Source organism: Phragmites australis, chromosome 21 (genome assembly GCF_958298935.1).
Source record: "Phragmites australis chromosome 21, lpPhrAust1.1, whole genome shotgun sequence".
Lineage (NCBI taxonomy): Eukaryota > Viridiplantae > Streptophyta > Magnoliopsida > Poales > Poaceae > Phragmites > Phragmites australis.
This window is the reverse complement of record NC_084941.1, coordinates 503517-642168: the sequence shown is the minus strand read 5'-3', so window position 1 is coordinate 642168 and position 138652 is coordinate 503517. Positions and strand designations below refer to the sequence as shown.

At 44.1% G+C, this 138652-nt stretch overlaps 14 protein-coding genes, 2 non-coding genes and 2 pseudogenes across 27 annotated transcripts; 4 read left to right on the top strand and 14 right to left on the bottom strand.

The window, feature by feature from the left end:
- Positions 1-22438: 22438 nt before the first annotated feature.
- On the bottom strand, positions 22439-27427 carry LOC133903420 (3-hydroxyisobutyryl-CoA hydrolase 1-like). Its single transcript, XM_062344794.1, has 14 exons — positions 27267-27427; positions 26621-26701; positions 26473-26541; positions 25723-25786; positions 25463-25542; positions 25292-25375; positions 24639-24723; positions 24173-24258; positions 23770-23891; positions 23635-23695; positions 23459-23557; positions 22971-23072; positions 22823-22864; positions 22439-22708 (listed from the first exon to the last, which is right to left on the bottom strand). The coding sequence occupies exons 1-14, from the start codon at positions 27294-27296 to the stop codon at positions 22562-22564; spliced, it is 1152 nt and encodes a 383-aa protein (XP_062200778.1). The 5' UTR covers positions 27297-27427; the 3' UTR covers positions 22439-22561.
- A 455-nt stretch (positions 27428-27882) lies between these two features.
- LOC133903443 (AT-hook motif nuclear-localized protein 10-like) lies at positions 27883-32189 on the bottom strand. 2 transcript variants are annotated; one of them, XM_062344828.1, is made up of 6 exons: positions 31874-32189; positions 30899-31623; positions 30744-30796; positions 29629-29760; positions 28724-28885; positions 27883-28600 (listed from the first exon to the last, which is right to left on the bottom strand). In XM_062344828.1, the coding sequence occupies exons 2-6, from the start codon at positions 31443-31445 to the stop codon at positions 28265-28267; spliced, it is 1230 nt and encodes a 409-aa protein (XP_062200812.1). In that variant the 5' UTR covers positions 31446-31623; positions 31874-32189; the 3' UTR covers positions 27883-28264. The 2 variants fall into 2 exon arrangements, with proteins under 2 accessions (XP_062200812.1, XP_062200814.1); XM_062344830.1 differs by having other exon boundaries at positions 32046-32183.
- A 12243-nt stretch (positions 32190-44432) lies between these two features.
- On the bottom strand, positions 44433-48195 carry LOC133903842 (SNF1-related protein kinase regulatory subunit beta-3-like). 3 transcript variants are annotated; one of them, XM_062345305.1, is made up of 3 exons: positions 48048-48195; positions 45156-45205; positions 44433-45069 (listed from the first exon to the last, which is right to left on the bottom strand). In XM_062345305.1, the coding sequence occupies exons 2-3, from the start codon at positions 45180-45182 to the stop codon at positions 44761-44763; spliced, it is 336 nt and encodes a 111-aa protein (XP_062201289.1). In that variant the 5' UTR covers positions 45183-45205; positions 48048-48195; the 3' UTR covers positions 44433-44760. The 3 variants fall into 3 exon arrangements, with proteins under 3 accessions (XP_062201289.1, XP_062201291.1, XP_062201290.1); XM_062345307.1 differs by having other exon boundaries at positions 45156-45200; positions 48048-48171; XM_062345306.1 differs by having other exon boundaries at positions 45156-45208; positions 48058-48159.
- A 3320-nt stretch (positions 48196-51515) lies between these two features.
- Positions 51516-57852, bottom strand: LOC133903401 (uncharacterized). Of its 2 annotated transcripts, none has more exons than XM_062344762.1 (4): positions 57713-57852; positions 54342-56541; positions 52130-54260; positions 51516-52035 (listed from the first exon to the last, which is right to left on the bottom strand). In XM_062344762.1, exons 2-3 carry the CDS (start codon positions 56491-56493, stop codon positions 52177-52179), a joined length of 4236 nt encoding a protein of 1411 aa, XP_062200746.1. In that variant the 5' UTR covers positions 56494-56541; positions 57713-57852; the 3' UTR covers positions 51516-52035; positions 52130-52176. The 2 variants fall into 2 exon arrangements, with proteins under 2 accessions (XP_062200746.1, XP_062200745.1); XM_062344761.1 differs by lacking the exon at positions 57713-57852 and adding an exon at positions 56611-56971.
- Positions 57853-59465: 1613 nt separating this feature from the next.
- Positions 59466-61650, bottom strand: LOC133903662 (zinc finger BED domain-containing protein DAYSLEEPER-like). The gene is made up of 2 exons (XM_062345097.1): positions 61188-61650; positions 59466-59972 (listed from the first exon to the last, which is right to left on the bottom strand). The coding sequence occupies exons 1-2, from the start codon at positions 61309-61311 to the stop codon at positions 59557-59559; spliced, it is 540 nt and encodes a 179-aa protein (XP_062201081.1). The 5' UTR covers positions 61312-61650; the 3' UTR covers positions 59466-59556.
- Positions 61651-63575: 1925 nt separating this feature from the next.
- Positions 63576-66647, top strand: LOC133903432 (uncharacterized). The gene is made up of 5 exons (XM_062344815.1): positions 63576-64015; positions 64451-64716; positions 64835-64952; positions 65371-65579; positions 65944-66647. The coding sequence occupies exons 1-5, from the start codon at positions 63686-63688 to the stop codon at positions 66371-66373; spliced, it is 1353 nt and encodes a 450-aa protein (XP_062200799.1). The 5' UTR covers positions 63576-63685; the 3' UTR covers positions 66374-66647.
- Positions 66648-69815: 3168 nt separating this feature from the next.
- LOC133903977 (uncharacterized protein At2g38710-like) lies at positions 69816-72126 on the top strand. Its single transcript, XM_062345477.1, has 5 exons — positions 69816-70114; positions 70795-70914; positions 71073-71187; positions 71311-71404; positions 71656-72126. Exons 1-5 carry the CDS (start codon positions 70011-70013, stop codon positions 71874-71876), a joined length of 654 nt encoding a protein of 217 aa, XP_062201461.1. The 5' UTR covers positions 69816-70010; the 3' UTR covers positions 71877-72126.
- Positions 72127-72634: 508 nt separating this feature from the next.
- On the bottom strand, positions 72635-75776 carry LOC133903878 (RPM1 interacting protein 13-like). Of its 3 annotated transcripts, none has more exons than XM_062345352.1 (4): positions 75288-75776; positions 75102-75188; positions 73713-74505; positions 72635-73443 (listed from the first exon to the last, which is right to left on the bottom strand). In XM_062345352.1, the coding sequence occupies exons 1-3, from the start codon at positions 75633-75635 to the stop codon at positions 74374-74376; spliced, it is 567 nt and encodes a 188-aa protein (XP_062201336.1). In that variant the 5' UTR covers positions 75636-75776; the 3' UTR covers positions 72635-73443; positions 73713-74373. The 3 variants fall into 3 exon arrangements, with proteins under 3 accessions (XP_062201336.1, XP_062201335.1, XP_062201337.1); XM_062345353.1 differs by lacking the exon at positions 72635-73443 and adding an exon at positions 74840-74991 and having other exon boundaries at positions 74387-74505; XM_062345351.1 differs by lacking the exons at positions 75102-75188; positions 75288-75776 and having other exon boundaries at positions 73713-74349.
- Positions 75777-77288: 1512 nt separating this feature from the next.
- LOC133903880 (abscisic acid receptor PYL10-like) lies at positions 77289-78462 on the top strand. Its single transcript, XM_062345354.1, has 2 exons — positions 77289-77420; positions 77550-78462. The coding sequence occupies exons 1-2, from the start codon at positions 77348-77350 to the stop codon at positions 78239-78241; spliced, it is 765 nt and encodes a 254-aa protein (XP_062201338.1). The 5' UTR covers positions 77289-77347; the 3' UTR covers positions 78242-78462.
- Positions 78463-80999: 2537 nt separating this feature from the next.
- On the bottom strand, positions 81000-81088 carry TRNAM-CAU (transfer RNA methionine (anticodon CAU)). Its single transcript is given in 2 exon segments — positions 81000-81035; positions 81051-81088. It is a non-coding gene; the product is annotated as a tRNA-Met (tRNA).
- Positions 81089-81498: 410 nt separating this feature from the next.
- Positions 81499-84169, bottom strand: LOC133903516 (mitochondrial carnitine/acylcarnitine carrier-like protein). Its single transcript, XM_062344931.1, has 3 exons — positions 83998-84169; positions 82872-83263; positions 81499-82200 (listed from the first exon to the last, which is right to left on the bottom strand). The coding sequence occupies exons 2-3, from the start codon at positions 83261-83263 to the stop codon at positions 81642-81644; spliced, it is 951 nt and encodes a 316-aa protein (XP_062200915.1). The 5' UTR covers positions 83998-84169; the 3' UTR covers positions 81499-81641.
- A 263-nt stretch (positions 84170-84432) lies between these two features.
- Positions 84433-87614, bottom strand: LOC133903517 (mitochondrial carnitine/acylcarnitine carrier-like protein; annotated as a pseudogene).
- Positions 87615-90849: 3235 nt separating this feature from the next.
- LOC133903090 (uncharacterized) lies at positions 90850-105810 on the top strand. Of its 4 annotated transcripts, XM_062344447.1 has the most exons (17): positions 90850-90980; positions 91115-91277; positions 98226-98451; positions 98830-99050; positions 99360-99452; positions 99530-99589; positions 99686-99748; positions 99819-99905; positions 100366-100467; positions 100560-100649; positions 100727-100807; positions 103687-103767; positions 103844-103942; positions 104021-104077; positions 104220-104264; positions 104353-104424; positions 105542-105810. In XM_062344447.1, exons 2-17 carry the CDS (start codon positions 91266-91268, stop codon positions 105572-105574), a joined length of 1422 nt encoding a protein of 473 aa, XP_062200431.1. In that variant the 5' UTR covers positions 90850-90980; positions 91115-91265; the 3' UTR covers positions 105575-105810. The 4 variants fall into 4 exon arrangements, with proteins under 4 accessions (XP_062200431.1, XP_062200433.1, XP_062200432.1 ...); XM_062344449.1 differs by lacking the exons at positions 90850-90980; positions 91115-91277 and adding an exon at positions 94598-95156; XM_062344448.1 differs by lacking the exons at positions 90850-90980; positions 91115-91277 and adding an exon at positions 96380-97704.
- A 4359-nt stretch (positions 105811-110169) lies between these two features.
- Positions 110170-112288, bottom strand: LOC133903498 (protein RGF1 INDUCIBLE TRANSCRIPTION FACTOR 1-like). Its single transcript, XM_062344907.1, has 2 exons — positions 111940-112288; positions 110170-111341 (listed from the first exon to the last, which is right to left on the bottom strand). Exons 1-2 carry the CDS (start codon positions 111997-111999, stop codon positions 110667-110669), a joined length of 735 nt encoding a protein of 244 aa, XP_062200891.1. The 5' UTR covers positions 112000-112288; the 3' UTR covers positions 110170-110666.
- Positions 112289-121515: 9227 nt separating this feature from the next.
- Positions 121516-121609, bottom strand: TRNAM-CAU (transfer RNA methionine (anticodon CAU)). The gene is made up of 2 exons: positions 121572-121609; positions 121516-121551 (listed from the first exon to the last, which is right to left on the bottom strand). It is a non-coding gene; the product is annotated as a tRNA-Met (tRNA).
- A 332-nt stretch (positions 121610-121941) lies between these two features.
- LOC133903905 (mitochondrial carnitine/acylcarnitine carrier-like protein) lies at positions 121942-123818 on the bottom strand (annotated as a pseudogene).
- A 387-nt stretch (positions 123819-124205) lies between these two features.
- On the bottom strand, positions 124206-126504 carry LOC133903903 (mitochondrial carnitine/acylcarnitine carrier-like protein). Of its 3 annotated transcripts, none has more exons than XM_062345383.1 (3): positions 126313-126504; positions 125356-125750; positions 124206-124704 (listed from the first exon to the last, which is right to left on the bottom strand). In XM_062345383.1, exons 1-3 carry the CDS (start codon positions 126481-126483, stop codon positions 124206-124208), a joined length of 1065 nt encoding a protein of 354 aa, XP_062201367.1. In that variant the 5' UTR covers positions 126484-126504. The 3 variants fall into 3 exon arrangements, with proteins under 3 accessions (XP_062201367.1, XP_062201368.1, XP_062201369.1); XM_062345384.1 differs by having other exon boundaries at positions 125356-125747; positions 126313-126498; XM_062345385.1 differs by lacking the exon at positions 126313-126504 and adding an exon at positions 126165-126290 and having other exon boundaries at positions 125356-125747.
- Positions 126505-132481: 5977 nt separating this feature from the next.
- Positions 132482-134589, bottom strand: LOC133903734 (uncharacterized). The gene is made up of 2 exons (XM_062345178.1): positions 133720-134589; positions 132482-133653 (listed from the first exon to the last, which is right to left on the bottom strand). Exons 1-2 carry the CDS (start codon positions 133996-133998, stop codon positions 133177-133179), a joined length of 756 nt encoding a protein of 251 aa, XP_062201162.1. The 5' UTR covers positions 133999-134589; the 3' UTR covers positions 132482-133176.
- Positions 134590-138652: the final 4063 nt, after the last annotated feature.

The window sequence follows — 138652 nt, the reverse complement described above, 5'->3', positions numbered from 1 at the left end:
GAGTTGGAGTGTGTATCCTCAAGCGAAGAGCCAGAGGCTTTAATTTCAATTTGATTCCCTTCTCCCTGTGTTATCTTGCTAATTTCTGTCAAACGAGGATGGTCCTTAATTTGGCATATAAGTACGTGCACAGAGTATGTTTGTGTGTGCGCATAGTGTGATATGCATGTAAATATACAGAGCGGAAAATTCTACTAGACCTTACACATATATCAACTATTAATACTATCTATTTATATTGAGATTCGTACTAGATAGATAAGAGAAAAATCTATAAGATAAATAAGAAAATCAGTAAATACATATATATCGTATAAAAGATAAATATAAGAAAAATAAACGAACGAAATAACCTGGAATTTCAGTCTCGTCGTAGAGTTGTCTTTCCCGTACATATATCGCGAGGGCTAACATGCAAGCAGCGACAGTAGTAGTACTGTTGGCTTCTACTAGTAATAAGTTGTTACTAGGAAAAGATATAGAAACTTTCCTAGTGCAAATGCATGCTGGGTTTTGGTGTTCTGATCGGGTTTACAAATGACATCCATCAGTATACTCCTTTTGTCACGTAAATTAAACAGAGCTAACGAAAATTAGGACCAAATCAAATGAGACCGTACGTGAACGAGTAGTACTACGGCCACAACTAATGTGATTTTGGGAACCGCAACTTTGTAGTAATGACTACTCCGTGCGTGGTACTGGTAGTACTCGTAGCATTAACGAGAGTTGCAGTGCACGGAATTCGTCAATGTTGTCTGCGTGCCGTCGATCCACAAGTGTGAAAGCAATCAAAACCTTTTGACAATGAGCGTGCCGTACCCACCGGTCGATCTCAATCAATTCTTGGTCCGAATCCTCTTCTCCTCCAAGTGACGATCACCACTACCACAAAGTCGCAAAGTCTCCCGATTTTTCGAATACGTGCGCATACGGTTTCTGGAGTTAAACCCGTGACTTCTGATCTCGTGGCAAGACTTCTTACAATGCCACATATCGCTTATTAGTGAGAGTAATATGATATATTTTTTCTTTTCACTCTAGTTGTCTGGAATTTTAAATGAAAAATTATCAACTAAAAGTTATGTACCTCATCCATAAATTCTAGAACATCTCATTAAAAACATGCAAATGGACACTTATTTTTCTCTACTTCAACAGTAACCAACTTAAACATTACATATATTATTATTTCATCATGTAATTACTATTGTTAGAGATTATTATTCGGCTCAGTTATTTTTTTTATTATTTCATATTTCATCTAACTTGCAATTCAGTTGGCCTATATGAAAATCAGATAAGAGTATTACATATACAATTGCTCTGTATCAACAAAATTTTTTTCTCATAAGCCATAAGCTATGTAAACAGTCTAAACTCATGTTGGCTTTTAAAAAACTGATAAACTGATGTTTAATGAAATAAACTAAAAACTGATAAGTTGGTTGAGTATATCTTTTCTTAAAAGCTATGTGTTGAGAGCATAAAAATTAAGACAATAAACTAACCAGTTTTCTTATAAGCCATAAATAACTTTTCAGCAAAAGTTCATAAATTTCAGCTGTGTCGAACATAGCCAATATGATAACCTTTCTTTAGTGGTTAAATATTACATATAATATCATTTCCCCATGTTATTAGTAATTTTATAATTTTTATCTAGTTTATGAATACTAGGTACACCTATAAGTGAACCACGACAAAAAGAGTTCAGCTCGATAAGTTACGGATGCCAAAATAGTTATGAACCACATCTAGACATACAGATAGATTCAAATAAAAAGAATTATTAACTACAAAATTATAGATCTAGAACTACAATTTTTCTATAAAAATTATCTCCATTTACACAAATAACTTTTAAATAGATAGCTCAAACCTACGAAGACGTTTGGAAGGGGTTCGGGAGAAATATAGCCAATATGATAACCTTTCATATCATCCCGAACTCAGTCAAACTATGGATAGAGAGAGAGAGAGAGAGATACACCCACTCCAAACATTACTCTACGCACTATCAAATGTGTAGCTCATATATTCATTCTATTTGAGAGTAACCATATAAATGGGAAAATCCTGACAAATAATAAAGGAAAAGGACAAACGTTACTATTCATAGTTGACGTGTATACTTTATCTGTTTCTTCTAACACACTTAACTTATTTTTTAAAAAGAATAAGTATTTTAAGTCTATTTTGAAGACTACATATATTAAGTTTGAACTTTGACGCTGAAACTTCCAAGGCTACTACTCCACGCACACTTCACAGGCTACATCTCATTTGCTGTTCTTGGTACTTTTCATGTCTACTCCCAAGCAAATATTCTCTTTATAAATAAATCACGCTTGCTTTCACACTGGATATATCCCTTTCTATATAATATAGTTACATAACTATCACTAGAACTAGTCATAAATATTGACTCATCAGTATTTTTTTCGGTCAAAACTGATACTGATAAAGTATCACTATCGGTTTGTAGCAAAACTACACATTTATCTATTTATTTAGATAAAAATCGGCACTGATCAGTAGTATAAGTACTGATATTTAATACTAACCGGCACTAATAGTATAGTATCGGTTTTTAATACTAACCAACACTGATACTAACTTCTGAACCTGAAATAAAATTACGTTATCGTTTTAGCTCATATTCGCATCCGCCGGCTCTCTTTCTCCCTTATCTCTTCCTCTCCACCAGCCGAGTGGGAGCGAGCCTGTCTTGTCTTCTCCTTCCTCCACCTGGTTGTTCCCTCCCCTTCTCTTTCGTGTTCTTGCCGCATCTTCCTCCCCGCTGATTCGATCGCTGGGTGATCCTCCTTACCTTCCCTTTTCGTTTCTGTTCCCCGTTCCTTCGATTGGTGCCGCGTGCTCCTACGGTAGGGGCTTGTGTTCTTGCTATTCTTCATTTTGGTTGGATTTGTTTGGTCTGTTCTTCCTTCGATCTATTCTTTGCACACCACATTGGTGTGTCTTGTGCCTTTGATCATGATGGCGGTATGTGGATCTCGTTCTTGTTGTCTCCTACGCCGGTGGTTGCAACTGTAGGGGATTAGGTGCGATTTCTTTGCTTCCGATCTTGTTTCGTCCTTGTGCGTGCCCGTGCTGTGCTCTTAGAAGCGACGACCGAGTGGGAGCGTTATCTTGTGCATGTGCTGTGGCGGCGGTCTTCGAGCCGCCGCGTTTGCAGGTGTGCCCGATAGTGCGGCGTTTGCGGCGGGCGAGCAGCATCTAAGCCGACTCAGATGTCGCTACCACAACCAATTCTCCTATTTTTTATTCTTTGAAAATGTCAATTGTGTCGGGTGGTCAAGCGGCACTAATAGTTGCCAACTATCATTGCCGAGTAAAGAGTGTCGGTTGAAAAACCGACAGTAAAACCATTTTCAACGGCACTGATACACCTTTCTGTCGTGGTGTATACTACCAAAAAATGTTGGTGCGTCTCGATAGCAGTTTTTTTAACAATGAAAAACAAGTTTCCCACCAAACAATGATGCAATTGACTGATTCATTATTACAATCTAAATGCTCAACTCAATACGTGAAAAAAAGTCATAACTCACTATATGAAAAAAAAATCATAGGTGACGGATGGTAACCATAATTAGTGATAGGTTCCGTACTCGTCACCCCGAACGTATCACTGATGAGTTGTCATTAGTGATAGATCTTTACCTATCACTAATGAAATCAGAGATGACAGATCACAACTTGACTCGTCATCAATGAAGGTCATAAGTGACAAGTCGTAACAGTGATCCGTCGTCACCTATGACTTAACATAAATAATGGGTCATAATAGCGACCCGTTACTTATAACTGATAAGCTTTTTTCGTATTTTTTAAACACGAAAAAAGTAAAAAAAAAAAAACTCACCCAAGCCGCCCTAACATAGGAGCTCATCACATATGCCCCATAAACCACACCTTTTTCCTAGCTATTTTCAATCTTTGCGTTCCGTGAGAATCAAACACGTGACCTCCCCTCATGTGCAAACCTCTCTTACCATCTCAGCTATCATATCGTTATGGTAAGAACCGAATATTTTATCATTTTAACCTTTATTGCTGAAGGTCATAGATGATAGGCACGACAAGTCATAGGTGACGGGTCATAATTATGATCTGTCACTGATGATTATTTTTGTCGAATTATGGAGTACTAAATTGTTTGATACTGAATTTAGTGAATTGTTGATTATTGAATTAGTGATTTACTTATAATTTTTTCATTCAAAATTGTACAAATATTTTTATGAATTTATGAATATCTCATGCCAATTATCGCAATTTGATAGGTGAATCGGAGTGTCTTCGGTAAAACAAGTATAACTTTTGTATACGGACTTTGATTTTGACTTTTATTGACTCTACGGATATCTAAAAAAAGTTACATCCGTTGCTCATTGACTTTGTCGGGTTTGATGATTTTTTTGGGGCAAAAAATGGCATGTAAGATTGAGTTCTTGCCCCCTTTTGAAGTTTCTATACCGTTTTTAGAACGTACGTTTGTATTCATAGTTGACATCTCTTACATTAAAATTGAGCAGAAATATATAATAGTTTTTATTATAGTGCTATTAATATGAGAAAAATAAGAAAAAAAATTCATGTCATAAGTCGTTGGTGACGGGTCGTAACACCGACCCATCGTAATGAAGTCATTGGTGCTGCATGAAAAAAAAAATAACGTTATTAGTGACAAATCACACCTGTGAGTAACTAGCACGGGTCATAACTTATCTCGTTACTAATGACTAGCTAGGATGACTCGTCACTGATGAGTTATCATTAGTGATAGATCACGACTATAACTCATCATTATTATCATAAGTGACGAATTACGTTACGATTCATAACTAATTTTATTTTTTTTATGTGTTTTTACTTAGTGACTCAAAAAGTTATGCTATGCAATGAAATATACCAAAGCAAGTCCTAAACAAGCATCATGACCATGTCATATAGATCTGGCAGATTATTAAGCATGATACGAGCAGTCGTACGTATTCGACTGCTTGAAGCTTCTTCTCGGATCACGCATCCAACCATCACCGAGAAAAAAGGAAAAAAAAGAAAAGAAAAAAGACGACACATATAATACTTTCACGTCTCATGAAAATCCCTATTTTATTGGCTCGAAAAATTCCCCACCTTTTGGACCTGGAAGATCCCCTTTTTGTGATCAAAAGAAATTGCGGCACGCATCATTTTGGGGCACACAATTTCGGCACGCATTTTTCGAATCATGAACAAGAAAAATACGGAGCTCCCAACTGTGCAGGAACAGTTAGTGTGATAAATGCATAGAGGAGCTAGCAGAAGAAGAGAAGTACAGACGCTGAAAGGGATCACAAGGTTTTTCGGTGCAGGGGAAGCTGCGTGTTTAACTGAATGAATTAGTAGGTGCCGGTCCAGCTAGTGGTTGGGACTCACAAAATTCAATCCGATTCGATCGGTGAGATGCGTTTCATTTCATGGTCTTGTCTGCGGTTAGTAGATTGGTTATGTACTATACTACTGTACTACTACTATTCAACTATATATGGTCATCAACTTCTGGTGAAACCTAGCTCAAGGTATGCCAATTATATGCAATGCATGCTTGATCGAGTTCCATAGGAGAACGCAGGAATCAAATTTGAAAAAAAGAAAAAGAAAAGAGAAAGTAGGACAATATGGGATAAGAGTATCTCCAACCGACTACTCATATTTGACTCCTATTTCTCTTATTTAGGAGCTCATCATCCAGATTTCATCCCCTATTTCTCAACACGTTCCAACCGACCCTTCATATTTGACCCTTTATATTCGAATCACCTCTATTTTATTAATATCTGGTAACTCTCTCTCCTCTCTCTCCCCTCTCTCCCAAATGAGAGGTTGGATGAGGAGCCTCTAGATGTAGGGGGTGATGGAGGAGATTTGATGGCTCCTCAAATAAAGGGGGTCGGATAGGGGGTCGGTTGGAGACTGATTTTCATCATTTTTTCCTCAAATATAGGATAGAGGGTGAGAAGATGACTCGGTTGGAGATGCTTAAGAATCGCTATGAGTCACAGTAAAAAAAGGAAACTTTTTTTAAAAAGAAAAGTATTTCGTTAGGAAAAAAAGGTAAAAAAGAGAGAGAAAAAAAAGAATCTAGCCGGGGTGACGACGGTGAAGACAAAAGCTCAGTTGTGAGGTGGCTACACTACACGCTAAGGAGAAAGTAAGAAACTTTCTACAATCTCGTGGCCTTGACTGTTTCATAGAAACCAAACAAACATTATATGCTGTATGTATGAGCCTGTCTGGTGCAAAATTGATACGCCATGACTTGGTATTTGCTACCGCTGGATAGAGAAAAAGGAGTGATCGCTACGGCGCGGTTAAAAAGCAGCCGAGAAAGTGACTGTCACGTCCATGGTTTCTCAGTCTTGTCTTACTAGTTGCATCCTACAAAATGCCAGTGAAGAAGAAGACGACGGTGCAACGAAACTCCAGCATTGTGGCCGTGTATAGGCCAACTAATTGGGCCTAAACTGCATTTTGGCAGTGGGACAGATTAGGGTGTAAATCGATGAACTTAAAGGTGTCTACAGACTCTTTTTAGTTTAACTAATAATATTTTTTTTTTTAAAAAATTGAGTAAATTTTTTTAAAAATTGTATAATTAATTAAACTAAAGAGGATCGATGTGTATCCTTAAGTTCACTAATTTGTACCCTTATACCATGTATGAGGCCCGTAATTAAGTCATCATCAAACCTACAACGCAACACCCATGATAAGTAAGCTTAAGCAATTTCAAGATCAGCGTCTGCAATGGCTCCATCTTCCCCGACTCTACCTACTATGATTTCTTGTATAAATATCAATGACTTCTTTTATTGTGACACAAAAGTTGACCTAAACATACTCAACTTTATCTCATCATTTACCTTCTTGATCTTGGAAAAATATCAATGACTTCTTTTATTGTGACACAAAAGTTGACCTAAACATACTCAACTTTATCTCATCATTTACCTTCTTGATTCTTCAAGTTTGAGGTGATATGTTATTTCAGATCAGTACTTCAACTTCATTTGATCCTTTGGCACCTAAGACTTGAATCAGAGCTTCCGCATAATATTTGATCATGGATGGGCAACCAGCGAGAACCACGCCAAGCAGGGGTGGATTCAACGTGGGGGGGGGGGGGGGAGGTGGCGGAAACACTTGAGAGTCACTCTTACATTTGAGCATAGAAAAGGAAGAAGAAGTGAAGAAGAAGAGGAGGAGGAAGAGAAAAATAGGAGAGGAAGCGGAAAAAAGAAGAAATTGAGCCCTCTAAAATTTAGCTTTGGGTCTATCACTGACGCCAAGGGAGGTGTGGAGAGGAGGTCGGGGTGTGCATAAGGCTCCATTCTCCATCGTCATAGCGACACCGATGGCCAGAGCAGGGCAGCAGCGTTCCAGGGTTTGAGATGAGCGAGTCTGGAGAGCATGAGAGAGATGAGTTTGGAGGAAGAGGACGGGGGCAAGGTGAGTCGTAGTGTTACAATGGAAGTATCAAAAGCTAGCTTTTTTTCTTGTCATAAATCAAGCAAAAGATTATTTGGTCATAATTTAGGCCATGTTTTGCATAGCTTATTGTTAGTTCCTACTTCTCAAAAGCTATAAGCTGAAACGAATAGATTGACTTATTGTTAACTTTTGAAAAATTGAAAAGCCCACTTTAAATAAAATAAACTAAAAACTGATAAATTGAGTAAGAATGACTTTTCTAAATAGGGCCGATATAGATGCCAAGGTGGCTTGTATGCCCTCCACGCCTCTACCTCACGGTAGATTGTACTTGAGGACAACCTATGCCATGCCTCGGATGTTTAGGATTACAATGCCACAAATTTTTTCCATACTTCACGGTGAAGCATGGCTATGCTATCTTCTCTAGATTATTCCTAGGAAAATATATGTGCTCTTGCTGTTTTGTGAAAAAGAAACAGCTCTGTTCGTAAGGAGTTTTCTTAATGCATGGGTAAATAATGCACATGCGTGTGAGTATACATTCACATAACAAATTCAGTAAAGAATGAAATAAATACATAAAGTACAGGAAAACATCACTCTATTCATTCATTGAAGAATTACAAGTGCAAGTAGAAGCTCCTGAGATCATCGGTGCGCACTTCGTCGAGTGCCTGCCTATTCGGCTTCCTCTGATGGCATGTGTGTTGTTGCGGTTAATGTAATGTGTGATCAATTGCTAACTGCAATTATCATTTATTATCGTCTGTTAGGGAGGGGGTCTCCCAACGACAACTTCCATCTATTCATCATTTATAAATATATAAACATTGTGCAATGTGAATACAATCGATTCACTCTCTATTTCGACTTCATACTGTCCAAATTACATTTTCTCTCAACATGCGTGTGTACTCAGCGCTAGCTTTGCCATGTAGGCTGAGATGGAGATACTTAGGATTCTTGATGGTTGTTGCATCGATGGGCTCACCGGTGATGTTTTGGGCCGCAGTGTTGTAAGGTTTGTTTTTATTTATTTATTTTTTCTCAAATAAGCAGGAGAGCTACGTATCTTTGTATTTAGAAGAAAAGTACCTATAGTCTTTTATAGTGACCTTGGCAGGTCAGAACGTAAACACGTAGTCACGGATTGCTAATAGCTATTATAGGCTAGTGATAAACAACAAAACATAGTAGGTAACAGCAAAGCTAGAGAACATATCCGAAGTTATGTAGCCTCTACAACAAAGGAGCAATCTTCTTGGCTCCGACTTCACGCCATTGCTCCGTATCCTCTCTAATAAGAGCTGTGAGAGTATCTGTTGAGGAATGATGCTTGTTGAAGACGATATTATTGCATGAAAGCCAGATGCACCATGATGTTAGGAGGATCATGGAGTCAAGACCTTGTTGGAACTCCCTGGCCACTTGTCCACAAAGATCTAACCACCAGCTGATGAAAGAGATGTCACCCGGTGGAGCGTGAACGCCCAAAGAGCGCCACCAAATTTCTTGGGATAGCATGCAGTGCAGTAGCAAGTGATTGATGGTCTCCAGCAGCTGGGAGCAATGAGAACATGAGTCATCAAGCTGCAGACCGTGTTTATTCTGTCGGGCAGCAGTCCAGAGACAACCATGAAGCGTCAACTAGCCGAAGAATCGAACCTTCGATGGAACCCACGCCTTCCAAATCAAAGATGCACCCGCAAAATGGATGGAACCATGGAACATAAGCCAATTTCGCTAAGTAAATACCAAAGGAAGTCCATCTCCAAGTAATGCTAACTGGCTCGTCAGTCAGCATGACAGATTCAAGCTTCGATCAAAGCTGAATTGTATTGGGTGATTGTGGGGGGGGGGGGGAGAGAGAGAGAGAGAGAGAGAGAGAGAGAGAGAGAGAGAGAGAGAGAGAGAGAGAGGGCCTGATCTGTCAGAAATCCAACGTCAATCAGACAAAGCATCCTTTCCTGTCCTGCTCATGAGACACGATGGGGTGATGCAATTAAGAAGGTCCAGCGCTAACGATCGGATGGAACTACCCTCCAGCCAAGCGTTGGTCCAAAAAACCATAGAGTGACCATTGCCAACATAGAACCTGGTTGAAGCATTGAAGTGGGCGATGACATCCCGCTCGTGATGGAGAGGAAGGGTGATCCATGGCTTTGAAGGATCGGTCCGCTGACTCCAAAGCCAGTGGAGCCGTAAGGCGACACCGACCCTCTGGAGGTCCAGGATCCCTAAGCCTCCAAAAGTGACCGGTCGACACACACGTTACCAAGCAACCGTACAGCCCCCCCGGTTGTTTCTTTGTCACCAGTCCAAAGAAAAGCCTTTCGAATTTTATCTATCTCCTTAATAACCCACGGAGGGAGGGCAATGGAGATAAGATAGTGTATAGGAGTCGTGGAGAGCACAACTTTGACCAAGGTGGGTCGGTCGGGCTTAGAGATAAGCTTTGCCCGCCAGGCCGGTAGTTTGGCGGCGATCTTATCCACCAAAGGTTGGAGATGATTTTTGCGAAGGTGACCGACCGAGAGCGGAACACCCAAGTATTGGATGGGGAAAGAAGATAGGCTATAGGGCAGATTGTCATTGATATCCCTGATGTTGGTCTCATCACAGCAAAGGGGAACAACAATGCACTTCTGCAAGTTTGTGTTAAGCCTTGTAGCAGTTCCGAAGAAATGTAAGATAGTGCGCCTGAATGTATTTAGGTGTTGGCGATAAGAAGATTAAGACGTCGTCAGCGTATAGAGAGCATCGATGCAAAATGGAGCCGTGGTTGGTGGTGTCGATGATTGAAGCATCGCCCGCCTGGGTTAGGATGCGATTGAGGACATCCATGACCAAAACGAAAAGAAGGGCGAGAGAGAGTCTCCTTCACGGAGGCCACGGGCATGGCGCAGAGGTTGACCTGGTATGGAGTTGATGGGGATCCACGTAGAGGAGGACGTAAGGATTGCTTCAATGTAGTTGCACCAGCAGGGACCGAAGCCCCAAACGCCCAAGATCTCTAGGAGGAAAGCCCAGTTGATCGAATCAAAAGCTTTTGAGATGTCCAGTTTGAACAAAACCTTTGGCCTTTTTGCCTTCTTGAGGAGCCGTGTCGTGGAATGGACCATTTTGAAGCTATCGTGAATAGACCGTCCAGCAATAAATGCGCTTTGGCTACTTGTGATAAGTTGGTTAAGATGGGGAGCAAGGCGCAACATAAGAGCCTTTGTGAACACCCCAAAGATTTCCTCTTCGCAGAAAGGGGAGTCTGGAGAGTGTAAATCAACTGGAGTGATACCGAGGCTGAGCAAGTCAATAGAGTGTTCTCTGGTAGTGGCAGTGCTGAGTGAAGAGAAGAAATGAGCAAATAGAGCTTCCTCCATTTCCGAATGTGTGGAGACTAGGCCGCTAGCTATACTTAAGGAATTGATAGAAGACTTGCGCGCCCGAAAACTAGCATAAGCGTGAAAGAGTTTGGTGTTCGCATCGCCATCCTTGAGCCACGCCACCCAAGAGCGAGATCTTGCAATCGAACGTTCAAGGGATGCGAGACCTAAGCATACGATTTTGAGCCGTTTTCTCAGCCCAGTTTCAGCAAATGTAAGAGATCTCCCTTCCTAAGCAGCGTCAAACCGTGAGATGACTTCCCGTGCAATGAGCAATTGCTCTTTGATGTTGCCAATCTTCAAGCTGTTCCAACATTGTAAGGATTTGGTAGTCTTTCTCAACAAGATATCAAGTTGGATAAGTGGTGGCTTGGATCTCTCAATATTTGACAACACCCAGGCTTGTTGAACAACCTCAATGAAGCCAAGCATTTTGGTCCAAAATGTCTCAAAGTGGAAACGACGACGCCTTCGGGAGCACACCGAGGAAGAAAGTAAGAGCGGGCAGGGGTCCAAGCAATCGGAAGAGAGAGCTTGGAGGAAGCAATCTGGGTACGCGGTGGCCCATTCAGAGGAAACCAAAGCTCGGTCCAATCTCACAAGGGTGGGGAAGGAGCGTTCATTGGACCAAGTATAGCATCGACCAAAGAGATGCATGTCTTTAAGCTCTTGTCCCGTGATGAAGCGCCTAAACTGAGCAATTGAGTGCCTGTTGAGATTGGTGTTGCTCTTATCTGCCGCAGAGGAGATCATTTTGAAGTCTCCGATGACGATCCAAGGCCCAATTAAGTGTGCTCTCACGCCGGCAAGCTCAAAGAGGAAGCAATCTTTTTGACTTTCATCGTTTGGGTCATATACTATAGACATGTGGAATGTCTTGGACGGGGAGGTGATCAGAACATTAACAGAGTATCAAAGAACTTGGACAACAGTAAGCAAAAAAGGATGCCTACAAGCCACGATCACACCACCCCTAGTACCATTTGCAAGTAGGAATGAATAATTGGAAACTGCAGGACCGCATGTCTCGTTTATATGAAAACGAACGACAACCTCGAGCTTAGGCTCGAGTAAACACACGATTGAGGCATTATGGTCAGAGACCATGGTACAGACGGTGTCCGGACAGGCCTTGAGGTTAAGGCTACGGACACTCCAGCTAACTATGTTGAAATTACCCATGCAGTGAGCAACAACCAGAAGCAAACGTCTAGCAGTCCAAAGACTCCATCTCAAGCACCACAGACGAGATAGGAATAGCTTGGGGTGGGAATAGTTCTTGAATTTCCCACAGGTGCTGCTCGGCTAAAGGTTGCTCGAAGAGCTTGATCAAGGCTTGATGCAGTTGCGGCGAAGCGATTTCGATGTCACTGACAAGACTGAGGCGGCGTAGAAGCAGGATTTCACCACGCTTAGAAGGCATCACAATAGAAAGGACGGATTGAGCGACCAAGCAGTTGTTACGCCGTGAGGCGTGGAAAGGACGCGAGGTGGAGATGTCTTTGTGGGCCAGAGCAGCCAGAGGCGAGGGGATCTCCCTTGTGAGGTCCTGGAGGAAGGCATGCACTATCAAGGCGTCCGCGCAAGGCACATGGGTGGATGTAGCAGGAAGATATTCTTTGTCGATGTCAGCAAACAGAGAAATGTCCTAATGGAATGATGGAGGCGAGCTGTTGGCCTCCAGGGGTGAACTGTTGGCGGTCCGACAAGTGGTTCTGAGGTGGGAGCCTGTCCGGCGAGCAGGTGCGTGGCGGCCTGAACGCACATTGGGTTGGCAGCGGAGGCCTGTCGAAGGTGTGCTACGCGGGGAGTGGCCCATAGAGGCCACGGGAGAAGAGGCCCTACTCAGCCCGGTGGGGAAACATGCCGACCCAGGCATCGGGTTAGGCTGAGAAGCACGGACAACAAACTTGGTGCAACATTTGCGTCGAGAGTACACCAGAGAGATGCATCGACTTGCCAAAGGTCTGACATGAACCAGGAGGTTCGCTGAGTCAAGGGGATGAAGCTTACAGGTCATAGGGTCAAATGTTCTTTGGTAAGCGAGGTCACGGGCAAAGGGTGAGACAACAACAGGTTTCTGGTGCCCCTGTCTGAAGCACACCGAAAGCTAATGGCACGTCCGCCATGCCTGCCTGCAGAGACTTGTACGAAAGTTGTGCCTTGGGAGTCGAGACAGGGCATGGGCCGAAAGCAATGGCCACAAAAGCCGAGGAAGGGTGCAAGACTCTAGTAGCCCAACAGACACCATGAAGATGGCCGCGCACCGGCGAGGAGGCTTTAGACGGCATGGAACGAGTCGTCGTAGTCCGTGGCACCATAGAAGGAAGCATAACGGGCTGAGTAGCAACCGCCACAAATCCAGATGTCACAGTCCTAGAAGCCAAAGTGACGGTCACCTTTGATGGGGTCGCCGCGGTCCAGGTTGCCATGTTCGCAGCCACCGAGGGCGGTAGAGGTAAGAACGACAGCCTCCTCCCAGGCGGGAGGCCAGAACGCCCCATGCCACTGGGAAGATCCCCGTCAAGGCTGCCTCTAAAGAATCTAGGCCCCTAATTTGTGTTTTGGTAATTAATGATAATATATATTTTGTGGGCTAATATGTTTGAATGAGTTATGAAAAGGTTAGTCACAAAGATGTTGCGGAGCTAGAAGTTGCATGAGTGGAAAACATGAAGAATGACTAGCTCAAGGCAAAGGTATAATTGTATGGCATTTTATTTTACTGGTCAACGGAGATTAGAGAGGAAAAATTGACCATATTGATAGGATAAGTGTCATACTATTAAGAGGGGTTGATGTGTGTTTACTTAAGGTTTATGTGGTGCCAAATTGCTCAAACTTGCATTTCGTATAGAGTTGAAAATTATAGTTTGAGAAAATCCGTCGAAAAGACTGCCCTTGGGAGCTTCTGAGTGTTGGCGGTCTGACGGGCCAGACGGCGGTATGACCGCTGTATATGAACCAGAGTAGTCTTACTCTTTTGAGAGTGGCGATCTGATCGGCCCTTCGGGCGGTTTGATCGCTGTATAAAACCTCCTCAAATGCTGAGTAGAACCAATTCCCAGTCTGATCGAAGGGTGTGCCAGTCTGACCAAGAATCATATAGAGAGTTTTGGGTCCCCCGGTATGACCGCGGGGGTCTGCCGGTCTGATCGCCAAGATTGTGATGGTCTGACCGAGCAGGGCGGCAGTCTGACCGCCAGCCTATGTCAGAATGAAATTCGACCGTTGTCTGTAGTCGTTGTACGGGGGTGGTTTGATCATCATTTGTGCTGCAGTCTGACCGTCACTTGTGCAGAACTGTCAGAATTGCAGTAACGGTCAGTTTTTATGTAGAGGGGTAGAAATAAGGGCATGGCTGGTTCATTGAATGTATCTCTTGACTCTAGCACATAAATACAACACCTTGAGCTCTCGCTCTTACTCTCCCTCTCTATTGACTTGGTGATTGCATCTTTGAGAGGTTGAGAGTAACTAGTGCATAATTTTAAAGAGTTTGAGCAATTAGGCACTTGTGATTCTTCAAGCAAGTATCATTGACTTATTACTCTTGGATATTGCCGGCTCCTAGACGGCTTGGAGGTTGTGGCACCATTGAGCCTTTCAAGGAAGATTGTGAAGGAGCCGCGGTGGTGATTGTGAGAGGTTTGAGCACGCCTTGCCGGAGCGGTAAAGTGCTTAGCTTGTGGAATCGAGGTTTTGAGTAGTTCTTGTTCAATTTCGGCTTAAGGTCAAGTTGCTCAATATGAGCCATTTCTCGTGTGAGAATTGAATACTTGATAGAGAAGCGGTTTGAATCTTGAACTCACCTCAATGTGGATTAAGAGTGATCGGTAAATCACCGATACCACGGGAAAATTCTCTTGTGTTATCTTTAAGCTATTTACCTTATTGTTGAGTTATTTACTTTCATGCAATTTACATCAAGTAATTTATCTTCCTAGATTATAAATTATTGTATGTCACCCTAGGTTTGCAAACCTCATCATAGCTCTTAGTTATTCTACTTATTGCTCTAGTGATCCTTAGTTTGTTCTCGCAAGTTTTCTTGATCGCTTAGCAATTAATTTTTAAAACCGCCTATTCAGCCCCCCTCTAGTCGGTATCCTTGATCCTACAGCCTCCCCCGTCGTCAGAAGAAGCCGCACCGTCACAGCTGGAGGACGAAGGGGCTCGGTACTCTACCAGGGATAACGCAAAGTCCATGTCTCCTTGATAAGTGGTGGAATGCTACCGAAGAGCCGCTGCATGTCCGGATTGTCATATGAAATGGTAAGGCTAGGTTCCGCCACCTCCATGGTAACCTGGCTAGGGATGGCCTCTGGGTGATCGCACCAAGAGACAATGCGGAACACGGAGAGGTCCACCTGGTTAGCAATGGCGGAAGTATCTTCCAAGCACTCGACTGAACAATGGTGGCCGAGTAGGTACTGAGCCGTTGAGATGGGCCAAGTATGAGGGGGAACGCCCTAAAAAGAGATGACAACGCGGTAGGGCAAGGCTCAGCCTCATCCACTGTCTAAAAAACCATATGACGTCAGGGGACGACTATCTGTCGCTTGCCGCCAGAATGGTGTCACGAGCCGACTGCGAATGGCAAACGATGAGAAAATTGTCGGGGAAGAAAGACGCCACGCTGAACTCCTCTGCGGGAACACCAAAGACGCCCGTGATAGTGTTGGACAACTCATGGGCCTTGAAGCCATGACACGCACGATCAGCATAGGCGAGCAGCACCCAACGAAGGCAGGTCTCCTTCGCGGCAAATGAGTCAGACCGTGGCACAATACATCGCTCCATCACCAGTGTAGAGAGTGGGGTGACCATGAGCTGGGAGCGGGGTGGTGGCACTGCGAGGACCGACGTCGCTGGAGGAGAGCCAGGAGGAGTGGACCCCATGGCCACTGATCCAGATGGAGTGGAGCCCCTTAGAAAGTGGAGCAGAAGTGGTGGGTTGGTAGATCCGGCCGTTGAGCCGACCGGAGTGGCGTCATCAGAAAGCACAAGTAGAATCTGGCAACGGTGGCCCTCACTGTCCCAGAGGAAGAACTCCGTGCTCGCTTGCAATCTTTAGCTTGATGACGGAAACCTTTGCAACGGAAACAACTGGGAGGTAGGCGACAAATGGCTCGGTAGTGTGTCCTTGAAAGGCAGTTGAGGCAGTGGTCGTCGAGCGCATCCGGCAAGCTGCGCTGGCGACGCATAGGGGCGTGGCGTACAACGTTGGCCCTAGGCGCACAAGGGCGACGATGACAGGTGACCAGGGTCCAGCCATCGTCAGTAGGTAAGGGCTGAGAGCGAGGCAATGGCGGGATGGCCGCCAGCTGAGAGGGGGGATGAACAACAGGTGCCGCAGCTATAACAACTGGAGGCGGTGCCCTACTCGTAACAGCCATGAAGGAAATAGAGAGGTGGTGACGCGGAGGGGGAGCGTCCGTGTAAGGGAGAAAGGACTTCCCTTTTTCTTCGGTGGTCGGCCGAACAACGGGGGGTGGCGACGGAAGTAACGGAGAGAGCTCGACCGAGGAGGCAGAGTATTGGGTGTCATGGAGCCAGCTCTGAGGTTTCGATCTGCCCGCAAAGGTAGCAGGGTGGAAAGGAGTGGCAAAGGGTGAGAGTGGGGAGGTCACCGAGGCAACCGGTTGGGAAGGTCCTATGGAGGGTGGTGGTTGGACGTCATGATCGGAGTGAGCACCGGCGGAGAGGAGGGAGGAGGGGAAAGAGGAGGAGAGAGCTCCATCCAACTCTGATTTCCATGGACAAGTATTTTTTATGATAATGGAAGTTTTATTAACCTTCATCATTACATCAAGGCGAAGTGTTGTAAGGTATTGTTACCAAAATGAACATGAACTCAATCGAATTCAGCTAGCAGTCTCCGACCTCACTATGTTCAAGGTTTCTATTCTTTCTATTTGGGGGTTCAGTTCATCGCAGTCGTTCTCCAGGTTCTAATACCCAACTTCCAATTCAAGAAAGAAAGAAACACATGCCAATTGCATGGGCATGTATCAGGCTTGCCACTCTGGCCCATACACCCTTTGGTTTGGCTTGGACGCGTGCTTTCCTCCTTCCTACCTCCTGGGCATCTACTTCACCCGAGCCTTCAAATGTTGTTGCAGCTCTTGCTTGCTCTTGTAGCCTGGTCACCGAGTTGGTGACATCCCTCCCTCCTTGGAATACGGCTTGTCCCCAAGTCGGTGCATGCGGGAACTATTGATGCATAGCTTTCTTGTCTTCCAAAGTTGCTAATTCTCGTGGCCAGTTGGACCAATGCACCAGCACTTGAGGTACGACCTTGTTCTGACGTCGATGCAAATGCCTATCCACGATGGTTTGAGGAACCTGCAGATTAGCCGGTAACCAAGGTAAATCAGAACTGACCTGAATTGTAGGTTGCACAGCCTTCTTTAGTTGTGATACATGAAAGACCGAATGAACCAAGATGAAGCCAATTGCAATTTGTATGCCACATCTCCAATTTTCTGAAGAATCCTGTAAGGGCCAAAGTATTTGAATGATAACTTGCGATTAGCTCTAGTTGCAATGGAGCTTTGAACATATGGTTGCCTATTTGTTCTCTTTTTAGAAGCTTGATGCTTCATCTTTTGTTGGGCTTTAAGAGATGTTGATGTAACAACTTGGTCATCAGCTCCCTTTCTGTGAGCCATTCCCACAGATAGGGAATTTTGCAATTTTCTATTGTATCTATTCCCAATTGTCTAGGCTCGTAACCGTAGAGAACTGTAAAAGGAGTTTTGCCTAAAGTTGATTGATAACTGTAGAGAACCGTCCAAACAGTATTCTAATTAATCATTAATTCGATCATTTTCTTAATCACAACTTTAACGATTAATCAAAATACCGCTCCGGTAGTCCAAGCACGCGATTTGTGTCCAAGATTGAAACACATGCCTTTCCAACATGGAACATCACAACAAAGCTTAAGAAAGAGCGAGTATTAACGTTATATTCCAAGTTCTTAAGAATGCACCAAGTTAATACAATTTACAGAAAAATAGAGCTAGAAGGAGACAAAAACCTCCTTAACTCCTAACTAACAAAAAAAAAACTATGCAGCGAAAACCAAAACTAAAGACAACAAAAGATGGGTGAAGCCATATGCCCTTAGGCTTCACCCCAAACGCGCGACCTCCAAAAGTAGGATGCACTACTCATTTCCGCCACTCCCATCGACGGGCGCGAAGTAGCCAAAAACCAACTCCTCACCTGTAAAACCTGTAGAGCAGCTGAGTACAAAGGTACTCAAAAGACTTAATCCATAATGAGCACTTATAAATAGCCCGACACCAAGGATTATGCATTGGGATGTTAGCAAGAATACGGCCACATGGTTAAGTAAATTCAATGCGAAGCAAATTTGACATAAGCATGTGTGAGCATCTATACTTGACCAAAGTAACAAACTAGCCCATAAATATCAACTGAACATAATGTAAAAGGAATCATAGTAGTAACATCCATAATTTACCATCTTAACATCTCAACATACCAAATCACATTCGTAACTCTACGACTGCTACAAATGGACAAAAATATGCTCATGACCGAGAGCGCGGCATTTCGAAATATTTTTACACCCTGCAGGGGGTACTCCTTTACCTGTACGACTTAAAGACCATACGGCTTGCATAACCACACAGGTCCATACAAGGGGTACTCATGTCAACATTTTTTAATAAGCCAAACCGTTTGATCATGTGCCGATCGGTACGAGGGTCATCCAGAACTACTCCTGGAGCAAACTGGATACCCCAACAGACTTCATGCCAACATCATCGACCCGCATGCCAAAAAGCCACAGCTACAAAGGTAATCGTCTTATTGTTCCCATATACGACATGTAGTAAGCACAGAAAGTTCTAAAACCAACTGCAACAATGATCGATACTTAAACGATGCAAGTGGTCTATGGTGTTCATGTCCCTCTTCCGACTTACCCAGAGGAACTCCACACCCAAGCAGGACAAACACTCCTAACACCTCCCACATCTCGCCTCATTCACCCCACTCATCCAACCGACACCATCTTGAGCCAAAAAAAATTCTCTTCCACTCCAATCTACTGTGTGATTTGAGAAGAAAAGTAAGTTGGGTTGAGAGACTGCAAGTTTGAGTGAAAGTGAGCTAAACTTTCATCTTGAGCACTCGAGTTCATCGATAAGAAGTTCGCGAAGAGTTTGTTACTCTTGGGGATTCAATCCCCTAGCTAGCTATGCGTCGTTGGCGAGCATCTAAGGTTGTAGTATGCTGTGGAAAGTTTGTAAATGCTTCGATTTCGCCTCCGGAAGGGAAGAAATCAAGAGTGGAAACTCAAGCTCAAGTGTAACCGAGTTTGGAGAGGAAAAGGGTTAAGAGTGACCCGGCTCAAGTCTGATCGAGCCCCTCAACAGAGATTAGGAACCTTTAGTGGAGATGTCCGAACTTTAGGAAACAAATCGTGTGGCTTCTCTCTTGTTTCCCTGTTCTTGAGTTCTTGATTAATATTTATGCATATTCCTCAATCTACTTGCTTGTGTGAAATTGATTATAGGTTCTTCGTGGATCTATTTGGAATCATTATATAGAACACGTGATTCATTTGGTTTGAGCTAGAACTCCTTAGGCGTCATTTAATTTCAATTTTGAGTTCATTCTCTGCTAAACCCGGAGGTTCTGGATTTAACCCGAAAACTCCGGATAACATACAATCAGATCTGAATCCAGAGTATCTGGATCAACCTGGAGTATCTGGTGAATAGTTTTTTCAGGTTTTTCAACTAGAGTTTTCTTGCATATCTTTTGCTATTTTTGAAGAATCTTTGTCACCCTAGGATTATAACCTCTACACTTATTTAGGGTGATTGTGCACTAGTTGAGCCTAACATATTTAGGATTTTCACTTGTGAAAAATTCGTTATTTTATTTCCCACTACAAGTTTAGGCCAACAGTAAAAGGGGATGAGTTTTTGTAAAAATGCCTATTCACCCCCCCCCCTTCTAGGGGACATCATTGTCCTTTTATCCACTCCATGTACTACACCTCCCAAATGAAGCCTATTTCCAGGAGCTTATCGATCTCCTCACGAAGTGCTTCTTTTCGACCAAGTGCAAACCGACACGCCTTTTGTTTTGCTAGCCGCACGTCAGGCCATACCGATAACTTGTGCTAGATCACATTCCTAGGGACTCCAGGCATATCAGATGGACTCTATAAAAAGACATATGTGTTCGCTCAGAGGTAAGTGATGAGCATGAGTTCATATTTGGGGTCCAGGTTGGCTCCTATCTAGACTGTCCTGGATGGGTTGGAGTCATCGAGGCAAATGGCCTTGAGCCGATCATCTAGGTAGGGGACGATGTGAATCTTTATTGGGCAATAACTAGGCCTGGTGTTCTCAGGCCGCTATATGGGAGTCAGCTTGATCATGTCGAGACTCCTCTTGTCGCCGTGCAGGATCATCCTCACATTGCCGATGACAGTGATGGCCCTGTCGGGCCTGGAATCTTGATGATCTAGTAAGCATAGTGAGTGACAGCTATGAACTGGGTCATTGCTGGTCGCCCTAAGATCACATTGTAAGCTGTCCCGAAGTCCGCCACATCGAACAAGACCCTTTTGGTCTTGAAGTTACTCAGCGAGCTAAAGGTGACGGGTAGCTCGATTCGCCCCAATGGTTTTGATGAGGAGCCAAAGGTGATTTAGAAGAAGGGAGGAGAGGGTTTCAACGTGCTCCTTGGAATCTGCAGGGCTGCACTCCGTTCAAAGTGTCTGTTCTTTCTATTTTGAGGTTCAGTCCATCACAACCGTTCTCCAAGTTTTAATACCCATTTCGGTTCAAGAAAGAAAGAAACACACTCCAGTTACATGGGCTAGTATCAATCCCATCACTCTGGCCCATAGACCCTTTGGTTTGGCCTAGACGTGCGCTTTCCTCCTTCCCGCCTCTTGGCCTCTTGAACACTTTGCCACCTCCTAAGCATCTACTTCACCAAAGCCTTCAGATTAGAGATGGCAATCCTACCCATAGATTCGAGTACCCATGGGTACCGTGCCCAACGGGCGCGAGCACGGGTCTAAGATTTCACCCACGAGTATGGTGGGTCAGGTACTCGCAAAATCGCAGGTCGGGCACATGTATTTTAATCCACCCACGGGTATCTACGGGTATACACGTTAAGCACACCACAACCTAATACTTTCAACCTAGCCCATCTCACCTAACCCTACCTCACTCAACCCATCTCAACGTAGCAGAGAGTCAGATACTCCATGCCTAGGCCACTCCGTCTCCACACCGAGGCTGCCCTTGGTCGGATCCGTCACTAGGGCGCTCGTCCACACCCGTTGCCTCGCTCCACGCCTGCTGGCTCCTCCTCCTGACGAGCTCTGCCTGCTGTCGTTCACCTGATCGAAACGTCGCCCAAGCTCGTTGCCCCGGCCTGACCGGATCCTCCCGAACGCCACCGGCTTCCTCCCGCACTTGCACTCCCCTGCACTCGGCTGCACCACGCTGTCGCCCGACTGGATCTTGTTGCCGGCCACTCTACCGGTGGCTCCCTTTGTCAGGATCTTTGCGTCGGGCCTCACCCTCAACTGGCTCCGCCCGCCATCGGCCTCTCGTCCGCATGTAGCCGGCTCCAGGCGCCAGATCCGCGTAGCCGCCCTCGGCCGCCCCCTTTCCCAAGTGTCGCCCCCATCCCCGAGCGTCGCCCCAGCCGGCTCTATCCCCGAGCCCCGCCCTAGCCGCCGCTGTACTTGAGCGCCGCCTTCGGCTCCCCCCTTCCCTAAGCGCCTCTCGTCAGCCGCCATCACTGAGCGCCGCCCTGACTGACCCTCATCCCTGCAGGCGACCCACAAGTTTCGGGTACCCGATGGGTATGAGCATAGGCACACCTGTCACCCTTGACGGACGCGAGTCAAGTAACCCGAATTGGGTCTCAGAATGGACACGGTTCTGCTTCAACCGCACCCGATCCAATCCATTGTCATCCCTACTTCAGATATAGCTGCAGCTCTTGCCTGCTCCTATAGCCTGGTCACCGAGTTGGTGACAGGTTTGTTTGAGGCTGATCAAACCAATTGCAGGTCATGACAGGCCGCGTGTTGAGGCCATGTAGGATGCTGCGGTGCCCTGATGGCAGCTACGCTAGCTGCTTCGTTTTGCAGCAGCGGCCCGAGAATATTATACAGCGACGCAACAGCCTGTGAAGGCTCGTGCATCACCACGACGGCGGTATGAAAAGAACGGCAGCTCGGTGCGTGACTGATGGCGATCGACTTGAACACAATGACGCTTCCGGCAGAGCATGCTCTTCAGCTCAGTCCTCTGTCGGCAAAGGAAGGGGGCCAAGAGAATAGAAATCATCATCCTTGGCCTCTTCCTTCTTGCCTCTGCTCCCTCCATGTATCGTATCCCGCCTCCTCTCTCTACTATACTTCCTGTGTTGTAACTCACCTTCCTCTCTTCTCTAGACTTACCAACCCCTTCTACTCTACCATCTGTACCCTGTTCCCTGCTACTATTGTATTGAGCAATGAAGGTTCGTAACGATTAATAATGCCTTTTATCTAAAGAGCCGTCACATATCAGACATTTTACAGATAATTATCAAGTACTCTGACAAATTATTCAATTATTCGAGGCTTCGTTCAATTATTCGCCTGTCAATCAAAGCTTGGGAACAAGAATTCTTCCATGTGAATTATTCGCCTGTCTAGTCGGTAGGTTCAGATCTTCCCACTGTGGATCGTCAACTTTGGAGAAATATTTTTCAACCACCTCATCGTGTACTTGTTCCAATCTTGGAGGCACCCACTGCAATCAACAACAAAAGAAAAAAATGACCAGAATCCAAAGGTCTTTATGTCAGATGAAATATGGTATCTGTAATAGATTCTCATCAATATCATAAATACAAAATGATTTGACCTTTGGGTTTCGATCTTTATCTATCAGTATAGCCCTGCATCCCTGCAACAGGAATTGGATCTTAAGTACAGAGATCTTGCCCCGCAAAGAAAAGAAAGTATAGAGACCTTGAATGAAGATGAACAGAGTTTAGGATGTTGATAGTTACCTCAAAGAAGTCTCTGCTGAAGTCACCACGCACAACATGGCAAACCATCCTATATTCCCGACGTAGGCATTCCCCAACAGTTTGTGTTCTCCCTTCTCTTATCTAAAATCAGAGTTACAGAACACAATATGAAGTATGAACCAATCTAAAAAAGAGAAAGACGTTATCAACATCACACTTAGTTTGAGCTGTACATGACAAAACACCAAACTTGCTTCATAAATTGATGAGAACCAATCAAGTTACTATCAACTGACAAATTCTAATATAACACTAACTTTCCGTTCGAAACCCCATAAACTTTCCTTGTGACAAAGCCACATTATACTGATGCTGATATTTGGGGTTGTATTTTTCACCTTGTATTGGTCCGAAACAGACCACAAGATCTTATGCTCAGGGAGATGAAATATTCTTCAAACCTAAAGAGGCTAGAAAATAATGGTCGCATGGAGGTCTGAAACAATAGACTATAGAGGGATAGATACCGATCTCAGAGAGATTTTCAGACTGGTAGGAGAGGCCTTTTTCAAGGACTGGATTGTAGCAGCAACCCATTCGTCAGCCAAATTTGAGGCCTCTTGTTCCTGACATAATAGATATTAATTTAGCAGGGCAAAACAGGTTCCCATAGGAAGCCACAGTTAGCTATAACAAAACTCACAAGAGCAGATATGATTTCTTCAACTGTTCGTTTGGAAAAGCATTTGTTGATGATTTCCAGCCTGTGGAGCACCAGAGAATGAAAAGTAGCATATAGATTAATTCGGGCATAATTATTCAATCAGAGCACTCTTACCTATTCAGAGAACTATTTTCTTTCAGTGATGGCTGTTGAGAAAATTGATCAATAATACCACACACAGCAAAAGATTCAGAAGTATCCACCCTTTTAAGCGATTCTTCCAGCAACGGCAGCCTCTGGAAAAAGAGAGAGAGGATTTACTAGGAATTATAGACTGATATAACAAATACACAACCTTAAAGGTGTAGGCCAACCAAAATTGAGAGCACACAAATGCTAGATCAATATGGTCAGGATGCTCGTAGCATGTTATAACAAATAATAACCACAAATGTATCAGAAAAAAATCATAATTTGAAGAAAAGTTGACGGCACATTGATCAACTTCTGTCCAAGAATGTAAAAAAAGGTACATGGTGATGCACTGAGTTAAAATTTAAACTACAAGCGAACCTACATTTGAATGGACAAAATGAGTTGCCAGACCACATGCAAGCATTTCCGCACCATCCAATCTTGCACCAGCCAGTGCAACATACTCTCCTGGAGAAAGATATAATAACAGTTTAGTGAACAAGATCTCCCAAGGTCACTTTGCCATCAACTAAAAGGATGCTCTCACTCATTTCAACTAATTAATCTTATGAAACCAATACAATTAAATGACAACCAGAAATTTGGTCACATTCTGTTTCTTTATATGATTATATCTCCACATTCACTTTCATACTTCCATAGATTAATTGCATAAGAAGCAATATTGTTGAAAAACCAATTAAGCACACGGTCATTCTAATTTTGCAAAGGAGAATACAACAATGCATGACAGTTCAAGATTGTGAATATCCAGAAACACTCAACAGATGACAATGATATGGTTAACATGTACTTCAACTGAATAAAGAAGGGAGAAAAAAGGTAACCATAGAACCCCGGTAGCCGAGACAGAAAATAAGAAGCCCCTATATCTGGAAAGAGTCCCAATGCTGTTTCTGGCATTGCAAAAACCTGTATGAATATTTGAAATGCACATGATCAAATTTGACACTTGAAAGTATTCTGGTCATCAGAAAAAAAGAAAGCAAGGTTCTACATATTCCAAATGAGTAGAACAAGCTCGCAAAATGGAAAGCTCGTACCATAATTGAAACCTAGCCTCAACAAACTTCCAGGTCTAACTTTTAACAGAAAAGGCAGTAAAAATTTGTGCTGGGTAAAGCCACAAAACCCCACATGTGGAAGCATTGTTCTTCGATCCTACAGTAGCAATATGGATCATGCACTTTCATCTAATACTAGCACTTATAAATAGTGTAGCATATGAGATAGAGTTAGCTTAAATAACACCTCTCAATCACGACGACTATATTTCTCACTTGTAAAGAGCCAAACTACCTAATTCTGCATTGTTTGAGGATAGAACAACATTCAGAAGAACCTTAAAGAAGCCGACCTCAAGCTTCATCATGATATGTAAACTTTTTGTGCACCCCCACTACAGCCCATCTTAGAAGATATAAGTAACGATTAACAATGGAAGCAAAAATATCACTTGAGTTTGATCCATAGCATATACCGTGTTCTCAGTGGCAACTCGAAACTTTCCGTGTAAAGAAACACCAGCGCCTCCACCCATAACAATTCCAGCAAGAAGAGAAACCTACGATTGAATGGTCTAGCCTTTAGAGACAAAGAACAGAGAAGTGAATGATTACATGGCAAATCAATTTGAAAGAACACAGCTCACCTGAGGTTTGCCATAAGTAGCAATGATGTAGTTTAACAAAAATTCATTTCGGAAGAAATCAGCACCATATTTCCAGCTATCTGATTGAAGAATTAGACACACAGTACAGTCAACCAAACATGTGGAACAACATTAGCTCCAGATGCTACATGATAACAGTTCAATGGGTGTAAAGTAAGGTAACAGAAGACAGTGCAAAACATATAAGCAATCAGCTTTCAATGTTCGATGTCGCAGAGACAAGCTTAAGCTGTAATTACCTTCTTTTATAGACAGGACAACTGCAGCAACATCACCTCCAGCACAAAATGCTCTTCCTTTACCCTGAAAAGAAGTGATTGTTGACTACAATTACAAACCATAGTACCAATAAAAGGCATCGAAACAATGAAGGGATAGTGATGATCATACCAATAAAGATAAGGTAAGCTCTGGGTACTAAGAGTGAATGTGTTCTAAGAAGCCTTAGATCAACAAAAGACAAGCAGTTACATTTACAAAGGCCAACAAATAGAACACAAGGCTCAGCGTCGGCAACAAACATCATTAGCACCACGTGAGTTTTACAATAATTGCGCACTTCAAATCAGAACAGATTAACACATGTTTTAAGAACAGAATAAGGACCTCAAAGTTTCTGCATTATAGATTTTGATAAAAATGATTAGCCAACTCATTTTCCCCATTATTGCTTTGCTACATGGTAATTTCGATAGCCACATATGCAGTAATAGATGGCATCCAGATAATCAAAGGGGTGACCTCAAATTACAAGGCCAGAAAGACGTCGATTATATTACACATTCAAGATAGTAGAGATGCAAGCGGACAGCCCACTAGCCCGCGTGCTACTTTATTTTCCACCCACTAGTACAAAAGTGGATGAAAAAATATAACTATAATTATGATTAAGCGGGCCTCAAAGCCCGCAAGCCCACCCTGCTTGCATCCCTACAAGATAGACTGCATCGAATATTACATGGAAATAGAAATGCAATTGTATCAGATACCTTCATAATCAACAATTTAACTCCATCGTCTCTCTCATAAGCAGTGAAACACTTCAAGAGTCCCATAATCTGCAACATGAAAGCAAAATCATCCTGCGCACGCCATTCTAGAAGCTTTAATAGTCTTGTAACTCTTAACAAATCTCACCATTGCGGAGGAGAGTGCATTCAATTGCCTTGGCCTATTCAAAATCAGTGTCCGTGTAGAGCCATTTGCTTCTACCAAAACCTGGCAGAAATAGAGGATGGGAAAAAGAGGCTTTCAATTTGTTGGCACGACCAAACCAACCATCAAAAGCAATTTACAGCAAAGTTGACTTTGACAGCACGCGGAAAAGATACAGATCAGACGCTTGAGGAACGAAATGCGAGGTATCGTATCATAAGAAACACAACTCCGTCACGTGACTTGTGAACTGCGATAGACACGGGCTCCTTGATCATCATCACAAGAGGCAGAACCACTCCATGATTGTTTCCAGGAACGGCACAAAACCAAATTTTGGTTTCAGAACTAAACACGGGCATGAGAAGAGCCAAAAAAAAAAAATAGTCACTCTCGGCCGCTAGATTAGTAAATTCCTCGATCCAAGTCCATCCAAGTGACGACTGATTCCTACAGGCGAGACGTCAGGCTTCGAGCAGGGAGAAGTGAAACCAGCCTAGCGGAATCGATCGAGCAGCAGCAGCAAGCGGAAAAACTCTGCGAGGCCGAGGGGACCCAATCGGAGGCGACCACGCGGCACGAAGGAACCGAATGAACGACTGGAGACTTGAGGGGGGAGGAGGCGGACCTGATCGGAGTCGGGAGGCAGCGAAGCCATCTCGTCGTCCTTGAGGGGCGCCTCGAGGCCGGGCTGGACTGGAGCCTGCTGAGCCTTGGGAATGGGAAGGGCAGCGAGCAGGAGGGAGACGACGAGAGTTCAGGTCTCGCAAGGCAAAGCAGGTGGACTAGAAACTCTGGACGGTATCTATATTAAAAATATAATATATAAAAATATAGATAAGTTATAGAAGCACCGCTAAAAGAATATATTAAAAACGAAATCATAATTTAATTTTAAATGAGATAAAAAAATTAACTACTAATTCTCCTCTTGATTTTTTAATTTATTTTCATTAGTAAAATAGATCTCATCCTCAGTGTCTCTGACTGGTGGGCCATCCTGCATCCGGCCTGGACTGGATGGAAACCAAACTGGCAGTTGAGCGATCCATCCAATCCATATTCCATAGGCAGGCAGAAGAGATTACACAAGAGCAAATTTATCAAAACCACACATTCTCTGGTCAGATCCATCAGAAAATACCACACTTTTCACGGCTCTTTCGAATAACCATAGTTCATTCCAACCAGCAGAAGGATCCAATGTCCATCAGACCACCAACATTAAACAGACAGTACAAAAGGGCAACAGAACAGGATACGTACGATCTTGTTCCCAAATTGAAATCAAAGCATCCAAGTGAGTTTCATGATCCAGAGTACAGGAGACCAGCATATTACTTAACTAGCCTAGGAGGTGAAGATCTCATCAGACATCACGTTAGGGACTGACTGACTTTAGGACAGCAGCTACAGCATTACAACAGTGGCTAAATTCAAATTAAATTGATCTTACTAGGGAGGGGAAATAGCAGGTGATACCATGAACCTAAATCTCCTAGCTAGCTTAGATATAGCAGATACACCGTCACCGATATCGCAGACGACGCTATGAAGTACCAACCATCATCAGCTTCCTCTTCAGCCCAACCAACAAATGGGGCGCCCACTCAAGGTTGAGCAGTGTTAGTTCAACATCATCTTCATGTCAGAGTCATGCCTGTTCTGCTGGTGCGCAGAGAGGGACCAGCCCCCGGAAGCGTAGGCAGGAGGCATGTGCTGCTGCTGGTTAGGGTGAGGGTGCTGGTGCTGGCCGGAGTGGTTGTAGGGCATCGTGCTGTGGTTGATTGGGCTGCCAGAGTCATCAGACGATGCGCTGGATGTGCCCTCCGACGGAGGGCTGGTGGCCACCGGAGCTGGCACAAAGGTAGCCATCTGGGGAGGAGCAGACATGGGTTCGACCTTCCGTGCCTCAGCGGGCTTTGATTTCTTACCCTCTGCGATGAAACTAGCCACCACAACCTGATGACACATCAGACACAGCAGAAATACCCAGAGATTAGTGTTTTTTGGGAGGTCAGTGTTATGAGGGAATTGAACAGATGTCAGTTTGGAGGAGGAAGAAAATTCAAAAGTTGATTGAACCTGAACAGGAGTTGCAGCCATAAGCATGCCAGCCACACATCCACCAAGAACTCGGCCATCAGATCCTGCAAGTGCGACGCTCAACCCGCCAGTCCTGCTGCGAGTGTCCCCATCCTCGGCAAGCAGGAAAGAACCAGATAGAGAGATGATCTCAAAGCGCCCCTGAACAAGAAAGTATACATACCATAAGAAGATGAAAGTGTAATATTGTTAAGTGGAGTAATGAACAGCCTGTGTAACTTGTTCAGTTAACTGCTCAAAGTAATTATGTTAGTTCAACAGACTCGGTATTTTTGTAAGGTGGAATGTTACACATGTACGGATGCACCAACTAGATCTATTGCCAGATGGCATCCAATCTCCTCTGTATTCGCATCAAAGTTGCAACCCAGTTAAAATGCAAACACTAGGGAAAAAATCACCACAAAAGGAGCAAAATATAACCAGTTACAACAAGATAGGACACCACTAACTATCACTCGTTCCTTGATTTATTTTTTATCACTGTGATGTCCTTCCATAACAACCCATAGTTTTACGAGAACTAAAGGGTGAATTCAAAGACCAAGTGTGAAGCCCTAATTTCAGATGACCTAAGTCAGGACAGGGAAGCCAACAACAATATAAGCTTTAACCAGAAGCCATAAAGTCCATGTTTCCCACCAGCCGGTGGCATTCTCATCAACCCGCCAAATTGTTAGTTGAAGTACAAAGTGCAAACATTGATGGACCAGTGACTTATTCTACAGAACACTGGAGAAGGCCTCGTGAGATTCAGGTACTATTCTGAAGCACAATGAATATACTGCATGTTTCCAATCAAGAAAATAACCATAACAAAGACGTTATTTAGTATTTCAGAATCTCATAACTTCCACTAGCTCGAGAACAGTGTAACACAATACCTCATAAGTAACTAATCCACCAGATGTAGCTGGCTGCCGAAGTGTTACATTGCTAATTGCACCATTAGCAGAAAGAATGCAGACTGTGCGAGGACCTTGCTGTGAGAATGTCATTATTTTTGAAGCAACATCCTGTCAGGCAAAGAGGAAGAAGACATTTTAGAACAGAGATGCAAGTTCTAAGCCACTACAATAAATGAAGAAGAAAGAGCATGATCACAATAATTTGCATGATAGTCAGAAAGAAATAGATAGAAGGGACAAAACTAACCCCCAATGCACTCCGAAAGTCACACACAAATAACCCTGCACTATGCTACACAAACGGCCAATAATTTGCATAGCAGAATTCTAAACCTTCATCTAAAAAAGAAAGAAGAATTCTAAACAGGCTAATGAACAGCTCATTCCAGATTAAGTGCGATCAAAGTAGATCATGATGCACAAAATTACTCCACTTTGAACACAATCAAATCAAACGTAGGTAATTACTCGAGATCTATCAAACTGAAAACCAGGCTTGCATCCATGTCTACCTAAGCTAGACCAACTATCGCGATCCACAAATGCAAATGTTGCCTTGGAGTAAATTAACAGAGCCGCGCTTACAGGAGAAGTAATTTGATCACTTTGGGCACTAGTGTCACCCAGCCAACCTTTACAGTCGACACTCAACTCAAGAGTGAAGACTAGCACAGGCAAAAGGTGCCGCTGCTTGCAGCCCCCGCACACCACAAGGTTTCAGGCTTGTACTAGCACTAGACCATCTCGGTCAGGACATGAGTGACGACGAGTGCATCACCCACTAGTACCAGCTTGCTGCCGCTGACCGTGGGCCCGGTCAACTGACAGCCGTGCTGGGAATCTGACGGACAACCACGCGAGCTCGCAACCTGCCGGGCTTCACAACGGCATGGCAGACCAAACCCCAGCTGCTGAGTACACTAGCTACAGTTGCTAGTCACAGATCACAACCCACAACGCCGGTGACTTGGCATTTTGGCAAGCCACACAGGCACAGAGGTGCATGGACTCACAGATCCACAGAATTACTAACACCATTGACGCAGCGAAATGTTAGGCAGCAAAGTTGAAACGAGATCTGTGGATCTTACCTCGCCGGCCTTGACGGAGAGGACGTGAGGAGTGAAGGCGATGCCCCAAGAACCTGCACGGCAGAAGCCACGAGCACACCACAGCTGAGATTTAACCGGGGAGGCGAGCGCAAGAAGCGGTGGTATGGTGCTGAATGAACGGGAGAAGCACGTACCCAGGGCTTCGAACTGCTTCTTCTTGCCGGAGCCGGGGGGCCGGCCGCGGCGCTTGGCGTTGGGGTCGGACAGGGGGCTGCTGATGGAGAACCCGTGCTGCTGCTGGCCGGGCGGCGCGGCGCCGCCAGCGGAGGCGGAGGATATGGGCGCCAGCGCCAGGGCCATGCTCCCGTCGGGCGCGTACTTGCGCGGCCGCCCGCGCTTCTTCCGCATCAGCTCGCCCATGCCCAGCACATTGCCGCCCGGCGAGCCCGCGGCCGCCGCGCCTTGCGGCGGGGGCAGCGGCGGAGCGTACAGCATGGGCCTCGCGTGGTGGTGCTGCTCCCCCGGCGCTTTCCCCACCATCTGGTCGAACGACAGCCGCATGCCGCCAGGCATGGGCGCGCCCGGCGCCGGCGCCGCCTGCTGCGCGAACGGCGACGGCAGCTGCTGGTGCTGCGGCGGAGCCATAGAGGCCGGCGGCGGCTGAGACGCCGGAGCAGGCACCGCGGCTGCCGCGCCGGCGGCGGCGGTGGCGGCGAGCGGGGCCACGTCCTTGGTCTCCATTTGCCTAGATCTATCTATCCCCTTGGCAGCTGCCTCGTCTTCTTGCTGCTGTCGCCGCCGCTGTTCTTCACAGTGGCAGTGGTCCTCTCGAGCTTGGACTCGCAGCTCAACCAAGCTCTCAGCTTTTTGACCAAACAAGCTTCAGCTGATCAGAGACCTTGTCCTTCTCTCAACAACACTGCAAGGCACTCAGCAAGGCTAAGACTAGAGCAACAGTGATAACATGGAAATTAAGCAAGAAAGCACCCCCTTAGTCTCAGCTAGTTAGCTTGGTTGCTCGCAAGAGATAATTTTTTAAATTCTGGAGCTAGGAGATGGGTAAAAAATCAAGAAAGCAGCTAGAGATGAGAGAGAAGATGGGGGAGAAAGAAGAGGAGGGAGTTAGGACGAGGAGGTGACTGATGCCTGCGCGCGCGCCTGTACGGTACCTCCTAAGGGCAAAGTGATTAGATCGGCCAGGAGCAGCAGGTCCATGCCATGCCTTCCTTCTTCCTCCTCACTTCACACCAAACGCCACTCACTCACTCACTCACTGCTCCTCTTGGCCTCTTGCTTGCTTGTTTCGCATGCAATGAGATGGGAGATAGATGGGAGCCTAACCTCCTGCCGCTGCTGCCGCCGCCGCCCAGGTGAGAGAGAGAGAGAGAGAGCAAGGCGAGGAAGGAAGCAAGGTGGAAAGGAGGGAGGAAATTACGGGAAATGGAAAATTAATAAAGGCCAAGCCAATAAAGAAAGGGAGAGAGGAAGCAAGAAAAGAATTTGCTACGCGTACACACATGCATGCACTCGTGTAAGGGTGCCATTGTTTTATTAAGCTAGAGGAGAGTAGGAGTAGCAATAAAGGCAGAGTGTGGGGTGAGGGGAAAGCTTTTTGGCTCGGAGTTCGTGAGAAAGAGAGACAAGTCATAACTACGCTTTCCCTCCTTTTTACTCCTCCATCCACCACCATTCCACCGCTGGGAGAGAGAGTAAATAAAATAAATAAAAGCACCACACACTACCTCCTACTCAAATTTCAAAACATCAATAGCACTATAAGCCTATCTCCAATCATATTCTTTTTATTTTATTCTCTTTCCGATTTTCTTTCCCATTTCTATTTCTTTTATTTTCTCTTATCTTCAACAGCTTCTCTTCAAAAGAAATCACGAAGTGAAAGTAAAGAGAATCTCATCCTAAAAAAAATGATCTTGAAAATCCTTTCGTGACGAGAACCGTAAAGAGAAATCGTTGGAGCGCTGAAAGAAAAAAAAATCCCTTTAAGACGAGATTTTCATCCTGAAGAAAAACAGTTGCACGTGGTCTAACTTTAAGCCATATCCAAGCATTTGTCTCCTCATTTCATTTACTTCTTAATTCTCCTCTTTATTCTTTTTTATTTTTTCCTCATCTTCAATAATTTTAGCTTAATTCACGAAATTAAAACAAAAAAAATCACAGAGTAAAAAGATGATCTTGAGAATCCCTTCGTGAAGTAAAACTATTAGAGTGCTGAAAGGAGTGAAAAACCTTTCGCAAACGAAATATGACTTGTGAAAAAAAATCGTTTGAGATGATCTTAAAAGGCGTGTTTGAATTGCTCGTCGCTTCTTGCTTTGCCTCACGGGGTAAAAAATTATAAAATTGGTTCATCTGTTAGTTGTATTGGTACTTATGATTTTTAACTCTTTCTTTAACAATTTGAGCAAGCCAAATTGTCTCTACGTCAAAAGCAAAGTTAGCCTCCCTCAGCAAGGCGAGACGAACAAATAAACCAAACACCCCTTTATTATGTGGGGAGTCACGACTAACCTTGTCAATAGGGTAGTAAAATTGTTAGATGTGTTAAAAACTCTCAAACCCTAGACAAAATTTAGTTTAAGAAAAAAAACACTAGACAGAAAATAGGAGCTTCAATTTCCAGGTGACTCAAAATCTGTCGATCTTTTCTGTGACCATCGGATTGAAATCCAACCACAAAGCATATGTTCTACCTCATAGCCCTCTTCTTCTCTCTTTTCACTTCTAGTCTTTGGCGATGCTCCGATGTTGAATCCGTGGGCGCTAACCCCACATCGATAATCCTATGTTGACAAGGCCTTGCCTTGACTCCCCTGCCATCAGCATCGCCTAGCCGTTGGTCCTCCGCCTCCTGTAGCCAGTGACACGCCCACATCCATGATACCACGATCATCTCTTTAACAAGGAAATGAGAATGGTGAACCACAAAGCTCCTTGCCCAAACCCCTAACCCGCCAGTGAATTCAAAATCAACATCAATTGTAAGGAAACGTAATCCGATCGTCTGAGGTATAGGAAATGTAAAAAATGTTTATGTGCCAACTTTTAAAAAAGATCTTTAGGGCTAACCATAAAATATTTAACATATTTTAAAACCACACATGGACGGAGATTGAGAAAGCTTTTTGACACTCGATTCAGAAGGGAGATGTGGCTGGGTTAACCATCATTAGATGTCAACTAATCGAGCCAACTCGGGAGGCACACATATGATTTGAGGTGGCTAGGGTTTTGATGGGCGATAGAATAACATAGATGGAAATAATGGAGGATGAAGAGTAAGAGAGGGGTGTCGATGCCAATCCAGATCTAACTATGTGGAAAGTTTGAATGTTATACAATGCTATGGGAGAATATATAGACATGGGGAGAGGAGGTGTGAATTGTGATGCGTACACGTTAAGAGAGCAGAGAGGGAGGACGAGAAGTGAGAAAGGGTGACGAGTTGCGAATTGGCAAAATTCTAAAATTAGATAATATATATGAGTGTATTTATCGAAATAGACAATTCCAAAAATTTACGGTGTACCAAAAAAGTCATTTTCGGCACACGATGTGTCAAATACGGGCCGTATTCGGTACACCGTGTGCTGAAAAATACTTTTCTGTACCGACATGACCGTGTATCGAAAAATCAGACTTTGACATGATCGTGTACCAAAAAATGTTTTTCGGCATACCATATAAAAAATGGTTTTTTGGTACACCGTACGTCGAATATAGATGCTAAATTATAAATACAACTATATTTTATTTATTTCGATAAATACGCTCGAATATATTATCTAATTTTGGATTTTACCGGCGTTGTTTTTGGTGTGAGAAAGCTTCGAGGTCCAACTCTCTCAGTGACCGAAGATATTGAAGGGTAGCTATAAATTGTATGTCCCTCGAAAAAAAGGTGGAAGCAGATTTCCGCAAAAAACAGATTCCATATCAGTAGCCCAAGAGAAAAAAAATGATGTGGCCCATAAATTAGCAGCCCCTTAATTTTGTGATGAGCAGCATATACGTATACAATGATGGAGTAGACAACACTGAATGAGCTGTTGCTGTTGGTGAAAATTAGTGAAACCGATTGTTTACTGGGAACCGATGAGGAAAAAACGAGGGGCCCGCATCCGCGTGCGAGGGAGATCAGTTGGGAGAGCATCCGCGTCGGTGGGTGGTCATATCATCTTTAACCATATTATTTTTATTTTATTTTCTTTTCGATTTCTCTCATCCATTTTGTTTTCTTACCTTTTCTTATCTTTAATAATTTTTATTTTAAAGGATTCGTAAAGATAAAAGGAAAGAGAATTTTATTCTAAATAAAATAAACTTGAATTTTTTTAAACCAGAACCGTAAAAGAAACCGTTAACGCTGAAAAAAAATCACTTTATAAAAAAAAATTAGACTCTGAAAAGAAACCATTTGAGATAGTCTCGGTCTCGAGTCAGAGCCCGCTGGTCCACGATTCCAGGGGCGTCACGTGATTGTCACGCACGCCGAGGAACATGTTCTGGTCCGGTTTCCGAGGACACAGGCTGCAGTTGGGCCCCGCCACGTCCAACTGCAGGGGCGTTGGGCCAGTGCATTGCAGGGCGTCTTGCAACACAACACCTGGCTGGGGTCGGCACGCCTGGAACTGGAAACACGACAACACTCTCAAGTCTCGGCTTGAGCTTTCCCATTTCTCTAGGCGTGCAGGTGCATCAACACCGCATGTGTTTGGTTCCCGCCTTCCAGGTTTAGCAGAGCTCTATAGGCACGTCGACGCAAAACGGGCTCAACGGAGTATTTATTAAAAAGAAAAATATTTAATTAGTTAGATGAGTATCTATTGTTTGACTGAATCTAAAGTTATATAATTGATATACTAGTTGAAATTATGATTAGTTGATTATATAAAAATAATTTTATGATATTAACAAGTGAAACTACTTGTACGAGCGGGTGCATCATATACATCAATCAAGTCAGGTTATGGATTGAAGCTCAAATATTTGTAATCCAGTTTTACTCCGAGATAAGTATGATGTTATATATTTGTATTCAAAATCAAACTGAAATAGTATATATGAGTAACTAAATATATATATTTTTTAATTATATGTATCTATCGAGCCAGATGGCAACTAAATATAACCACACTTAGAGTGTGATTGTTTGATCGTATGGACCGTATATGTAGGCTGAGCGGGAATTATATTTATTGAAAATATAAGTATTTATTTAGTTGTAAAGATACTTTTATAAATCTAAGACTACAGGAGCTTGAATGCATTAGATCCAACTCCAAACATATATTTATATCTATAAAATTAAAATAAAATAGTATATATAAATAACAAAATACATTCTTATCTAAAATTATACCTAGCTATCGATGCATGCTACTCTCGTGCAGGACGTGCAACGAATAAGACCACTACACACATAATCACAGCAGCGAGGTACTAGGACGGCAAGGAATGCCCGTCCCGTGCAGACAGGGCGTCATGCGCTGCTGTCTGTTGCATTGACCGCAGAGAAGCAAACGACAAGGGACAAACGACATGAGGAAGAAAGAAAAGAAAATGAGAAGAAAGAGCCGATGCATCCATCGTGCATTCATGTGAGCATATTCGCGTGGTGGCCCAGCCCTCGTGCGTCAAATTCAATTTCCTGCTTCAGTTATAGAGTACTCCTGTATGCAAAAAAAATCTTGGCAAATTCTTCTGCAACTCTGTGCTAGGTAGGTAGGACTAGGAAGCGATCAATGGCAAATCCCGTCCACCATTAGATCCCTGCACATGGATCTTATCCTCCAGATGCAGCAGGCAATCCTTCAATTTTCTCAGCTAGCTCAAATTAAAGGTGTCAAGGAGTTAGATCAGTCTAGTGTCGTACTACGTGTGTGAGTGGTGCTGGCTAGTTTTTAATTTGCAAGATTCATTCAGATGGGTAAAATCTGCCCTGCCGTACTTTTATTACTTGACCTTAATATACTTAGTACGCCTAGCGCCAATTCGAAAATTGATTCAAACACCACTGTAATTCAGTCAGTGCATGTAGCTGCTAGTGTTGGTGCCAACGAGCGAGAGCGAGAGCATCTCTACTGGTGTACCATACGCGAGCAAGCTAGTGCATGTGCGACGGTGAAGGCGCCAAGAGGTGGAGCTATGGCGGGAATGCGTCGACGGGCGGCAAGAAGGAACCAAGAGTGCGCCGGCTCAAACTCTCGTTACCGAAGTGCTAAATAGGCCATGTAATAGGTTGGTAGTCGATGGACTGAACCCGAGGTGTGTTATAGCCGGGCAAAATGTGTAGGGTGGAAGCAGATAAGAACTAAACTAAACTTTTAAACCCTCCTAATACAATTCCTCCGTCCTCTAAACCTCGTCGCTCTTCCTCTCCTCTAGAAATCTGGTAACAAAGCCAACATTCTAGAGCCACCAGATTACCTCAAGAGGCCACAATACCATACACGCGAGTAGCGATGAGCCATGGAATCAGACAAGCAACTGACGGAGATCTCAAAGACCTTGGCTGCTCTCCAGGAATCAAATCAAATCAACTCGAAGGACTTGGTCACTCTCCAGGAGTCGAACCAGACCATTCTGGAATCGATTTGAGACTTGATGGGGTGGAAGCTAAAGGTGGAAGCAGTGGTGGAAGAGGTGCGGGATGAACTTGGAGCTATGCACATACAAGTGGATCAGATCGTCAAGAACCTGACGCTGAGTGTGAAGCCTCCGCTGCTACCCACTCCGCTACAACCTCCCACACCAATCGAATGACAAAAGAATGGCGATCATCTTGTCCATAGGGCGGACCAAGAGCCTAGGCCGGACGGCCACCGCTACGATCATAGGAACCAGGGGATGTGTTTCTTGCCCAAATCTCATCGCAGTCCTCATACTAGAGGGGATGGATCGTATTGATTTGGTATGGGTATTCACTAGTCACACCACTCCATATGGATTTTCACCAGTCACACCGCCCCGTATGGATTTTCTCCAATTTGATAGAGAAAATCAGCGGGCATGGCAACTCATATCAGATGCGAAGCTCATTTCAAGGTGTTCAATGTTTATGAAGACCTCTGTGTTAGCATCGCAATTTTGCACTGTGGGGTAGTGCCGCTCTTTGGATTTAGTCTAATCCTTAAATTAGGGACAAAGAGTAGCAGAATTTTGTGTATGTTGTGTTTGAGAAGTTTGGGAAGGGAGAGTTTCAGAGTGTTTTGAGACAATTCTTACATCTTAAACAAGTAGATACTATAGCACAATATGTAGAGAAGTTTAATGATCTGATGCATAGCCTAAGTAGCTCAGCACCCCTCATGGAATCCTCAATTTTTTGTCACTTAATTCTTGGGTGATCTTAGAGAAGAGATTAGAGCCCCATTAACTTTACATCGGCTGGAAGATTTAGGTCTTTGGCATGTTTGCATGAAGAGGTTGTGGATGCGTCCAAACTAAAGGATCACTGGCGATTTGACTCTCATATGTCTACGGCTCACGTGTTAATGAGATTGCCCATACCACTGCCACCGAACAAGTCCAGAGTGCCACAAGCTAGTGAAGGCGCCCAGAGGTCTAATGCTGGAAGTCGTGGTGGGAAAGTGTCGACGGGCCGCAAGAATAAACCAAGAGTGCGCCGGTCCAACTCCTGCTACCCAAATGCCGAATAGACCATGTAATAGACTGGTAGTCGATGGTCTAAACCCAGAGTGTGTTATAACCAGGCAGAATACGTGAGGCAGAGAAAAACAATAACTAAACTAAACTCTTAAAATCTCCCAATACAATTCCTCCATCCTCTAAACCTCGCCGTTCTTCCTCTCCTCCCATCCCCATCTCTCCTCCTCGGTCACGCCACCGAGCTCGTGACAATGTATGTCAAATGGATGCATTGCATTGCATATTGGAGTACATGCATGCACGGGTAAGCTGATGGGCTACTGTACAGCTCCTATTTCTTTTACTTCACGAGTGCGCACACTGTCTATATAAGTGTTTGACAAGGAACAGGCTAATTTGCTATTTTATCAATGCTCCTAAGTTGCAGCTGAAATTCTTAGCTTGTTGCGTGTGCAGGATCAGAGCGTCAGGGTGTTTTCAGCAGAGCAAGTTCTATGAAGTTGCCGAGTGGGGGGCGTCTAGCTCAGCGGAACCAAGCGCCAGCAAACCTGGTGGCTCAACCCTTGTCGGGGCGCTTGGTTTTCTAATACAGGGTGACGTACAAGACTCCTCGTATCCTTCCAAAGCACACTGCTCCAACTCCAATGTGAATATGTAGAGCCCAGCCAAAAAGCTCGTAAGACCATCTCCAACGGTTTCCCTTCAGGGGCCAAAATCTCTTCACGACGGGATTTTCGTTCCCTTCAGCGCTCCAACGGTTTCCCTTCACGGTTCCCGTCACGACGGGATTCCCAGGGTCATTCCCTTCAGAACGGGATTCTCTCTCCATTCCCTTCGCGATTCCCCTCGAGGGGAAGCTGTTGAAGATGAGAGGAAATAAAGGGAATGAGAATGGGGAATGGAATCGGGAAGGGAACGAAATAAAGGGAATATGGTTGGAGATGGTCTAAGACCGACTCCAGCAGTGGAGTTATTCAGTGCTACAGTACTCCGCAAAGTACTGTAGCACTGGAAATCGGTATCTACCGGCCACGTCATCTGGTGCTTCAGTGCCGCTACAGTGTTGCGGAGAGGGAGTGGGGTCCGTATTTTTTGGGTATTGTAGCAGTATATGGTACTGTAGCAGTACTGTTTTACAGTGGCTGATAGTGGGTCCGGAGGGAGAAAAACACCGTCGATTACTGTAGATAGGAAATAGGGTAGCTGCTGTAGATGAAAAAATAAAAGATGCTATAATAATGATAGGGGATGCTGTAATAGTATTTTTAAAAATGAAAATTTATGGTAGCTAGTATAGATGGCCTAAGGAGCACCACCGGCTCCAGCTGAGATCTATGTTTACAAATTCGTTTGAGGGTTGAAAAACGTCCCTAACAAATTTTTAAAATTTATGAATATCAGAAAATTTGTTCAAAAATTGGTAAAAATTCAGCTAAATTCACTTGTTCAAATTTGTAAATCGGAGGCAAAATTTGGTCAAATCTACATTTGGTAACCGCTCGAATTCAACCGAAAACTGACCAATTTTTTTGCATTGAACAAATTTTAAACGAATTCTTCGAAAACCGTTCGATTTTCCCAAATTACCGAGCATATTTCTCAACTTTAAGTGAAGTTTAACAAAAGAAAAAAAAATAGTTTAACTTTATAAAATCAACAACTAATTCATCTAAGCTTCAAATCAAGTGAAATAATTTTTTGTTGGTTTTCTTGTAATATGATCTACATGATAAAAATATTTATACTAATAAAAAAGTTGAATATTTTATATGAGAAAATATATTTATTAAACCTAGTTAAATGCATAGTTAATTCTTTGCTAATCCAAAAATCATAAAACCAACTTTGTTAGTCTTCTTACATGATACTATATCTTTTAAAAATATATGAACTTATGAAATAGTTATTGTAACATGCATGATTTTGTAAATGTGTTGCAACTAGACTAATTCATAATTAACTCATCACACCTTCAAAATTTGTGAGACCACTTTTATTAGTTTAGTTATACTATGCTTTATGTAAAAAATAATGGTAGACATGAAATTTAATTGCAGTGTAGTTTCTTACACTTTATGCTTGTGAAATTTGTAAAAATCGTGGAGAAATTAATCCAACTCTAAATGAACTGAAAGAAATTTTAAAGATCCTCTTAAGATACACCCTACACACAAAAAAATATGTGGTCTAAATCATCCTCTTCATATGACCCATTTCAACTTTTTTTTTTCGAACTTCCTCCCCATAAAACATGATGCAAATGACAATATTTTTGAAACAAAATTTCATAGAAGATATTAGAATTTTCTCTGGTAATTTTAGATTTTTTGTGATTTTTATTTTTTGAATTTAAATTCGAAAACCGATTAAATTCAGAATGCGGTGCGGACTGAATCGACCAATATTCGTGATATTCGAGTAGTTTTCAACGCATTTTTGAACCCTGGCTGAGACGTATGTGCTCGGCTCGAGATTTGATCTACAGATATTTAAGTTGTACCTTTTGTTTTGGTGTGGGAAGAGAAACGGCATGCCCTCCTCGCAAAAAAAAGAAAGAAAGAAGAGAAACATCATGCCCTGTGACACTAGTTGCTGTCTGGGAAGGTGATGATGTAATTTAATAACGGTGGTAATGATACAGCTATACATGCTGAAAAAACTGATGTTGGGCAAGGAGCAGTACACTAGTTTGTTGTGTGTGTGTTTGTTGTTGTTGTTGGGATAGGGACATACCTTTACATCGCAACATATATCACTAGTTTGAAGGTGAATTACAATAAGTCTTGCTTAGTCCTAATCAACATCAATCAAGAAAAAACCTCTCATCTAGCATGTGTTTTTGGGTGTGCTATTTAATCTTTCCCTCTCATATAGCATGTGTTTTTGGGTTTGCCACTGGGTACCACTAGACCCAGAGTTGATGATCATGCCCCTTTGGTGAATAGAGTGGAGAGGAGGTTTTCTGCTATCTCAAATTTCCTCACCATGGCAGGCAGATTATTCACCTTTGGTCAATTATGTTCTTTCAGCACTACTTACTTAAACTATGTGTACTCTCAAGCTTTCAGCTATATTAATTGATAATATTGACAGAGCAAGAAGAAACTGTTTATGGGGAGGTTCATACATTAATGCAAAGGGTAAGCCCCTAGTGGCATGGAAGGAAGTATGCAGGCCAAAGGAGAAAGAGGGGATGTGAGTTATTAACTTGAAGATTCAGAATGAAGTGCTTTTCCCAAGACTTTTTTCGTTTGCAAGGATGAAAATGTTTGAGTGGCTCGATTCAGAGAAGATATGGCGATTCAAAGACATTTTCATATTCCTCTATCAGACCAAGCTTTTCAAGAACTCCTTCTCCTTCGGTCAAAATTTTCTCAATTAAAGGATTCACTTACACAACCAGATGAATGACATTACATGTGGGGATCAAAAGTTTACACTGCCAGAAATTATATTCCATCCCCTTCAATGAGATCAGGGCGCCAACCCCTTTTACCTTGATTTGGAAATCTAAATGCAGTAGAAAATTTTAAGTGTTTACTTGGCTTCTCTTCATGGATAGTCTAAATACCAGAAATATCCTAAAAAAATAATTGCAAGATTGGAAGAAATGATTATAATTGTGTGCTCTGCAAACTAAGGGTGGAAGAAAATGCTTTTCATATCTTCTTTGCATGCCCTTTTGCTATCAGATGTTGGCAAGCCATTCAGTATAGCTGGGATCATCAGATGCATTTCTTCGTCATGATGCAGAAATCCAAAAAGGAATTCACTCATGCCTTCTTCATGGAAGCTCTCATCACTGCCGCTTGGATCATATGGAAAAAGATAAATGATTTCATTTTCTGAAGCATTTCTCCATCTTTTACTGAATGGAAAAGTGATTTCTTAAAGGATGCTTACCTTCAGTCTAACAGGATGTGTGAACCTTTATGATTCACCTCTAGTTACGATCCCAAAAATAATATAATTACAATCTACAAGATATGTCAATTACTATAAATATATATTATCGTAACTCGGTACTTTCTCTAGCCGTAATTATGTACCATTTGCCATATGATCATAACTTGTTCACCTTTATGCACATCTCAGTTCGATCCAAAAAACAGTATAATTACGATTCACAAGATATGTCAGTTACTACAAATATATATAGTCGTAACTAGGTACCTTCTCTGCTCATAATTATATACTTCACCTCTGCGTGCACCCCTAGTTATGATTCTAAAAAAATTATAGTTACGATCCACAAAGTAGGTTAGTTACTAAAAAAAAATAGTATTATGTTGTAATTGTATAACGATCCTAAAATTTCATCAAAATATAGCCTTCATGGTCCCCTCCGCTTCGGCAGTTGCAGATCGCAATAGTGAAGCTTCTATAACGTAGGAGGCTTCGTCTATACAACCGAGCCCGTAGCCTCCCGCTCGGTCCGCTACATCGTCAAGCTAGTTGCTCTCTCGCGCCCTCCACCACATCATGCCTTCTTTTCCTTGCATGCCTGTGTAGTCATGTACGCCTCTCTGGTATTGGTTGATTTGAGAAGCTATGGTGGGGTGGTGCAGGCAGTGTTTAAAAATGCGTTTTACCTTCGAAAACCGCTCGACGGTGGTAATCGCGGTTACCGCGGTAACCGCACAGTAATTCGGTTAAATTCCGTAGAAACCGATCAAATTTTGTCAATTTTTTTAATTTTAAATTTAAGTTTGGTCGGTAACCGCTCGGTTTATAAAAGCGGTGCGGACCGAATCGTCTAGTAACTGCGATAAACAAGCGGTTACTGACGATATTTGTAACCCTGGGCGCAGGTGGAGCGGCAATGACGAACAAGGGCGAGCTGGAGAACATCAACGAGGGGAGCATGCGATCGGCGTGCGCGCAGCTACGACAAGCCATGTCCGATGCCGATGATGCTAACCCGGAGAAGGTTCTTGGCATGGATTGGAGCAGGAGGTATGCGATATTGGCTCAGTCGGCCGCAGTGGCACAACGCAAGTTTGTTATGCGCCTAGGCGATCTGGCTCAGACATGGCTTGCCGCAGTTATGAGCACGCTGACCGCATGCTCCCCTCGTTGATGCTCTCCAGCTCGTCTTTGTTCGTGATCGCCACTCCACCTGCGCCACCCCACCACAGCTTCTCAAATCAACCGGTGCTAGAGAGGTGTACATGGCTACAAATGCACGCAAGGAAAAGGAGGCATGGCGTGACGGAGGGCACGAGAGAGCACCTAGCTTGACAATGCAACAGTTGCGCAGGGAACCGCAGGGCTCGGCTGCGCAGACAAAGCCTCCTCCGCCATGGAAGCTTCACTCATGCGGTCTGCAACGGCCGAAGCAGAGAGGATATGAAGACTATATGAAGTTTTAGGATTGTTATACAATTACAATACAATATTGCTTTTTTGTAACTGATATATTTTGTGGATCATAACTATACTACTTTTAGGATCGTCATTGGAGATATGCCCAGAGGTGAATATGATTACATGATAAAAGTACATAATTACGACCGAAGAAGATACCGAATTACGATCATCTATATTTGTAGTAACTAATCTTGTGGATCGTAACTATATTATTTTTAGGATCGTAACGGAGGGTGTACGCAAAGGTGAATAAATTACAATTACATAAAAAAAGTATATAATTATAGCTAGAGAAGATACAAAATTATGATTATATATATTTATAATAACTGACATATCTTATAGATTATAATCATACTGCTATTGAGATCGTAACTAATAAGTGACGCAACAATGAACTTCACTACATTTAGACACATAATAGATATACAATATATACATACATCCATCCACGTACTATCACAACCCCAAATATCATACTCGATATATCGCACATTTAGGCTCCACCGCACTAGAGCTTGCAATCTTACATCTGATCTGTGGGTTGTAGCAGAAAGAGAGCAGTTTAAATTACAAGCCCGAGAAAAGCGTATACTATACCCGGCAAGAGTCATACGAAGCACATATGCCTACAATGTAATTCCTCGGTAGAGATGCCTGGAACCCACAGGCCGCGCCGAAACCATGTCAGCAAATGAAACAGCTCAGCTCTGTCACACACATACATCACTTAATAGACAGCTTCTCACCATCTGTCAACAACACAACAGAGTTAAGTTGCACAGATCATAACTATCATCCAATCGGACCGTCATCCCCAACAAACAGCCAATTAAGTACAGGACCAAATCATTCGGAAATGATCCACAGCCTAGGTTTTAACCTCTGTTTCTGCACGACTACAACAATTGGGTGCTCTTCTGTTTCTGCAGAATCTGCACGACTACAACAGGGGGTTCTGTTTGTTCGATGGGTCACAACCCAAGGGTGTTTAATTACCATTCCTATGCAGTGAAATGGAAGCAGGAACAAGGTAAACAACTCAAATCACACCCTACCGCCTGTGCACTGGCTTGTAAAGCACAACTGTCACAAATTTGGCCCTGAACCGATGCGTAATCCCCAGAGCAACAACGGATCTTGTGTTCTCTTTCTCTATGTAAAGGTGGTTGAGTACTACATTTTGCGGCTGAGGAAGCCTGCTTGAATCATCATGGCTTGGTGGGAAGCTCAATAATGTATGCTGGAGATGAGGAGGAACCACTGGGGGCTCCCGAGCTTCATCTTCATTTCCAGGAACAGGGTTGTTGTAGCTAGCCTCTGGTGAAGCTGGGACTTCAAATCCAACAACATTCACCCCTTCCTGCACCATGGTTACCATCATAAGTGAGAAAGAAATCTACAGTGGTTTAGAAAAAAATGCTAGCAACATATTCCAGGAGTTCTTACATGGTCATCCCTGCCTTCTCGGTCCATATTCCAGCAGCCTATTGCCTACCCTGGTGAAAGAAGAAGATATTGTTCATGCTAGTAGAGTATTTAAAGAAGATATGGTGACTTGGTATCATCCATATGAAAAAGATTCTTCCCTCGCAAAAAGAAATTACAACACAGGGACACCAAATGTTACTAAAACACCTTAAACTTAAAAAGCTACCGATAAACTTTTGTGACCAGGATAACAATAAATTGAGAGCAACTTGTATCTTAAAATCCAGACTTGATGAAATGTCCAACAAAAGTTATTCAGATCCTTTGTTGTTTTCAAAAGACCAGATAAATGCAAATACGTCAAATGGTATTTAACCAAAAACCAATTTTGACCTTAAACTGCTTCTACATAAAAATAGCATGCATTAGCTAAAAGATTTCAAGTGATTACATGAATCCAAAGGGTATTCCCAGCAATCAGTTTTGACCTGAACTACTCCTTGAGAAAAGGGCATGGTCATATATACTAGTTGAAAATTTCGAGCAAGGTACCACAACTTAGTAACCGGTACTCGCTCACCTGACGTAGTGACTACACAAGAATCGGCCTTGTAACCGTTTTTTCTATTTAAAATTTGGTTTATATATCTCTATTCATATAGCATAACAAATATCAAATGTATCACTCTTGATGTATGTAAGCTTGAAAACCAAGCAAGTGCCATCAATGGAAGCTAGAAGAATCAATAGAGAAATCATAACATGGCTATTAAGCAGTAATGGGTCAAGCAACCAAGCTCTATTTGTGTCAATAACCCATCTAACCAGCCTTGGAAACCTGTTAACTACCCCAAAGGAATACTTGTAGTCGGAGAGATGATCTAGTAATAAGTAATCAGCCGAATATTTTCCGCGGAAATATTTCACGTATAGCCATTTGTGTACAACTCAAGTACAACCATGGATTTAAACCATCATATGCTACCATCCAGGTGATTTAAACCTTCCGATCCTGAGTTGTACTCAAGTTGTACGCAAATGGTTGCGTGTGTTGAGTCACAGGAGTCAGTCTGACATGGATGGCTAAGTTATATGGATCTTGTACAGTGATACAGTTTCAGGATAACCAGCAACATATGCACAAAAGGGCACTTATCTGTGACTACGGGGAGTAGAGAGACAAGGGATTTTCAAAATTTTACAGTATATTTGACTAGAAAAGCTATCAAGCCAAACCGATTTATTAAATCAATCAAAAGCACGAATATACATTATGATAAATACACTGTTCCAGCTAACTTAGACATGACATAATCATGGAAACAAACAAGCAGCAAGCCAAATTACGGACATTAAGCAAGGAGATCACCGGAGCTTGTACTAAGACTAAGCACTCTCGATAACCAAACATGACTGAGATCATGCACACACTAAAGAATGAAACCATATGGATTGATGACTGGACTCCAATAGTAACAAAAAACATTGCCACAACTGGACTACTACAATGAACGCACTTAAAACGATGGATGGTGTGTTGCAAAAATGTTTGGAATGGTTCCAGGGGCGGAGCCCAGTGGAGACCATACTGGGTTCCGGTCCCCCCTTGCCCAAATCAAAATTTGCAAGGCTCGCGTATCCCAGCCCCGCCTCATTCAGCCCAGTAGCAAATCAGCCAATGTAAGAAGGAAATACAAGGATTGAGGGCTGTGGAAACCAACATGACAACATCTCTCCTTTCATATTCTAACGCACTGCCTTCTTGGCTTTGATTGATCGCATGGCGGCAAGCAGCAGAAAAGGGTGTGGTGCAGTGGTGGTGCAGGAGCTCGCATATTGGTTGCACTCGCTCGTCGCCCCCCACGCTCGCCACACTGCTGCCATGCTAGGCTTTCTGTCCACGGAGCACTGCCACAAGGCGCCAAGGCTGCCTGGACCTGGTGCTTGCCTGCAGGTTTAGGTTTCTAACTTTGATCCTTTCTTTGGTTCATTCAATGATTCGCTCCTTGCAATAGGCATGGAGAAAGTTCAAATTGGAATAGTTAGTCTGTATTGATGTAGTCAACTGAGATCACCTGCAAAACTTTTTTATTGGGGAATGGAGTTTCTTTCCTAGTTTCTTAGCCCTAATTTCATAGTGGATATGTTTTGCTAGCTTTACAGTTAATTGACTAGTTTGTAATTTTTAATTTAGGTAGCAATGGTCACAGAAAGAAAACCTTTATTCATTTTACAAAAGGAAAGGAGATGAATCAGTTGGGGAAGATCTCCTGCACCCCTAGTTATGAAGGTGAAACTGTAGGAAACTACGGTTATGAAGATATGACTCATACCAAGAACCTGAAGGAGAGAAGAGCAGACCTTTGACAAGTGATAGCCTTGATGAATGGTTTACTATTTTGGTATGTATTAGTCTATTAGTCTCCGTGTGGTTGTATTTTGGACTATACATACCCTAAATGGTGCTCTAATATGATATTTTAGGAGTTGTAAAGTTGTTGATTAACACTGAACCATTGCCCCCTCCTCTTCAATTTGTGTCACGCTCCGGCATTAAATGGTTCCTCACCGAAAAATGTGGTCAGGTCAGGTATTTGTGTATGTGCGGAGGGGTTCCTCACTCTCTGAAAACGAGTGAACACTTGAGCTATTCGGCACTGGTGTTCAGATCAGAGAAAGGACACCGTCGATCCAGCGCAGTTGTTCAGACCAACATACAAGAAGGAAGAAACAGAGCATCGATCATGGGGTCAAAGGAGAGGGTCGGGGAGTCGGGGCAGAGGAGAGACCAGAGGGACCGTGGGGGTCTAAAGGAAGCCGTTGGCGTCGACGTGCCCGCGAAACGCAGCGACCTAGGGTTGCCGCCGCCGTGGTCCAGAAGGAGGAGGCGGGGGGGGGGGGAGGAGGTACCTGCAGTCTGCAGACCGCGGAGGAGGTCGGCGGCGGTGATGTGCCCGACGACCGCGGAGGAGATCTCGGCGGTGGAGTCGTCGCTGCGTCGAGGTCGAACGCGACCAGATGGGGACGGATGGAATCGGAGATTCATTTTCGGCCGCGATGGGCCGCCATGCGTACGATTTTACGGCCCAATGGGCCCTACTGTATGAGTTTTATTGTTTACGGCCCAATGGGCCATTCTCGGCCCAATATGAAGGCTGGCGAGTTTGTAACGGGCCCAATCAATTGGTATGCAGGTTCCCTTTCCCCTCGTTGGCAATTGCATACGTGTTTCACTCACGTAGAATTAATTCAGTATATTATTGAAGGTCTATCAATTTCTGATATAGTATGGATATGTATTTCATAGACTTTATTGAAGGTCTACCAACAGTGTATCACCCTCGAACAGATGAACAGACTGAGATGTTAATATTAAGAGAAATTCTACGATTTGCCATCGAATAATCACCGATTCTACGATTTGCTATCGAATAAATTCCGTTTACTTTTATACCATCGAATAAATGATTCGGTTTCTTATCCGCCGTCGGGTCATCTGATTTTTTAAAAATTCCGAAACTACCCTTCGCTGGACTTGTTCAGCTCATTATGAACAGTACCCGAGAGCTAAAAAAAGTCAAAAAAATATGTTGATTTTTGTGCACGCTCTATAATTCATAATCAACCTATTTTAACTGCATTCACTAAAAAATACTGTGTAGAATTCAAACTAAAAATCCTCCAAATGTGCTACTTTTGTAACTTCTCGCAATTTTTAAGCCTCGCAAAAATTTAAAAAAATCTGAGAAAATTTACTAATATTCCTCTAATGTGATGTAATAATTTCTAAAATTATCTCCCGCGGTGAAAAAGTGAGTTCTTTGAAATACACAGTATTACAAAAGTAGCACATTTTGAGGAATTTTAGTTTGAATTCTACACAGTATTTTTAGGTGAATACAGTTAAAATGGGTTGATTATGAATTATAGAGCGTGCACAAAAATCAACATTTTTTTGTGACTTTTTTGAGCTCTCGGGTACTGTTCATAATGGGCTGAACGAGTCCCGCGGAGGGCAGTTTCGGAATTCAGATGGCTCGATGGTGGATAAGGAACCAAATCATTTATTCGATGGTATAGAAGTAAACAGAATTTATTCGATAGCAAATTGTAAAATCGGTAGTTATTCGATGACAAATCGTAGAATTTCTCTAATATTAAATATGACCATTTCATTCCTATGACTTATCCTTATACTGAACATACAGTGGTCACAGTTTTTATGGACAACATTTTCAAGTTACATGGACTCCCCAAGGCATTGTAACTGACAGGGATATGATTTTCACTGGTAAGTTTTGGCAGGAATTTTCAAGACTATGAAAGTTTCACTGAGATTTAGCTTGGTCTATCACCTCAGACTGATGGACAGACTGAGATGTTGAATCAATGCATCGAGTACTATTTAAGATGTATGGCTTTCAATGAACCCAAGAAGTGTTATTGTTGGTTATTATTAGCCGAGTGGTGGTATATAATACCACTTATCATTCATCACTGAAGATTTCATCATTTCAAGCTCTCTATGGTTATCCACCACCATTAATCAGTGGAGTGTCTGTACCCGGGTGAAGCTAGAGATCTTATTACTGAAAAGGAGACCATGATAATCAGACTTGAGAATTTGGCTGAAGCACAAGTCAGAATGAATCGCCGGACCATGATAAACAGAAGTGAGGGAGTTTCTTGTTGGAGATATGCCCTATCTTAAAATGCAACCATATAGGTTGGCAGCAGATTCTATGGGCCTTTTAGAGTTCTACAGAAACTTGGTAAAGTAGCATATAAGCTGCAACAGCCTAGTGGTTAGAATTCACCCTGTCTTTTATGTGAACCAACTGAAGAAACACTTGGGGGCAACTGCTATACCTGATGCTCTGATCCTGTACTGCCCATGGTTGGCCCAGATGGTGAAGTGAAGACTGAACCAGTAACTGTTCAGAAACCAGAGCACTCCATAGAAATCATGTCTTGGGGACACAATGGCTTAATCTACCCCCTGAAAACTCGACTTGGGTGGATGCAGATTTATCAAAGGCACATTCCAGGAGACCAACAGATCCTGGTTTCCAAATGCATCTCTGAAACCAAGTTCATGACATGAGTGCACGCCGAGCTAAAGCCTGAACAAAGCGAGCACTCTACTGGAAATTAGAATTCGTACCGCTTGCATACGGAGCCAGTGTATCTCCGCCTGGGAGGAGGCGATGTAGGCGGCGGCGAGCTCAGCGAGCGATCGAAGAGGGAGGCGTACCGCTGCTCGACCGCTGGAGACTTTTTTTTTTTTTTTTTTTTTGAGAAGAGGAGCCTTCCTACATGGCCTGACCGAGCCGGAAAATAATCCTACGACTGATGGGTATAATCTATAATGTGACATATGACAATTTATTTTCTTCTTATTTCATTATACATGATTTTCTTTATCTTTATTATAATTTTTATGATTTTTTTTTGCCACGTACCATACATAATATGAATTAGATCTGACCAGGTCTTGTGCTATTTTCCGAACCGAGCCCATGCAGAAGGCGCTTCCAGTCATAAACCGAGAAGGCGAGAAAACCAAATGCATATAGATATATCATAGGCAGTCTAAGCACTCGTCAGTCATCATCAATTATATTCGTTGCGACACCGGTGGTTTCAAGCTCAGGGCATATTCTTTGGCTACGGAGGTCATTGCGATGGACTTCTTGGCCAAACATAAGTTAAGATTTAATAATAGACTATGCGCTGTTTAAAAATTGTTTTCAAATATCTTGTAGCTTGTTACGTTTTTTTTTTTTTTTTTTTGATTGCTCAGCTTGGTTACGAGTCTATGTAATAAGGTGAGAGGTTGAGTGTATCTTAGAATGCAGATGCCGGGGAATATAACAAACATCTTGTAGCTTGTTACGCTTTTTTTCCATTATAAAAAAATCAGGAATATAACAAGTGACATGCAAGCGCAAGAACCAGGACAGGTACATCGCCTATACATGGAATGAAAATCATCCCATCTCGCACGGCAAACTTTCCATCACGCTGTACAAGATACCGGATGCGATCATCTGAACCTACTGATGCAACACAAAACCCACTCAATCACGCACCTTGATTTTTAATCCGAGTGCTGACATGAACGGGGAGCATAGGAGCACCTGAGGTCTGGGAGCACCAGATATGTTCTCAGACCCAAGGATCATATGTTACAGTTCCAAGAGAACCACAGCAGATGGAAACATCAATAGACAGCAGTAGACACCATGATGTCATGCACCTTTGTAGCAGCAAGGAGAAACAAGGTGCTACTGGGGATTACAAAATCATCTGAAGGACAGCACCACTCCAAACACAAGGGGAAAAAATCATTGGAAGAGGATGGAAACAAAATGCATAGACTTGATGACAAGGAGTCTGCAACAAATTATAACTCGCTGACCTGCTTAATTCCTTATACAGCTGCACGGCAACGAAAGACACATGACGATGCAGCTTGTTGCTCCGTAGTGTTACATGGTCAGCTGATGAAACGCTCCCCCCACGAAACACAAGGTCACATCTAAATCTCATGTAAAGCTGCAAGATGTGCTCAGCATTTTATAAAGAACAAACAGCACGGACTAATTACAGTGGCTCCAGATGTATGAAGAGGCTCAGGATCGCAACAATTGCATCTACAAAGCCATACCCACCAGAGTAAATTAGAAGAGACCCTAACAGCTAAGAAAACTAGCAAAGCAACTGCTCAAGTCTAGGAAAATTAATGAAAGCATGATGTATGATGAACATTTACAACAATTACAGCAAACTTTTGTTTCCTCTCACAATCCCGCACCATCATTGCTGGGATGAATCCATGTAAGTTATAGTCCAGCAACGGAAGAATACAGCGCCCAAGTTCTACAAGCAGTTACCTCTGTAAATAAAAACATAATTCCTTAATTTCAAAAGAGTAGGAACTGCAAGTAAGAAACCAAACAGGTCTTTAAAGTCAGAATCAAAGTACGTACATGCTCACAGGGCACACAAGCCAGTGTGAAGATCTCCTGAAGGGTTCTCATTGCCATGATAATTGTTTGTATGTAGATCTTTCTGTGTCCCAAATGCCATCAGGTTCCTTTCTCTTTGTTCCTACACCTGGCATTTGGTAGATTCTTCCTTGCTCCTCCACAAAGGCACGTGGGGGTGTGATCAAATTTTGTCTAACTGGTAAAGGTACCCGTTCATCCTTTCCTTCTACATCTATACTTCCAGGGCCAGAATTAAGATCAAAGCCTTGACTTTCCCATTTACGATTACTGTCACGTCCACTGTTGCTGCTACCTTCTGGAAGATTCATTGCATATTGCCTTGAGTGTTGGGCAGGTAATGCACCTGTTGGCCCAACAAGAGAAGGGGAAATGGTAGGGAAATAAGGAACTCCTGCAGGCACAGAATTGGCAAATGCTGTTGATCCAATTGAAAATCCTGGTGTTTGAAGGTGAACACTGGAAGTAAAAGGGAATCCTGCATATCGATATGCAGGTGGGTGAAACATCATCGTTGGTGATGTTGAAATAACTGGAGCCCTGAAGGAATCACCTCCAAATTGGCCACCATCAGCTGTAGACACAATAATCCTCTGGGCTCCAGGTGCTACCTCAATAGGGTAAGGATGTTCTCCTCTAGCAGGAAAAAACGATTGTACAGCTACAGGAGCACAAGGGTTGGCAGAGGAAAACCATGGTGATATATTACTCATTGCAGAATTATTCATCCTAACGCCAGGAACTTGAGGTAGGAATTGTATACTGCCTGTATTTTTAGCTGATAGGTTCCTTGGTGCAGGTTCTGTGCCAGCTTCATCAAGGCTTGGTCTGTTATTCAGATCAAAGTCCCTCAAGCTATTCATACCACTATTAGAGAAAACCCCAGGCAACGGTCTTGCCGGTAACAGTGGGACTTCAGCTCTGCACGAAGTATTTAGTGTAAATTGGCCATTCTCTGCAACTTCATCAGTTCTGTTCAAATCAAGCTCAATGCCAGCATTTCGTAAAGAGCCATCACGACTTCTTGTATTTCCGGATTCAGAACAAGTTGTCTGAGCAGAACTCTGTGAAACATATTCCTCAAGAACTTGGTCATCTGCTACATTCAAATCAATGTCAAGCGGGTGGCGAGACTGCTCCCCTGCAGCGTCAGATACTGGAATGTCACGTGTGGCGAGGGGCATCTCTAAAATCTTCCTTGGTTCGGCAGGACGGAATGCACTTGTAGCTGCTGAACCTTTCCACCTGGTCTCAGGCTTCGCTCTTAGTAGGTTTTCAGGAGGAACAAAGCATCCTTTAGCTGGAGCAGCTACTGTTATTGGAGCTGGCAGCAAACCACCTGCAATAGGCAAAGTGAATGGCGAAAGACAAGGTAAATGAATTGCAGAGGAACATATAATGGGTGAGATAGTTGGCTCAGACTGACGCCCATCATCCCCAGATATTCCTTCATTCAAGTCAAAGTCAAGCTTGGCTGTAGCACTTGACTTGGCCTTAGCAGCTAGAGAAGAACCCTCATCTGATGAGACAACGTCTTCTTTTCCATCCTCTTTTCTGCTTGCACCGTCGCTGTATTTCTTCGAACTGTGCTTTGCACTATGCTCACTTTGCTGAGAAATGATACCTTCAGATTTTACATGACTACTCGATTCACCAGAACTGTCTTTTGATTCTTTAATCTCCTTAATCACATTTGCCACACCAAGTGGGGATGCTGCTGATACAACTAGTTTGTTATCATCAGCCAGAGAGGAAGAGGAATGTTCCTTCTTTTCATCCTTTTTCTGCACTGTGCTGCCATCCCCCAAAGCATCAGCTTTTATCAACTCTACAACCTTCAAATCTATTTTACCAGCTGTACTGTCACATCTATCAATGGCTCCTGGGAGGTCCGATACACCCAGAAGTTGCTTCTGATTGGTTGACTTTAACAAACCCTGGACTCGTTTATCAGCAGCACATAATGAAGATTCCCCAGCAAGGATCAATCTTGAATTTCTATTTGAAACAACCAAGCTACAGTAGCCGCCCAATGTAGATTCGACAGCACCGGACTTGGCTGTACAACCATCTTCAGCTTTCCCACGAACAGTACATGCATTCCAATCTTCACCTGCAAATGAATCCATATTAGACATCATGAAAACTTTATTATTAGCTGACTGGCATGAATTGGAGTTCTAATCACGATTACCTTGTGAATCAACTGAAGCAGGTAGAGAGGAACATTTCCAATCTTCACGGATTTCAATCTTGGCTGAAGATCCAACTGCTTTAGAATCTGCTGGCTCAGGAGATGGCACAGTATGGCATCGTTCCTCCTTTGCAACCAAACAAGCGTCATTTTTCACTTCCTTCGCCACAATGACTTTCTTAACATCCGTTGGCCCTGGATCCTGTGATGGGCTCACATCACATTCTGCTTTAAACTTCCCAATGTTGTCACCTTCACAGACCTCTTTATTCGCAGATGAACTTTTGGGTGAACAAGATGGGGAAACCATTTCAGATTTAGATATTTCTCCTGCCACACTAGCAAGAAGATTCATTGCTGTATCATCTCCAGCTTGCAAGGAACGACTAGCTTCGGAGTACTTGATTTCAATCAGAGCATTCATTGGGCTAAATGAGCCTCCTGCCCTTGTTTCACTTGAGCAGACGCCTTTTTCGTTCATATAGGATGAACATGCAACTTGTGATGCACATGCATCCTTACCGGCATCTTCAGGTGTCCTGCTGTTATCATCATCCAATATAGCACATGGTAATTTGTCACCTTCCTCGGAACCTGCAGCTCCTTTTATATCATTGCTATGCCACAACTCGACATTAGCATCAGAAGCTAAATGAGGCTGAGAACTTTCAGTCTTCATTTTTACTCTGCGATCAGTCTGCTCGTGTTTATCTACAACCACGGGAGATGAAGCTCTACCCCCTGTAACAGATGGGTCCTCAAAAGAGCCTCCGCTTGCACTTCTAGCAGGACTACGACCGGGATTTGGAAACCGAACAATCAATCTATGACGATTTCCGTCATCAGACGGTGTATCGATTCCTTTCTCAGAGGCTGTTCCAGATTGAGATGATTTATCCGGCAACAAAGAACGATCAAGAGAGACAGATCTTGTGGAAGCTTCCTTCAGGTTCCCTGAAACAAGCCCATTGTTTGCCCTTCGATGGCCCCGTGACAAACTTCCAGAAGTTTTGCTAGCACCACCAGATGCAGCAGTTGAACTTCTTGCATCCTCCTTCCAAGAAGAACCAATTGTTTTTGCATGATCACTAGAGCATGACTGGCTGTTGTTCAGTGATTGGCTTGAACTGCTGCTTTTCTCCTCTTTCACAGTAGGGAGTTCAGAACCACCAGTCCCACCAGTTGATTTGCAGGGCTGGTCCTTCAAGTTGGTGGCAACATTTGCTGGTTGCATATGTTGTAATTTTGAAGAGACAGATACCACAAGATTCAACTTCACAACAGCATCAGTGCCCCCAGGTTTATCAGTCAAAACTTTTGATGAAGAAACATTGGGCACTGGATTTTTTGGACTGTGCTCACTTGAGTCACCTCGTTTGTTTCCTGCATTAGAAATTTCTGGGAACCCCGCTTTTCCTGGCCAGGAAACAGATTGACCTGATACTACAGGTTTCGCATCATTTGACTTCATTTCAGCGTCAACACGCTTCTTCCAGTTCTCAACAAGACACTTAGCCTTCTTCTGAATCTCCAAATTTTTATGGCCACGCAGATGATTGACAGACTTCCCAATACTACAACTTTGCAATGCACTGAGATTAATAGGCAATTTAGATAGTGCATGAAGCAGGGCCAAGAGAAGTTCCTCAATAGGCTTATCAGCTTCTTTAGGACTACTACCATCACCCGACTTCCCTTTGTGAGCCTCTTGAAGCCAACTATCCAACACTGGCAGACCCCTTGATTGCACAAATCTGCCAAGACAATCAGGACTTTCTGTAGCAGTAATAACATCAGCAAGTATAACCCGACCAGCAAGGTCTATCTTTTGTTCAGTTCGATCAAGCTGCATAAGACGAACTAGCTTGTCAACTGCTTCTGTGTTTGCAAGTCCACCTTTTTCTGTTATCTTTGCTATTTCAGACTTCATATCATTCATTTTAAAGTTTCCAGGGTCACTGTCGTCGACCTTAAGTAGGCGATCTCGATCCCGCTTCGCTGGATCAATTCTTTGCTCACCTCTATCTCTCTTCTTTCCTTTAGATAAACCACAATTTTGTGTACCATCTGAAGCAGTCTTCAGTTGCTGGGAAGCTGATGGACCATTTAATCTCTTTGGTGAGCGCCCACCTGACTGCACTGCGGCATGCATTTCTAACCTTGTTCTGTATAGAAGCCTATTTACTTATTCCTGCCGTTCCTGGTCATAAATGTCACACATGAAGCAGCAAATATAATAGACAAAAAGAGCAAAAAATAGCAAACTTACATTAATATAATCCTGGTCAGTAAGCCACCAAAAACACTTGTCAATATCATATACGTGCCAACATACAAATGAAGAAATTCCAGCTGGCAGCTCAACACCTTTACGTAAAAAGGCAACTTTACAAGGGTGCAGCAGAAAAACAGCAGATGTTTCGCCTGGTGGAAAGAGAAGAAGATCTCGTTTGGTTAAGCGTTAACTTGTATGCCCTCGTTAAGCTTCACGTCGGCAGGTCTATAAAGCTAACTAGCGCGTAATTTGGGATGGCCTTCTTCTTTTTTCTCAATCCAACGTATCAATCCAATGAATGGAGGACCATCAACAGCCCGAATAAGAGCGCAATCGCCAACTCGAACCTCGCACCCGTCCTGAAAAAATAAATAGTAATTTACTATTTGTAAAAGGAGCAAGTGTTATTCGTGTTGCTCCATTGTCTTGCTAGCTTGCAATAGAAGTTTAATAATTACAACCACCCTGTGTACATTATATTAGCAATCAAACAAGCAATGAACATACAACAGTAAACTGTGTAATTGCGATAAAGACCAGCACGAGCAAGGTATGGCTTGCCGCATATGACAATGACACTGCATCCACACAAAACCAAAAGTAATTTGTTACATTTTAGTATTTTACACGCGTATTCAGTGGATGGTACTTGCCCACAGATCATTTGTATATCTCTTAAAATAGTTTGTACCACTCCTTAAACCAACAAGCAATGATATGCAAAAATACTTTTTAGCAAGGGTGCAAGAAAGGAGACCCCTCACATATTGTGTGCCAAAACTGTCAAACTGAGAGTAAGATTTAACTTGAATTCAATCCAATCCTACAAAAGAAACTCCATTTAGCATGTTGGCAAGCGCCACTAGCACGACCGGACCCAACAGTTCACTCAACATAAAACCTCCTGAGATGTGTCAGCCTACCATCTCCAATTCCCCAGCTAAGCAGAGAAATCTAGTCTAGTTACTTCATGTAGCAGGTATTGTCCATGGAGAAACAAAAAAGATAATGATTTGATAACAACAGCATGCTCAGATCGACTAAATCTTATCAAGGTCGCAAGGAAATTCTAAAGTGATTCCCAACAAAGACGCACCTTTATAAAGGAGTCAGGTGACACTGACAGAGGAGAATCGACACACTCGTGCTTCCGCGCAGGCACCACTTGGGGACAATCGGTTGTCCGAGGTGAGGGGGGGGGGGGGCAAATGAACGTGAAGGAGCAGTAGCTGGTCCTTGTGCCGGTGGTGGTGGAGCTTCTGCCTCTACACGAGCTGCTGGCCACATGTGCCGAACGAGACGCCGCCTCCTGCCGCACCTCTCACCGCCGCCGCCGCCGCGCCGGCCATGCATAGCCGCCTCGCTGCATCTTCCTCCCCGCTGTCGATCCCTCCTCCTCGCCGAACTCCGGCGCCGCGCCGCACCATCACCAGATCGCCGCGGCAGGCAGTAGCAACCCTAGCTCCTCCGAAACCCTAGATCCGCGGGCCTCTGCTCCATGCGCATCCGGAATACCCGAATTCGCAGCGAATCAGCCGGTTTCAGAAGAAACGCCTCACCGGAAACAGCAGGCGGGAGCTCGAATCGAACCCGGTGGAACCGGCAGACTCCGGTCCGTGGCGAATTAGCGGTTGGGGTCAGCGGGGTGGGCTGGGCGAGGGGTTTGGTCTCGATCCGAGGTGGGGCGAAGGAGGAGAGAGAGAAATTTGGCGATTTGGGGAGGGGGAGAGGGATGGGATCGCGGAGGGACAGGGCAGAGACGGCGAGAGAGAGGGGGGACGGGACGGGACGGGACGATGCGGTCGTCACTCTCTCGAGGAGAGCAGAGGGGCAAATTTGCCAATTCACTCACTTGGTGTTCGTGTGTCCTAACCAACATTTGCTTATATACTCAGGTCTGAGTAAAGATGGCCAAATGGGCCAATCGGGCCGGTCCGGCACGGGCCTATCTCGGCACGGTCCGATTGGCCCATTTACTGTTACGGGACGTGCCGTGCCGGCCTGCGTGCCGAGCCGTCGGCCCACAGCACGATCCAACTGTCACCGTGTCGTGTCGGGCCGGCCCACGGCACGTTCGGCACGATGGGCCCGTTCGGCACGGTGGAGGCACGATAGGCCCGTTTGGCACGACGGGCCCGGCCGGCACGGTGGAGACACGACGGGCCAGGTCGGCACGGGAAGGCACGACGGGCCCGGCCGGCACGGTGGAGGTACGTTGGGCCCGTCAGCACTAAAAAAATAGAAAAAAATCAAAAATAATAGCTAAAAAAATCCAAAAAACAATAAAAAATATGAAAAATAAATACATAACATCTTTATTGATTGGTTGCCTCGTTAAAAACCTTTCTACTAGAAGGAAAAAAGAGTACAACCAATGATTATGCTCCGAAAATTACATGGTTTTATTAGAAATCCCAGAATTTTGCTTGCAATTTTTAATATGCTTCCTCAAGTGTCCCGTTCCATGTGAAGATCTGGCACCTATTTCTATACTGCATATATTACACTTAGCAAATCTTACCTGTTCCCCGTTAATTTCTTTGAAGACCTTTTCAAAATGTTGCCACACTTGGGACCATACACCTGAGTTCTCGGCGTCTTGATCCATGAATTGAAATATGGAATTAGTTTCTTGATGTGAAGTGAATACTGGCTACTTGGCTAGCAAATAGGAAAAGAGAGATGGGTGGGCAGGGTGGGTAAAGTTTGAGATGGAGTAGATGGTATTTATAGGCCACCATGAGAGGAGAGGTAGGTGGGGGTGGGGGTGGGGCCGCGGGGGGTATTTTAAAAAAATAAACAAAAAACATGAATAAAAAAACTTAGAAATAATAGGGGCACATGATTAATTCTAAAAATGAGCTTTATTGATAGGTTGCCTCATTAAAAACCTTTCTAGCAAAGGAAAAAAGAGTACAACCTAGCTCAGAAAATTTAAAATTACACGTTCTCATCAGCATCTAGATACAAATTTTGGAATGATTCTTCAAGCTCAGTATTTTCTGCAGTGTGTTGTATTCGTGCTTCAGCTTGTTCCCAATACTTTACTATGGTGAGTATTTCAACTATCTCACTTGACAGATTTGTTCTTCTCTCTTCGATTATCCTTCCTGTAAGACTGAAGGCAGCCTCAGAAGAAACTATAGATACAGGAACCGTTAACAAATCTCGCGCTAACAGTGAAAGGACTGGATAATTCGTCTTGTGCTCATGCCACCATTGCAGTATGTTGAAGTTTTCTTGTTCGTGGCTGATAACGTCACTGTCGATGAAGGTAGTTAGCTCCCCTCCGGATGTTGGAATTCCGGTGCCCGTAGACGATCGTGACGAAGAGTCTGAACTTCTTGATGAAGAACCTGCACCAAATATTTTCCCCCACGTTGTCGTCTTCTTACTTGTTGTGGGTGCTAGTGGAGGTCGTTGCAGGCGAACTCCGCCATACTTTGTTTCATATTTACTATAAACTTCGAATAACTTAGAACGAACATTAGTTTAATAATTAGAATAATCATGGCCAAGAGCATCACCTAGAATTGCGAGAACTCTACAGAAAGCTGCAATTTTAGCTCTAGGATCTAAAATAAAGGCAAAAGCGTATAACAAAGGAATTTCTTTCTAATACTTTAAGAATTTAGATTTCATAGGAGCTACACAATCTCTTAAAAGATTGTCATTTTCATAGTTGTTTAAATGAGTAGCAATTTCAACAATATTATGCACTACTAAACAAGATGTTGGATAATAAACTCCTGATAAACTCACAGTTGAATCATAAAAAAATTCAAAAAACTCCAGTATCCTTTCAGCAACATACCAATGCGCTTCCGTAAGTAAAGTTTGACCCCCATGCTGATGGTAATGTGTATGAATAAACACACCAAATGTGCTCTTATATGGTATAATATTTTTAAGCATCAAGAAAGTAGAGTTCCATCTCACCGACATGTCCAGAGCAAACTTACGTGGACGCACACCCATTGCAACACAATACTGTTTATATGCTGCAATTCGTTGGTTAGAAGAGTTCACAAAAGATATTGCAGTACGAAAATCTTCTAAGTATCGCGATAACTTCTTCAAACCGGATTTTACTATAAGATTGATAATATGACAAGCACAACGTTGATGTAACAAGAAAGATTCAACATAAGTACTAAACAACGGAGTAAGAATATCCATTGCTCTAGAATTTGCACCGGCATTATCTAAAGTGATAGAAAATATTTTATTCGTGAGGCCAAAGTCTGCAACTACTTGAGATATTTTTTCAGCAATATTTTCACCGGTATACGCGTTGTCAATCAAGCGAAAACCTATTATTCTCTTTTCTAATTCCCAATTATTATTAACAAAATGAGCAACCACACTGAGATAATCCTCTCTAGCCCTACCTGCCCATATGTCCGAGGTCAAAGCAACTGAAAATGTACATGTTTGCAACATTTCTTTAAGTTTGCTACGACACGTATTATAGTATTTTACCATATCCCTACTAGTTGTCTGTCTAGAAACATGCGTGAACCTAGGATTATGAGCTTGCTTAATGTAATCTTCAAATGCAGCAGACTCACCGATATTGAGTGGTAGATCCGCTCTTGCAATGAAGCGACATAGCTCTTTTCGAGCATTGGCAGAGTCGTACTCCCAATGATGAACAGAGCCGTCGGGGTTGTACTGCAACACCGTCTGCTTCATGGCTGCTCCACTCTTTCGCTTGCAACTTATGGCGTGCCTCTTCAAGTGCCCCGTTCCACCCGAGGGCTTTACAGATAATTCATTTTTACAAATATAACACTTAGCATACCTGACACTTACCCCATCTTCCTCTTTGTAGATCCTTTCAAAGTCTTGCCAAACTTCAGAAGTACCGGCTCTTGATCTTTTAGACCCGCTGCTTGCTAATGTGTGCGCACTTGTAGAGCCTGACGATGGCACTCCTGCTGCATCACCTGGATCTGGATGTGAACCAACCGGAGGTTCACCGTCGGGTCCATCATCACCTGCAGCACTAGTATCAAAGGGGCCGTAGTCCCCTGTGAGTCATTGGAGAAAAAAATCATGATCTATGGATGTATCATGATCACCGGCATCCATGATCAATGTCGAATGACACTACAAAAATTGCAAATATTCAGAGTTAGAAATAATCAAATAATAAAACTAATAATAAAATAAGACTCAACAACGATGCAAAAAAATCACCAAGATTTCTTCAACTTCAAGATAGTAAATCAGCAGGATGACGATTTTGGAATTGCTCGGATTTTTTTGCAACAATTCAAACTAATTTTACCAAATTATCGCTAATTCTCACGAACTTTGAGACAAGAATGAGAGGAGGAAACAAGAGAGAAAATGGTGTTGCTGGTGTGGAATGGAAGGGCAAGGTGCTCCTCTATTTATAGGTGAAAAATGATGATTTTTGCAATTTTTTTGAATTTTTTGGAGCTCAAACGGCAACAAAACGGTTATAAAATTCAAAAATATCGGGTTAATGGGTTAAACGGGCCGTTCCCGCGTGCCCCCGCCGGCCCATCGTGCCCCACGTGCCGGCCGGGCCGTGCCCCCCGCGGTGGGCCGTGCCGTGCCGTGCCGGCCCGGCCGTGCCGTGGGCCGCCGCGTGCCGAGCCGGCACGGTGGGCCGTGCCGTGATGGGCCGCCGCGTGCCATGCCGGCCCGACCCGGCCGTGCCTTCTGGGCCACCCGTGCCTGAGCCGAGCCGTGCCGGGCCGGGCCGTGCCTACAGTTCCGTGCCTCGGGCCGGCCCAGTAAGCACGGCCCATTTGGCCATCTTTAGGTCTGAGCTTCATCTTCAATTTTTTTTTGATCTTGTCATTCCTAACTTCAAAAAATTTGACGCTTATGCGCTGAACAACTTGATGGTCTTTGATTGATATTTTTTCTTATTATAAAGTAAAAATATGTATTTAAATTGTTTTATTTTATCATATAAACTTTAATTCGTATATATAGATATTGAAGTTAGAGCTCTGCTAAACAAAATTATAATTCATGAATTGTAGTCAGATGATCTTCACCGTCTATCTGAGTTGATCAAAAAGTAACCATGCAAAGTTGAATCATGTTTCTCCTTAAAAATTATATTTAATCTCTCATTATTTGTCTTCCATAATAAACGTCCAATATTTATCTTTTATATATTTTAAAAATATATTTAATTTTTATTATGTGATTTTTGTACTTTTCATATTATTATATACTGGATTAGTTATACATATTTAATTATACACCTTTCACTCTAGACTTAGATTGAAGATATATATCTGCATCTTCCAAATCAAAGTAGAACAATAGATGCAAACAACGGAACACATATATATTGCTATTCTCCATTTATAAGAAAGGAAATACTCGGACGGTCGGAATCAAGGATGGAGATGCTTGAGAGGCCGAACGTTCTTTCTTCTTTCCTCTTAGGGAAAGAGTTTGCTGTCTTCTTTTTGTCTTTTTCTTTTTTAAAGCAAGAGGCCGAATGCCTTAGTTTGCAGAATTATGACGACCCATCAGTCGAAATGAAGATCGGCCCAACAAAAGCCCATACATTCTGGCCCACGAATGAAGCCCAGAACGGAGACGAAAGCCCAACAAAATCTTCCAAGTTCCAAACTCCTAAGGCCCACTCGGAAAAAAAGTTCCAAGCGAGTCTATTGATTTTTTTTTTTTGCCACCATCAAGAGATGGATTCATTTATTTATCATTTTGATCCACAGTTATCGACTTAAATTATCTCACGCTTTATTAACATGAATGATATTATAATTAAATGACAATTTTTTTCAATGTCAAATCATCAATTTATTCCTGAGGCAGACCCTGCATAGTGTACCCCACATTTCAGAGGGAGGGAGAGCCTTCTGCAGCCAAAGTTTTTTGCCTTTTTATATTTTTATCATTGAAAAAATATATAATTTTCTCTCTTTCTAGTGATAGGGAGCGAGGCAGCGAGGCCTCTCCTGGCCGGCTGCGCGCCCCCATCTCCTTCCACCCCCATCCGTTTCCTCCTCAAATACGGCACGCCACGTCGCCACGGCGCGGCGCCTTCCCCCGAATGGCGCTCGCCTCCTCTCCCTCCCGCCTCCTCAACCGCTTCCCTTCCCCGCCTCCACCCCCTCCTACTTCGCTCCCTCTCGCGGTGCGGCCGCCACGCTGCCGCAGCTACCATCGGCTCGCGGTGCGCTGGGAGGGCAGGGCGAGGGCGAGGGTGCGAGCGCTCCTCGGGGGATTCTCGGACGCTGGCGTCAGCGAGAGCGACGACGATGAGGAGGAGGAGGACGCCCTGCGGGGAGGGGGGCCGCGGGAGGACGAGGACGTCGTCGAGCTCTCTGCGGCGTCCGCCGGGCCCCAGCGATGGGACGTGCTCGGCCTCGGCCAGGCCATGGTGCGCGCATCCTTCTCTTCCTCTTCCCCCTTCTGCGCGTCCTGTAGCTGTTTCTTGTTGTTAGCGCGATTGCGAAATATACCGGAGTTAAAGGTCTTTCCTTTCTGTGGTGTTGATGTCAAATTGCAAGAAGCAAGTGGCCGGCTGGCCGCACCCAAAGAAACTGAGAGCTTACGCTGTACAAATCTAGAATACTCTAGTGTTTTGAATAATCTGTGGAGGCTGTTACTGGTACTTGCCACTCGAGTATTTAACTGTTGCATGCTTCATCATCATTGATTACTACTGTGTGACACTAAAACATCAGTGGTTCTTTATTTGTATTTTATCTGCCAAATATGCAAGGCACCAATGCTAAACTGTAGTGCAAACTTCAATCTGCATGGAGACGCGTGGAGATCAATGTTGATTTGTTATTGGTTTGGTGTGCAATAGGTGGACTTCTCAGGGATGGTAGATGATGAATTCCTCGAGAGATTGGGCATAGAGAAGGGTACAAGAAAGGTCGTGAATCATGAGGAGAGAGGACGGGTCTTGCGCGCCATGGATGGATGCAGCTACAAGGCCGCAGCCGGGGGCTCCCTGTCCAACTCACTTGTGGCACTGGCGAGGCTTGGGAGTAGTCGGTCTGATAGCTACCCTGAGCTTAGAATTGCGATGGCTGGCAGTGTGGGCAGCGACCCACTAGGTAGTTTCTACAGGTAATTCATTGATTCAGCAGATTTCTTTTCATTGCGGCTGATCCTGGTGTCCTATTTCCGCATTAGGCCTTTAGAGCGTTTGCTAACATCATGCTTTTGGTTTAAATTGCGCTATTAGGGCGAAGTTGGGTCGAGCTAATGTGCATTTCTTGTCTAAGCCGGTCAAAGATGGGACTACTGGAACTGTCATTGTTCTAACAACGCCGGATGCACAGCGAACTATGCTTGCATATCAGGTCAGTTCCTTTACTGACTACTCCTCTTTTTCTGAACTTGTTAGCTATTACTCCAATTTACAATTATTTGCTTATGCTATGCCTTTTTAACCCATACTCCTTAGCCTATTTAGATACCTCAGGGTTGCAACTTGTGTCTGGAAATGAAGCAGTTCACTATCTGGCTGCTTAAGAGTAATCTAAACCATATGCACATTGATGTGCAATGCATACATTGAAGTTCCCAAGATATAATATTTCTGTCAAGGTACTGTCTGTAGTATCAATATGGAAACAGGAACAACGATGTGATATCAACGTTACATCCTTTAGTCATCTGCCTATATTTTGGACAAGTATAGTTCATTGACCAATCATTTACAAATGTTGCTGCCACTAATATATGCTCTAACAGTGCCATGTATTTTTTTCTTTGCAGGGTACATCTTCAACTCTGAGTTACGATTCAGATTTGGCCAGTTTAGTGTCCAAAACAAATCTACTAGTAGTGGAAGGTTATCTATTTGAGCTGCCTCACACGATTGAAGCTATCAAGCAAGCGTGTGAAGATGCTCACAAGAATGGTGCACTCATTGCTGTTACAGCATCAGATGTATCTTGCATCAAGCGTTGCTACAATGATTTTTGGTGAGACTAGTGTCCTTGCAAAGGATTTCTCTACTATCATCATTAACCATCTTTTACATGCTTCCATTGGTAGTGCATGTCCACTCTAAAAAGAGAAGTGTTAGGCATGTAAAGCCACCTTAATGGGCCACACAAAAGGCACCTTATTCTATATCCGGTGGTATCATTGGAAGTAGCAATAGAATCTTATGGCATTATGCTAGCATAATTGTTCACAAATTAGTACCATTAAATATCATGTTTCTTCATGACTGCAATGAAATTATTCCTTGTTTTTTTATTCAATGCACATTTTCTCTGTATTATTCTTCTATACTATGGCCTCATCTGCTTACAATACTGACAGCAACCAAAACATTTTCAGGGATATTGTAGGAAACTATGCAGACATATTGTTCGCCAATGCCAACGAAGCAAGGGCGTGCTGCGAGCTACCCTCAACAGATAGCCCCATGTCAGCCGCAAGATACTTAAGCCACTCTGTTCCTCTAGTATCCGTGACAGACGGTGTGCATGGCTCCTACATTGGGGTGAAAGGCGAAGCAATATACATCCCTCCGTCACCATGCATACCTATCGACACCTGTGGCGCCGGTGATGCATATGCTTCAGGGATTCTGTATAGCATTCTCCGGGGCGCATCAGACCTTAAGGGAATTGGCCTGTTGGCTTCACGGGTAGCTGCAGTTGTCGTCGGGCAGCAAGGCACACGCTTGCGGGTTCAGGACGCCGACAGATTGGCTGAATCATTCGCGCTTCACCTCGATAGCTTGGAGTTTTGTTCAGATGTTTGAACATATGACGTTTCAAACGTCTGATCGTTTCTGGTTTAGTCCAAGTCCTAGACATCTATTTGTACGTAGGATCTCTTTCACTTTTAGTAGGTCTAGTACATTGTTCAGAGCAGCCGAGCTGGATAGAGCTTGTCAGTCCATTTGGTGTTTGTTACAATCTTCATTGCTCAAAATTGGCATTACACAGATTTCATTGCAAAGAATGTGATAAACTGGAAAATGCACCGATGTAGTTCATGTTTTTAGTTGCAATGCATGAATTCGATGATTGTTATGTTGTTGGTCTTTATGTGAAGCAACACCTTTGTGGCCCACTGAAATCGCATTGAGACTATACAAAATCTCAGTGCAAGACTTTGTTGGATGTCATGTTAGGAATATAAAGTCATTATCGATTACTAGAGTTTTTATTATGTACTCTATATATTATCCTCCAAATCTACCATTGAATACAAATTATTATTCCTAACATGATATCCCAGCTAATTTTTTCTCCTCAGTACGCCGCAACTTGTCCAAAACCCTAAAAAAGATCGTCGACTTCCTCCCACATCGGCTCTCTCTTCCTCTCTCCCTTGGCTAGCTTTGGTTTCCCCTGGCCGGATCCACTTCTCTATCAGCCACTCCGCTCGTCCCATCTGGTGTGCGGTGATGTTCATCTAGCTCGATCTCGATCAGACAGTTACTGTTCATCGATCTGATCTGATCGATCTCGCCGCCTCGCACTCGGTCCTCTTCATCCAATGTATTCTCTCCGTCGGCTTGCCGCACCACCCCACCTGGATTCGAGCTTGCTCCGGATCTGAGCACCCATCCACAGGCCGACCTTCCGCATGCAGCGTGGCTATCATCACCGCTCCCGTGGCCTCCTCCTCTTCACTCGGGCTACGCCCCTGCCCGGCCACCCGCTCCCTATCCGGCTCGTCTGCCCCACTATCGTTGGTTCCCTCTCGTCCAACCTGCCAGCTTAGCCCATCAGGATTATCGTCGGTCTTCAACCGCTGCCAAGGTCGCCGGCTTTGGCTCTGCCTCTTCTCGGGATGGCGATGCGGATCTGAGGAAGGATGTAGAGTTGGAGTGTGGAGACATCTCCACCTCTTAGGAGGATCTCCTCGGCCGCTCCTTCTTCCTTGGCGAAGGGGACGAGGGCGGAGGCAAGGAGGAGGATCCCCAGGTGTTCAGCACCCCTCCTCTTACACAGGGGGCCAAGGGGAAGAAGAGGACGAAGATGATGTCATCACCATGTGCACCCTTCCCTTCACCTAGTCGCCTACTTCATCGTGGAAACGTCATCGGCTGTGTGCTCTTGTGGTCGTGGTGTGCTCTTCTGTGAGGGCAAGCCTAGTGAGGAGCTATTTGGCAACACATGGGCCTCTTCGTTTTGGTTTGTTCGAATGCTATTTTGAGCCTGTTGCTGCACATCGTGTGATGCCTTTTTCTTTTGCTAGTATTCTTGTTGCTACTTGAGTCTACCTCGTATTAGAGTTATTCTATCGTCGTGTCTAGTTTTAGTCTTTATTTTTACCGTGGTGTCTATCTAAGTTTCAATTTTTTTTAGCTCATATATACCGTGCGAGTCTACATATTCCTTCGCCAATTAATCAGTTGATTTCTTTTATGGTTAGTTAAATATTTGTCTCTTGTTTAGCTAATTTTTTCCCCATCTTTATTGATGCAACTGTGCTATTTAGGTTTTTTCGTAGTTTTAGTGACAACTTTATTTATTATCTTGCTACTCGTCATTGCTTAGTTTGCAATTCTTGACCAATGACATTTTTTTTGTTGTCATCATCACGATTCAACTCGTCTGCTTCGTTTTGCACTTCTTCAGTTTGATTTGACAAGATTACATAACAATACTCTACTGCGGTTTTGAAGAGATAGCTTTTTGATGTATTAGTCTAAGTTTATTACTTAGTGTCATCTTTTTTCAAATGTAACGCTATTACATACGCCTTGTATTTGAGAAATTGTTAGAAATATATAGTCCTCATCACTTACGTATATGTTACTATAATCCTTATCATGTACTCAGCTAATGTACTCTCTCTATATATATTGCTATCAAGTGCTACTACTAAATACAAGTTGACTATTTTTGACGGGGCAAACATCGCTTTCATGTTCGAAAGGTAGGGCTGCTATAATATCTTGCGCACCAGTCAAGAGTTGGTCCACCTAAAGCAGCAATTATCTTCTTATCCCTCTCTGTACTTGTTCTACTATGCTCACTCTTAACTTTGTTTTTGGTCTTCAAACTACAATCAGATGCTGCTTGCAGCATACGCAGGCTTGACACCGAAGAGCGAGGAGAAGAGGCTGAAGAATCGAAGAGAGCCGAAAAGCTACGCAAAAATGTCATGATCAAACTCTTCCATTATCGATGGAAAGCAACAAAGTTGGAAGAGAGTGAAAGGGAAATGTGCTGATATTCTACACCCGTCTCAGCGTCGACATGGGAGATGGGACCAAAGGTTCCTTACCTTACCAAGGGAATCGCCTTCTCTCGCATACAGGACACAAAATCAAACCATTAGACGTCCTATTGGTCCGATCGTGTATGAATTATTATACTGCACGAATCATTGACGTGTCGAATTCAGGTGCGTTTGGTGATGCATCGGACTCAGATTCTATCTAAAAGACTGAAGAAAACTCTATCCAGCGGACTGAAGAAAATACTATCTAAAAGACTGAAGAAAACATTTTGGCAAGCGGGGCAGAAGAAAACATAGCAATCGGGACTAATAACGGCTAAATCTCCGTGTAACGATGTATTTGCGCTATAAGTGTGTGAACAATATTAGGTGCTTCTAGATAGATGCTTCATAAAAGAGTGTGTTAAGTATGTATATAAAAATTATAATTTTTAATACAAATAAGAACAACAAGTACTTAAAAGTTATAATTTCTAATATAAATAAAAACTACATGTTCTTAAATATGATTAATTATCTCGTTAACACTAATATAAATAGCGGTACTTAAGTAAACATCTTACTCTACATTTAAGCATTGTGCTACTGCAGTTGAGGAAAAAAATCCGATTTTTTTCCCTAAGCACCCATTGTACACGCGCTGATGCAGCTGAAAGTAAATTTCAATTTCAGTAAAGCAGCTACAAAATGAAGGAGACGATCGAGCTGATACAGTACCATCTAAATTTAGGGCACTGCAAAAACGACAGGACATGGCATGAAGTTAGCCACAACAGCCTGTAACTTGCTACTTGAGGTTAGGAACATGATTACTCCATAAACTTGCTAGTACTTGAGACTATATTGAACTTCTTTGGCTGTTCACAAATTTGGGGAGGAACACATACGATACGATTCAACTCTCAGCGCAACTCCACACATCGGCGTTTAAATCCTAGTGTCCATTTACGTACGCAGGTGCTTTCAACGGGAATATTTGTAGTCGTGTGATAGATTGTATCATCTTGTAATAATCCGAAAAAGAAAAGATTTAAGAAAGCTTTTGCTCACGCCGAGAGGAGAGAGAGACTCCTCCCAAACAAAAACAGACGACACATCGCTCGCTTCCTCCTTTCTCCGACCTCCCCCAACCCCCACCGTCTCATCCCGACTCCCGAGGCGGCCGCCGCGGAAGTCGGACTTCCCCGTCGACCTGCAGGATGGTGGTGGCCTCGGAAGAAATGGCGGTCTACTGCTTCGACACCCTCGTCGCCCACTACAGCGGCGACCAGCCGCCGCCGCCCGCCTTCGAGGACGGCAACCAGTAAGCCCCCTGCCTCCGCGATCGTCCTACCGGCCCAGCCTCACGCCGAAAGGAGGAGTTTTTACGGCGATTTCGGTGTGGTTTTGGGTCAATTCGTGGTAGATTTGGGCAAAGGCGGAGGCTTTCGCGTTCGCCGCGGGTAGATTTGGTTCGGCCCGGGTTTCGTTGGATTCGATTTGCTATCCGATTGGATTGATCGCTTGTTAGGTTCGGGAGACTGTGCCGTCTGATCCTTTCGCGAGTACATGTTGTACTAGTTTTCGTTGAATGACAAAAAATCAGCCACGTTTGCATGGCTAAATGCTTCGCCTGTCACTTGTTCATGTGATTTTCTATCCGAGAGCAGGGGAGGTCAAGAAATCTCACTGCCGTTGCAGAGATTATCTTGGGGACGCTGTTCATAATCTAAGTAGGAGTATGATATTTTAAGGATCCTGATGCATTCCTCTTTTTGGGGTGCTTAGGAAGATTAGGATGCCTTTGTTTGTTTGATTAGGCCATCTAATGAACGTTCCTTCATTCCTAGTCTATTATTCACAAAATGTTCATTCGGGTTCCGTTGTAACCATGTACTACCCCATATTAAATTTTTCTAGCTTTTTCTATATTGTTTTTTCGATAGGTATTGTTGTTCTTGCAAACAATGTCTCAACTCATTGGTGCCAATTTTGTAACTTCAGCCCGTTGTTTGTGACCTGGAAGAAGGCTACCAATGGTTCAGAACCACGCCTCCGGGGATGCATAGGAACCTTGGAGCCCCGTCAGATTGTCAGTGGCTTTAAGGACTACGCACTAACTAGGTAACTATTGTTTGAGCATTGAAATTCTCTTAATTTTCTTGCTGAAATGTCTGCTCACTAGAAAATTGGAGGACATTAGCTATAATAAGTACAAAGGCAACTATGCAGCATGTATTGAATTATGTTGCATATATAGTAAGCCTAGTATCCTCTTGCAGTGCCCTGAGGGACCGGCGTTTTCCCCCAATGCAGTCGAAAGAACTGCCATCCTTGGAGTGTACCGTATCTGTACTGATTGATTACGAAACCGCACAGAACTACCTCGATTGGGAGGTAACTACACACTGTTTAGTTTTTCCTTTCAGCATGTTCAGATGTCCTTCTCGCTCGTCATTTGGTATTTATTGTTTCAGCAACTTTTACATCAAAGTCAATTTGGTATTCCTTTGAATGCAGGTTGGGAAGCATGGTTTAATTATTGAATTTACAGATCCAGACTATAATATAAGACGCAGTGCAACCTATTTACCTGAGGTTGCTGGCCAGGAAGGTTAATGTTATATTTTCATCTATTTAATGCATGTCTTTTTCATGTTTAAAATTCTCTAGTTTCTAAAACTGTTACAGGGGACAATCAGAAGTTGAAACCCGTTGAAATTTGTTAAGCACATAAGATATTTCACCATCTTCCAAATCCATGACTGAAATACATTCTAATGAGCAATGAAGATTAAATAAAAAGGCATTTCATCAAATACATTCCAATCTGTATTATATAACTTAAGGCTTGATCTTTGGCAGGATGGACACACACAGAGACTATTGACTCGCTCATGAGGAAGGCGGGTTACAATGGTGCCATCACCGAGCCCTTGAGGAAGAAAATCTGTGTCACCCGCTACCAGAGCACCCTGTACACCATGCACTACGGTGAATATGTTGCATACGTCAAGAAGAATAGAGGTGCAGCCCCTGCAATCAACGGGGTGCCTGTAGTTAACGGCTTCAAGCCAGGCCATTGATTTATCCTTATTGCAAAAGCTAAAAGAATCATTTATAATTTATCTGGGAGCAATTGGGGTTACAATTTGTTTGAAGGGTTCCCACCCCTCACAGCTCATTGGTCTGGCATCATCTCGTTCCAAGGAAAGGGGGACGCCATGCTATTAGGTCCCCAAAATTATGTCTTCCTGGGATGAATGATGCTTATGTATCTTAAAAACTTATGTGTTATCTGGTGAAATCAATCGATTCAAAACGGTCATTCCTCTACATATGTAGTAACCCCAGTGATCCTAGTGTCTCTACTTAAGCTTTTATCTGATCTTGCAAGTATGTCATATAGAATATATTCAGAACAAGATACGGTAGAAACTTACAGTCTGGTTATGTATATTAGTCCGAGCGTGACCAAGTGATCGATGATGAATTTTGAGTGGTAGCGTGGCAGTGCCCTCCTGTTCCTTCCCACTTTAAACAACTGGAAGCAGGCACCTCGCACAAAGAACAATAGCACTGCATCGTGCAGAACCGATGTGTTACACCGAAAAAGATTATAGGTAATTGCAAAAGAGATGTTGGAAAAGAGCCATGAAATGACTGGTCAGATTACCTTGCTGCAACGGCTCTCATGAGGAGTCGTATCGAAGGGGAGATTTCCACACAAGTGCCTTGGGTGGGGAAAATCTCTCAGTGCCACCTATGTAGTCATCGTCACGCAGTAGATATCAGAGATTTATTTATGCCCTGTGTGTAGTCAAAATCATCAAAAATCAAACAATTCAAGCCACAAGAAACTATATTATCTCTTGCGTTGGTACGCTCTCGAACATAGGTTAGTTTCACACATCGTTTTTCATATAGCAGTCATGCTTAATACTACTGAATACATAGTTGATTTAGTAGAATTCATGCAAGAGTTCATCCCGCTCACAGGGCCTCTCTCTCGACTACAACGACGTCCTCGTCATCTTCCTCATCAAACACCCTTCGCTCACGGGCCATCTCAAGGCAGTGGTCGTACGTACCTTCTTCACATCCTTCAACACTATTGCCGTCAACAGGTTCGCTCAGCTTCACCACCACCTTGTCAGAAATAACGACGACAGTGTCGCACCGACGCTCATCTTTGTCTCCGTGGAAGAATCGGCCACCGTTGTGATCATAAGCTCTAATCCCCAAATTCATCACAAGGCAGTGGTCATTCGCATCATCGTCAACACCTTCGATGCCTTCGTGGTCATCAGGTTGGCTCTTCACCACAATCTTGTCAGGAGTAACTTGAGTGGTGTCACTGCGGCGCTCATCTTTGTCTCCTTGGATAAATTTGCCGCTCTTGCGATCATCAGCTCCAAACTTGGCAGACGACTTGACGAGCGCAAACCTGTCCTCGTCAATCCCCGTCTGAAGGAGAGTCGGCTCATCTTCTTCGATCTTATAAGGATTATCCATGCTGTCACCAGTGGCAAATTCATGCCGGTTCTCATGAGTAACACCAGAGCTGAGAATGCACAAGCAGTCAGCTTCACTGTCATAGCCATCCGATGTTTCTGCCAAGTCCTCCGGCTGTTCCACTTCCACTTTAACCATCTACAGGTCATGACAGGAAAGATATTGTGGTGGTTTATAGTTGGATCACAGATGATTTTTTGGTATGAAAAATCCCTTGGATATCGGCTTTGAAATTTCTTACACAAGTACCATCAGTTGATATGAAGTTAGAAAGCTAACAAAATAAAGCAATATAAATTTCAAAGGGAAGGCCGTATCTTATATTAATAAATATAGTTGTAGCACAAATTTTAACCTCTTGACAAATTAATGGAAAAGGAAAGGAGCAAAGGAGTGAAAGGACTAACCTTGCCTTTTGCTGCAACGACAATCACATCATCGGTTTCCTTGAGATTCACCTTCTTAGAGAACTGTTCGATGTCTATCTCGTAGCACTCGCCATCACGTTCAGCATCAGGCTGTTCGTCAACCTCCACTATCTTCACCATTTTCCCTGAGAAACCTTACCCTTTCTCCACTTTGAAGTGAAGATTACCACACAGCATGCCCGTTTATATAAGCAGAGGGCAGCAAAACTGATTTATTTCTCCAATAAAACAGGTTGCAGAATTGGAAGGGGCATACCAGGCAACGAGGAGCCTCACGTGAGAAACGAAGGGGCATACGGATACTCATAAATTCAAGTCATTTAAAACGATTATGGGCATTGCAAAATCTGAACGAATTAGAAGATCCCAAGGGGTTAGAGTAAACCAACTATCTATTGCAAATATGCTGAAATTAGATGGAATAGGATCGATACTATTCGATAGGAAGATCGATATATAAACTTTCAGTTTGCGAAAAGTGGCGCACATATGCACCAAGCATTGGAACAAGATCTATCGCCAATACTACTAACCATGTACAAGTTACTGCAAGATAACTAGGCCCATCAGAACAATGCGACGAGCGATTGCAAAATGACCGATTGCCAGACCTAGAGTCATGAGTGGCCTCAACTAGGCCCTACTTTTGTTGCTTCTGCCTTGACAATCTCTTAATCTTCCACCTTTGGTCCTTGTCAGAAGCGTGGCAGTGCCCTCCAGTACCCTTCCAAGACACACACGGGGCAGCGATGTCGCACACATAGCAGAAACACTGCAGCACAAGATGAAAAGATTTAATGGCAACCTGATAGTAACTGATAGCAGTAATGCAACTCTAACATTGTGCAGTGTCCAATAGCAGCAAGCAACAATTTCATTATTAGTAGCATTTTGAGACTTAAAAAGCAAGCAGAGCTACACGTTTAAAGTGGCATGGTATACTTGTCATAATAGCACATCAAGTTAAACAAGACACAACTATATAAGTCACTCCAACCATTCCACTCGAACACAAATTTGTGCTGCCAGCATGTCAATCAACAAGATCTGTCTCCAGTACTAATCTTATACAGCTATATAAGTCACTGCAAAATAACCAGAACAACCTGACTAGTGACTGAAATGGCCGACTGCAGCCCATGAGTCGGGAGTGACCTTAAATAGGCCTTTTTACGCTGATTTTTTTCTTGAATGATCTCATAGTCTTCCACCATTCCAAGACACATGGGGCAGCGATGTCGCATACAAAGTAGAAACACTGAAGCATAAGATAGACACAATTTGGTGGCAATCTGATAAGCCTAAGCAGCAATGAAACTCTAAATTATTATTTTTTCTCCAACACGCAGGAGAAATGCGCGACAGTACCTTTCCACAGTGGCGCTCATGAGGCGTGATGTTAAACGGGTGCTTGGCGCAAGCGGACCTCGGATGGGGGTAATCTCTGCACGCCACCTGCAATACCACACCAAAAGATCCCACATTTCAGATCGGCCACTCGCGTTTTCGTCGCACACACAAACAAACCAGCCCGTGTTTTCGTCGCGCTCGTACCTTGCCCCGCTCGGCGACGACCGCGACGTCGTCACTTGCGGCGGCGGGGGTGGCTGGGGCCACCTCCGCGGCGGCGATCGGGTCGGTGGCGAGGATTTGGCAGTCCTCGTCGAGGCGCCGCTTCTCCCGCGGGGTCCACATCTCGATCTCGTCGTCGAGGTCGAGCGGCGCGGACCTCTTCCGCGCCTTCTTCGCGCTGCCGCCGACAGAGGGGTCAGGGGACGACGGGATTTCGATCACATTCGCCGCCGCGGCCGTATTCGCCGGAGCCACTGGAGCTGGCGGCGGCTTCTTGGCCTTCGCCACCGGGGCCGCTGGCGCGGGTGCCGACCGCTTGCCCCTGGCCATGAGGAGGGCTCGGATCGAAACCCTAGGCGGCGGTTGCGATCGGGTGGGGAACGTTGGATCGATGAGGAGGGAGAGAGGAGGGGTTTTGGGCTTCGAACTGGCGCGTGGCCCTGACGAGTGATCTTTCTGACATGTGGGACCCATGTGTTACCCCGCTTTGGATTTGGAAGGCGCAGCTCAAGTATATTTTAAACTTCCAAATTTAATAATTTTAGGTGACCGTTTGAAAAAATAGTATGAATAGGAGTCTTCCAAAGGCCACTCAGCTCTTTGAGCTTAGAGACAGATAGCTAGGATTAGCTCCAGTAATAAAATATATGCTCAGCTCTGATAAAAGTAATCTCATGGATATCTAGTATTTGATAACCTACCAACTCGGAAAAAGTGCAGCGGGATTCCTTTTGGTAGCTAAAATATGGCAATGTTGCGTTGATTTAATATGCAAACTTTGGTTACTTCTAATATTGATGTTTTTAGAGAGAGAGAGTGTGTGGCATGAGCTCTGCCTTTGCATTTGATAGGTAGAAAAAGAGAAAGGAAACATCACAAAACTACACTTTTATGTTTTCATTTCATAAAACCAAACTTTTCTTCAACTAAGTTATCACATCACTATTTCTCATGGGCAAAGAGAAGCAAAGAGAAGCAAGGAAAGGAGGAGTGAAGAGATGGATGCTGATGCATGGGCAAAGAAGAAAGAAAACAGAGGGAAAGGCGGCCCCTGGTATTCGACTGCAAGCCTGCAGGCTGCAATGCAAGGTGAGCTCAGGTTGGCTCCTCTGGCCCAGGAGGATATGGGGAACCGTATCAGATGAGATGACAGACACAACAGCAGGCAGCTACTCCTGCTGCTCAGACAGGCTCAGCTACAACGCAGATCAGACGCAGATGCAGCATATCCTTCACCCGATTAAATCCTGCAGCCATTTCCATGCACTGCAATGCATATAATCGTTCGTTTTATTTATGTATTGCCACTTCAGATATCCAAGAGAAGGGGAAATACAGCAATTGCTGCTTTACTGAACTGTGTCTCAAACTCGTTTTCTATAGAGAAGAAAATGTCATTACTCCCAAAGTGAAACACGTTTTCTCTAGAAAAGAAAATGTCGCTTTTGATATTACTACCAAATAAGTGCGGTAGTGATGCGAGAAAAGAAAATTAAAAGTATAAGCATCATGTTGTCAAGTTGGCTGACATGATTGTCATCTATTTAATTTTTTTCTAGTCCTTTTTCCCTGTTTCTATTTTATAGCATTTTTTTTTATCTCTGAAGGGTGATCTCCCCGATAGCCTAGGTCTAGTTTCAAGCACCTGAACTTTATATTGTACTCCTCGAGAGGTTACGATGGTAATTGTGACTACTACTCATTCAATACCAATTCTTAACAGTTATGGCTAAAACGACTACCGCCTCTCTTTTCCTCCTAAGCTAACGATGATAAAGAAAAATCTGACGAAAATCGTGACTAATAGTTATCTTTTAACGGCTGGCTCATGGTGACCCTTACGGCAGACAAATCACAATCTTTACGGCTAAAAGGATTTAACAAACCCGCTAGCTTTCCTAGCAATTTAAATTAAGAAACAACCCACCCCTATAGAAGAAGGCAGCCACCTCAAAAGGGGAAGCCTCCAAAGTCCAAAAGGAGAAACAGCAATACGCATAAAATGCAAAAAAGAAAGAAGAAGAGAGAATTCTACTGTAAAAATGGCAAAGCAAAGACCCGGAGTGGAGAGGAGAAGAAATGGGAAAGAGGGAGCAGGGGCGTCGAGGCAACGAGGTAGAAAGCCCAAATCCCATCTCGCCCTCCTCCCTCTCTCTCTCCACTCCACTCCGCTCCATTAAATATACTCGCGCTCCAGCTCACTAGCTCCCCTTCCCTTCCCTTCCCCTTCCGAAATCACCTCAGCGAATCCAATCGAGCCCAAGGCGGAAGCTTTTGCCGCGGCGATGGAGCATCAGGGTGCAGGGGCGGACGGGGAGGTGCCGGCCGGGCTGGGTCTGACGGCGGCGGAGTACGAGCAGCTGAGGCTGACGGTGGACGTGCACCACCGCTACGCCGTGGGGCCGGGCCAATGCTCCTCGCTGCTGGCTCAGCGCATCCACGCGCCGCCGGCCGCCGTCTGGGCCGTCGTCCGTCGGTTCGACTGCCCGCAGGTGTACAAGCACTTCATCCGCAGCTGCGCGCTCCGCCCGGACCCCGACGCCGGCGACGTCCTCCGCCCCGGCCGCCTCCGCGAGGTCAGCGTCATCTCCGGCCTCCCCGCCAGCACCAGCACCGAGCGCCTCGATCTCCTCGACGACGCGGGCCGGGTCTTCGGCTTCTCCATCACCGGCGGCGAGCACCGCCTCCGCAACTACCGCTCCGTCACCACCGTCTCCGAGCTCGCAGGCCCCGGGATCTGCACCGTCGTGCTCGAGTCCTACGTCGTCGACGTCCCCGACGGCAACACCGAGGACGACACCCGCCTCTTCGCCGACACCGTCGTCAGGCTCAACCTCCAGAAGCTCAAGTCCGTCGCCGAGGCCGCCGCCGCCGCCGCCGCCACCACCACCTCCAACTCCGTCCCACAGTTGCCTCCGCCTGCGCCGGCCGAGTAGCCCCAAAATGGGCAAGGGGAAGAAAGCAACAGCAAGTTTTGGGCGTCTCTGTAATTTCGCTTCTTTGGGAGGGGTTTACCTGAATTGAATCTGACCATGGATGAACTTGGACGGGACAAGGAGCGGTCAGGTTGAAATTAGGTCTCATTTCAAGGGTGCTACCTGTAATAAACTCCTTTTCTTCTTCTTTTGCTTCTATTGCTGGATTCCTTCCGTTCTTCTTGGCTTTCTTTACCTCTTCCGGAATTTGGTTAATTTCAACTTTATGCGATTGGAATGGTTCCTTAGGAATTGCTGCTTCTCATCTCCGCGTTGCATTGTATTGCATTGCATGTGGCTATCTTCATACATGTGATCCATGCATAGTTTGATCCTGATACATGGAGGCTGGCCTCCTAGATTCGGAGTTGCCCTACAATGCAAGAGTAGCCTGTTATTGATTGAATCACTGATCAATTCTGTCCATTCTTTGGTTCCCTTGATATCTTAGCAGTTGTTGAGTAACGATGGTTATGCATGGTTAGGTGTTGTGGTTGCAAAAAAATTTGTTGGATTCTTCTGGAATACAGGAACCATCAGTGTCCAAATTCTTTTCTGGCAAGAATCAAGATGGGCTGGTAGCCTGGCAGTGTATTTTGTGCATGCATCTTGGAGCTGCAGCTGCTCTGCCTTGGAGTACTCTGAAGTATATATTTGAGTAAATTTCTAGTAGCTGCTGCATAGCACAATACATTAGGAAATATATATAGCAAGTGTCATTGATACCTTAAATTGCACTAGTACTATATTTGTTTGTCTTGAGATGCTGATTTAGTAGCACTAACAGGGTGTTTTTGTCTCTTCTTGCCACATTTTCTGCTACGTGTACAGTGTACTCTCTCTCCAAGATCATTGTTTTGGAACAAGCGTCAAATATGTTACGGCAACGCTTGCTTTGTTTTTTATGGGATAGATATCACCATTACTTGCAGTTCCCACGCATTTTTTGTTGTTGTATCAGATCACCGCAATGTGGTGAATGTATGTCCAGCATGTATATACAATATTTGTTGTACTTCGCTTCAGCTGTGCATGGTTATGGACTTACTGGCCACTGGGTCATGGACAACAGCATGTATATACAATTTTTGTAATTCTAGTGATCACAAAAGTATTCATACCTACATTTTTTCCGGCCCCGTTTGAACGACATGATTGTTTTTCTGATTCTTGCGGAAATTGAAATGTTTCTTAAAAAATCATGCATTCGGAATGTCGCCGCCGGGCCTTCGAAAAGTGCCTGAAGATTCAGACAGGGAAGGGGGGGGGGGGGGGAAGCAAGTAAGATGCCCGCAAGACCAATGATCATTTCCTTTTCTATTTCGCCACACAATTCCACATCAGAGATCTCCTTTTCTATTTCGCCACACAATTCCACATCAGAGGTCCTTGCCACAAGTGAAAAATCAAGAGATTCGGGGAGCAATTTCTTGCCTCAAGCGACCAGAAAGCTTAGGCCCTTCGCTTCATCAGCAATTCAGCATCGGTAAAAGATTATTAATCAGTGACCTTTCCTTTTGGCCATCTTTCATCCCCAATTCCATCGCCACCTTACTCGGATTCCTTATGTTTTTTCAGCCACAACTGAAAGCTGATGAAGAACACATATCCCTGCATAATTGGCAGCGGTGCACATGCTTATGTGTTCATGAAAACTGAAAACCAGTTGTCCCTGAGAGGGACTGCACCGCAGCAACAACAAACCCGGCATTCAGGGCTCCAGTTGGCTACGAACTCTCATTGCAAACGAACGAACGGAGAGATCCCGGCTCATGTAAACCAAGCCTGAAAGCGATGCGCCACATTGTTTGCCGGGTCAAACGAACGAACTCTCATTGCTGGACTAAGTCGCACGAAATGCTGCAAATTCCTTGACAGAGATCTTCGTCAAAGTAAAACTCCTAGGACCAATGCTCGAGTCTTCTTCAGCTTGAATTTCAATACCAGTTTTATTCGACTCATAAAATTACCCTATTACTGTTAAGGTAGTCTCAATTTTAATTTCGTCTCCAAAGTGGAACTCAAATGTGCAATTCAAATGGCAAAGCGGTTAAATAACGCGGGGCGAGAGGAAGGAACGGGGACGGCATTTTTTACAGCAAGTACTTACTGGTGGCTGCCGTGCCGTTGGAGATGATGAGAGAGGAATTAAAAGTCTGGGGAGGCAGTTGCACTCTCAAGAAGTCGAATATATCGTTGCATTTGCGAACCCTGGGTCAGTGTCTGGCCGAAATACAGTGCCATGTCTATGCTGACCGATGCGAGCACCACCGCATTCCGAATACCGGCGAAAACTGAAGGAATTTGAATTTTAATCGATATTCACGATATTCGAAGAATGCGCTAGGGCTCGATATTCAATCCTCATTCTTATTTTGGAACCATGCACTGACCCCTATTATATATATCAAAGCAAGAAAAGAACTCTTACTCTCTTCTAGTGGGCCGCAGCTGGTCAGGTCAGGATATCATGTCACACACGACTCACACTCAACTCAACCCTGCTGTACGTACGATCGAAATGTGTAAATTTTCTTAAAAAAACCACCATTACACCCTTGCCTGATGGCCAGCTAGAGGTAGTGATCATCAAATGACATGAAGGAAAAATATTTTTTTCATACTAGCTAAGGCAAAAATATTTTCTGATGACCAGCTATTGATCATGCGTGTTCATTTCAGCAGCTTTCAAACAAAATAGTGAAGCAAAGAAAAAATATGGGGTGAGAGAGGCTCGAACTCTCGACCTCAGGATCACTCACGTTTTAGCTATGAGACCTACGCGCTAGCCAACTGCGCCACCACCCCGCTGTTGAGAGGGTGCATAATTTCTGAATTTAAGCCTGAGGTCCTTTACGAAGCCAAGATAGCAAGAGATTGTTACCATGTCCACGATTCGTAAACAAAAAGGTCTCCGAAGTCCGAACAGCATCAGAATTCAGCAGCGGTTGAAACTGAAACCATGAAGTCACCATCAGTTTTTTTTTAATGTTTTTCGTTTTTCTGAATGTCAACTCAGCATCAGAATTTCAACAACAGTTGAAACTGCAACCGTGACTTCAGTACCATCAGCGCCTAAATTTTAGGACAGTACTGTACACCATTACTGCAGCGCAAAGTCGCAATGGCGCCAAATGCGGGCATCAGCAAGCAAGGCCTTGTCTGCTTCATTGAGCTCATGGCAGCCTTGAGCCAGCGTCAGCAAAGCTCCAAGCAAATACAATGCAAATTTCATATAGAAACTTTCTTTTACAGAATTTAACTGTTGGCATGATCGTCGTCGTCGTCGTCAGGACATGGATATGAAGCGGGGAAGAAAAATCAGAACGAACTGAAACGGTCCAAGCAAGCTACCAAGCGATCACCCTAGCGCGGACCTGGTCACCTCGTACGCCAAGAAGCATGCAGCGTTCGCCGGGACGCTGCGCCCCATGGCGGGGCCGAATCCCTTGTACAGGCCCTTCACGCCGTCGGCGGCGAGGATCTTCTTGAATGCGTCCATGGACCCGGAGTACTTGGGGTTCTTGTAGTCGTCCACCTGGAGCACGCTCTTGACGACGTCGGTCGGGTACACGGTGCCCCAGAAGGAGGCGCCGGCGAGGCCGCCGGCCACGATCAGCGAGCCACGGCCGAGCTGGGAGGTGTCCTGCCCGCCGGCGATGAGCTGCTTGATCGCCTCGTACACGCCGAACATGATGGCGTTGCCGGGGACCTCGCGCCCCAGCGTCGGGACGAGACCCTTGAAGAGGCCGCGCGTGCCGCCTTCCGATTTAAGCACGTGCTTCGCGACGTCGATCGGGCCGCCATACTTCACTGCCGCGGCAGGGGCGGCGACGGTGGCAGCAGCAGCGCCTCCTGCACCGGCGGCAGCGGCGGCCGGAGCAGGGGCAGCGGTCGCCAAGGCGCTCTGGGCTTGCAACCTGACAGGACATGAACATTCAAGGATCAGTGCTCTGCTTCATCTGCAAGATTGCAACTCATATATGTTTCTGTATCGTCACTTGCCAAACAAGTGGCAAAAGGAGCAGCAAGAGGTTGTGCCTTCTGGATTCTGATGTATGGTACAGCAGATTGAAAATTTGGTACGCGATTGTGAAACTTGATAGTCTACGAGTCACAGTACACCCAAGTGTTTTGATGATAGCTGAACAGCGTATATGATCACATCCTTTTTGCCGCCGTGAAACAGATTTATTCTGTTCTGGCATTGCCGAAAATTCTGATAAAAACAAGAATGCAATTAACAAAAAATAGCATAACTGAGTGGGAATGCTTGCATATTTGCAAGAGCACATCTCAGTGATACATCAGAGTACTAGCGCTGTTGAGCAGTACAATGAAAAGTCATGCATTGCTTGAATGGAAGAATGGAACCAAAATATTTTAGCTACTTCACTAGACCAACAACAAGCTATAGGAAGATGGTGCTTGCAAACATAATGATTAACATTTCCATATGACATTATCACATTATGCATGTTGGTTGCTAAATACTACTTGATACACCTGCATTCAGATTATGACGCTACAGAATGAACTGATGAAACATTTGTCTTCAGAATGAAATAAACAGCACAGTGCCACTACTGACCTGCACTTGATGAGTTCGGTGGGACAGGCCAGGAACGAGACGGCGACCCCGGCGCCGGCGCCTGCAACGACCTGCTGGCCGACGGTGAGCGGCAAGCCGGGCTCGGACCGCAGCACGGCCTCCATCTGTCCCCTGACGGTGAAGAGGACGGCGTTGAATGCGGCGACGGTGGCGAGGGGCGCGCCCATGCCCTTGTACAGGCCCCGGGGCCCCTCGGCGGCCAGCGTCTGCTTGACGGCGTCGACGGCGCCGGCGTAGCGGGGCGGCTGGCCGGGCGGCGGCGTAGGCTGGCTCTGGAGCTTCACCTTGATGGTGTCGAACGGGTGGCCCACCACCAGCTGCGCCGCGCCACCCACCGTGCCGGCCGTCAGGTCCTTGGCCACGTCACCCATCTGCCATGCACGCTTGCAAGTTCAGTTGGTTGCTGACTGCGTATCTGAATGTCAGTTTCTACTCACTTTCATTAATTTCTTCAGTGCGCCACTATTCTAGTATTCTTCATCTTAATCGTATTCTTTGTTCCATGTATTTAGGTTCAGTAAACACATAAGACAGCTGAAGAAATGAGAAAAATGCACATTTACAACTGCTTCTAGGAGCATAACATTTTCACATTTTGTGACCAGGATGAACTCTGTCTTCTTTTGCCTGAACCTACCAACAGCTGAACCTCTCTTTGTAAGATAGTTTATGAACCTAGACGGCATGACACCAGAACAGGCTTTCTTGTAGGAGCATCTATGGGATTAGGGAGACAAGTTTGTCCCAATAACAGGGAAGACACATTTCACGGCATTGTAACTGCAGCACTGCACAGTACGTCCCACTACCCGGCGGACCATTTCAGCAAGAACAGCCATCTCTAGATTTTGAGCTTCAAGAGGGAGGCACGTCAGGTCTGGTAGGCCTGAGGAGAACGAGGACAGACGATGGTTTTACGAGATTATGCAAAGAAAATCAATTGGGATGATTAGGCTATCATCCGATAAATCTGCAGAACCGTAGCCCAATCAGGTCGTCGAAATTCTAAATTTAGGATGGACAGCTCTTCTACCAATGGCCATACCCAACCAAAAATACACTCACTGATCTGACAAGAATAAGGTAACTGGCAAGGGATTCATACTTGGGTTAGGCGAGGAGCAGAGCTTTGCGGTGGAGGTGAAGGCCAGGTACGGCCACCTTCTCCTTCTCCTCCTCCTCAGCCAACGACTCAGCACGCTCCTCCACAGCAACCCAAGCGGCAACTTGGACTACCAAAATACAGCGCACATATGCCACTAGGAAAAGAAACAAAAACAATCGAGCAGGGAATAAAATTGAGGCCAAGAAGCGAAGAAGAGGGGGCAAGGCCGATGGGGCAAAGGGTGACGAGGGCCACTCACCACCAAACGCCACAACCCAACAAAACCAAATCAAAGGAAAGGCCACCAGGCCACCATCTCACCATCACAGCACCACCACTCCCACGCCACCGGATCACCGTCGGATGGCCAATCCACTCCAGGCCAACCATTACGACATTACCACTCCATCAGCGTCACTCCACACATTCACAGGGTGGGCATCATCAAGCTTTCTTATTAAAAAATATCTTCGTTGCTGCAAAACATGATTTTTTTCCCCAAGCACGGGTATTGCAGCTTTCAGCCAAAAAGGTTCTGAAAAAGAATTGTTGCCATTGCTCCATTCTGAATCGCTCGGCAAGCTGTTGCTCCAGCCGTGATAGGAGAAGAACTGGCAACGGCAATGGCACTGGAACCATCAGCAATCAACCTAGAGCCGACCTCGTTATCTCGTAGGCCACGAACGTCGCGGCATTGGCCGGGACGCTGCGCGCCATGGCAGGTCCGAACCCCTTGTACAAGCCCTTCACACCATCGGCCGCCACGATCTTCCTCAACGCGTCGAGGGATCCTGAGTACCTCGGTTTCTTGTAGTCGTCCACCTGGATCACGCTCTTCACCACGTCGGTCGGGTACACCGACAGCCAGAACGCTGCCCCGGCGAGCCCTCCGGCCAGGATTTGGGAGCCCCTGCCGAGGTTCGATGTGTCCTGGCCGCCGGCGAGGTACTGCTTGGTGGCTTCGTACACGCCGAACATCACCGCGTTGCCGGGAACCTCACGGCCCATCGTCGGGACGAGGCCCTTGAAGAGACCTTTAGTGCCGGCGTCCCGGACGACGTGCTTCGCCACATCTATCGGGCCTTTGGGTAGAAGCAGCGGCTGCCTCGGCTAAGGAACTCTGGGCTTGCAACCTGCAAGAGGGGAAAATAGTTTAGAAGCACTAAAATGGTATGGTCAAAAGTTTTAAGTTATTGCCTTGAACTCTCTTTCTTGAAAAGTTTTCAGGAAAGATAAAATGCAAGACAGGTGGCAGCACAGCCACTGAGTGTAGTTTGAATCACCATATATTCTACATGAGCCTGACTTAAAAGAACTTCATTTGCAAACTGAAAAACACAAGCACATAAAAGATATGGCCAACTCGTTTTGTACTGGCACAAATGAGTTTTTCAGCTGTCCAATTTTATGGCGTTTGGATTAGAGCACTACAACATTACTTAAATGGCGGACGCTTATGCTAATCCACGTAGGCATGACATGATGCAAGTGAGATGACCACTATTGCATAAATGGTATACGCTTATGCTAATCCACTGAGGCATGATATGATGCAAGTGAGATGACCACTATCGCATAAATGGTATACGCTTATGCTAATCCAGCTAGACATGATATCATTCAAACAAGCTCAACTCAGAAACACTGGAGTGCATGGCAATTTAGTATCTGACATGTATGATGCCTGACATCTGCAGGGAAGTGCCTTTCATAGACGGAAAAATATCAGGACTAACCACATAGGTTCCAATTTAACATGAACATTGCAGTCACTAGATCAAACCATCCAACCATTCAAGTAAAGGATGTTGAAATGAAAGGCGCCACTGACCTGCATTTGATCAGCTCGTTGCACTCACCAAACCGAAAAACATAAGCGCAGAAAAGACATGGCTAAGTGTGCCCTTATTTGTAGTGAGACAAATGAGTTTCAGCTGTCCAATTTTATGACCTTTCGTTAGAAACTATAGCACTTCTTAATGAAGACACTTATGCTGATGCAACCAGGCATGATTATGAATGATGCAAGTGGGATGAAATGAGAAACACAGGAATGCATGGCAATGTAGTATCTGACATAAATTATGCCTAATATCTGCAGGAAAGTTCATTTCACGACATAGATTCCAATTTAACACACAAAACCCACCCACTGAACAATGCAATCACTAGAACCAACCATTCAAGTACAGACTGGAGAAATGAAAATTGGTGTTGTGCCACTGACCTGCACTTGATCAGTTCTGTTGGACACGCCAAGAACGAGACTGCGACTCCAGCACCAGCGCCCGCGACAACCTGCTGCTTCACCGTCAGCGGCGCACCGGGTTCTGATCTCAGGAGCGCCTCCATCTGCCCCCTTACACTGAACAAGACAGCGTTGAAGGCCGCAACGGTGGCGAGAGGCGCCCCCATCCCCTTGTACAAGCCCCTAGGACCTTCAGCCGCAACCGTCTGCTTGACAGCATCGATGGCACCGGCGTACTTGGGGAGCTGGCCTGGGGCAGGGGTGGGCTGGCTCTGGAGCTTCACCTTGATGGTGTCGAATGGGTGGCCGACGATCAGGTTGGCAGCGCCTCCCACGGTCCCAGCCGTCAAGTCCTTCGCAACGTCCCCCATCTTCGGCTAAATGCAGTGCATACAATCCAATTCAGTACCATTCACCAATAATAGCATGACAAACAATACAAATGGCACTTTTAGCTGAATGTAAGCAGAGATTCAGGGTTTGATGTTCCATGAGAACACCTGGTTGTCTGGATCAAAATTCAGAATGAGCTGCGCCATCAAAGGTGAAGTAAAATCTGATATGCCAAACAAATTTAGCTACACAATGGCATAATTAAACCTTTTTGCAGAACAGGAGTAGAACCTAGATACTTTTTTCTGAAGAAAAGTGAAAGATATCGGTGGGTGAAACACCTGGCAGAAGGACTCTTGAGGCACTCCTAACTTGAGTACAAAAGCGAAAAAAGCTCTGGAGTCGAGATCCGAGTTTGTTCATGTGCAGTGCGTTCAACTGGCATCTTGCCTTACCGCTCGTGAGACCATGATTGCAACCACACACTAAAAATGGAACTAGAGGACGAGTCGAGTGGCGATTCTGACGCGGATGGTACTACAGCTAAAGTTGGGCTGATTGATACTCCAACCGGATCGGGATCGATGGCACCGAATTCCAAGGCTGCTACGGCACGGCGCAATGAATCGACGAGGCCCCTCTCGACCGATGTTGCAAACTGAAACAACGGTGAGACAGTAGCAGCGCAACACGCACAAACTCGCTCAGTAGCGAAGAGATGGCGCAGACAGGGAAATCCGGTCAAGAGGAGAGGCTTGCGCAGACGGCGGGGACGGATCGCGAAGCGGACTAGACGACAGAGGCGAAGCGCTCCGACGGGGGGCAATGCGAGGGGAGAGAGGAGGAGCGCCGGGAGGGATCGGAGTAGGGATTACCTTGGGCGCCGCCTCGTCGCCGCTTCCGCTTGAGACTCTTGCCGGATTCGATTCGAATCGCGGTTGCTTACTGATCGAATCGGCTGCGAATCAGGAGGAGGATGCCCGCTCGGGTTGGGTCGACCCGAGACCGAGACAGGGCATGTATGTATAGATAATGTTTGTTTGAGAGATAGTGAAAGTATCTAATAGAAGGTTACTCCACCTTCTCCTTGTACAACCAATCAATTAAATTATTTTTCAACTATTTTTTAAATTTATTATATGATATATACATTAAACAACTTTTTATTGAATCTATTTCACTATATACAGCTAACCAAACAAACCAATTTTATCTTATATGCACCTAACTTCTGATTTTACTTCAGGATGAACAGTACTGTGACATTAGCGTTTATGAACTATTAGATTTGGAACGGACGTACTAGATTATTTGCTACGGTATTTCTATAAACAGTAAAAATACTACAATATTTTGCTACAATAAATTACTACAGTAAATACTGGCACGATACTATTTATCTACACTCATATGGCTGTGTATTTCGAAAAACGCGTCCCACCTACCCAGACTGGTAAAGGCCTGATCAGTAATACGAAACGTTGATACAGCCCATCAATCAGACCCGAACCCGTCGAGGCGGAGTAGTAGGCAGCTGCGGCTGCTGCACGCAACCAGCACCTACCCATTGTCAGACCATCTCCAACAGCTACCTCAAATCTTCATCCTCAAAATACTATTACAGCATCCCCTATCACTATTACAGCATCCCCTATCTCTAACACTGTAGCAGTACTGTATCACTGGATAGAGAATCTGATGGAGATGGATTTCTAGTGCTACAGTATACCGCAAAACACTGTAGCACTAGAATCTTCAAATTTGGAGACTCCGTTGGAGATGGCCTCATTGTGCACGCACCGGCACCCAAAGATCCGATACGACGGCGGGCCGAGACGGGGTTTGGTGGATGCCGACGGGAATCTGGTCTCTTTCCATGTACTACTTACTAAGTACTCGAAGCGAACAAAGGGAGCTTGTCTTTTGGTCGCTAAGCAGTGGGGGCCAACCAACGTCTCCCCTGGCATTGCCGCACCAACGAAGGGACTCCTGCATCTGCATCGCTGTGCAAGTGATGGGCGCTCGATCAGGAAAACCTACTGGATTCAGAGCCTTGCAGTTCTAAAGACTCCCAGCTAAACTGCCGTGCCACTGGCAGCCTCCTAACCGAAACCAAGACACTAGGCATCACATCAGCTTTAGTTTTATGCAAATATCAACTGGAACCAAATGGCAAAGCAAACTTTACACGGAAAATATGACCTACATGGCAAAGCATACAAGTTTGGTGTAATCCAAGTCACACACCACCGCACAATTAAAGCCACCGAACAGAAGAAATCATAAGCTAAGCATGCGTAGCTCAATGCTACAGGCTGCAGATTCACATAGCCTCTTTGCTGCAAATTGCAGCAGCATCTTATATTTACTAATTAGAGACTACTTTTGATGCTCCACGTTAATCTTAAAAAAATCTTAGAAATTTTCATAAAAAAGCAAAACATCTAACCGTCAAATTAATTGATTGACTAACTGTAACCATAGATCAACAACTAGACGAAACAATATAAAAGATTAAAAAACAAATCATAGACTTCAACCCCAAAACTACTTCTTGCCTTGCATTTCCTTCTATTTTTTGTTACAGATATCATTTGTCCAACAAAATTTATATTAGCAAACTCCAACTTAGCTACGTTAACAATCAACACACTTTTCCAAATCAATTATAATCAAACATTAAAAAATTAAAACAACGGAACACAGTTATATTACGGATTATCACACAAAAATAATATCAAAGAATTTATAATATATTTCCAAAAAATAATATGAGATACGGTGATGACATTAAAAATAATAATAATTTCAAAAAATCAAGAAACAAATAAAAATCAATTTGCATAATACACAAAATGAAAATTATAAATTAGATCTATTCACAAATAATAAACATGATTCCAATATTATAAATAAAAATTACATTTATATTTTACATTCTAACATTTAAATATAAATAGTTGATGTATCTTAGCATACAACCATTATTAACACAAATATCTACAATTCAGCCGTAAGCTAAATTTCTAGTATGTGCAGTAGCACGGATTGATACGCTAGTATTCTCAAATCCAAGTTCCACTAACCTGTAGTATATACCAACAAACAGAGTTCAAATACAGTTATCGATATAATGTCTGCAACTATGACATCAGAAGCATAGGCGATGGATGATATGTTATACGCCAACTCCGGCCCAAAATGTTGGGAATTTCGGCGACCCCCTTTAGCGCTACAGGTTCACATAACGGCATTTGGCACTAAAGAATGAGCTGCTACAAGGATCTAGTCACAATCCTATACATGTTCAACATGGCAATCTTTTAGAAATAGGAGTAACATTGAACAAGCAGTATAACCGATCAGTGCAAACAGGAGCACAATTACAGTTTATTCATCCCAGCAACCACAGTTTCCTGTGATTAGAGCACAAGTTTAAAGACACAACAGATCCAATTTAGCGACCCCATCCAATTTCAGCAACCCCAATTTAGTTTAGTACTACAGGGTTCGTATAATGGCACTTGGCACTCAAAAAACGAGCTGCCAAAAGGATCTATTCACACTGTCACTGTGCTCGTAACGTTGAAATATCACCTAAATACATGTAAAATACATGTGTATTTTGCAGCAATATAAGGTGACCAGGGTCCCAATTCTCTGCTCCACGGAGATCCAGAAGGACGCAGCTTGTATGCCTTTCTTACAGCTGAACTCTTGCTGCCACGGACGGTTGTACTTTTATGCCAGATACTGTGTGATGTTTCTTGTTCATGCCCCATCTTTCTGCTTCCTACTCATGTATTTTGGAGCTGTGATGATAAGGTCCCTCTGAAAAGAATCAGGAGATTCTGATTGTCAAAGAACCCTAACACTCTCAAGCTAACCCGGTCAATTTGGTAGTTGCAGCCATTAGTTATCTATTAGCTTAGTTTAGTCGAGCCGGGGATCTTACATATCGAATGATTGATTGCACACAATGCGGGGACAGAGCTAGTTGTTCATCAGGCGTGTGAGTGTTTTCTTTCTTTCAGGTGATCGGAAGAACGCCTTTTATTTTGAAGCAGCTGGACAAGGCCTCCGAGATGGAACCTGCGCCTCTTCAAAGCCAACGGGCTCGAGGGTGATATAGATCGGTTGGTTTCGTTTCAGTGGCAGGAACAGCCGGTCGGCTGATGTAAGTACGTTGGTAGTGAGTATGTGTGCTGTGAGTAGATTATGTACGTCCTGATTTGTACATCTCTCTCTCTAATAAATAAAAGCCGACGGGCTCGACTACGACACGCTGATGGCCATCCGGCCTCTCCGGTGCCGCAAGACAAGCATGTTTAAGCCCGATTGAGCTGGCCTGAATGAAGATGAGAAGTGCTGGTCAGGCAAAGAGCTCTGCAGGAAAATTGAGGTCAGAAAATACTATATGGACAGACGAAAAAATTGTTCCAGTTTGCACCAGTGTTGGGCTCTGGTCTGTGGTTGCAATTTGGCGTACTGCTTGCTTCTCTGCCACACTGATATCACCATGTCCTTCTCTTGCAGTTCCCGGCGCATGCTGATCCTGCAGACTAAAGATGCAGGCTCGTGTTAATAAGAGTGGCAGTGACTAGAAGAGCCTTTGCTTTGAAAAAACTGTAGCTTAATGTTTGTAGCGCTAAATGAATTAGTGTGATCTCAATTCCTATCTACTTGGATGAATTACACGGTAAGTGCTATACTCCTTATCTATATCTGTTGATACTGCTGGGCAGTTGCGTGCTAGCTGGTTTGTCCTGGATTTGTGTGGCTATTTTGGTCGGGACATACACATACCTAGTGTGCGTTGTGCTGTGACGAAAGGCACGCCAAGCTCCGTTATCTGGGCATGTATTTATACAGATTAATAACCCAATGGATTACATCCACTGTTAGCTGCCTGTCTGTAGCATGGCGGTTTAATTTGGCTCCGAGTCTTAGGTTTGCAAGGCTCTGAACCCGTTTCACGGACAGCCGAGAGACAGGCAACTCAACATTTAACCACATTTGAGATGCAGGCTTGTTATAGAAAACTCGAGTCTTTCATTATCCAATTTATTATTAGTTAGATGACAAAAAAATAAAAGAAAAATGAATGCAACACGAGGATTCTCCAGAGGTTAACATCCTAGTACTACTCTCGTCCAAACACATTTAACTTCACAGCCACTAAACTAAATGTGCTATGCTCAACTAGTGTACAATCACTATAAATAAGTGTGAAAGTTACAATCCTAGAGTGACAAGAATTATTCAATTCTAGCAAAAGATATGCACGAAAAACTTTAACTGAAAATCCTAAAAACACTGCTCATCCGTAGTATCCGGATCAATCCGGATACTTCAGGTTGTACAGTAACCAAATTTCACATGAAATTCAAAATAGTGTAGGATCAGAGCTGGAGGATGTTGAGTTCAAGGTGGGATTCACCTAAGGCTGATCGGTTTAGAGGGATGGCTGGCAGGGAGGCAGTCAGGTCTGACGGTAATGGTAGGTAAGGTGGCAAGGCGACAGTGGCAGAGGGTGGGGTAGCGATTGCCATGGTATAGGACCGATGATGGGTAGGGGCGACTAAAGATGGTCCATCGAAGAAAGGTTAGCTGGTGGCGGTGGGATCCATTGGAAATGGGAGAGGAAGGTGAGTTGAGAGAGCCTCGTCGAAATTGAAAAAGAACCGAGGGAGAGTGGAGGTGTTTGGATTAGGGGTGGAGAGGCATGAGAGAGGGTGGAGGCATGCCAGTGAGCCTTGTTGGCATCAGCGAGGCGGTGGGATGTGGATGAAAGCTGCGCTAGTGGGTGTAGGTGGCAGAGTCAAGAGGAAACAGGAGGTAACATGAGAGGTGGGTTGGGGGATAAGGCTGAAACAAGGATTAAGGGAATGATTTGGATGATCCGATTTAAATTCAATGTTAAGAAGTATGACTCAGACAAAACAAGATTTAGTCTTCTTAGAAGGAGACATACCTCAAACATTTTTGCTAGATCCATCTTTAGGTAATTTTGACAGGACAATATAACTTGACGGTAGCAGGAGGCCTGGTGTGTGAGTTGAAACATCTAGTGCACGGTAAATTTATTTCTGTTAGCATCGGGTTTAGACCTAACCTCGAGAATGTAACAAAGTGGCGCATGCTCTAGCGGTGCTTGGCTCTGCATGTTCTATGAAGGCTAGTCCGCTTATGGACGATCTCCCAAGTTGTATCCTTGTTTTGGTTGTCGGTGATTTATTGGAACAAGGTTAATGAAAATCTCTTTCCATTTCAATTTTTTCTTTGATATGAGAGATATAACAAGGTTTCAGTTCTAGCTTCACTATTATTGTTGGTTTCCCCTAATGGATAATTCCCTTATCGCTATTCCTCTCCTTATAAGCAGAAACAACGGGAGGGAGTAAAGGGAGGGAAATAGCCAGGCCAACTAATCCGTCCATACCAAAAAAGCGTCCACCTTTCCCCATGCTACAATAGAGACGAGCGGAAACTAGAGTCCTTTGATTCACCGGCTAATCCAGCCCCTCCCCTACCGTCTCTGGCTTGCTGGCGGCATGGTTAGGGTGAGGGACCCATCCTGTATAGCAGTAAGTAGGTCTTTTTCTGTTTCTTGTTTTGGTTGAAGCTCTTGTCTTCGGAGTCTTCTGCCATCGCTGCCACTTTTTGTGGCGATTTGTTCTCTTTGGTGCCGGTAGGTTGAGTTCTTGGCTTCCCTAGAGGGTTTAGGCGATATGCCTTTTGCTGTTCCCGTCGTGGTGCTGTGCTTTGGTTGAGCTATCTCCGGTGATACTGCCATCTGTGGCATCATCTCCGACGGGAGCTGTGCGAGGTTTGTTTTTGATTGTGTGATGTGTGGGTTAGGTGTTGGTTTTGCTGGAGCACCGATGTTGCAGCTAGTGTTGCAGGGCTTTTCTGTGGAGGGTTTGGGTCTTGTTGCCATTCTTTTGGTGGGTTGTAGCTTTGGGTCGCAGGTTTCTTTGCAGGTGGTTGCGGAGAATCAGGTCTTCCTGTGCTTGAGTTGGCGACGCAACGGCTGATTCGCTTTCAGCGGCTTAGATGTGCTTCAGCGATGGTTCTGGAGTGCTGGATGTTGCGGCGTTTTCAATGCTTGGAGTTGGTCGACGGTCTCAGCGCGAGGGGCTCGCTTCACGGTCTTGGCTCATACAGAGTGGCAGAGATCGTGGGAGTTGAAGAAGATGCAAGAAGGTTTTGGATGTGTTTTACCTGTATTTTTCTTGTGTTTTGTGATGTACTGTTACTCCAAATTAATATAAACTCTTTCCCTTCGAAAAAAAAACTAATCCGTCAACCTGCACTTACCAACATTTCTTCCTCTCATCACCATAGAGTATTTACTCTCCTCACCATAGATTATTTACTTACCACACCAATTATCGTTCTTTATATCAGGCACATCCCTTCATTAATAACTTTTTCTTTTAAGCACTTTTTTTTAAAGAAGGGGTGTTTTTATTAGATCAAATGAAGCATAAACATTACAAACAAGAACTTAGGATGAAGGAAAATATAATGAAACAACACATGCCATATATTACCAACACCCGAGCTTCATCTCTGATCCACCGTCACCGAACATGATTGAAGGAACCGAAGCCGAACTCTGCACTGATGAGAAGAGACCATTAAAGACCATTAGATTTTTCATAGCCACCAAAAGTAACATCCTGCTACCAGGATGCATTGAGAGCAATGAGCGCACCGGGCGAGCTCGCCAGCCAAAAAGGAACCTGACACCGTTGAACACGCTGTCGACTTAGAAGGAAGAACCAACACCTCCGATGAGCACGTGATCGGCCCGGACTTGAAGCTCGTATCCCTTCACAGAGATGCAACATTGAACACGCTATCAACTCAGAAGGAAGAACCAACACCTCTAATGAACACGTGATCGGCCCGGACTTAAAGCTCGTATCCCTTCACAGAGATACAACACAACAAACACACATACACAAACATATATACATACTCGTTACCAAACATATTTTAAAACACAACAAACAAATACTAACACTTAAACTACTAACCTAACTCAACCACCGAGAAGCCAGAGCACCCTCCAACTCTAACACCGGAAGGCCATCGGAGGCGAGGCGGCCGGCAAGTCGCCGAATCGCCTCGGAGTGGCCTCTCTGAGTCAAAGTCTCTCGAGAGCTCACGTGTGGCTAGTTAAGCACTCTTTCCTTGCTTGCTATTCCAAACTTCACACTTCTATACCTCTACCTGTCTTTTTCCCCGATTCAATCTTGGCCGTCCGTATCGCTCGCTATTCCTCTATCTGTGTGTGTTCAAACAGGGGGCAAAATCTTTATCTCCGCCCCCAATCCTCACCTGCTCACCGGGCGCCGCCGCCATCGCCACCTGGGTCGCCATCCCGTCGCCAGAGCATCCCGCCCTCGCGCGACCTTCGCCGGAGTTCCGCCGCCGCCGGTTCGGCGTTCTCGACCGCGCACGCGCCTCTCCCTCGAAGGACCCGGGCTAGGATTTCCGGCGGCTGCCAGTCGATCTCGTCGGCACCGCCGTCATATTCCTTCTCTCCGTCGAAGTGCTTGCTCTAGAGGTACCAGGGATCATCACCTTTTCTTCTCTCTTGGAGATCGTCCCGGGGCTCTCATCTTACCCCGAGCTCTATTCTTCCAGTGCACCCCGCCGTCGTTCTCCGTCAGCTCAGACGACTGCCTGCAGCACCCTTCTCCGGCGCGCTCAAGCTCTTGTGAGGTACAGAGGCGTTCTCCTTATCTCCATGTCTGTTGCTTAAGGATGTTACCTTTTTTAGTTAGGGTTTAGGACCCTAGTTAATTCTTCCCCATCTCCAACGGTGCAGTGTGTTTGGCGGGTTTTGCGAGGCTAAATTGGTGCCAGCAGAAGCAAATACGAGTGGGATCAAAGGTTGTGTGCAGGATTGGTTCTCTTGCAAATTCGTGTTTCTCTCGGTGGCAGCAGTGTATTTGCTTGTGCTGCAGAAATTGTGCTTAGCTCGCTGTGGTATTCTTGCTTTTGACAGCCGGTTTGCGCTGAATCATGGTCCTGGGCGCCCGCGGTGCACACTTGCTGTCCGGTCGACGCCTGCCCCCAAGTCCACTAGCCCTGCCAGCAACTGTGTGATTCGCATCAACCTGCCGTCTCCCCCGTGGACGCGTCCACACTGCTGCGAGCTTCTTCTTTCAACTCCACCGTTGACAAGTGCAATGTCCACAGTATCACCAGCAAAGGAGGATCCCAACACTGGCAGCTTGATTCTGAAAACGGTAAGAGATACCTAATGAATGTATCTTGTAGTTTGAAATTTCATTACAGTTTTTGTTTCAGTTGCTATCATCTAGTTGATGCATATTTTTCCACTTCGTTCAGATAGTTGGTCACACAACCGTTCAATTAGACAGCACTGACATAAAAACAATAGGGTCTGAAGAACCATTGTCTTACAATGAGGTGTCGGTTAACTTTGGTGAAAGCAAATGTTCAGTGAAAGGGATCCTTATATCCTTTAACTATTCTGATGGAGGCTCTGCAATTATCTTAGCTGATTATCTTAGTTCAGTTTGCAGTCCTTATGTGATGAATATGTATGGATGCATCAAAGGGACTAATGAGATATGTCATCAAACTTTTTTGGCACTGCCATTTTTCGATAAATTTGGAATTTTAGTTTGGCAGGTTAGAAACTCGAGCAAACTTCATGTTTCTGTTTCCGAGCAAAGTTTTTGATATAAGTTATCGAGTAATTTTTTTTAAAGAAAAGTTATCTAGAAAAAGTTTTTAAGAAAAAGTTATTGAATTTTTTTCTTAAAAACTTTTTCTAGATAACTTTTTTTTAAAAAAATTGCTCGATAACTTTTATCAAAAACTTTGCTCGGAAACAGAAACATGAAGTTTGCTCGAGTTTCTAACCTGCCAAACTAAAATTCCAAATTTTTGCACTTAGATGGTCATCCTCAGTTATAACAGCAACATGCTTCCCACTAAAGGTTGGGCAATAGAATCTCTTGCTGTGAAGAGCCATCAATCCTTTTACCACATCCATACAAAGACAATTAGTTAATAAGTTTTATCAGATTTGAGCAAGTTAAAATAAAGTAAGCCAAAATGTAAATTGACGTACCCTATTACTTCAATGAATTCTTCGGAAAATCTTCCATTCTCTGCAGTCATGTTACTCTTTTGTTCAATAAAACTTGCGAAGGTTTTATCAAAAAATGGCAGTGCCAAAAAAGTCTGACGACATATCTCATTAGTCCCTTTGATGCATCCATACACATTCACCACATAAGGACTGCAAACTGAACTAAGATAATCAGCTAAGATAATTGCAGAGCCTCCGTCAGAATAGTTAAAGGATATAAGGATCCCTTTCACTGAACATTTGCTTTCACCAAAGTTAACTGACACCTCATTGTAAGATAATGGGTCTTCAGACCCTATTGTTTTTATGTCCGTACTGTCTAATTGAACGTTTGTGTGACCAACTATCTGAACAAAGTGGAAAAATACGCACCAACTAGATGCTAGTAACTGAAACAAAAACCGTAATGAAATTTCAAACTACAAGATACATTCATTAGGTATCTCTTACCGTTCTCAGAATCAAGCTGCCAGTGTTGGGATCCTCCTTTGCTGGTGATATTGTGGACATTGCACTTGTCACCGCGGGCGCCCAGGACTATGATTCAGCGCAAACCGGCTGTCAAAAGCAAGAATACCACAGCGAGCTAAGCACAATTTCTGTTGCACAAGCAAATACACTGCTGCCACCGAGAGAAACACCAACTTGCAAGAGAACCAATCCTGCACACAACCTTTGATCCCACTCGTATTTGCTTCTGCTGGCACCAATTTAGCCTCGCAAAACCCGTCAAACACACTGCACCGTTGAAGATAAGGAAGAATTAACTAGGGTCCTAAACCCTAACTAAAAAAGGTAACATCCTTAAGCAACAGAGATGGAGATAAGGAGAACGCCTCTGTACCTCACAAGAGGTTGAGCACGCCGGAGAAGGGTGCTGCAGGTGGTCGTCTGAGCTGACGGAGAACGACGGCGGGGTGCACTGGAAGAATAGAGCTCGGGGTAAGATGAGAGCACCGGGGCGATCTCCAAGAGAGAAGAAAAGGTGATGATCCCTGGTACCACGAGCCTGCATCTTTAGTCTGCAATCATTTAGAGAACATATCATCACTATGGCACGACCACTGTTGACTATATAGATAACCCAGTGTTCGTTGCTTGTTACTTACCTGAGTACATTTACATTGTTAAATATTATTTCACAACTTGGTCATGTGCATGTCCATCGCAGAGACTAGAAAAGTTTTTTTAGTTATTAGTCTATCTTATTTAAAGCTAACTTAGTTTGGAATTTGTCAAAACTATCTATAAAACTAAGAATTGGCCGAAGTTGGATGTTGCTACATAAACTGTGCACATACCACCTGCGTACAAACGTTATATTGATACTGATGTTTCTTTTAGCATGTGCTATCGCACTTGCAGTATGATGTGCTGTTTCCCCCCCTGAGTTTTCATCAGCCTTTCTGTGCAAAGCATCATGACATCATTTTTGGCGTTGTTATTGTGGAGCAGTGGCCTGTTACTGTGGGCAACATTAACCTGTTATCATGTTGGTATTTGCAGCATTTGCTATGTTTCAGGAAGGAGGACCTCAGCAGTACAACATTGGCCGATTTAAGAAAAGTTCTTGTTGGGTCCCTTGATGATTTGGTTCTAAAGGATGCTACAACTCTCTCAGATGATCCAATGGGTAGCACTGTTAATCTTAAGGCAAAAACCAAGCATAGGCGGTGCTTACTTGTTGTGCTGGCTGCCTTGGAAACAAACACTGTAATTGGGAAAGTTACAGGTGAAACACGTGTACACTTCTGTAACAATATTTTTAATGCTAACTGCTTACGTTCAGAATCTTGACTGATTTTGTACTGTGAATAGTAAGATGAACTCCTGTTTAGTAACTGAATTAAAGAAATGATTTCAGAAGTGACCCGGAGAATCAGTATTTGGACATAAAAGGGGCCCAGATCAGTTGTGCTCTGGCCTCTGGGAGTTAAAGAGGAGACACTCTCTACTCCCTTTCAGTTACCTATGTTCTTTACTTTCCTGTTTTTTAAAGTCCAGAAAAATGTCATGAAAAACCAAATAATGTTTATTGAGTAGATGTTAACTAACCTCGTGTATTTACGTTCATGTGCATTTCATTTTCTCATTTGTCTTTGCCCTTCAGCAGGGGGAGAAGGAAATCTCAGCCCGATATCCAACATCAGTAACAATTCAGGTCGGAGTAGTGATAGAAGCAGTGGCATCTGGAATGAAACTTACTGTAGCAGCTTATCTGAGGACTACGATTATGTTCGATTTATGAATTATCAAGATAGCAGTGGTGACACTGTTAATATTATTAATGCCTGCAAAGAATTTGTTGAGGTTGCTGACCCTGCAATGCTGGTAAGCCTGTTCTCACTAACTTGTAGTATAATACAACAACAAATCCTTTTGCCGCATGTAATATAATAATGTGCCTTGTATGTCTGACTGTTTCGAATCAACTTGGAGAAAACAACCATGCATGTGTTCTAGGTAGTTATTGAGAACAACTTCAATTGGCTATTTAGAAATACACATTCCAAAACTGTTGCCATGACTTACCAGTTTCCTTCAGGTTGAATGACTCTAACGGCATTAAGGTATTTATCTGAATTCTTGCGTTTTTATGGTGAGTTGGAGAACCATAGTTTTTATCCTGATAAATTTCAGGGATCTGATCGTTCTCGGGATGTTCTTTATCGTCTCAAACGAACTTCTAAGATACCACCTGCACTTTCTGAATATGTGGCACCATCAGTTGAAGTGAGTATTTCCCGTGCCCATAAAATTAGTTAGATGCAACCTATCTGCATGCCAGTCGTAACATTTTTTCTTTTCAGCTTCTCCTTCATTCTGTATTATTTTTCTGGGAACCTAGATTTCATCCCATGATACGCAAGGTGACTTCTTGGAACTAAGGGCTTTATTATTCTCATGTCATATTTTTTCATGAACTGCTTACCATGGTGCAATGATTATATTTCATTTTTGTTTAGGCCAACATGGACAAACTTTTGAATGTAGTTGATGGATTGACGGCAAGTGCAAAATGCTTAGAGGTTTGTCCACATGCTACTTTGTGACCTGTCCGAACTTCATCATGATTAATATTCATTTTTCCTTATGCAGCCGGTAGTACCAATTATTGGAGATTTCTCGCTTCATTTGCAACCTTATGCACAGGCTTTGGTTGAGAATAAGCTTAAAGAGTCCAAGGTATGTGACCGAATATTTTTTCTTCTGAAATTCACTGTTCTTTGTTGATGTCGAGACGACATCGCTAATAAAAATAGCCAGTTGGAGCATTAATGAAATTTGAGAAAGTAGACGGTATTTTATTCTGCGTTCCACTACTCCTGTTACGTCATCCCACCTTTCCTCAAAATGCATCTTTCTGGACCAATGTAAGGATTATTCTAAGTATTGCTCCCTTGCTTTCAAAGTAATTATCCAATTTTTTTAGAATTGTTGTTTCTAATTAATGGCCGTTGAGATATGGTGGATCTGTTGTTTAATATGGATAATCGATTACGTATAGTCCAAGTTCCTTGGCTATGTGCATAAGGCATACAGTTGGACAACTATTTTAATATGGATGGAGTGATTTATTGATGCCCTCTTTTTTTTTGGCGTTGACCAGCTTCAATTTTGTAATGTAACTCTCTTTTTCCCCCAGTATTATATCGCAAAAGAACAAATAAGCGTGCATGAAGAGTTTGACGAGTTTTTGGCCTCTGGCGAATTAGATGATTATATGGATCAGTTTATGTCTTCAAAGGTAACTTTTGCTGTACAGGTAGAAGTGAGTCAATGTATCACTTAAAAGTTTTAAAAAAGGAATTTATTAATCGTGTTGTGTATGATTTACAGGATGATTTTATGGAGGAGCTTGTTGTAAACAAGTTGTTGCCAAGTCAGTTTTTGGTATTGGACTGTTTTCTAATAAAATTATCTTTTGAGGTATTAATGGATTTTGCACGATTCTTAGCTGTCATCCTTTTGTTTTTGTTCCTTAACAAGTTTCTTTTCTTCTATAGCGGAGAGCTGAGATTGTGCACATGCATACTGAAATCTGCACCTATGATAAATGTTTGCGAGGTCTCTTTGCGAGTGAGCCAGTATGTATACAACAGTTAAACCTATGTCTTTTTACTGCTTAAAGCGGCTCTTATTTCCTAATCTGTCATTTTTTTCAACTCAAATTTTTGTCTAGTTTTTTAATCCGCCTTTTTGTTCCTGAAGTAACATTTAGATGTTATTTCTTGAGTTACTTGCTTTGTCAGTTTCATCCTTATAATGTGCAGAAGGTAAGAAAAGTTCAAATCTTTGTTTAAATATTGTACCAATTGTAATATTTGTGGGAAACTTAAAATTAGGATCACATTACCTTTGACATAGCAGTAACAAGTAATGCAGCAGAGATTCTTGCAGAAGTGCTCTTCTGTTCTGTTTTACGAAAATCCAGATGTAATAAAATTCGTAACACTATGAAACTGATAATTCCAAATTGCATTCCTTGGGTGGCAACTTAAATGGTACCAAACAAAATAAGTGAACAGCACTAATTGTGCTTAGTAAAATTCGTAACACTATGAAACTGATAATCCCAAATTGCCTTCGTGGTAGTGTATCTTTCTTCGCGGTGCCGGCCACCGCTAGTTAGAGAAGACGTCATCGCGTGTGCTTGGCGTGAGCTGCTGCAGACAGACCCGACTGAGAAGCAAGAACCACAGCTCTCAAGTGAAGACACAGGAGCATTGTATGTGCTGCACCGTCTCCTCCTGGTAAAGTGGGCACTTGGCCGTTTGTGGCAAGCCACGACACTTATCGCTGTCCAGCAGCGATTGAGATCGCCAACCGAATGGAAAACGTGCAACGCCTCGGCGCCCCTGTCTTTCACAAGTAGAGTATCTATTTTTAAAGGAACATAAAAATCACATTTAATCAAATCGGAAAATTTCTTATGATAATTTAGAATAAACTTTCTAAATTAGGGTATGGTGTCCAAGGGGATCTTATTTGCGTGACAACACAAGACATGGTTATCCTACTTTATTTATTATTGATTGGAAACCATCGAGGTATTTGTGCAAATAGATATAACAGTTGTGGAAACTATCCGTTTAAAAAAGTAAGCTCCCCGTTGAACCGTTAATAAAAGTATGGACGAGTATATTGATCTGCCAAATCATTGTTAAACTTGTGTTTTTAGTCATATTGTGCAGTTGTAATGCCAAGATCCAACGTCCTTGTTTTTGTTATTCTGCAAAAAGCTACATGAAATTGGAGCGAACCAATAGCTTTTACTCTATGCTGCTATGGTAGTGCTTATGCTGCATTGAAGGCGAAGCCATTCTTGTTTGAATGGTTACTTTCATGGTCATTTGGGTCTGTTGTCTAACACTTGAGATCCTGTAAGGTCCTGGTTTTATAATAAACCAATTACTAGTCAGCTCTGATTTGCAGAATGTTTCATTAGGCCTTAGGCGAGCTTACCATTTCTTTGTATAGCTAATCACCGATGTTCATATTGGGTGCTATGGTCCTATTTTTATTGTTGAAAATTCAAATACGGGTATTACGGGCTAATTTGATTATGTAACTGTTATGTGGGGACTGGCCTACAGCCGGTGCAAGATGAAGCCCAGCCTGGCATGAGCTTCCTCGATATGTGCTTCCAGTTAGCTTTCAGATTAAGTTTGTTAGGGATAAGTTTGTTATGTTAGGAGTTTGTTGCATCCGGTCATCTATATAAGAGAGGTGGCATTCATGAATAATGGCAAGCAAAAGTTGATCCCCCTATTCCGTTCTTGGTGCCCTGCACCACCATTTCTACCATAGCTCCAGGGCGGCGAGGTTGCAAGCGTCTTCCTCCCATCGAGCACAACTACAACCTCCGCAGCAATCCACAAGCCCCATCCCACATCAGTAACCCTCAACTCACCTCCCTCCCTTTTGCATAGCTTCTGCATATGAAGAAGCCTATCGGTTTTTGCCATCTGGTTCCTTTATATGCTGCTGCCTATGATGCTCCGACATGTGATACCCGTACGCCGATACGGGATCACCAGCATATACATCGTATATGCATATGCATATGCATATGTTTATAGGCATATATATGTGTATGTGTATATGTATATGCAAAAGGGAGGGATAAGTTCTCTTTACTACAAACTTTTGACTTTTGGTTGAAAAATTTATACGGTACTGCTATACTACCCCAGTAGCCATTACTGAGAAAAGTACTGCAAATTATTGAAGCCGAACGCATGTTGCTCAGTAGTAGCCTTCAGTAGTCCTCATCGGTATTTACTACTGAAAACTTGTTTAGTAATTTAATGTGGTGTAGCTACATCGTCCATAACTTCGGTAAACCTGATGAAGTAGACATACTTTGTTTCTATCAAAATGTTTTGGGCTCCCAATCTTTTACCTTACAGTCTGCAGTTTCATTTTGAAGCTGCTGAAGGATAGGTGCTGTCACCTGTGACCACTCTAATTCCAGTCTTAGATATTCGAAGCAAATGTGCTTTAACTCTAGAATACCTTCCATTGTACTCGCGAGCACAATACTTGCATCCTTTGCTTCTATCAAAATAATTTTAGTTTTGTGGAAAAGTTCTTACTATGAACTTTTGACTTTTGGTTGAATTTTTTTGTATTCCTCATTACGTAGGCAGTATTTTAAATTCTTCGTCGTGCTAATATGTGTTGAAATAGTTGCATCTCATTTTTTCTCTTGTGCAAGACAAGTAATTAAAAGAAGGCGCACATAAGCAATACATAGTTCGTCATTGTTCACTAGTTCAGAGATAAGCGTATGCGTCACAATAACCATACATCACTTGTACTTTTAATGGGTGTGTTATCATAAGTTATTTCTTAATTGACGTTTTATCACCATTGATCTAGTAAATGTATTACCTAGTTCAGTGTGCCTAGAAATTCACTTTTTGTGATTTCCCACTTTTGGTTGACTTGTTTCAAATTTCAGCTGAAAGTTAAAGCCCAAAGTTTGATCAGTGAGCTTGAAGCAGAAGGTTTTTTTGATGTCAACAGCAATCGGATCAATTGGGTATAGCTTAGCACAATGAATATTGTCTTAGTACAACAACACGTTCGTGCATGAATACATTTTCTTGCTTTTACAGGGGAAGACATCTTTTTCAGAACGGGTAGACAAATTCAGTTCTGAATTTTTCCCCAGGAATTCCCTTCCTAAGCACTATGCTATCCGTGGACTAGTAATCGTACGTTGTCTTCATTACTAGTAGTCTATCCTATTACAATATTTATTGGTGCTAAGGTCAAGTTGTGACTAATTTCAGGATTGCCGGACAATCTTATTACAGAAGGATATCAGCCAGCAAGAAGCATTGGAAAAGGTAGCAACAGAACGTTTACAACTTGAAAGTGCTGTTTTGATTTTGTTGTCTTCCCTGTTCTTTCCCTTGCCCTTGAACAATATAAATTATGAATGTATACTCTTCAGTGAACTGTTCAACTTATCGACTAACTTATGATTAGGTGGTTGTTGATGTATGCAATAGCTTGACTGGATATCTTCGAAAGGTACAGAAATGTGTTCCATCTTAATGATTTACATTAGATACCATTATAAACAGTAATATTTTTAAATTGATTCTTTTTGCTGTTTTAGTTTTGGAAGGATACAAGGTACTGTGAGCACCAGTACTATCATATTATAAGGGATCCCTTAAGGATTAGGCAGGTTGGTGCCCTTAATCCTATGCACTGATACTTCTACATTCTGTTTTGACCCTGTTGCTGTGTGTTATTGTGGCCACACTACTTTATGATTTTAGATTTGCTCGATATAGTTACTATTTTTGAATAGTTCTATTATGATCTGTGGAGTCCGTCTACTGTCTGCATGAACCTTTGGTGACTGCCACATAAGTTCAGTTCCCCTTGCTTCTGTTCTCTTCGTTTGTGGTAGTTAATGAAATCCAAAATTGTTAAATTTTTCTTAACAAAGATGTTGGTCATGCATGTCATGGAATCTAAGGTGGCAATTAAGGTAATTAACAGACGAGAGTGCGTTTGGATATTTGGTATTCAGAACTTTTGGTTTTTGAATTGTAGCCTTCATATGGTATTTGATATCCTCCAACCTAAGAAAGTATAAGAATAAAATTTGCAAACTGCAACTTCAATGGCAAAACTATTAACAAATTACACAGTTGTGTTCAAATCTCCATGTCAACGTTTGTCTAGCACAGCAAAGATAAGTTTGATCGGGCTAGGTTCACATTATTGACTGAGGTCGCCCTTGATTGTTGACATACTAGGTCATCGAGGCAGTTTCAGTAAGGCAGCAATGTGACTAATTAAGTTTCCTCAGAATTTCTGCTGTTGCAACCAACCCCAAACAAAGCTTTGCTACACTTGCCGTGGCAAGGTTCCTAGACATTGGTTTGCTCTCTGTTTAGCTTGAGCTATAGGTCGAACCATAGTTACCAGCTTAGGATGAACTTTCTTGTTTTTTTCACTTATTAACTATTTAGTGTTTCCCAATAACAAGGCAACCATGTTTTGTTTTTCTGAAGCATACTCTCTTAGAGAAATCTGACGACTCAGTAAATCCAAACCTTTGATTACTTGGGTTTGTGTAGCTACATTGTGGAATTACACTGATAGCAACAGTAACAACTTCGTTTAGTGCATTAAAAATGATATGGTGGCTAATATAGACCTGATGTGTCTTAGTGTGATTCCGCATTTGTTGATGCCTTCTTATTTCAATTTGTGGGTGTGGATTCCATCTAGCGTCTTATTTTCTTCATTTCGTTCATTCACACATTCTTTCCGATTACCTATTTGGACAGGTCAATTCGGGCCCCAGAACACAACCATTCTAAGGTGTCACAAGCTTTGATTTGCTCCGTATGTGATGCAACTTTAGCTGAATATAATTTTTCCGAGGTTATTGTAAGGTATGGTTAGGGAAATCAATGTATTTCATGATGGTTCTGTTGAGGAACACTAGCATGTTTATTTTGTCGTCCTTTTAAATGATATATTATTATTACTCTTATATGTAAACATCCAAATTCGAATGCGGATTTAAGACATTGTTGTCGACGGCTGTGCTGAAGCCGTGAGAAAAGAAGCAGACATGGATCTTGAGCCTAAGGCCCCGTTTGGAACCGGCTTCTGCTCAGCTTATTGCCGAACAAATAAGCTTATTACTCGGCAGGGGCAGAAGAGGAGGAAACTCGCGAAGCCATGGCTGCAGGAAGGAGCCGATGCAAGAGCGGTTAATAAGAAAGCTAGCCTGAGAAGGCACCCACACGACCCGGCCGGCCAGCTTGCTTTTTTTTTTTTTTTTTTTGGCAGGAGAAAGATCTCTGTTTCTATTGAAAACAAAATAATAGAGTACAGGGTATATATATCATACAACAGACTAACTGGAAAAGAAATAAAAAGCACAAAAACTAGTGTCTAAAGGAACAGCAGCCCACAGGCCGCCCACCTCACAGCTCAACTACATCAGAAAGCATCCACGCAGATGTCTGTAGATTGTTGCAGCACGCCACGAGGTGATCAAGAGCCGGATCGAGCCTCTCCTTATCGCCCTCCTTGAGCAAAATCTTTCAGCTCTGCAAGCAAAAGATACCCTTAAGAAGAGAATCAATCAGCTTATTAGGGAAGATTCTTTCAATTGCCATCTTGTTTCGGTTGCACCACATTGTCCAGCTTAAACCTGCAAAAATGAAGAGACACAATATTACGGATATATTTAGATTTTGTTTGAAACAACCATCAGCAAGATCGACAAGGGACCTAAGGTGTTCTACTCAGCCAAAACTTTCTCGGATAACATTCCACGTCAATGTGGCCGGCCAGCTTGCTTGCTGCCCAGCTCAAAGTCCAAGTCCAAGTCGTCCTTATACTACTGTATGTGTGAATTTGGCTGACTTGGCTAGGGATACTCTTGTTACTACTGACTTGTTCTCCTGAGTCCTGACTCGACAATCTCCTTATTGCCACTACCTATTCATCTGCAGGTAACTAGCTAGTATACCGGCTAGATGTACATCTATCAGCTGCCATACCCATGATTTGGGATCGCTCGGCTAGCTAGCAAGCGTTATTACAAGTAATTGTAAAGAGATAAAAAAAAATAGAGAAGATAAAAATTCTTATTATTGATTTATAGAGTGTTTATATATTTATATATATTGAATGGATATGATGAAAGAATATGTCTATTGAAGAGACATCATTTCTCGATAGACACAGCTTTTGGTAGTTAATAGTGTAATTGATTACATGGCTAAACACCCAAAGGGTGTCTGTTTAGGTGTTTATTTGCAACACTCCTACTTATCAGTTTCGTCATTTATATACATCATGTAAAAACTCCTCCAAAAACCTCGTGGAAAAAATTTAAGGAGAAATATAATATGGTGATATGTCATTAAACTCTTTTAAAATTCAGTGGGAAAAATAAGAAGAAAATAATACATCATATATTGATTGTTGTCTCATTGTAAACTCATATGAGAAAAACTTGAAAGAAAAAGTCTATAAACGAGTTAAGAGAATAATTGGTAAGATTTGTAGATCAATATGTCTTTGATACCCCTTTAAAAACCCCGGTAGGGAAATTAGTAGATATGACATATATATATTCTTGTTTAGATATTGCCTTATTAAAATTTTTTCTGAGAAACCTCGTGAGTAAAATACATAGAGGAAAAATAGTATAATATGATGTATGAATATGTTATAATTCAGGAGGAGTCTCCCCATGAGCCTTGCAAATCTCTAAGTCGTTACATACCAATTCAATAAATAAATTTTTAGAATGTCAAAGTTGATAAGGACTTTGTGAATAAATCTATGAGGTTATCATAAGATTTAGTTTGCAAGATATTTATCTCATCACTTTATTGTATGATGAGGACATGACTCATTTGGATACGAGCAACACTGTTAATATTCCTCAAATCCTACATGGGCCAATTATAAGAGCACATGCGTAATAATTAAACCACCAGGTGAATTTGTTTCTCACTGTTCATACTTTTTTGGATGAATTTCTACTAAGTTCTTGTGATGTTTAATGCTTAGGAATATGAGTGAAGCATCACAAGCTTACCTGGACATCATCACTCGAAGACCAAATCTACTCGGAGTCAAAGTCGAGTCATAGTCGAACTCCAAAGTCTACTCGGAATCCTAGGACAGCACGTCAGTAAACAGGTATAACTCTCGCATACGAAGTTCGATTGAGACGATCTTAGACTTGCTGAAAAGCTTATGACGAGGCGATCTTATACTAATTATAGATGGAAAGTACTATTATATGTGTAGGTCGTAATTGAATTAAGTCAGCAACGTGTAAAATTGCATGACCCTAACAAGAAATTGGTAAGTTGTAATTCTATAATAAAGGTCGTGTCATGAGCTTAATTCTCTTGATAAGAGACTACCAAACCATTTTGAGTATAGACATATGAGATATAATGCTGAACCTGAATTACTAGGGTCATATAATAGTCATTGAATGCACATGAGGCGAATTCTACAGCATTATTCATCATTCTAGTGGGAAAGCCATCACAAGTGGATGACGCACAGGCCAGCAAAAACGGACATTCTACTTCCTCCTCCTCCTTCTTCTTCTTCGATCTGTATTGGTACTAGTACAGTACCAATACAGATGATACCCTTATGTGCCATAAAAAAGCACAAGGAACAGACAGGTCATGCAAAAGCTCCTCATCCTGCCTGTGCCTGGTACTGTACCAGCTTGAAAGTAAGCAAAGGCCTACTACTGCTACTGTACACCAGTGCCGGCGGCTAATGGGAAAGCCTAGCCCACACGAGCAGAGCAGAGAGAGCCTCCGGGACCAATGGACAAATACTAGATATGTTTGGCTGCTACGTGCATCTTCATTGTTGCGCTCGGTTCGAGTTCAGTGACAGAGAAAACTGAGGATTTGCCTCATGTCTGTTCAATTGACGTTGCACTTGCCCGAGGTAAAGAGATATGGAGGGGCGAAAGATATCTTTGAACCACAACAAGATATAAAGGTATGCCTATAACGTAATCCTCTACTACTTATCCACCGGATTAGAGGAAAATGCACATTAATTGCGACAAATACTCGAACCCGCACAAAATTATGTTGAGTAACTTTGTTTTGTAGGCCTATATAGCTGAAAGCAGACGTTGGCCTGCCTGAGTGTATCTAATCTAGTTTCCTTTGAGAATAACACATTTACTGACGTGAGTAATTTTCCGATGGAAATTATGTCGTTAAGATCGATATCCAATTAATCGTTTGCGTAAGATAGCACAGTGTCTACATCATCCAGTCCTACTCGTCCATTGAATCTGAAGAAACAATCCTCAAAAGTTTGCACGATGAACTGTATTTCTATGTGTGGCTAAAGAAAGCACTTTTATAGCACCTATCCAATTCACGAATGGGGTAACGGAGCAGATGAACAAATTGCTCCACCTCCTTGAAGAAAGATGCCGCTCCCGATTGGCAGCACAACCGAGAGGAACAAGACACGGCCAATGGAGTCAAGATGGCATGGCATCTTGCTGCCAAACCACCAAGAATTCCAGTCGACATCCGCCACTTTGAATTCTAAAATCTAAAGAACTTTCCTTCCATTTCTTCCCCTGTCCTTTTGGGAAATGTCACGCCCCCACTTTTTTTTCTTTCCCCTCTTTTCACATCACTACCACTATAGTCTAGCGTCCCCTCAAGAAATGGGAAACCCCAAGAAAGCTGCATGATTCTTGTTGCAAAGTTTGCGTGGAAGCCAGAAAGAATGTACTGATGTAAGCAGCAGCATCAGTAAAGTTTCAGCTGCTACTGCTGCTCCTCCTCCCAAGGCTGATGCTGCCCTGCATAGCTGCATTAGATGCTTCTGTTCCAGGTCGTTTTCAGGGAGTTCATCATAAATTCGTCCCTCTGCTTAGTTTATTTAGAGGTTTGGTTGGTTCCATGAGCTAGCTAATTGGTCGTCTCCCCCCTTTAGTCTAAACGGAACAGGCTTGCTTGTTCAATGGCGTTTATTCATGCCGTCACTGACTACGCAGATAACAATATCATGTCACAGCTACTACTACTTACTTAATTCAATCAATAATTGCTTGTGTAATCAGGGTGTTTAATCATACATAGAGATGCAATCACATTCCTAATGCCTTTTCATCAACGCAACCTTGTTGGGCAGGCAGTAGCGTCACGGCATTTGCTTGCTCGATACTATCATCAAGTGGCGAGAATTCTAGAATCTGTTCTGACCTGATGTTGCGAATGCCCACAGCACCATCCATTGACCACAGACTGAAGGAAAACATTATACATGGTCCATGGACACATATAGCAGCATGTTCAGGATTTATCTCCTTATCTAGGCGCATATTCCAAGACGAAGCACTGCTTGCAACTATTAGTAAGCACCGCAAGACATCTACAAACTCTGAAGAAAATGCGCAGAGCTGCTTAATTACCACCTCCAAGTTACTTATTAGGACTGGTTGTCCGTCACCAACCATTCTTTTTTCTGCCCATACATTGTCAACACGTCTACAAAAGCATCACAAAAGCTAAACATGTACATATATTTCTATCAGAAATATATAGTATCTCCTATCCTAACAACAGTAATTAACTCTTAATGGAAAGCTAGTTTGGACTGTTTGGTCGATGGACATAGCAGTAGTAGTTGTCTAGCAAGCACCCTCCTTTCTTCTTCCTCCGTTCTTTCCCCCTCCCTTTGTGGAAAGCAGAGCGAGCGAGCAAATGGCATCCACCTCGAGAAGCACCACCAACCAAAGTGCCATCCATGGCAAGGAAGGCGGCCACCGAAGTGGTGGCTCACTGACTGACTCCCTGTGCGTTGCGTTCTGTTGGTACTAGAGTGCTTTTACTTTACTGCGCGTGTAATGGTCGCCGCCGCCCGAGGATGGCAGGCAAACTAGTACTCGACGATGAGGCTGCCGAACGGAGCGCGGTGCGGGATGCCCTTGCGCCGCTTTGTCGGCAGGGTCGGCGGCATGAAGCTCTGCCTCTTGTCGGCATTGCGCAGGGCAGAGGAGGAGGTGGAGCCGTCGGCGGCCCGGAGGAGCCTGTTCCTGGCCTTGGCGGCGTCGGGGGAGCAGCCGACGACCTTGCATCCGAGGGAGCAGAAGCGGAAGTTGTCGAGGAGGCTGCGGGCGCAGACCTCGCAGAGGTTGGCGGAGGCGGCCTTGCCGCCGCAGCCGAGCTTCTGCTGCTGGGGCCGCTCGTTGAGGAAGACGACGCGGGCGCTGTTGATGACGTAGGTCTGCACGCCGGCGATGTCCATGAACCGCGGGATGTCCGACACCCGGATGACGTCGTGGTAGGAGGAGCGGCGGATCTGGATGGTGTGGTGGTCCCGGTGGCCGTGCGCGAGGCACAGGGAGCAGAGCGCGCCGGCGGGTCCGGCGGCGGCGCTGCAGTCGAGGCAGAACATGTTGCACTCGCCGCTGCGGTGCGAGTCCGCGTGCGTCTTGCAATGCGCGAAGAAGCGCGCGGACAGCAGCGGGCCCAGCCAGCGCGGCCACTGCTCTCCGTGCACCGCCGCCGCCGCCGAGGCGGCCTCCTCCTCCGGCTCAGGGCCGCCGCCTCCCTGCACGGATACAAGACAGACAAGCAGATTGGTCAGCTCACTACTAGTTCGCTCAAAGGGCAAGCATTTGCATTTGCAGTGAACAGATGTTCAAAGATTGCGCATTAGAAGAAAATCAGAGAATTCCTCTCCTAAATCGTCGCCACACACTTTGTTTCGTTGGGGACGGAAACCCCAATGAAGGAGGCACAAAACAAAAGAAAAAGGATTGATTTGAATGCAATCACAATCAGACTTTCGTCTAAACAAATCACAATCAAATGCCGTACAAAACAAACAATGCGGAGACCCCAAAGCAAGAAAAGGACCAAGGAAAAAAATTCAACCTTTTGCATCGGCTTTGCCCAAAGGCAGCAGCGATTCATTCATCCCCAATTAATACCAATCCGTCCAATGCAACAGTCAGTAACAGAAAGAAGAAGCAAAGAAACCGTTTCTCGATTCACAACAAGACATCCCGTGCAGACGAACAAATGCACCAGGAAGCCGAAAAAGACGTCCAAGCAGAGCAGAACGCATCAATCAAGAATGAAATGGCGGGCCTACATAAGATTGGCGATTAGCAGGAGAAGAAGGGGGGGGGGGGGTGAATGATCACCATGATCCTGCGGTTCTTGAGGCGGAGCTCCTTGAACGGGGACTCGTGGTCGATGGCCATCTCCAAGTCTGCAAGACCCTTGGTCTTGTTCCTCTGGGCACGCAAAGCAAGACTACTAGACTAGTTGCGACTTGCGAGAGAGGGAGAGGGAGAGGGAGAGAGCGGCGGTTTCTGGTGCGCGTGTGGAGGGGAGGCGGCGAGGGAAGGAACGAAGAAGAAACGTGGGCAAGGGGAAGTGGGCTTATTATATGCACGCACACGCGGACGGATCGATCGATGCCGCCGCCTCCCGCTCCTCTCCATACTTGAGACCTGAGAGGGGAATAGGAATAGGAATAGGAATAGAAATCTGTCGCTGTTAACAGCAGAGCAGAACAAAGGAGGGGTCGCCGTTCTTATCTTCCCAGCCTCTCAGGTCGTCAAGTCTCCAATCCTCCTCCCTGTTTTTCTTTACAAGTAGGGTGCCACTAATCTAATCAGTTCCCTTCCGACCTTCCCTATTTATTAACAACGCTTAGGTCAGCTACAACAGTATCTATAAAATTAAGTCTATAATACTGTGTTTGATACTGTACTGTTCTTTTGCCGATTCTGCTCTTATATCGGTCTCCAACCGATGCCGTATCAACTGCTATAGGGATACGGCCGGGAGAAAGCATGCTCCAAATTTACGAATTATTGTAGCGATTCTTAACACTATTTATAAGTATGACGGTGGAAAAAAAGAAGAGAATAGTAATAGAAAATATTAAATAAGTATCTATAGAAGATAAAAAAATAATATTATAAAAAATAAATTTTTAAATATTTATCGGAGATAGTCTTAGTCGCCTCATCAATTTTTCTCTAGAAGCTCCATCCAACAAGGTGCGAGTGAAATCAATTGCGTGACGCAGTGCACCCACCAGTCAGTGACGCATTCCATTGCGCGTGAAAACCAAAGTGCCAGGTCCACTGCTAGTCTCTGACCAGGCAGCGGCAGACCTTCCTCCTTCCCTTCCTTCCTTTCCTACTCTTTCTCTTCCTTCCCTTCCTTCTCAGCCAACTTGTCCCAGCTTCGCTCTCATCCTTTCTCATCATGTGAAGAAAGTAAACACAAGTCCATGTTCCTCCACAAAGACCATTTTGCTTTATTAATCTTTAAATTTTCGTTTGGCAATCAAAATTGGATTTCCTCATTTATGGTTTCATCTTCTTCTTCTGTAGGATGGAGAATCCACCACAGCCACCACCTTGGATGCTAAGGATAGACATGAAATTTAAAGATGTGGATGAGGCTTAGGATTTCTAGACTGTCTATGGAGATATGATAGGTTTTGAAGTAAGAAAGCAATATAACAACAAAAGCACAATAGATGGCATTGTAGATATGTATGCTCTAAGGTTGGTCAAAGGGGGAAAGATAAAAGGGATCATCTAATAAAGAATCCTCAGACTGAAACTAGAACCGCCTGCAAGGTTCGAATGGGAATAACACTGAATCGTGAAGAAGGAAACTATGTTATATGATTTGGTGGTTGAGCATAACCACATCCTTCAGTTGCCACAAACATCCCATCTAATGACATCACAACGGAAAATTTTCAATGTCCAAGCTTTTCAAATTGACATGGCAGATGCTTCTAGAATCATACCTAAAGATGCTCATGAATTAGCTAGTAGACAAGTTGGTGGCTCAAGTAACCTTAGTTACACATGTCTAAATCACAAGAATTACTTGAGGACTAAGTGACAAAAGGATTCGGTGTATGGTGAAGCGGGAAGTATCCTGAGATATTTTTAAGAGAGATGTGCAGAGAATCCCTCGTTTCAGTGTGTGGTGCAACAAGATTGTGAGGAGAAAATAACCACATTTTTTAGGCAGATGCTAAAATGCTTATTGACTATGCTTAATTTGGTGATGCCATTACTTTTGATACCATATTTGAAACAAAGAGAGAAATTAGACCACTTGGTGTGTTTGTTGGATTTAACCATTTCAGAGAAACCATAGTATTTGGGGCTGCTCTAATGTATGATGAGACATTTGAATCTTTCAAATGGCTTTTTGAAACTTTTTTGAAAGCACATAATGAAAAGCATCCAAGAACCATCTATACAGATTAAGATATGGCAATGAAGAAGGCAATATCTGCAATCTTTCCTGAAACTTGGCATGGTTTGTGTACTTTTCACATTATGCAAAATGTCGTTAAACACCTAGCTCGTCTCAAGAGAGACAATGACTAAAACATCCTAGCTGATTTCAGTGCTTGTGTGTATAAATATGATGATGAGATAATATTTGAAGAAGCTTTAGTGCCTTGAGATGTAAAGTCCAAAATGATGCTTGGTTGGGTGGTATATATCAACAAAAGGAGAAATGGGCTGCATGCTACACGAAAAATGTGTTCACATTAGGAATGCGAAGTACGTAATTAAGTGAGAGCTTAAACAATGACATGAAGAACTATCTGAAATGTGATCGAGACATTGCTCAAATTTTCACATATTTTGAAAGGGCGGTTGCAAGCAAGTGAGCCAAAGAGTTGGATTGTGAATATAATGCAAGGAAAAAACTACCACGGATAAAGATGATGTCACCTTTGTTGATACAAGCAAGCAATTTATATACGACATGTATTTTTGAAGCTTTTTAAGCTGAATATAAAAGATCTATGGTAGCATATGCTAGACCAATTGAAAAACCTAATGAGTACATTGTAGGGATTGGAGCTCTTGATGGAAAATCTACAATGGAAGAAGAGTAAATAGTTGTGGGTGACCTCTCCAACTAAAGGGTTTGTTGCAGCTGTCAACAATTCGAAAGAATTGAAATATTGTGTAGTCATGCTCTCAAACTTCTAGACATGATGAATATTAAGCTATTGCCTGAGCACTATATTTTAAAGAGATGGACTTATGAAGCAAGATGTGGGACTGTACAAGATATTCATGGGATAGCTATACTAGAAAACCCAAAAATTAATGCGACACGATGCTATTAGCTTCTCGCTTGCAAGTTCCTTACAATTTCTTCTCGAGTAGCTGACTTTGAAGAATGCTATTGAATGGTTGATGCTATACTTAACACCCTCTACAGACAAGTTGAAGATAAGATTAGAGACTCTCCAGTTATTTCCACTAACCAATCTAGGGGACATCAATCATTTAGACTACCTGAAGATTTATCTTTTGTCCCTGGCTTAAAGAAAAGGGAGGTTCGGAAGAGGACATCAAAGTGGAAGGAAAGCTGGGTCGACAAGTTGCATAAGAAAAAGAGGCGAAGTGTTATAATAAGTATGCAACAACCAGGAGTTAATGTCAGTCATCAAGAAATTCACTAACAATGATCAAGTCTTTGAGGAATTTGGATCTTCCACTACCTTCACCTGGTTGCTAATGGTAAATCTATTCTCAACATATGTTTGAGAAAATTAAGCAAGTTTATTTGTTCTTCTCATCCCTGTTTTAATTCATGTTGTAGGGTGGCTTTAATACTACAAATGTTTCAGCAGGACCATATCATTTTGGTGGTGGCCATTGATATGTTAGGATCAAATTTAGTGCTACAGTGTTGTTTTTGCAATCGAAGTTTGCAGTCATGTGGCCTATATATTCAATGCTATTGTACCATGAAAATATTGTGCTATCGAATCAATCTAAGACAAATTTCAGCATGATCTCAATCTTGTTACAAGATTATTTTTGTTACATAGCAAAGATGGAGTCGTGTGCGCAGAGACGGAGCCGAAGTCCCTTGCGTGGTCACACGAAGCCCACCCGCAGGCATCTGTAGTCGAGGGATGGATGAGGTCCCATGCTAGGCACATGACGCGGGCGTCCCGTTTCGGTGACCCGTACGTTCCGCCGCACAACGCCCAAGCACAGGTCCTGCCAGCATCACGTCGGTGTCGCGTTTCAGCCCCCGATCCCGCGGACGACCACTCTGAAAAGAATGCGAACGGAGGTCCCATGCGCAGAGGATGACTCCACAGTCGTCCCAGTGGAAGGCGTGGTGGATCGGAGAAAAGTGCAAGATCGAGAAGAGCGGAGGCGTCGGTGGGCCTGCTGTCTTTTTTTTAATTGAGAAAGTCCTAAGCAATACCAGTCATTCCATGCCAGATGAAGGGCTGATATTCAAGTTAATTCAGACAACTCATTCTCTACAGTAGCTGCAGAGGATCCCAATCCGGATACAACTCATTCTCTACTTTGCTTACACGCTGGATCATGACACCGTAGGCTGCCTCTTTGAGGACCAGGACACCAGTGAGCCGCCTGGAAAGACGTAGTAGCCCGATGTGGACCGACGCATGTCTGGGCACCACGGCCCCGTCTGCGTCAGAGTACGCCATGATTTTTGTCGTCGGTGAAGCTCGAAGATGAAGTCCCAAATGCGTCGTGCCGCGAATGTAGCGTAAGATGCGCTTGACCATGGCCATATGATAATCTCGTGGATCGTGCATATGCAAGCATACTTGCTGCACAACGTAGGAGATATCAGGTCTTGTCATGGTGATATATTGGAGGGCACCAGCAAGGCTACGGTAGTTGGTGGCGTCAGGAAGCTTGGTGTGTGCTCGGAGGATACCTTCGGCTTGGTGTTAATAGGCGTCAATATGAACTTACAGTTAGCCATTTCCGCATGTTCTAGCAAGTCTTCGGTGTTCTGTGTTTGGGAGAGGAAGAAGCTGGATGCGGATCGCTTGATGTCGATTACAAGGAAGAACCAGAGAGGCCCCATGTCTCTGATGGCAAACTCGCCTTGTAGTCGACGAATCAATGCTCGGAGGAGGTCGCAGCTTGATGCAGTTAACACCATGTCGTCTACGTAAAGCAAGAGATAGGCCATCTCATTGCCTTTTTGAGTCCGTACAATGATTTGGACAACAAACAAACCATATCCTTGGCGTAATCGTCGACAAACCCCGTCGATAATTGACTGTAAACACGTTCTGCAAGGTCGCCATGCAGAAACACATTTGACACATCGAGCTGGTGCGCCGACCACCGTCTTGAAGCAATTAGCAAGAGCACATAGCGAATCGTTGCCGGCTTGACCACCGGTGAAAATGTTTCACTGAAGTCTACTCCCGACTGTTGTGAAAATCCATGAATGACCCATCGAGCCTTGTAGCGGTCGAGCATCCCATCCGGATTTAGTTTGTGCTTGAAAACCCACTTGCCGGACACGACGTGGACGCCGCACGCCCGTGGTACCAAGGACCAAGTGTTGTTGGCGCACAGTGCATCGAACTCCGCTTGCATAGCCTACTGCCAATTGGGGTCTCGAAGCGCGGCGGAGGTAGGAATTGGCGAGATTGGCATCAGCGAAGCAACATGAGCATACCGCGGGTTGGGATTGAAAATGCCTGCAAGCCTGTGAGTGACCATGGAGTGAGTCGATGTCAACATGGGCTGGACATGCATCGGGATGGCTAGTGATGTCGTTATTGCGTTCGCAAAAGATGGCGCGTTGGGTAGGCTCGGTGGACACGAACCAGATGGTGTGCTTGGTGATGAGGCCAAAGACATGTGCATCGGAGGGGATGAAGTGGTCGTGCACATGTACGGAATCGTCATAGCACAAACGATAGCAGAGTGCAACGCCGTGGGTGGCGACCTCATCGATGAAGAGGAGCATGTGGAACGCGAGGCACCATGTAGTGACGCAGCCCCTCGAGGGAGCGCGACAGGTGTGGCTGCATGTGGAGCGGTGGTGTCATCCGTTGTTGCGTGTTGAGCGTCGGAGTTTCTGGTGCCACTGGAGCGGTGGGTGCTGGAGGTTCGGTGCGGCCACAAGTGTTGGTGTCCGCCATCGTGCGTGATGTTCTATCGTCTCATGGTCGCAGCATGTCCTGAAAGGGGTTAGATGACAGCGCGGGATCGATGTCGTGGAGAGACGATGGTGGTAGCTCGGATGTGTCATCCTTCTTGCTGCGAGCAAAGGGGAAGCAGTGCTCGTCAAAGACAACGTGCCGGGAAGTGATGACGCGTTGTGTGGATGGGTTGTAGCACCTGTATCCCTTGTGGTTCGATGGGTACCCAAGCAAGACGCATGGCACTGAATGCGGAGCTAACTTGTGTGACGTCGTCGCAAAAATGTTTGGGTAGCACAGACACCCGAACACCTGTAGGTGGTTGTACGTAGGCGCAGCACCCAGAAGAAGCTCGTGCAGAGTGACGGACTAAGTGGTAGTGCATGGGCGTCGGTTGATGAGGTATGTCGCGGTGGCAAGTACTTCAGCCCAGAACGTCGGTGGCATGGAGGCATGGAACAACAAAGACCGCACATCGTTGTTTAATGTGCGGAGGATGCGTTCTGCTTTTCCATTTTGTGTTGAGGTATAAGGACAAGAGAACTGAAGAGTAGTGCTATGGGAGGAGAAAAATGAGCGCAATGCATGATTATCAAACTCTTTTCCATTGTCGGTTTAAAATGTAAAAATAGGGCGCTGGAATTGAGTTCGAACATATGCAAAAAAATGACAGCAGTGTTGTAAGGATCTAGGATTTGCACTTTAAAGGAAAAGCCAACACGAAGTGAGAAAAGTCATAGAGAATAACCAAATAATACTGAAATCCTGAGTTGTTTATAACCGGTGATGTCCAAATGTCAGAATGCAACAGTTGGAAAGGGAAATAGCTAACTGAATTTGAGAAAGGAAAAGGCAGTCTAACGTGCTTCCCTAGCTGATAGGCATTGCAGGTGTGGTGTAGATTTATTGCATGAAAAATTGAAAGATGCTAATGTGGTTGCAAGAGAATCACGTCCTGGATGCCCCAGCCTTTGATGCCACAAATCAATAGAGTTGGTACTGGCATGAAGGCAGTGTGAAGAAGGAATCCACAGGGGTTAAAGCTCGTCGGTGCTATCACATCAGAGAATCATTGCTTGGGTTCACAGATCCTTGATTGAGAAGCCAAATGGATTAAATTCGATTGAAACAAAATTATCTCGAGTAAGGGCACGAACTGAAATGAGATTCTTTATGATAGAAGGTGACATCAAGACATTGCAAAGTTGTAGGGAGGAAGAGGAGGTGGGGATGAAGGCACTCATTGTGCGAGTGATCGGAAGGGTAGTACCATTCCCAACAATGATTTTGGAGGAGAAAGGATAGGGTTGGAGGGAATGGAGATTACCAGGTGTTGCGGTCATGTGGGAGGATGCTCCGGTATCGAAGAACCAATCAGAATTGCTGCCAGAGCCGCCCGTGGCTGCAGAGTTAAGCATGGTGAGTAGGGATGTTTGATCCTAGTAGTTGGGCGCTCCTGGAGTGCTTGGTGAGTTGAAGTAGGCGCTGGAGTTGCAGATCAAATTCGGAGCCTGTGCTTGTGCCTTCAGAGCGAGTTGAGGAGGAACGCTCGGGCGTGGCCCAAGAACTCCCTATCCCGGGGCTCGAAATAGCATGGGCCAAGCTTGCATCATGTTGGTCCACGGGTTAAAGCCCGCAGTCCAAGCACCAATTGGAGCAGAGGGGAAGTGAGGGGTAGCGCCACCAGCGGTGACATTGCTGCCATTGCCGGATGAAGAGGTGTTGTTGCCCCCCTTGCCCTTCTTCTTCTTGGAGCGGGAGCCGTTGCCGGTGGAGGAAGAGCCGCCGTCGTATGCGGCGATCGAGGAGGGCATCGAGTGGCCGGCATACATCGCCTAGGCCGCCTGCATATTGGTCGATTCCTCCAATTGGAGCTCCTCGAGGAGGAGGTGGGAGCGGGTCTCTAGGAAGCTGGGGAGAGGATTCTTGCTAGTGATAGCGGTGATGCAGTGATGAAACTTCGGGTTGAGGCTGCGGAGGAGGTTGATGACCTGGTTTTCTTCGCGAACCGGTTGCCCGACATCGCGAAGGCTGTTGGCGAGAGTGCGAAGGCGACTGCAATTTTGAGTGATTGTCATCTCACCTTGACAGAGGTTGCGAAATTCCGCCTCCATGTAGGCGATGCGCGTGAGACGATGTCACGGAAAACAGCCTCGATGGCACGCCAGACGTTGTAGGCCTTGTCCTGTGTATCCATGATGATGTAGAGCATCTCGCGAGAGATGGTGGTGTATAGCCAATTACAGATGGCCTCGTCATTCATAGCCCACTCATAATCATTGGGGCGTCTGTAGGCTTGGTGATGATGTGGGCGCGCAAGCCGAACTTGTCGAAGACGGTGTCTAAGAAGCGCTACCACTGAGTGTAATTGGACTAGGCCATGTCAATAACGATGGGCACATGGCTTCGAATGTTGACCATCTGGATTTGAGAAGCTGAAGCAGTGGTGGGTGGGCGGGCGATTGGCATGGTGGAGGAGGTCGCTGATGGGTTCACCAGAGGAATCAGGGGAGGAGTCGACAAAGCTGGCGTCCATTGCAGCGGAAAGAGGATCGGGTTGCAAACGGGTTGTTGAAGTCCCCCTATTTGGCGTCTGATGCCATGAACGAGGAGAGAAGCGAGATAGAGAGGCAGAGCTGAAGAAAAATACGAGAGCCAACTCAATTGAATCTGTATTGCTCACATGTATTTATACAAGTACAGCACATACATCGTGGGCTAACGAAAGCTAACAAACTCCTAGTCTTATGGATCAAGCCGTGAGAAGAGGAGGCCGTGGCTGTTGTGATCGTGGACGGAGTCAGGTGATCGTTATCGCCAACAATTTCACCACACAATACAAAATCACAAGTGAAAAATCAAGAGATTTGGGGAGCAATTTATTGCCTCTAAGTGACTGGAAGGAAAGCTTAGGGCATTTTGGAGTAACAAGTATATTTTGGTGCTCCACTTCCTGTCAGTCACCAATCCCCTTGCTTCATCAGCAATTCGGCATCATCACAACTGAAAGCAAATCGGTGTCTCCCAGCAGCCATGACCTTTCTGGCCTTCTTTCCTTCCCAATTCCATCGCCACCTTACTCAGATTCCTTTTGCTTTGCAGCCACAACTGAAAGCTGATGGAAGATACATATCCCTGAACAATTGGCAGCAGTGCACATGCTTATGTGTTCAAGAGAACTGAAGACCAGTGGCCCCTGAGAGGCATCCGGGCTCCAATTGGCTACCAACTCTCATTGCAAACGAACAGAGAGATCCCGGCTCATCTAGACCAAGCCTGAAAGAGATCCGCCACATTCATTGCTGCGACAACGGGTCCCATTGTTGGAACAAGTTGACAGATTCATTCCAGACATATTCGTTCGACAGCATTTCCATGTCGCAATATTTAAACTTTCGTTGCAACTTAGGAACACCTAGCTAGTTATCTTCTAATCGCAAGATTCTCTAGTTCTTCTTAAGGTTGTCAGTCTCGGTTTTAGTTTATTCATCAAAGTGAAACACGAGTGAGAGGTAAAATTGAAGTCTGGGAGTCTCACATGACACTATCTTTCGCCGCATCAACTTGCCCAAATAATCAAAGCAAGAAAAGCTCTGGTCCAGCTCCGGTCAGGATATCATGTCACCTACGACTGAGCCTCAACTGACAGCACACAGGAGTAAAAAATTTCTTGCCTGATGGTCAGCTGGTGATCATCGAATGACGTGAAGGAAAAAAAGTTTCCTTTTCTTTTTCTGATGGCAACCAAGTGATGTAAAAGAAAAAGAAAAAATTTTGGGGTGAGAGAGGCTCGAACTCTCGACCTCAGGATCACTCACGTTTTTGCTATGCTATGAGACCTACGCGCTAGCCAACTGCGCCACCACCCCGGTGGTGATTATCTTCATGATTTATTCATATATATAATATTACTTTGACAAGCAGGATGAGCGAGAGATTGTAACCATGTCCACGATTCGTAAACAAAAAGATCTCCGAACAGCATCAGAATTCAGCAACAGTGAAACTGCAACCATGAAATCAGTGTTAGATTTTTTTTTTAATGTCAAGTCAGCATCAAAATTTCAACAACAGTTGACAGTGCAACCTTGAGGTCAGTATCCTGAAATTTAGGACACGTACTACACGCCATCACTGCCAACGCAAAGTCGCAATGGCGCCAAAAGCAAGCAGCAGCCAAGATCCAAGGAAATCCAATGCAAATTTCATAAAGAAATATTATTATACAGAATTACACAGTCGACATGATCATCGTCGTTGTCGTCACGACATGAATCAGAGGAAAGGAAAAAAATTCAGTTAAACGGCGCAAGCCATCACCCTAGCGCGGACCTGGTCACCTCGTACGCCAAGAAGCACGCGGCGTTCGCCGGGACACTGCGCGCCATGGCGGGTCCAAACCCCTTGTACAGGCCCTTCACCCCGTCGGCCGCGACGATCTTCCTCAGCGCGTCGAGGGACCCCGTGTACCTCGGGTTCTTGTAGTCGTCCACCTGGAGCACGCTCTTCACGACGTCGGTCGGGTACACGAAGCCCCAGAAGGAGGCGCCGGCGAGGCCCCCCGCCACGATCAGCGAGCCACGGCCGAGCTGGGAGGTGTCCTGCCCGCCGGCGATGAGCTGCTTGATCGCCTCGTACACGCCGAACATGATGGCGTTGCCGGGGACCTCGCGCGCCAGGGTCGGGAAGAGGCCACGCGTGCCGCCTTCTGATTTGAGCACGTGCTTAGCGATGTCAATCGGACCGCCGTATTTCACCGCCGCAGCGGGCCCGGCGACGGTGGCAGCAGCAGCGCCTCCTGCACCGGCGGCCGGAGCAGGTGCAGCAGTCGCTAAGGCGCTCTGGGCTTGCAACCTGACACGAGATGAACATGCAAGGATCAGTGCTCTGCTTCATCTGCAATGAGCGGCACGCCGGGCTCGGACCGCAGCACGGCCTCCATCTGCCCCTTGACGGTGAAGAGGACGGCGTTGAAGGCGGCGACCGTGGCGAGGGGCGCGCCCATGCCCTTGTACAGGCCCCGGGGCCCCTCGGCGGCCAGCGTCTGCCTTGACGGCGTCGACGGCGCCGGCGTAGCGGGGCGGCTGGCCGGGCTGGCTCTGGAGCTTCACCTTGATGGTGTCGAACGGGTGGCCCACCACCAGCTGCGCGGCGCCGCCCACCGTGCCGGCCGTCAGGTCCTTGGCCACGTCACCCATCTGCCATGCACGCTTGCAAAGTTCAGTTCAGTTTGTTGCACTTGCAATCTGGCGGTCAGCTAGACAGTTAGTATTACTCAGTTTCATTTCTTCTTACTTGTTCAGTGCACGGCTCTTTTTCTTCTTCATTGTTCGTTTATTTTCGTTCAGTTAAGAGTAAACTCATGAGCCAATTCGACCGATTGACAACCGCATTTCCAACTGCTCACAGAAGCATACGATGTTTCTGACCAAGATGAACTCTATCTTTCTCTCTGCTTTCTTTTGCCTGAACTGCTGAACTTTTGCAGTTTGCAGTAACCTAAAGGAGAATGCATGTATGGGTGGCTCGGTGTATTTGTAGATGGCCTATGAACCTGGACGGATTCCCACCAGAAAAGGCTCTCTTGTAGTGGCATCTATTGGAGTAGGGAGACAAGTTTGTTCCCATAGGAGACGGCACAAACAGAACATGTACATGCATGTTCAGGCATTGTAACAGCACAGTACGCCACTACCCGGCGGACCATTCCAGCAAGAGCAGCCGTCTCAAGATCTTGTGCCACAAGAAAATCAATTGTAGGCCTGAGGAGGTGGAGGACACATTTTTCACTAGATTACGCAAAGAAGATCAATTGGGATGGTTGTGCTATCATCCGATAAATCGGCGCCAAATCAGGTCGTCGAAATCCCAAACTAAGGAGCAAGACAGAGAAGTCTACCAATGCCCATACCCAACCAGACATACATACACTGATGTGAAAAATCAAGGTGAGTGCAAGGGATTCATACTTGGGCTAGGCGAGGAGCAGAGCTTTGCAATGGTCAATGGAGGTGAAGGCCAGGTACGGCCGCCTTCTCCTCCTCACCCAACGACTCAGCACGCTCCTCCACAAAACAATTGTCGAGGGAATAAAACTCAGGACACTCACCACCAAACGCTACAACCCAACAAAACCAAATCGAGGGAAAGGCCACCATCTCAACATCACAGCGCCACCACTCCCACGCCACCGGATCACCGTCCGATGGCCATCCATTACGACAAGGCCCATATTACTCACTCCACACATGAACAGGTAGGTTATCAAGCTTACTGCTACTTATTAAACAATCTTGCCATTGCTGCCAAACTCCAAAGTTTTGAAGCACAAGTTGTTGCATACTTGCAGCAAAAAGATTCTCAAAAATGCTGACCATTGTTCCGTTCTGAACTGCTCTCCAAGGTGTGGCTCCATGGCCATGTCAGGAGAAGAAATGGAAATGACAACGGCAACGAAATCACCAATCAGCCTAGAGCCGATCTTGTTATCTCGTACGCCACGAATGTCGCCGCATTGGCCGGGACACTGCGCGCCATGGCGGGTCCAAACCCCTTGTACAGGCCCTTCACCCCGTCGGCCGCGACGATCTTCCTCAGCGCGTCGAGGGACCCCGAGTACCTCGGGTTCTTGTAATCGTCCACCTGGATCACGCTCTTCACCACGTCGGTCGGGTACACCAACAGCCAGAGGGCTGCCCCGGAGAGCCCTCCGGCCAGGATTTGGGAGCCCCTGCCGAGGTTCGATGTGTCCTGGCCACCGGCGAGGTACTGCTTGGTGGCTTCGTACACGCCGAACATCACCGCGTTGCCGGGAACCTCGCGGCCCAACGTCGGGACGAGGCCCTTGAAGAGACCTTTCGCGCCGGCGTCCCGGACGACGTGCTTGGCCACATCGATCGGGCCTTTGGGTAGAGCCGCGCCGGAAGCAGCAGCTGCCTCGGCTAAGGAACTCTGGGCTTGCAACCTGCAAGAGGGGAAAAATATAAAATTTAGAAGCAACTAAATGGTATGGTCAAAAGGTTTAAGTTATTGTCTAGCACTCTCTTTCTTGAAAAGATTTCAGGAAACATAAAATGCAGAACAGGTGACAGCAGAGCCCCTGAATGTAGTTTGAATCACACCATATATTCTGCATGAACCTGACTTGCAAGAACTTCATTTGCAAACTGAAAACACAAGCACATAAAAGCTATGGCCAACTCTATTTGTTTGTATTGACGCAAATGAGTTTTTCAGCTGTCCAATTTTATGGCGTCAGGATTAGAGCACTATAGCATTACTTAAATGGCCGACGCTTATGCTAATCCAACTAGGCATGATACTACGATGCATGCGAGATGACCACTATCGCATACATGGCATACCCTTATGCTAATCCAGCTAGGCATGATATCATGCAAGTAGGATGAACTCAGAAACACTTGAGTGCATGGCAATTTAGTATGATCATGCCTAACATCTGCAGGAAAGTGCCATTCGTAGTAATAGAGTGAAAAATATCAGGACTTTACCACAGAGGTTCCAGTTTAACATGTAAAATGCCCAGTCACTAGATCAAGCATCCAACCATTCAACTAAAGGATGGAGAAATGAAAACTGGCGTTGCGCCGCTGACCTGCACTTGATCAGTTCCGTTGGACACGCCAGAAACGAGACTGCAACTCCAGCACCGGCGCCCGCGACAACCTGCTGCTTCACCGTCAGCGGCGCACCGGGTTGAGACCTCAGGAGAGCCTCCATCTGCCCCCTGACACTGAACAAGACAGCGTTGAAGGCCGCAACGGTGGCGAGAGGCGCCCCCATCCCCTTGTATAAGCCCCTCGGCCCTTCGGCCGCGACGGTCTGCTTGACAGCATCGATGGCGCCGGCGTACTTGGGGAGCTGGCCTGGGGCAGGGGTGGGCTGGCTCTGGAGCTTGACCTTGATGGTGTCGAACGGGTGGCCGACGATGAGGTTGGCAGCCCCTCCGACGGTCCCGGCCGTCAGGTCCTTTGCAACGTCCTCCATCTGCTAAATGCAACACAATTCAATTCAATTCGCCAGGAAGCTACGACAAACGCTAGAAAAAAAAAAGAACTCTTTTTGCTCAATGTAAGCAAACATTCATGGAAGAATTTTGTGTCAAGCACCAGGTTGTGTGGATTAAAACTCAGAATGAGCTCGCACAGAGAAAGGCAAACTAGCAATCAAATCCACCGTGGCATCATTAACCCTTTGAGAAAACAGGTTATCTGGATCAAAGTTGAGAATGTTTAGAACCTAGAACCCTTGTTTTCCTGGGGGAAGAGAAGGTGAAAGGGGTTGGTGGAACACCAAACTCGTCAGGCGCATCAGGGTTCCTCCGTGACTCGGAAAACAAAAGGCGAAGCACTGGAGCTGAGATCCGAGTTTGCTCACATACATGAACCTGGCACCTCGGCTTACCGATCCACGATCGAACGGGCACACCAAATTTGAGATACGGCGCAGTGGATCGCAGTCAGATGCCCTTGTTGCTGCCGCCAACAGAAACACTAGTGGCGTGGAACGGATCGTGAACTAGACGAGTAGGGAGGGCAAGCAATGCGCGGACCTTGGAGTTGGTGCCGGTGCCGGGGGTGGAGGTGGCCGCCGCCGCCTGGTACCCTTCCCTTGGGCCGATCCGATTCGAATCGCGGATGCTGATCGATCGATGGATCAACTGGTTGGTTGGTTCACGGCTCCTTGGGCGAGGAGGATATAGACAGAGGCAGCTTAGGAGCATGTACAATAGGTACTTAGAGTAGGTGTTTATAAAAATAAATTGAGTTTTTTTTTCTTAACCCCAGTAGTGTAGGTGTTTAGGCAAAGAATGAGGGTTTATTTAAGCACCGCGGTTTATATTCATGATAATAAGATAGTTAACTATATTTAGTTTTATATAATCTTTATTTATATTAGAAATTATAATTTTTAAACACCTGCAGTCTTTGTTTGTATTAAAAATTATAATTTTTATATAAATATTTAACACTCTTTTTCTTTAAATCTCTAGCCATAAACATACACGTCCGAAAGAAGCAGCAAGATCTGATCCGACCTGACCTAAGCAGAAACATCACATATTTCGGAGCAGCAGCTCTCGAAGATCGGATCTGATCTGATCCGACCCAAGCAGGAAGAGTAAGAGGAAGGGGAAGAGGAAGAGGAAGGTGAGTCGGATCGGATGGGGTTGGTGGGTGTGTGAATGCATGGATGCACCATGCTCACTTGTCTGACCTGACCAAGCAAGCAAGAGCAAGCCAACCAAAACCAACCCAACTCGATGCCTGATCAGATCGCACATGCCTGCAAAAACTGGCACCCAGATCAACCAACCTCCGGCCTTTTTTTACCCAAAGCAAGCAAAGGCTCTTTCTTCGGGTCACTGCTACTCTACCAACACAAACCTGCACCCAGGCTACAAATTTTGGAAGAACCAAAACCAAATGCTTAGGGATGGGCATGGATCGACCCATGAGCATCATTAATCCACTCTAATTTAATTTAATCAACTAACTAGATAATATGCTAATGCAAACTTTACACGGAAATAGTCACTGCATAGTAAAGCATCTAAATTTGTACGTTTGGTGTACTCCAAGTCACACACCACTGTCACTGCACAAAAGCCACCAAAGCAAGCAAATGATAAGCTAATGTGCAGCTCTTTTCTGCAAATTGCACCAGCATATTCTGAAAGCCAAGTTCCATTAACTTGTATATAACAATAAACAGAGGTCAAATATACAGTCATATGACATAATATCTGCAACTATGACATCATAAACATAGGTACTAGAAGATATGTTATAGCCAATAGACATCAAATTGTTGGGAGTTTCAGTGACCCTAATTTAGCACTACAGGTTCATATATGGCAGTTGGCACCACGGTTCAGAAAACCGACGGTAACCGCTCAAAACCGTGATAACCGACCTTCTCAGTCCGGTCCAGTTTCAGAAACTGAACGGTAACCGAATTTGAATTAAAAAATTTAAAAAAATAAAAAAATTCAAAAAAATTCAAAAAAAATTCTTAAAAAAACTAGACACAATTCTAAGACCTTCTGTGAAAAAACCTTTCAAAAATAATGTCATTTGCATCATATTCTATAGGGAGAAAGTTTTAAAAAATGAAAAAATTGAAGCGTGTGGCTCAGTTATTAACTCATGTTAATGAAAATTTTAACATGCAAACACATATTTTTCTTGTGTAAAACGTATTTTAAGAGAATCTTTAAAATTGATTTCACTTTATTTAGAGTTTTATTAATTTCTCTATGATTTTTACAAAGTTCACAAGCATAAAGTGAATATGTTAAGAAACAGTACTGTAATTAAATATTTCATGTCTACTATTATTTTTCCTACGTAAATCATAGTATAAATAAACTAATGAAAGTGGTTTCACTAATTTTTGAGGTGTGATGGGTCAGTTATGAATTAATCTAGTCGCAACACATTTACACAATCATGCATGTTAAAATAAATAATTCATGAGTTCATGTACTTTTAAAAGACATAGGACCATGTAAGAAGACTAACAAAATTAGTTTCATGATTTTTGGATTAGCAAAGAGTAAACTATGCATTTAACTTGGTTTAACAAATACAATTTCTCCCAGAAAATTTTGAACTTTTTTATGAGTATAAATACTTTTATCATGTAGATCATGTTACAAGGAAACCAACAAAATTTGTTTCACTTGATTTGAAACTCAGATGAATTAGTTATTGATTTTATAAAATTAAGATAATTTTTGGATTTTTTGTTGAACTTCACTGAAAATCGAGAAAACTGCTTGATAAATCGAGAAAACCGAGCGGTTACCGAGAAAACCGAGCGGTTACCGACAATGCGGAAAATTCGAGAAAACCACTCGATAAATCGCAAAAACCGCTCGGTAACCGGTCCAAACCGACCGGTTACCGAACGGCTAAAATCACGATTTTTTTTTCCAAATTTCAAATTTTGCCAAATAAATTTTCTCCAAATTTTTTTGAATTTTTGACTGGTAACCGCGGTTATCGCGAATTTTCAGTTACCGCCGGAGCTCGGTATCCGATCGGTAACCTTAACCTTGGTTGGCACTCGAAAATGAGCTGCTAAACGGATCTTTCACACTGCCTATAGATGTTCAACATGACAAACTTAAAAGAAATGGAATTAACACTGAACAAGTGAACAAGCAGCATAAATATCAGTTCAAGCAGTTGCAATAATTACAGTTTATTTGCCTCAGCAACCATCAACTGTAATAGGAGTGGAAGTTTAAAGACAAAAGATTGAAAGGGATACGATGTAAATCTGGCTACTAGAAAAAAGACAAACACATGTAAGTTATGTTCAGATGTATATCAAGCAAACAAAAACAGTAATCAGCTAGCTAAGTTAACACAATGCATGCCTCGTTTAGCTGCACAACTAACCCTTCTGGTTCAAAACGTTCCATCCAAGTCCATTTCAACAACACTTCCAAGATGCAGGGATGCAGGTTCATTACTACATTACAATGGTTTATTTCATAATGGATACGGAAATGCTCTAAATCAGTAAGCTTTTCAGATTTGGAAATGCTAGTCCTCACGCTTTGATACTAGCTGTTTTGGTACAGGGGAGAAACAACGAAGAGGTAGCACTGGGGGCAAAACGAGGAACTAGCTATGAGCATTGAGCAGGTACGACTACACTTAGTACAATTATATAAAAGATAACCATGAATCTGTTAGTTAACTGAGTTCACCCATAAGGAAATAAGCCCCAGAGCTCCATAATAATTGGTCATATACAAATATTCAGCTACAGTATATATTTGCTGTTTGACGTTATCAGACAAACATAATTCCCATGTAAGAAAATTGGAAGTACATATTTATTTTTGTTTTTGTTTATAAGCAGCAGTATTTGATTTCTGGAACAATTTAAATAAGATATTCATACCATCAGAATTATTTACAGTACATATTTTAAGTTTTTACGGTTCTATAGAAGAAATGTAATTCTCAGATGAATAAATTGTAATTGCGTTTTCCCTATTGTCGTAGTATTCTTTCTTAAACGTATCACTGTCATTTATGTTATTGTTCTTGCAAGAAAGTCAGTGTTAGCGTTTCTTCTGCTGTTGTTCAAACTGACTCATTATTGATCTTGAACGCATACTTGATACTATGTTTATTATCTGGATATAGATCATATCTTCTGCATGCTCACATGTTAGAACTACTCCATTTAAAATCATATATGTCTTCACATGTTATAGATTATAAAAACCCCAATTGAATGCTTGAGTTTAATCCTTTTGTTGTGCCATACAAGGTGTTTGGATGTGTTTGTTTTATCATGACTACAGAAGTTCAGTGAGAGAAAACTTGATCCGCATTGTGTTTTTGTTGGATTTTCTCCTACTCGGAAGGGTTGTAGCTGTTGGTGCCCTATTCAACGATGTTTTTTTATACCATGGACGTCACTTTTCATGTCAACGAGTTCTTCTATTATTCATCTTGTGATAGATAGCTTGCACCTTTCTTCCTCAACCAATTTTAGGATTGGTCGAGATGATGAAAGTGGCAGCCTACTTCTCAGAACTCAATGCCTAAAGACCCTCGCAACTGTAAGTGGTCTTTATTCATCTTTGGAGAGGCTTCTTTCATCGGAGCGGTATGGTCGAGATGGTAGTGGTTACAAGCTCACATGATGGTTGCATTAGAGTAGTCACACTAGATAAATATAAAACATATTTATATAGAAATCGATTTAGGTTTATTTTGTTTAATTAAGCTGATTAGATTTTAGAATCTTTAATTCACCCTCTCCTAAAATGTCACTGGTCCTTACAGATCTATAGTAGGGCACATCGTCATCCGATTTTAGAAGCACTTGCCGTCTAGTTAACCCGGTGGACTGCGAACACCGAGCTGCTTCTTCTGACCGAGGGCTTTGAAGCTCGTGGCCTTGCTGCTCTGAAGAACAGCGCAAGGTTTTCAGGCTCCCTGTTGCATAGCATAGCAGTGACCAAAGCAGTGCCTGATTTGGCTCGGCAGGCAAACCCGCCGATTGGGCAGCCACTGACACAACAAACACTAGGTATGTCCTGAGGCGACCAAAATAGCCACACAAACCACATGGCTCATTTCTTTAGTATACTACTACATGGTTTAATATGTTCAAAATCGATGAGCTTTTCAGATTTAGAAATGCCTACGCAACTCACTATACTAGCTGTTTAGGTACAGGGGAGAACAAAGAAAAGTACCATACAGTAAAAAGGAGTATCTATGTGCAAGTACATAGAAAAAAAAACTATATTTCCATAATAGAAAAAGTACCACACAAAATAAGCACAGAGCCCTCTAACAACCATCTAATTTAATCACAATCAAACACAGAGCCATCACAAGTCAGTATAGCACCATCTATTTTGATAATCAGCCTTGTATCCAAGGCCTGAATAAAGTTGAGCTGGAACTGTACCAAACAGACTCTAAATTACTAAATTTTCGTACGTTTAGAAATTCAGAAGAACAAGACACGCTAAAAGCTGGGAAAAATAGTCAGCAGCAAACTGTTGTTCTGAAAATCAGATACTACATGGTACTTTAAGATATGATCAACTACAGAATGACCAGTAGATTATAAGACCCGTTTGGCAGAGCTTCATGTCAGATCTTGCGTTTATAAGCTAGAAAAAGTGATTTAAGTCTCTATTTTTTAAGACTAAAATGGATCACCCAAAGACCCTCAGTGTACCCACAACTCTAGCTCTACGATTTTCTAAAGCTCAGAATACCTAGGAGCTGAAACTCTGCCAAATAGGACTAAAAAACACAGATGATAACAAAATAATCACTTCAGACATAATCATCACACCCAGATACAGGACAATGGTTGAAACTTGAGACAACCTAGACAATAGTCGCTGCGAAAAGATCTATTCACAATTCTTATATAGACTGGTTGTAGATGTCCAACAATTGCCTAAATGTTCATATATTGGCGGTTGGCACTCAACAATAAGCTGCTAAAAGGATACCTATTCACATTTCTTACATACACTTGCCATAGGTGTTTAAATGGCAATCCTAAAAGAAATGAGATCAACACTGAACAAGCAGTATAAAACAATCAATTCAAACAAGGCCTGAGTGAAGGGCTTGACTAAATTGCAAGATTTGTTGCACTAAAATGTGTAGAAATCACTTGATGATTATTAGGTACAAAAGTAAAAGTAACAGAAAGAATGAGTATACTTTCAAATCACTTAATGATACAGATGTACCATTAAAATATTGCTGTAAGCAAAAAGTAAAAATTTGCAATTAAAAGCGTATCGCCAAGTATAACATACACCCTTCGCCTATCCAAGGCTAAAATATAATTATTTGAGCTATTTAACGAACTTCGCAGAACGATTAGCTGAAAATGCTGCAAAAACGTTTAAGTCATAGAATTAAAGAAAGTGGGCAGGAAAGAAATTCACGCTCAACTAATTTTAATGCCGAAGGTCCTACGGCCTAAAGGTCGGGGGACGGTGTTTAATAAATGCTTCGCGTCATTCTAATGTCGAAGGTCCCTACGGCCTAAAAGTCGGGGGACAGTGTTTTATAAGCGCTTCGCGTCATTCTAATGCCGAATGTACCTACGACTTAAAAGTTGGAGGGACGGCGATTTCAAAAGGCAAAAAGTTAGTATTACAATGCCGCACTAAAAAACTTATTGACAGTACAACAAAAACCATCAATAACTTTATTCAACGAATTCATCAATACACGGATCAAGAAGATCCTTATACAGCTGGCTAACCCTGAATTGAAATGCGGTGCCTTCGCTTGCATGAAAAGGTTCAAATGGGTCTAACGGAGACTCCTCAAAGCTGTACGAAGAGGTTGCAGAGGAAGTAACAAACGAGCCGAAATCATCTTCGGAGTCATGAATTTCTTACGAAGGTGGAGGCCTTCGAACATAACAATAACCAACAGGTCCATGATGAGGATCAAGACTCTCGTCCTCCGGCTCAGGTTTCGGTTCAGTAAATACATGCGGCGGAGTGTAATCTCCACGTGCGATTCTACGATTAATTCAACGCTCCCTTCGAGACTCTAATTCCGAAGGGTTAAAGGATTCCCAAAATGCCTTAGCATCAGCGTTCCTTCTCTCGTAAGACCTAACCTTTCCTCGCCAGTACTTGTCGAACCTTGTTTCAGGGTAAAGGCGACAAAAAGTTTCCCAACAAGACCAAGATCAGGAAAAAAAATTATCCCTCATCATAATGAAAGAAATGGCATCTTCAACAACCTGCGCAGTGTCCGAAGACGGAACCTGCGCAGGAAGTGAAGGTGATCAAAATATTTAAACAGAGACCAGAGCACAGAAATCACCATATGCTTCGGCGGCTGGGAGAAGGCTCTTGCTGGATTTAGCAAGCCAACCAAGAAGTCCATCAAGACCAACTTGTCGGACGCTTGGCGGCACGGCCGATCGAAGAGCCCAACTTAGCAAAAGTCTGACGAAAGGCTTCGCTGGCTTCAGTTGTTTTTGGCTCAAATTTCTCAGCATGCTCTGCGATGGCGATGCTATATAAGTGCTCCGCCTTCGCTAGTGCGTTTCGAAGGCGCGAGATCTCTTCTTTATCCGACTGGTTGATAAGCTGAAGCTCAAGCAAATTCGCGTCGGAAGCTTCAGCATTTTTGCGAAGACCGGATAGCTCGATCTCTAGGTCTCGCTTGTTCGAGCCAAGATCTTCAAGTTGAAGGCTAAGATTCTGTGAAACCAGAATAGCCTCGTTCGCTTTCAGCATATGCTCCTTTTGCTGAGCTTCGGCATTTTCAGCCCGCGCAAGGTACTGGGACTTTAACTCCTCCGACGCCTTCGCTGAAGCCTCGATCTGCTCTGAGTGTTTGTGTGACAATATCGTACCCTGAGATGGTAATTAAATGTAAGAATAGGCTAAAAGACACTAAAGTAAAATAAAAATTAGTTATACCTTCGAGCACAGAACGTTGAAGGCATCTACAAGTTCGGAAGCAGGCTTTTCAGCTAGTTGCATTTCAAGTCCGGGAAGGGCCAAACTATCGAAAATCTTCTTCGCCTCCTCCACCTTCCCGGAACCCGGCTCGAATGACGCAATCGTCAGCGCTTCCAGGGGCAATGGAAGACCAAGGGCCCTGGCCGCCAAGGCTACCTCGACGGGGCGAGGGCTCGCCCAAACCTTCGATATCAATGGCCTTTCGGCCTTCAGATGAGCTAGAGTCCAATGGAACATCTAGTGATTCCACCCCTCCTTTAGATTCTTCAGGCTCTTCGGCCCTTCCCACCTCCGCTAAATTTATTTCCTCATCTGTTTGAGGACCAGTTGTTTCGTCCTCGTCGTCGCCGAGATCGAGGACCGGAATGGCCACCGGCTCACTGGCGCTGCGTTCCGGCGAAGCGATGGGATTGGTCACAGAAACCTTCGGATCATCTTGGATCCCGGGCTCACCTTGAGTGTCTTCGGTGTCGGTGGCGTCTTTATCAGCCGCCATATCATCGGAGATAAGTTCGCGGCGTTTCTTCCGAAGGGCCAAGGCCGCCTTCGTTCTCCCTCCTTGCGGCGGAGGAACTACAGCCTTCCTTTTCCTATGAAGCTGCGTAGCAGAACCTTCGCCGGTATCGGCAGGAACAGAGCAATCTTCGGATTCAACCACCGAGAAAGAGGAAAGTTTCGGTCGGTCCTCGTAAGTGAGACCAAGCAAGAGAAGTATGGCCTTAACCTCCGCTTCGGCCACCGTCAAATCTGATTCACAATAAAGTAAGTGAGAAGAATACCAAATCAAAGCTTAAGTAAATGCAATACAAGGTAGTAACAGTATACCTAATTTCCCCGAAAGATCGAGAATGGGGCGACTTAGACCCTCGAGCCCTTCATCGCCGAAGGATGTAATAGCCCACCCGTCGCTGAGTGGCCATACTCCAGCGGCCACGAACTCTTCGACGAGGTCCCTTGTGCTCAGGTGCTTCGCGCACCTGGTAAATGCCTCGAACGCCTCACGTTGGCGCGGCTTCAAAATCACATCTGGGGCGGTGTTGTCGTCAACTTCCTCCAGCTTCGATATGAGAAATTCCTTCTGATCTACCTTGTGGTAGAACCACCAACACGTCCAATCCACTGGCCACTTATTCTTGTAGGCCACCGCAGGTGTCGCCAAGCCAAGCCGATATGCGAAGTTCACGCAGCCATAGCTAGCTTTGTACTGTCCGTCGCGCTTGACAACCGGCTTCGGTTGATGATGAAGTCTATGCGCAGCGATGAAGCCCCTGGCCGACGCTTTCGCTCCTTCCGAGCGCGCCGCCCAAGCGAAGAGGCCGAGCCGAATGATGGCATTCGATGTCAGCTGGTGCAAATATACCTCGAACAATTTAAGAACCTTCGAAACCATATCATCACAAGGCAATCAAAGCCCAGCTCGGATATAGTCCACGAAGACAATAGCTTCATCATCCATTGGCGAAGGGGTACTCTCATCCTTCGGGAGTCTGACCTTGGATATATCGCTAATCAGACCATCCTTGGCCAGGCCAGCAATCACAATCTCATCGACCTTAGAATGCCCAATAAAGTACGTCTTCGGCTTACCAGATTTACCCTTCGGAGCCATGGAGTCCTGGAATAGTTCTGGAAGAAGAACAAAAGAAATCGGATGCCTTCGCTAGAGAGCAAGTGCGGAAGGTCAAGAAAGGCTTCGTACGAGAGCAGTCGCGTTGACAGAAAACTGGGTAGATAATTTTTTCTACAACAAGTATATATAGGGGGTGAAACAAGACCTCGCGGCTCGCGGCGGAAATTGAACCGACGTTTTAGTAATGGCTGCAGACAAAATAAAAATAACCGAATTTTACGGAATGAAACCCCCCGGATAAGATCTAAAATGTCAAACAAACGTAAGTTCAAACTCTAACATAAGTTAAGCCTTCGACGGGCCGAAGGGGAAGGTGTTCGGTAATACCATTTTTATCCACGGCTTCGTCCCATCGAAGAAGGACCTTACCCATGGGGGGCTACTGTTGGGGATAGCCTCACTAGCCCCCTTCGGTCACCAGGTCGAAGACTTATGATACGCAATGTTGGCTGACAGAGACTACAGTTGTTCTCCTTGCAAGGTTTCGACCGAAGGTCGAAGGCAAAGTGGAACCTTCGGCACGGAGTCAAAGGCCTTCGCAAAGCGGCGAAGGTCAAAGCAACCTAACAAAGGACCGAGGTAGTCGTCGAAGGCGAATCCTCTATAGAACCTTCGGAAGAAGACCGAAGACCATGGCGCTTCGGGATGCTGGAGATGACCGAAGGTGCGCCGAAGGGTCCGGCGGCAGGCGACCCTTCAGACTTTGGCGAAGGGGATGGCCTTCGCTGGAATCTAAGACAGAAGAAGGGCGCAATTGTAAACATGACAGTGTAATCTTAGTAGTACCAAAATACCCCCGAATATTCTAGGAATATAGCAATTGGAGGGGTAAAATTGTACATTGTAACAGTGAGTGGTTGAGTACTGGCTATAAATAGCCTGCCACTGTAGCTGAAATGACAGGTGAAGACAGTTATTACCACAGTTACTTCTTAGTGAGCGTGTTGAGATTCACCAAGCCTTCGGCTCTCCCGGTAGTCTAGAGGCCCACCCTCGTGTTGGTTACGCAAGTTCCAACAAGTGGTGCAAAAAGTAATTAGACCAACACAAACAGCCTTCCTTCCGGGTCGTTACATAATGGAAGGTGTGGTTGTCTTACATGAAACTCTTCATGAGATGCATAAGAAGAAGGTAGATGGGGTAATTCTTAAACTAGATTTTGAGAAGGCTTACGACAAGGTGAAATGGTCATTTTTACAACAAACCTTACGTATGAAGGGCTTTTCATCTAAATGGTGCGAGTGGATTGATAAGGTGGTTCGTGGAGGAAGTGTAGAGGTAAAAGTCAATGATGATATAGGACTTTATTTTCAAACACATAAAGGCTTAAGGCAAGGTGATCCCCTCTCTCCAATCCTATTTAATGTGGTTGTGGACATGCTGGCCATTCTCATTGAACAGGCTAAAGAGGAGGGGCAGCTCACGGGAGTCATTCCAAACCTTGTTGAAAATGGACTCTCGATCTTACAGTACACTGACGATACAATCATTTTTATGGATCATAATTTAGATCAAGCCAAAAACATGAAACTATTGCTTTGTGCTTTTGAGCAGTTGTCTGGCTTGAAGATAAATTTCCACAAAAGTGAGTTGTTTTGTTATGGAAAAGCTAAAGATTGTGAAGTTGCTTATTCACAAATTTTTGGATGCCATTCTGGAACTTTCCTTTTAGATACTTGGGCATTCCTATGCACCATAGGAAACTTTTGAATAGAGATTGGAATGAAATAGAGGAGAGAATCCAACGAAAGTTGAGCTGCTGGAAAGGAAAGCTTTTATCTTATGGGGGTCGTTTAGTTCTTATAAATTCGGTTTTAAGCAGCCTGGCTATGTTTATGCTTTCTTTTTTTAAGTGCCTAGAGCTGTCCTAAAGAAATTAGATTATTATCAATCATGTTTCTTTTGGCAAAATGTTGGGCATAAAAAGGAATATAGATTAGCGAAATGGAGTATTCTTTGCACACCTAAGGATCAGAGAGGATTGGGGATCCTTAACTTAGAGGTGCAGAATAAGTGCCTGCGTAGCAAGTGGCTCTTTAAATTAATTAATGAACATGGGTTGTGGCAGAATCTTTTAAGAAATAAATATCTGAGAAACAAAACGATTGCGGAAGTGGTCCATAAGCTGGGGGATTCGCAGTTTTGGACCGGTCTTATGGCGGTCAAACAAGAGTTCTTGAGGCTTGGCTCTTTTAGATTGCAAAACGGTACTCAGATAAAATTCTGGGAGGATGTTTGGATGGGCCAAACCTCTCTAAAGGAGCAGTATCCTTCATTGTATCATGTTGCACGTAGGAAAAATAATACTGTAGCAAATGTTTTTGGGTCAAGACCCCTGAATATTTCTTTCCGTAGAACATTTGTAGACGATAATTTAGCAGCCTGGAATGATTTGATCTTTAAGATTGCTTCTATTCGTCTGAATGACAGTCATGATACGTTTCAATGGTCCTTACATCAGCACGGGCATTTCACAGTCCGATCGATGTACACAGCATTGATTAGCGAGTATGTCATTCCTACTAATTCGCACATTTGGAAGTTAAAATTTTCACTGAAGATCAAAGTGTTCTTGTGGTTCCTTCTTAACGGAAAGATTCTAACCAAAGACAATTTAGCAAAAAGGCGATGGGAAGGTAGTACCAAATGTTGTTATTGTAACTCTATTGAGAATATACAGCATCTATTTTTTTATTGCCAATTTGCTAAATTTATATGGCGAGTGGTTTTCGTTACTTTTGGCATAAAACCTCCTACAAGTGTTTCCAATCTCTTTGGCAATTGGCTTAATGGGTTAAGTCAAAATCTTAAACAACACGTTTTGGTTGGAGCAAGTGTGTTATGTTGGTCTATTTGACTTAGTCGAAATGACACGGTCTTTAACAAGGTAGCTTCTCAAACTTCTATGCAGATTCTTTTCAGGGGTACATACTGGTTCTGCTCTTGGTCCTTACTACAAAAGGAGGAGGAAAGACCTCGTATAAGGGATGCTTGTCGGCGCTTGGAGACCACAGTGATGGAAGTCTATGCCCAATATGGTTGGCAGTTTAGTAATAGGCTCGGTGCTTAATTGCTGTGTAATAATGTTGAGGCGTCATATACTGCTTCTTTCTCAACCCGGAGTGTCGGGTTGTGGTGTTTCTTTTGTAATAATGAACGGTTGTGTGCATAACTTCATTCATAGGCCAAAATAGATGCTATTCCTTTATCTATAAAAAAAATAGGATAAGTCCTTCAGAAGAGTTGGGGAGACTTCTGAGG

Bases quoted from the DNA above. Each gene is read 5' to 3' on its own strand.
- LOC133903420 (XM_062344794.1), bottom strand. From the start codon at position 27,296: ATGGCTTCGCTGCCTCCCGACTCCGATCAG. The intron at 23,892-24,172 runs GTAGGTTCGCTT...CTCTTTTTCCAG, and splicing joins CTCATTTTGTCCATTCAAAT to AGGCTGCCGTTGCTGGAAGA. The intron at 23,696-23,769 runs GTAAGAGTGCTC...GGTGCTCCACAG, and splicing joins GAAAATAGTTCTCTGAATAG to GCTGGAAATCATCAACAAAT.
- LOC133903443 (XM_062344828.1), bottom strand. From the start codon at position 31,445: ATGGAGACCAAGGACGTGGCCCCGCTCGCCGCCACCGCCGCCGCCGGC. The intron at 30,797-30,898 runs GTACGTGCTTCT...TCTGCCGTGCAG, and splicing joins GAAGCAGTTCGAAGCCCTGG to GTTCTTGGGGCATCGCCTTC. The intron at 28,886-29,628 runs GTATTGTGTTAC...TTTCTTGTTCAG, and splicing joins GTGGATTAGTTACTTATGAG to GGGCGCTTTGAGATCATCTC.
- LOC133903842 (XM_062345305.1), bottom strand. From the start codon at position 45,182: ATGGACCGAGAAGGCAGGGATGACCAT. The intron at 45,070-45,155 runs GTAAGAACTCCT...ACCATGGTGCAG, and splicing joins GAGAAGGCAGGGATGACCAT to GAAGGGGTGAATGTTGTTGG.
- LOC133903401 (XM_062344762.1), bottom strand. From the start codon at position 56,493: ATGCATGCCGCAGTGCAGTCAGGTGGGCGCTCACCAAAGAGATTAAAT. The intron at 54,261-54,341 runs GTAATCGTGATT...ATTCATTTGCAG, and splicing joins TGCTTCAGTTGATTCACAAG to GTGAAGATTGGAATGCATGT.
- LOC133903662 (XM_062345097.1), bottom strand. From the start codon at position 61,311: ATGAAGCAGACGGTGTTGCAGTACAACCCCGACGGCTCTGTTCATCAT. The intron at 59,973-61,187 runs GTGAGTCTGCTG...TATTTGGTGCAG, and splicing joins GGATCTACCACTCAATATCG to GTTCTTCATCAAGAAGTTCA.
- LOC133903432 (XM_062344815.1), top strand. From the start codon at position 63,686: ATGGCGCTCGCCTCCTCTCCCTCCCGCCTCCTCAACCGCTTCCCTTCC. The intron at 64,717-64,834 runs GTAATTCATTGA...TTGCGCTATTAG, and splicing joins CCACTAGGTAGTTTCTACAG to GGCGAAGTTGGGTCGAGCTA. The intron at 64,953-65,370 runs GTCAGTTCCTTT...TTTTCTTTGCAG, and splicing joins GAACTATGCTTGCATATCAG to GGTACATCTTCAACTCTGAG.
- LOC133903977 (XM_062345477.1), top strand. From the start codon at position 70,011: ATGGTGGTGGCCTCGGAAGAAATGGCGGTCTACTGCTTCGACACCCTC. The intron at 70,115-70,794 runs GTAAGCCCCCTG...TTGTAACTTCAG, and splicing joins GCCTTCGAGGACGGCAACCA to CCCGTTGTTTGTGACCTGGA. The intron at 71,405-71,655 runs GTTAATGTTATA...GATCTTTGGCAG, and splicing joins TGAGGTTGCTGGCCAGGAAG to GATGGACACACACAGAGACT.
- LOC133903878 (XM_062345351.1), bottom strand. From the start codon at position 73,853: ATGGTGAAGATAGTGGAGGTTGACGAACAGCCTGATGCTGAACGTGAT. The intron at 73,444-73,712 runs GTTAGTCCTTTC...CATGACCTGTAG, and splicing joins TCGTTGCAGCAAAAGGCAAG to ATGGTTAAAGTGGAAGTGGA.
- LOC133903880 (XM_062345354.1), top strand. From the start codon at position 77,348: ATGGCAAAGCAAAGACCCGGAGTGGAGAGGAGAAGAAATGGGAAAGAG. The intron at 77,421-77,549 runs GTAGAAAGCCCA...AAATCACCTCAG, and splicing joins AGGGGCGTCGAGGCAACGAG to CGAATCCAATCGAGCCCAAG.
- LOC133903516 (XM_062344931.1), bottom strand. From the start codon at position 83,263: ATGGGTGACGTGGCCAAGGACCTGACGGCCGGCACGGTGGGTGGCGCG. The intron at 82,201-82,871 runs GTCAGTAGTGGC...ATGTCCTGTCAG, and splicing joins ACCGAACTCATCAAGTGCAG to GTTGCAAGCCCAGAGCGCCT.
- LOC133903090 (XM_062344447.1), top strand. The intron at 103,768-103,843 runs GTATAGCTTAGC...TTGCTTTTACAG, and splicing joins ACAGCAATCGGATCAATTGG to GGGAAGACATCTTTTTCAGA. The intron at 104,425-105,541 runs GTTGGTGCCCTT...CTATTTGGACAG, and splicing joins ATCCCTTAAGGATTAGGCAG to GTCAATTCGGGCCCCAGAAC.
- LOC133903498 (XM_062344907.1), bottom strand. From the start codon at position 111,999: ATGGCCATCGACCACGAGTCCCCGTTCAAGGAGCTCCGCCTCAAGAAC. The intron at 111,342-111,939 runs GTGATCATTCAC...GTATCCGTGCAG, and splicing joins TCAAGAACCGCAGGATCATG to GGAGGCGGCGGCCCTGAGCC.
- LOC133903903 (XM_062345383.1), bottom strand. From the start codon at position 126,483: ATGCTCCTAAGCTGCCTCTGTCTATATCCTCCTCGCCCAAGGAGCCGT. The intron at 125,751-126,312 runs GTCCGCGCATTG...TGTTGCATTTAG, and splicing joins GCACCGGCACCAACTCCAAG to CAGATGGAGGACGTTGCAAA. The intron at 124,705-125,355 runs GTCAGCGGCGCA...CCCCTCTTGCAG, and splicing joins ACGGAACTGATCAAGTGCAG to GTTGCAAGCCCAGAGTTCCT.
- LOC133903734 (XM_062345178.1), bottom strand. From the start codon at position 133,998: ATGTTCCATTGGACTCTAGCTCATCTGAAGGCCGAAAGGCCATTGATA. The intron at 133,654-133,719 runs GTATAACTAATT...TTACCATCTCAG, and splicing joins TCAACGTTCTGTGCTCGAAG to GGTACGATATTGTCACACAA.